This window comes from Arvicola amphibius, chromosome 7, assembly GCF_903992535.2.
Source record: "Arvicola amphibius chromosome 7, mArvAmp1.2, whole genome shotgun sequence".
Classification (NCBI taxonomy): domain Eukaryota; kingdom Metazoa; phylum Chordata; class Mammalia; order Rodentia; family Cricetidae; genus Arvicola; species Arvicola amphibius.
In genome coordinates, this window is record NC_052053.1 from 51,477,902 (window position 1) to 51,619,982 (window position 142,081).

Below are 142,081 nucleotides of genomic sequence, written 5' to 3' on the forward strand. Positions count from 1 at the left end.
TCTTATGAGTTCCTGTCTTATATCAGAAAAGCCACCTAGTGTGGGACAGAAGAAAACCAAAAATCTAGGGACTATTGTTGTCAAAACTCTGTTATCTCCCCCAAATTCTATTTCTCCCCATATTTATTTTTGACTTTTTAATACCTTTCTTTGCATAAATACCTATCTTAAAATTTAAACTTTCCATTTTTGATGAAGGACTTTCATTGGTTAATTAATAAAGAAACTGCTTGGCCCAATAGGTAAGAACATAGGTGGGTGGAGTAGACAGAAGAGGATGCTGGGAGTGAGGCAGATGCTTCAGGCAGTTTCCATAAGCAGTCGCCATGCCTCTCCTCTCCGAGATGGACGCAGGCTAAGATCTCTCCTGGTAAGCGACCACCTTGTGGTGCTACACGGATTACTAAATATGGGTTAATTAGCCAATAAGAAGCTGAAACTAATGGGCCAGGCAGTATTTAAAAGAATACAGTTTCCATGTAATTATTTCGGGTGTAAAGCTAGCCGGGTGGCAGGACGCAGCCCCGCCGCTCCATCTACACATTTTGATATTAATAATGTTTAATTTTTCCACAGTGAACAATACATTTTCCTAACAGCAATCTCTGAGGTCTCCAGAAGGAAGATGGAGTCCCACAACAACGATTCTACTTGGTTCATAATGATGGTATCAAGTTGATAAACACCACTCAAAGATCGGCTTTGGACTACAAACTGCTCAAGACAATTCCAAGGTGGCAAGCTGAGATGGTCCGTCTTCTTACAACACTCTAGCCTGAACTTCAGATAAGCCTTACCCACTACTAAGAGACTAGCAACAAATGTTGCAGCTAGTCCTCTTGAGACTTAACCATTGTTTTAGTTTTTTACAGGATCCCACAGAGATACAAGACAACTGGAAGGAATTCTAGGAAAATGATGCCCAATCTCCCTACAGATGGGATTTTGGTTTTTCTCAGAGTTGGCTATAAGTCATTATAGGGTTGGGGGCAGAATAATAATAATTAGACTCAGGAATATCATTTGGTATAGAAAAAAGGGAATAGATAGGATAATAAGGTAAATTAGTATATCTACTTGTAATCTGCTTTAGCAACTATTAGTTTTAGACAATTTACATTGGTCTAAATTCTTTTATATTGATGCATATGCAAAATTATTTTGTATTCCTGTCTGAGATATTTTATATATTGACACAAACTCAAAATTATATTTGTCATATTGTATATGTTCCTCTTTCTGATATATATATATATATATATATATATATATATATATATATATATATATATATATATTGGTTTTGGATTTTTGAAACAGGGTTTCCCTGTGTAACAATCCTAGCTGTCCTGGAACTAGCTCTTGTAGACCAGGCTGGCTTTGAACTCACAGGGATTCACCTGCCTCTGCCTCCCAAGTGCTAGTATTAAAGGCATGTGCCACCACCACCCGGCCTACAATATTTTTATAAACAAATGTAAAATTATGTTTGTCATACTGTATGTATGTTTCTACTTCTGATTAATATATTTTGTATATCGATACAAATTAAGGATATTTTTGTCATATTGCACTATACATTTCTACCCCTGATTAAGGTTTTTTTAATGTATGTTTATAATTTTGAGATCATTGTCCTTATGCTGTACACATATTTAAGGACTGTTTGTTTTTATAACATGAAGCTTTAGTCTTTAAGCTATATAGCTCATTAAGAATTACAGGTTAAGCCAGGTGGTGGCAGTGCACGCCTTTAATCCCAACACTTGGGAGGCAGAGGCAGGCAAATCTCTGGGAGTTCGAGGCCAGCCTGGTCTACAAAGTGAGTTCTAGGACAACCAGGATTCAGGATTGTTTTACAGAGAACCCTGTCTTGAAAAACAAAACAAAACAATTGCAAGTTAATAAGTCACCCATGCTTGTCATACTTAGAACTATATTAGTCAGGTTCTCTAGATGCACAGAGACTCCACATAGATAGGTAATCTTCAAACACTTTGAAGACCTACAGAATATGGTACTTAAATGTTTTAATAATTTAGAATTCTGTTGTCTTGAGGCACAACTGCTACTGGCAGCACCAGTCTACTCCTAGGAGAATGATGGGCACCAAAAACACTCCACATAGAGCTTGTTTTCTTCTTGGCAAAACTGGCCTATTGGGCAAAGAACCACCCTTTTCTCGACTGCTAATAGTAAGCACACTGTCCCATCTGGACAAGCAGGATACAAGGAAAAGTAACTGCTAAGCCTTGCCAAGCCAGAGTAGGAAAGTCTTTCAAATTTTCCTGCTTCTGAAAATGGTCTGTCAGATATTCTAGGTCTATAGCCAAAGTTAGTTGCCCCAATATTACAGAGAGACTTGGGGTGACTTTTAGGCAGCCAGCTGTCACTGTTATTTCTTGCATCTTTTGAAAGTTACCTGCTTGCACTTTCTGCTTACTCGGGTAATGTTTTCCTTCTCAGGTCTTTGATGGGTTAAAGACTAGATAGTCACAGTTACTATCCTCTCAAATCTTAGCAAAGGCATACAAGACTTAGACTCCTCAGGATAGGACAGCTATTGGAATAATCCCTGCTATTTGCCAGTCACCTATAGCCTGGATATTCAGCATGTCTTTCTTGCTTGATGTTGTTCTTGCTGGTTGTAGTTTCATTTTTGTATATGTTGTTACCCTTTCTTTCTCCTGGACAATACTTGATAATTGCTCTTATTGTATATGGTTTTGTATTAAGTTTAGAACCTTCTTATTTAGACAAAAAGGGAAAGTATTGTGAGAATTCATTCTGCCAATAGCTTTGGGGTACCAGCCTTAGGGCATGGCTTCTTCTTCTTCTTCTTCTTCTTCTTCTTCTTCTTCTTCTTCTTCTTCTTCTTCTTCTTCTTCTTCTTCTTCTTCTTCTTCTTCTTCTTCTTCTTCTTCTTCTTCTTCTTCCTCCTCCTCCTCCTCCTCCTCCTCCTCCTCTTCCTCCTCCTCTTCCTCCTTCTCCTCCTCCTCCTTCTCCTCCTCCTCCTCCTCCTTCTTCTTTTCGAGACAAGGTTTCTCTGTGGCTTTGGAGCCTGTCCTGGAACAAACTCTGTAGACCAGGCTGGCCTTGAACTCACAGAGATCCGCCTGCCTCTGCCTCCCAAGTACTGGGATTAAAGGCTTGCACCACTACCGCCCGGCAGGCATGACTTCTTGTCTGTGGACATGATCTCTTAAAAGGAGAGACAGAAGTTGTGAGCTCTCTTGAGGTGTGAAGACTAGGTCACAAACTATTTTTGGTTGTGAAGACTGCGTCAGGCAGGGTGAAGCAGCATGTAGTTCGTTCCCAGCTCCCTTGGTCCCAGCTCCGTGGATCTGTTTTCCCCATAGTCCCCATATATACATATGGCTCTCTGGCAGAAAGGGTGGGGGGCCAAAGCAGGACCTGTTGGACTTTCCCTGGGGCTGAGCAGGATGGTGAGTGTCAATGACCCAGACACCCCCTGGCCACCGGGAGAAACACACACACTGAGTCGGGAGTCTGTTGAAGCAGGATCTCATTTAATTGTATTAGGCAGGAGCTTATATAGGGTTGGGATGGGGGTGGGAGTCTTGGGATGGGATGAGGTGGAGCAAAGGATAAGGACCAATGATATCCTGTCACGTTAGTGGTGGCTGGGCAGAGGTGGGTTTAGGTTGGGCTGTACGGAGTCACTCATATGCAGAAGTCATGGCCAAAAGCCTGAAAGTAGGGTCAGGAAGTTACACTGGGCCTCACGAGACCCAACGTGTGTGTGTGTGTGTTTCTCACTACAGTGTTCTGCAGCAACTGGGAGTTGGTGCACTGGGTCCCCTGACTTTCAAGGGGACCAAGGGTGCTACTTTGCAGGGAGCAACAAGATGGCTACAGTGCTTTATGCAAGCCGAAGCATGGTGGCCATTAGCATTGGCAGAGTGACTTGGGTTGCTCCTGGAACTGTGGGGATGGGAAACCCATTAAAATCTTTCTTGATTCATTCTCATTGGAATGGCATTCACCATGATGTGGAGTCACTGTCCCTAGTCACAGAGCTTCTTTGAAAGCCACCATTCACAGCCCTGCTGGTGCCCGCACAGCATTGCTGCTGACCAGAGAACCCGCTTCCTGGAAAACTGAGTCAGTGTGAAAAAGGCTCTGTCCCATGGGACCCACTCTTCCTGTCACTCCTGCATCCCCTAATGCAGTGGTCTTTTGAAGACTGCTGTCTTCAGCTGTGACACCAGAGGTGTGGCAGCCCCTTGTAGGACTAATGCAGAGTCGTCCCAGACGGGGATGCATTCTGGATCATTGTCACTAGAATGTGTCTGTCTGTTTGTCTTTGAGGCAGACTGTTTGTCTTTGTGTAGCCCTGGCTGTCCTGGAACTCTCTCCGTAGACCAGACTGGCCTTGAACTCAGAGATCCGCCTCTCTCTGCCTCCTGAGTGCTGGGATTAAAGGTGTACACCACCACCACCCAGCCCAAAATGTGCCTTTTATTCAAATAACTCTGTGTATCACACTGATTGGTCATCATATTATTTATTCTATGAACAGGGTCTAAGACTCTGGAGTCAAAGGACTAACATGAAAATGTTTTTTTCTCATCATTGCCCCAATGGTTTACTAGCAACTTTGCTTCCTAAGTAGTCAGTGTCCCTGATACTTTGGACTCTGTTGGCTTACAGGTCTTAGATCCAAGGAGAATGGGACTCCATGGGTGGATGAATGAGAAGCCATTGAACGGAGAGCTGAGCTTGCCTCCTGGTTGTCTGAGTTCCTCAGGCCTGTGACAGGCGAGGAAGGGTTTATCATGCTGGTTAGATGGGTGGATCCTGGGACCTATCAGAAGTCTGGGAACTCACAGGGGGTCAGGGCAGAGAATATGTGGGAAACAGAAATCTTTGGGGGAGACCTTGTCCTACTCTCGTGTCCTGAAATTAAAGTTCATGGAAAATGACAACATCCTCAAACTGAGGCTATATTTTTGTTTTGTTTTGTTTTTTGCTTACTTTTTAAGATTTATTTATTATGTATACAGTGTTCTGCCTGCAGGCCAGAGGAAGGCACCAGATCTCATTACAGATGGTTGTGAGCCATATGGTTGCTGGGAATTGAACTCAGGTCCTCTGGAAGAACAGCCAGTGCTTTTAACCACTGAGCCATCTCTCCAGCCCTATGCCATGGCTTGTATGTGGTCCAATTGTGTCTTTCAAGGATCCGCTGTAATTGGAGGTTTGGTATTGGGAGATGGGATCTTCAGAGATGGAGCCTAGGGAACAATCTTAGGTCCCTGAGAGGTGCCCTCAGAAAGCATGTGTGTGCAGGCTAGGGGACAACTGGGTGAGGGTGGGGGGGGTCACTCCTCAGGGTCTGCACAGTAAACTAGGGTGGTCAGCCAGCCAGACCCGAGACCCACTTATCTCTGTGTCCCCGGGGCTGGCATCACAATAGTGCACTAACATGCTTAGCTTTCAAAACAAAGTTGGTCCCGGGTATCAGACAGAGGTCCTCATGCTGGCGAAGCAAGCACTTTACCAACGAGCTCTCTCCCAGCATTCGAGTTTCCTAATATCCAGATATTCAGTCTTTAAATTCACTTCTTGCTGTTCGTGTCTTTCTAGAAGTGTACCATTTCCTAGAGGTTGGTTTGTTCATCGTGACTCCTGAAAAGTCAGCTGTGCCTCTCTTCATTTCTGATTTCAGTGATTTGTTTCCCTTGTTTCCGGTTAAGTGTGATAAGATTTGTTAATTTTATCAGTCCTTTCAAAGAACTGGGTTTTCATTCTGAGTTTTCTCTTCTCTTTATTCTATTTGCTATTGAGTTGATTTCCATTAAAGTAGTTGTTTTTCCCCTTTACTTCTTGGGGTTTGGTTTAAATTTGCCTCCTGTTTTCCCAAGATTGAAGATCAAATCATTGATCAAGGATCTTTCTTTCTGTTAGTATGTGCATTGATAGCTATGGATTTCTCTCTCACTACTTCTTTTATTCTCTCTCTCTCCCTCCTCCCCCCTTGTCTTTTTGAGATAGGGTTTCTCGTTGTAGCCCTGGCTATTCTGAACTCACTTTACAGACCAGGCTGGCCTCAAGTGCTGGGATTGAAGGTGTGAACCACCCGGCTAATATTTCTTTACCTAAATTTGCTATGTTGCCCATTTTTCTCTCCTTCCTTCCTCTTCCTCCTCCTCCTTCTTTCCCGCCCAATTCTCTCTCTCTCTCTCTCTCTCTCTCTCTCTCTCTCTCTCTCTCTCTCTCTCTCTCTCTCTCTTTCTCGTTTTACTATGTACCCTAGGCTAGCCTCAAAATTACTAAGACTGACTTTGACTTCACAACAGCCCTCCTGCCTCAGTCTCCCCAGTACACAATCAAGCCTAACTTTCTCATTTTAATTCCTCTTGAAGTGTCTTCTAATTTTCCTTGTGATTTCTTCTCTGATCCATTAGTTATCTGGATAGGGCTGTGTTGTTGAATTTCCACAGGTTTTTTGTAAATCCCCAAATTTCCTTCTGGTGTTGATTGTGAATTGTTGCCTTGTGACTGGAGAAGATACTTTGATTTGTTGAGACTTGTTTCCCGACCCAACAGATGGAGCCCTGGGGAAAGCCTGACAAGAATGCACAGTCTGTCGTCCTCCGAGGGGGTACTCAGGTCCGCCTGGCAGTTACACAGCGCTTTCATCTTGTTTCTTTGTTGCTCTTTGCAGCTGTTTTAGCTGTCTTTTTTTTTTTTTTTTTTTTGGTTTTTCGAGACAGGGTTTCTCTGTGGCTTTGGAGCCTGTCCTGGAACTAGCTCTTGTAGACCAGGCTGGTCTCGAACTCACAGAGATCCGCCTGCCTCTGCCTCCCGAGTGCTGGGATTAAAGGCGTGCGCCACCACCGCCCGGCTCTAGCTGTCTTAAGACGGGGCACTATGGCTCCAGTTGTGACTGCTGGACTCTCATTTTCCTTTCAATTCAGTTGTGCTTCACTGCTCTGAGTGGGGATCCTGTGACTGAGGTTGTGCATGCTTCTAGCTGTTAGCTTTCCTTTAAGGATTGCCTCTTTAATTAGTACAAATAGCCTTTTAAAAGGATGGATTTACTTTATGTCTATGTGTCTAAGTGCATGTGGGTTGCGCCACAGTGTACAGATACATGTAGAGGCTAGAAGGTGGCTCCCCTGGAACTGAAGTCACAAATGTTGTAAGCCACCTGACGTGGGTGCTGGGAACCTAACCCAGGTTCTCTGTGAGAACATCAGCACCTCCTAAATGCTGAACGTCTCTCCAGACCTACAATAACCTTCTTAGAGTGGGCACAGTGGCACACACCTCTAATCTTAGCACTGGGGAGGTGAAGGCAGGAGAATCCGGGGTCAAGCTCATCCTTAGCTACACAATAAGGTCCACGAGACTGTGTCTCAAACAAAAAAGTGCCTTCCTTTTCTTTTTCTTTTTTCTTTTTGTCTCTAGTAGCAATTTTTGTCTTAAAGTCTGTTTTGTGTTATTGTATGGCAGTTACTACTAGGCCTCTTTTCTTTGATATTTGTATCCTATATATATCAGTGTATTTTCATTTAATATAGCCATTTTCATTTAAAATGCATCTATTTTTTGTTTTATATGAATGAGTGTTTTACCTACAGTTATGTTTGTGCACCATATGCATAGTTCCCTGGGAAGCCAGAAGAGGCTGTTGGATCCCTTGGGACAGGAGTGGCAAATGGTGGGACCCATCATATGGGTGCTGGGAACCAAACCCAGGTCTTCTGCATGAACAGCCAGAGCTAAGGCTGCGTCATCTCTCCAGATTCGGTTTCCATCTCTGAACTTTCCACTTACTCAAGTGTGTGGACCTGAGGTTTGGCTTTCATAGATGGTGTATAGTTAGATCATGTTATTTTTTTTTCTTTGGGACAGAGTTTCTCTGTAACTTTGAAGCCTGTCCTGAACTCACTCTATAGACCAGGCTGGTCTCGAACTCACAGAGATCCACTTGCTTCTATCTCCTGGATCATGTGGTTTTAAAATGCTTATTACATACATTTATTTATTTATTGTGTGTATGTGTGTGTGTGTGTGTGTGCCTATGCCATGGTGCACACATGCACGTCAGAGGACAACTTGCAGGATGACTTGGTTCTCCCCTTCTACTGTGTGGTGGAACTCAGGCCCTCAGCCTTGGCAGCAAGCACCTTTACCTACTGAGCCATCTCCCTGTCCCTGACCATGTGATTCCTTTTAAACCATCCTGATATGGGATAGCCTTCTGTATATGTGCTGCATTTATTGGTTGATGAATAAAGTTTTGGGGCCAGTGACTTAGCAAGTAAAGCCAGGCGGGAAATCTAAAAAGAGATAAAGATAGAGATATAGAGATATAGATAGCTAGCTAGCTAGCTAGCTAGCTAGCTAGATAGATAGATAGTAAGCAGACACCATGTAGCTGCCAAAAGAGAAAACCACCAGCCAGAACCTTACTGGTGGCCACAGTCTCATGGTGATTCACAGATTAATAGAAATGGGTTAATTTAAGATGTAAGAATTAGCTAGAAATATGCATAAGCTATTGGCCAAACAGTGTTGTAGTTAATATAGTTTCTGTGTGATTATTCGGGTCTGGGTGACTGGGAAACGAACGAGCAGTCTCTGCCTACACCATCCTCCCAATTCCTCCTTTTTGATGGGAGCGTTCTGCCCACCTCCCTGTAACACGGTAACCTCCCTGTAACATGGCTACTGACATGGCAGTGTTTACCTGCTAAGCTCTGCTCCTTGTTTGCTCTGTGTCCTACAACACCGTCAGGTCACCCATTTCTCTCTCGCTGCTTTCCTTCCTCTTAAGGATTTTTTCTAGTGTGCCCTTTGCATCCCCTTCTCCTTCCTTTTATTTATTTGTTGGACTCATTTTCTTTGTGGTTACCGCTGGGATTCGAATGAACAATTTATCATAATATAGTTCATTTTAATAACAGTTTAATTATACCGGTATGAAATTTTCATCCTACACAGTTCCCTCCCGTCCCTCTCCTCTATGGCACATCCGCCTTACAAATGATGCCCCTTACCCACTCACTGGCCATCAGCACAGACGCCATTGCTGCTTTACTCTGTTGTGTAAATCAGGAGAAAACATTATGGAAAAATTTTGCTTATACTTTTCTTATGTTTACATATATTGCTACCTTTGTCAGTGATCTTTCATTTATTTATTTATTTATTTATTTATTTGTTATTTGGATTTTTGAAACAGGTTCTCCTCATATAGCCCTGGCTATTCTGGAATTCACTATGTAGACCAGGCTGGCTTTGAACTCACAGAGATCTGCCCACCTCTGTCTCTTGAATGCTGTGATTAAAGGTGTGAACCACCATGTTCAGCCTGATCCCTTTTTTACTATTTATTCTCTCTCTCTCTCTCTCTCTCTCTCTCTCTCTCTCTCTCTCTCTCTCTCTCTCTCTCTCTCTCTCTCTCTCTCTGTGTGTGTGTGTGTGTGTACATCAAAAAATAACTCTTGAGTCAGTTCCTCCTGCCATGCTGTGTGATCCAGGAGTCAAGCTCAGGTGGTCAGGCCTGTGTGCAGGCAGCTCTACCCCTGAGCTGTTTTGCCAACCCCAGACTTTATTTCCTCACGTGAACTGGAATTACCACCGGGTGCCTTCATTTCACTGCCTACTGGTCTCTGCTATGGCTGACAAGAAACCAGCCATCCATCATGCTTACTCTCCCTTGTGTGTGATGAATTGCTTTCCTTCTGACGTGTTCATATTCCTTATCTTTCCTTCCCAATAGCTGATGATGTATCTCGTCTGGGATCTCTTTGATATTATGTAACTTGAGGATCATTCATTTTCTCCCATGTGTAGATTATGTTTGCCATCAAATTTGGGTGGTTTAGGGCTATTGCTTTTCAAAGTCTTAGTCTCTGGGTCGATCTCTGTCTCCTGTTCCCCCCCTCTCTCCCTCCCTCCTTCCCCCCCTCCCTCCCTCCCTCCTTCCCTCCCTCCTTCCCTCCCTGAATTCCCTCTCCTAGAATTCCCACTAGCACATATGACATGGCTGGTGATGTCTTGGGGTCTCCAAGCCTCTTTTTCTCTCCATTTTTCTCACTGTGCTTCCCGCACAGAGAATCTCTGCTGATTGTGTGTCAAGTTTTTTGTTCTGTCTCCCTCGTTCAGATTGGCGCCTCCAGTGAATTCTTCAAGACGGTTCCTTGACTTTCTTGACTCCAGCATTCCTGCTTGGCTATTTCCTATCATCTCTATCTCCATTGTTTTCTCTATTTGGCATTATTCTCACGCCCCCTCTAGTTTTTAGATGTGGTTTCTTTTAGTCCTTTGAACATATTTGAAATAGCTGATGTGCGGTCTTTTCCCCATAAGCCCAACATCTGTGTTTTCACAGGAATGGCTTCAGTGGACTGCGCTCTTCCTGTTTGTGGCCATATTTTCTTGTTTCTTTGCATGTTTCAATTTTGTCATAAGAATTGGGTATTTCCAATAATTTAATGTGGCAACTCAGGAAATTCAGTTCCTCCTTTCTCTCCCTGCTGAGTTTGTTGTGGCTGTTTTGGTTGTTGCCTGTTCATTCAGAGTTTTCCGAACTTATTCTGTAAGGTCTGTATTCCTGTCACATGCGTCCTCTGATGTCACCGTGTGATTAGCTTAGTGGTCAGCTAATAAATGGAAGAAAGGATTCTGAGATGCCTGGAACCATTAGAAGTTTCCAAGCCATTTTTTAACATTTATTTACTACATGTGTATATATGCATGTGTGTGCATGTATGTGCACCCCACAGAACACATATGGAAGTTCAGAAGACAACTTGCAGGAGTTGGTTCTCTCCTTCCACCATGTATGTCCCGAGGATCAAACTCAGGTTGCCAGGCTTGGCAGCAAGCACCTTTACCTGCTGAGCCAGTGTGCCAACCCCAAAGTCTCAAGTGTTCTGGAGGGGCCACATCTGTGTGTGCGTGTCGGGGTGTGCCTTCAGAGCTCAGATGGTCCATAGACAACTCTACCTTCTCCTCTCATCCTGTTTGCACAGAGCTTCCATGGCAACCAGAGGTGAGAGCCTGAGCCCTTCTCCAATCCCTGTTGACCATAGCTCCAGTCTTACACATGCATGCAGCCTTCTTGATTTCCTGGGATATGCCTGAGCTTTTTATGCTCTCTCCCCCATAGTCACCCCCCCCAACACACACACACCATTTCCTTTAATGTCTTTTGGCAGGCTTGCCAACTTCCTGCTTGCCTAAACTGTTATTGAAGCTTCGGGCATCCACTCTTCAAGATTCACATCTACTTCTGTTTGATCAAAATGGTAATCTGAACTGGGTGAGTTCTGAGTGATGTGAAACAAACACAGTGAGTGGGGTCGTCTGTGGGAACACCAAGCCGGTTCCTGTGGAATGGGGCTTCGGAGATACTCAGACAGCTTCTTCCCTCATAATGAATACAGGACAGTGGGTCTGCCTTGCAGCCTCAGTGGAAGACTCCTGGAAAGCTGAGGGGACACAGATGGAAGCAGAAAAGGTGAAAACTCCATAAAGTTTGCAGCTCTTGCTGAGAACCGATTATTGCAATTTTTCCTTGCTTAAACAAACACTGCCCTGATTGCTACAATCCTTTGGTTAATTTTCAGACATCTGAAAAAGTTGTTTCTGATCTTTTTTTTCCTGCTAATGTTTTCATTGCTTTTATGGAGGAAGGAATTTTCTCAGCCATTTTTTGGTGATGTCATTTTTTTTCTTATGGGTATATAAAATAATAGTTTTTTCCACAATTGACAACATCTTAGATCAGATAAAATATGATAAACTTTAGCTGTATAATATAACTAATGGGAGTGTCAAAGGTAAGGTAGGCTAATATTTTCACCTTATGTTATTATAGGAAAAGGTTAGCAGGATTGATTAGCTCTTGACTTTGCAGTGTCAATCATTCATGTCAACATTAAATTTTAAAAATTATTGCCCACACCCGTGTGTGAGAGCACACATGAGAGCGGAGGTCAGAGGACATCTTCCTGGAGTCAGTGCTCTCCTCCACCAGGGGTCAAACCAGGGGTCAAACTCAGGCACAGGCAACAAACCATCTCCAACACTGCAGACACCAGAACATAACAGACTTCAAATACCTTCATTAGAAAAACCACAGTTGCTAAAAGCAATGAGACAGGGGGCAGGAAAATGAGTCTGGAAACAAAGGAATCAGTCATTATCTGCAAAGTTACAAGTTATTCTATTTAACTAGGCTCCAACATGGCAGGCTTCCAAGGACAGAGACAGTAGACACAAAAGGAGCTCGAGGGCCCCTTGAGGGACATGGTGAAGTTAACTTACAACTTGCTTGGAATTGACACTTTCTTTAGAAATCTGAAAAGAATTATCTTTGGGGGGAAATCAGAAAGTCCACATAAACCAAAAAAAAAAAAAAAAAAAAAAAAAAAAACACTGAAGTATTTGACCCAGGTAAAGGTGGAGAGGAAGCGTCGAGGCCACAAAGCCGTCCTGTATCCTTCATCTGTGGCCTGTGGCTTGCACCCTCCTGTACCACACATATACATTAAGAATAAGTGGAAAATTAAGATTTCATTGACAGTAGAGAAAAACCAACTGAAAGTTCATAGAAGATACACAAGATTCAAATCTACAAAACAAGCTCTCCTTGTTGATGTAATGAGATCTAATAAAAACTGTCTCCAATGAAATCTAATAAATAGTGAAATCTAATAAATAAATAAAAAGTGGGCTGCGTGTGTGACTGGAAAGATACATTATTGCAGATAGTGAGTCTACAAGAGTGAATACCGAAGTCAGATGGAATTCCAACCAAAGACATAGCAATGACTTCGGCAGGAATTCAGCCAGCCGTGGTGAAAATCCCTGAAGGAGAAAAACCGAGGGGCTGGGTGATGGCTCATGGGTGAAGTGCTTGCCACACATGCAGGAGCCTGGGTTTGATCCCTAACACCCGTATGCTGGTGCATGTCTGCAATCCCAGCTTTCAGAAGACAAAGATGGAAGATCCCTACATAGCCAGCAAAGCTAAATCAGCAAGCTCCAGGTTCAGTGAGAGACGCCATGTTAAAAGAGGAGGAACAATAAGATGGGGAATGATTGAGACGCCCAGAGCCAGGCTCTGGCTTCCATGTGCACAGGAGCGCGCGCACGCGCACGCACATGCACACGCACACACCTGCCTTCCCAGCTCGCACAGAGCAAGAAGAGCCAAATCAGTGCCATTTTCTTATGTGTGAGGCTGGGAATTGAACCCAGGGTCTTGCATGAGCTAGGCAAGTCTTTGTCTCAGGACACCCAGGACAGTCTCAAAAAGAAACTGCGAGGAGGAAGGGAGGAGGAGCCACGCTGAGCACTGCTAGCTGCTCAAACAAACAAACCTTGTTGTGGATTTTTAAAGGTGAGTTGCTGTTGTTTATGCTGCATTTACTTAACTCTGTGAAGCTGTGATTCTTTGCCTGTCTAAAACACCTGATGGTCTAATAAAGAGCTGAATGGCCAATAGCGAGGCAAGAGCAGGAATAGGTGGGGCTGGCAGGCAGAGAGAATAAATGGAAGAGGAAGAGCAACGACAGACCCAGGGGAGGAGGACAAAAGGGGCCAGTCACCCAGCCAGCGATAGAGTAAGAAGAAAAGTAAGATACACAGAAGAGAACAGGAAAAGCCAGGGGCAAAAGGTAGATGGGATAACTTAAGTAAAGCCGGTAAAAAGCAAACCAGGCTAAGGCTGTGCATTCATAACTAAGAATAAGTCTCTGTGTGATTTATTTGGGAGCTGGATGGTGGACCCCCGAAAAGAATGAAATAGACAACAACAAACCTCAATGAATTTAGGAGTCACCACCATCGGAGGCCATCTCTGGCTGGCCCACAATCTGAAAGAGAAGTTTCTGACCAGTAGGCAGCTCTCCTTGGAGACCTGTTTGTCTGGATCAAGGTGATGGAAGAGGAGGGTGAAGGCTCAGGGCTGGGCGGCTCTACAGTTGAGTGCCAATGGTCTTCATTGCTGGTCACAACCCACTTCCACGCCACACGTGCTCACAATGAAGCCTGTGAGACAGAGCCCAGGTGAGACCCTCAAATAGAGGAGACAGGCATGATGAGGAGCCAGGAGCCTGCTTCATTTGAGAGCTAGGGAGCATGCTCGCTCTCTTTCCCCTTTCCCCTCCCTCCTAGCCCCTCCCCGTGTGTACGTGGGTGTGACACTACCTGCTACAGAAAGCCAACTGTACTTTTCTGTGTGTTTCTGTGCACGATCATTCCAATCTGTTGGCACTCAGCATCATTTGTTGAGATTTGTCCATGTTAATGCATGTAGCCCATGTTTGTTCCATGTTAATGCACGTAGCCCATGTTTGTTCATTTCAGTCTCATGAAAGCAACATGACCTCAGGTCACACACGTGCTTCAGCTGATAGACCCAGACTTCTGATTTGTTGAAACTGCAAGTGGTCCTCGTATAACAAGCCATGTGCACAGCAGCAAAATATCTCAGGTGCGTCTACCAAGGATGGAAATTTCTGGGTTCTGGAATATATAGGGTGCCATATGGTTCTGTTTCCAAATCGCTCTGATTTACTCTCCCATCAGCAAGAACCCACATTTCCCCACATCCTCACTAACACTTGGTACCATTGGGCGTCAGATGGTTGCATTTGTGGGGTGTAAGAAGGAACCTTTTTGCTTGCCTATTTTTTCTTCCCAGTTATTAGTGCAGCTTAGCATGCATTCATTTTCTTATAGGAAATTCTCCTATTCTCCTCTTTATGTTAACTGTTCATATCTTATGCTCTCATTTCTATTAGTTGTTTGCATTTGATATTACTGGGCTGAATATCTTTATGCAATCTGAAGAGTAACCTGTTTTTTTTTTGTAAAACTCTAAAAATACTTTCTGCCATTTTGACTTTTAAAATTGAAGTAGTAATAGTTCAAAGTTTATTTTAAACTGCGAGTAGCTATTGTGCATGCTATGAATTTATAGGATATTGTGTAGTGTTTTAATTAAGTGATTTACTCACTGTGTGGGTGTTTCTGAACACAGACACACCTGCCGTGGTCAGTGTGGAGAAGAGAGACAGTGTGCAGGACCTGGTTCTCTCCTCCCATCTCGTTTTGAGGCAGGGTCTCTCTTGTTTCTGCTGCTGCACTGTACACAGGTGTAGAGAGCTTCTGGCTCAGTCTCCGGCCTCAGTTTTCCTCTAATCACAGCTTAAACTGTGGGTTTTGATCTGTCTAGTTAACCTTTCCTGCTGTTGTGATAATAAAGCAAAAACAAAACAAAAACATGACAAGGGGCGGAGAGTTGGCTCACTGGTTGGAAGTGCTTACTGCTCTTGCAGAGAACCCCGGGTGGGTGTAACTCCAGTTCCAGATGATCTAATGCCCTCTTCTGGTCCCTGTGAGTACTTGCACACGAACTCACGCAGGCATGCAGGCAGGCATGCGCGCGCACACACACAAGACAGACAGACAGGCAAATCTTTAAAATTCCATGACAAAAGTAACCTGAGGAAGAAGGGAGAAAGGCTCAGAGCTCGGGGTTACAGCCCATCATGGAGTGAAGGTCACAGCAGGACCTTGAGGCGCCTGGGTGCACCGTATCTACTGTCTGGGAACAGCACAAAGAACTTGTACTCAGTTCACTTTCCTTTTTGCCCAGGATCCTAACCCAGGGAATGGGGCTGCCCACACCGAGTTAACCTAATTTAGTTAACCACCTCAGTTAACCAATCAAAGCAATCCTCCACAGACACTCACAGGAGCCCCTCTCTTAAGTGATTCTAGTCCTCATTAAGCTGACTGACAATTGAGATTAACTACACACAGCCCAACACAGAGTCCCTAATGGTATGGGGTTCATGAGAAATCGGAGAACAGTAAATAGTTTCTGAATTTGCAATGACCAAAAATTAATTCAACACCAAATGTGGAACAGTGGCAGTGGCCACCTGCGCTTCATCAGGAGACATAAACATAATGGTTTATTTATAGAAGCCAAAACCTAGTATTTTCCTACTGTCACACCTCAGCTTCTATCAACTTGGTGTATTTTTGCATTGTATTGTGAAGGAACATTGCCAAACTCTTTTTATGAGACTACAATTACCCTGATACCCAAACCACAGAAAGACATTACTAAGAAAGAGAATAAAATACTGGCAAATCGAATCCAAGAACATATCAGAACTATCATCCACCACGATCAAATCAGCTTCATCCCAGAGATGCAGGGATGGTTCAACATAAGAAAATCTGTCAACATAATCCACCATATAAACCAACTGAAAAGTAAAAACCACATAATCATCTCATTAGATGCCAAAAAAGTTTTTGACAAAATACAACATCCTTTCATGATAAAGGTCTTGGAGAGAGCACGGATACAAGGAACATACCTAAACATAGTTAAGGCAATATACAGCAAGTCAACAGCCAACATCCAACTAAATGGAGAGAAACTCACAGCGATTCCACTGAAATCAGGAACAAGACAAGGTTGTCCACTCTCTCCATATCTACTCAATATAGTTCTGAGGTCCTAGCTAGAGCAATAAGACAGCAAAAGTAGAACAAGGGGATACAAATCAGAAAAGAAGTCAAACTCTCACTACTTGCTGATGATATGATAGTTTACATAAGCTACCCCAAAAATTCTATCAAGGAACTTCTACAACTCATAAACACTTTCAGTAATGTAACAGGATACAAAACCAACTAAAAAAATCAGCAGCCCTCCTTTACACAGATGATAAATGGGCTGAGAAAGAAATCAGAGAAACATCACCCTTCACAATAGCCACAAATAGCATAAAATATCTCAGAATAACTCTAACCAAACAAGTGGAAGACTTGTATTACAAGAATTTTAAATCTTTGAAGAAAGAAATTGAAGAAGACACCAGAAAGTGGAAAGATCTCCCACGCTCTTGGGTAAGTAGAATTAACATAGTAAAAATGGCAATCTTGCCAAAAGCAATCTACAGATTCAATGCAATGCCCATCAAAATACCAGGAAAATTCTTCACAGACCTCAAAAGAACAGTACTCAACTTCATATGGAAAAGCAAAAAACCAGGATAGCCAAAACAATCCTGTACAATAAAAGAACTTCTGGAGGCATCACAATCCCTGACTTCAAACTCTACTACAGAGTTACAGTACTGTAAACAGCCTGGTATTGGCATAAGAACAGACAGGAGGACCAATGAAACCAAATAGAAGACCCAGATATCAATCCACACATCTTCGAACACCTGATTTTTGACAAAGAAGCAAAAAATATCAAATTGAAGAAAGAAGGCATATTAAACGAATGGTGCGGGCATAACTGGATATCAGCATGTAGAAGAATGAAAATAGACCCATATCTATCACCATGCATAAAACTCAAGTACAAATGGATCAAAGACCTCAAAATAAAGCCAGCCACACTGAACTTCATAGAAGAGAAAGTGGGAAGTACATTTGAATGCATTGGCACTGGAGACCACTTCCTAAATAGAACCCCAGCAGCACAGACACTGAGAGAAACAATTAATAAATGGGACCTCCTGAAACTGAGAATCTTCTGTAAAGATTCTCACCGTCAACAAGACAAAATGACAGCCTACAGAATGGGAAAAGATCTTCACTAACCCCACATCAGACAGAGGGCTGATCTCCAAAATATACAAAGAACTCAAGAAATTGGTAATCAAATGAACAAATAAGCCAATAAAAAAATGGAGTACAGCCCTAAACAGAGAACTCTCAACAGAGGAATCTAAAATGGCCAAAAGACACTTAAGGAAATGCTCAACATCCTTAGTCACCAGAGAAATGCAAACCAAAACAACTCTGAGATTCCATCTTACACCTGTCAGAATGGCTAAGATCAAAAACACTGATGACAGATTATGCTGGAGAGATTGTGGGGAAAAGGGAACACTCCTGCCTTGCTGGTGGGAATGCAAGCTGGTACAGCCCCTTTGGATGTCAGTGTGGCGATTTCTCAGAAAATTAGGAAACAACCTTTCTCAAGACCCAGTAATACCACTTTTGGGTATATATCCAAAGGATGCTCAATCGTGCCACAAGGACATGTGCTCAACTATGTTCATTGCAGATTTGTTTGTCATAGCCAGAACTTGGAAACAACCTAAATGCTCCTCAACTGAATAATGGATAAGGAAAATGTGTTACATTTACACAATGGAATACTACAGAGCAGAAAAAATGACATCTTGAAATTGCAGGCAAGTGGATGGGGCTAGAAAACATCATATTGAGTGAGGTAACCCAGACCCAGAAAGACAATTATCATATGTACTCACTCATAGTGGTTTTTAAACATAAAGAAAACCATCCTATAATTCACAATCCCAGAGAATCTAGATAACGATGAGGACTCTAAGAGAGACATACATAGATATAATCTATATTGGGGAGTAGAAAAAGACAAGATCTTCTGAGTAAATTTGGAGCATGGGCACCATGGGAGAAGGTGGAAGGGGAGGGGAGAGGAAGGGAGGAGAGCAAAGAAAAATGTAGAGCTCAATAAAATCAATTAAAAAAATAAAGTAAGTGGTATAATTATATGTAAACTTAGATGTTTTAAAATTAATTTCTTCATGACTTATCATTTGGAAATATCTGATTTGTAGGTGTGTTTTATATCCTTACATACCCCAGGTCATGAAAATCATTTCATTACTGCAAACTTTTTGAACAAATCTGGTTCCCTGGTGTTACCAGGTGGGCTAGGGAGAGGAACGTGAGCGGCCCCTATAGACCAAAACAGTTAATGTAGCTGTCTCTTCAAAGCTCCATAAATGCTTGTGAGAAACGGGCTTCCAGAGGCCTTCATAAAGTCAGACAGTGCGCAGAAATGATACGTCCAAAGTCCACAGACTAGGAATTGGCAAAGTCATAATTAAAACCCAGGTCTGTCGATTCCCTGCTCTTAACCATACGCCAGGAGAGAAACCTTGGGTCATTAGAAATTCTTCAGTGTGACCCAAGCTAGCCTTCTCTTCTTACTGCCATCCTTGACACCCTGAGGTGTGACATTTCTCCCAGCACACAAAGCCACGTGGTGGCGACCGTGCTGACTTCAGGCCTTTCTGCTGCTTCCTTGGCTGGTTTCACTGTTATTCTTTCTGTCAAACCATCCGTGTTTGTAAGACCTAACAGTCTTTCATGGTTCTGCAGAATACGCAGCGCTGTTTGCTTGCCTGTCTGGAGGCTTCGGAGATGCGCTCACAGAGATGGGCCCTGACTTGACCATCTTGGTTTCTCCAGCTGGTGAATAAATCGAGGGGTAAACGCATGCTGAAACGAATGGAATAATGGTAATGGCGATAGAAATCAGAAAGTGAGCCATGGAGTCGGAAAGGATGCTGCTCCTGTAACTATAGCAACGGTGATGCGGATACATGATAGTGCTCAGAAGATGGTAGCCATGGTAACCTTGATGTTGAGGCGTTGTTTGGACTGACTGGCCTTTCAGCTGCCCCTGTCCATGCCAAGTCTGACCAGTTTACTATCCTGACAAGATAATGACCACAATTACCAGCCACTGTTCCAACACACTGGCCACACCCTTTCTCTTAAGTGGCCCATGAACTTCAGTAGCTCCTGCAGCAGGGAGGGCACATAGCCTGCATGGATGTGAGTGCTTGTGGAGGGAAGAGAGGCAGGGTGGAGGGCAAATGGGTAGGATGTGGTTTGCGCAAAGGCCAGGGACAGCCAGAGAGGTGGGTGTGCAGCGGGTGCGTGGGTGCGTTCTGCGCAGATAGTCCCAAGCGTGTGCAAGCCCCACGGTCAGATGTATGGGAGGCACGGTGTGTGTGGTCGCTGTGCGGGGTCTCTCTCTGGAGGGTGTGTGCACTCCCGCCCTCGGCTGTTGGTGCAGGGGACTTGGGGAGCGGGGGGGGGGGCTGCTCCGTCCCATCCATCACTCGGAGCGCATTGAGCAGGGCGGATATGGCGGTGTCACGGGCGCCTCGGCTCCCAGATCTTATCCTCTTCATTTCCGCCCGAGCCGAGCCCGCCCGCGCCGGCTCCCTGAAAGCTCCATCCATCACCGTGGGAGGGGGCACGGGGGGATGCGGGAGGTGTGCGGGGGGAGGGGCGGCGGGATGCAGAGCCTTCGGGCGGACACCCGGGAAAAGCACAGGATACGTCGAGCGCAGGCGACAAGGCCTGGAGACGCGTGCGGAGCGCAGGGACCGCAGGCGGGCCTCGCGGGGTGACCTTGCCCGCTGCCCCGAAGGGAGGCCTTATTTCATTTCCCCGCGCTGCTGAGGTTTCTGCGAAGTGTCTCTCTCACCTCTTTAAATTTTACGGCATTTGGCCCGTGGCCGCCGGGCTCCGCCCCGGGAGGAAGCGGGTGCCGGGGCGGAGAGGCTCTGCGGGCTGAGGGTGGCCCCGCCAGGCAGGGCGCGGGTCAGGAGCGGGTCCCGAGCCCTCAGAGCTGTTTGGACCCCAGGGCGGGGCTTCCATGAGCTTCTTTAAAGGCCCCGCCCCGCCCCTTTCCCTGGGCTCCTTCCCAACCGCACCCATCCTCCTGCTCTAGGGGAGGTAGGGGGTGTGTGATGACACCCTGATCATTGAAGAGGGAGAAGAGGGAGCAGGTGGGGCCGAGTGTAAGCCAGTCTTAAAGCCCCAGGGGACACTAGACTCCTGGTAGGCTGTTGTTCCGAGGTCTGAATCAGGGTCAGGGGTACTGAGCCAGCCAGGCAACACACTGGGTGTGGGTGATCAGGTTGGCACCTGACTGGAGAGAACAATTTGAGGGTTGGAAGATTAAGGACTAGAAAGAGTGAGTCTCTAGGCCTCAGCTACCCCTCCCGTCCAGGATAAATCCATAAGGGAAAGCCGTCTTAGGTGTGGGCAGAAGGCAGTGTAGCCTTGGAGTTGCTGGGACAAAAAAAAACGGGGGGGGGGGAGGAGGCGTGGTGGGAGGAGCTAGAGAAAACGGAAGGCACGTGTGAACAGCGGAGGGCTTGAAGGGGCCAAGTGTGAACAGATGATGGAGATTGAAGTGGGGCGTGGAAAGCAGAGGGGCCGTGAGAGAAAAAAGTGTGAATAGGGGAGGGGACTTGAGGGACAGGGACGTGGAGAGCAGAGGGGACAAGAGGGATGGGAGTAGGAGGAAGAGAGGTTTGAGGGGGGGATGTGAAGTATAGAGATGGGAGCGATAAAAGGATTTGGGGTCAGGAGGAAGGGAAGCAGAGGGAAGGGTGCAGGGTGTCCTTAGCTGAGTGTCTTAGGGACTGGGCTGTCAAGTTTGTGCACCCGGGGAGGTGGGGAGGCACTGTCCTAGTGCAAGCAGCCCATTCCAGGCGAGTTAGGATCAGAACACAGTTCTTAGGTCTGCAGACACCCACTTGGTCTTTGCTTCACTTCAGCTGAACCACACACAGTTGAGCGGTCACGTACACAGCTTGTGACATGCACGGAACCAGAACCAGGAAACCAGACACTTAGCCCAGGGTACGAGGGAATCGGTGGCTGAGATGTGTCCTGCAGCTCTGGAATGCTAGGTGTGAGGCGGGGGTGGGGGTGGGGGTGGGGAGTGCGGGGCGGCAGAAGGGGACCACTGCCGGGAATGGACACTGGGTTGGAGCTTGCTGGAAACCTCAAGGGCTGGATGAAGCTTTGGAACTTTCTCCTTTTCTCTTTTGAGTTGGGAGGAAATGCCCTGGGTATCACGCTCTAGGGAACTCAAGCACTGGCATCTTGTTAGGAGCACTGGTCACCTAATCATGACCCAGCAAGAGTCAGCCTCCCTGGCATAGCCTCCTTGCCCACTTCCCAGCCTGGCTGCTCTTGGGCTAATGCCACAGTCTTCACAGCAGGTCATCTTTTGCCAAGTCCTGTCCATTCACCCCTCTATACATCCCCCCCATCTTGTCCCCTCCTCTTCTCTGTCCTGTGGTCCTTCCTTTTCATTACTGCATAGTTTCCTTCCTGGGGCTTCTGACGTCACGCTCTGGTGACAATGGAGCCCGGCCAGGCCTCCTAGAAGCATTTAAAAGTTGCCCGCTGTGCCTAGGCTAAAGCTTGAGCTCCCAGCTTATTCATGGCTCTGACCTGGCTGTCTCTGACTTGTTCCCCTCACTTTACTAATGAGCAAAGACTCTTTCGCGCCTCTGGAGACTATGACTCTTTCTGCTTCCACTGCTCCCCTGCCCTTCCTTGACAGGCTAACTTCTCATCACCTCGCCTTCTAGTCCTGCTCAAATACCCCTGCTTGCCGCGGGCACCAGTTCCGCTGCACTCCCACGGCCTCCGTGGCCCCTTATCTCTGTTAGGGTTTGTCTGATCTTGCACTAGACTGATTGTTTGCTGAAGGCTGGGAAAGAGGAACTTATCTAGCAGGAACCATAGGACCCGGATAAAAGACCGAGGAGACTGGCTGGATGTAAAAGGGAACCGGGCACCGAGCGGGCCCAGAGCCAGGCCGACTGCAGCCTGCTCCTAGCCTCCCCTGCGCCTGCGTCTCTAGGGCCGCAGAACTGGGGGGTGGGTGAACCGAAAGGGCCCAGTGTGCAGCTCTCACCTGTACACACGTTGTTCTGAGCACCCTTACGCTGTCGTCAAGGGCTGTGGGACAGCCACCTGGAAATGAGGACTCAAGATTCAGGAATGTTCCACTTACTGCTTGTGGCTTTTGCATCTCATCTCAGAGGAGGACTGGTTGTCATGGAAACCGGGGTGCAAGAAGTGCCAGCTGGCTCCTTCCCAGGGTGGGAGGCTCATGCTGAGCAGGCTGCACAGCAGACTGGTTGAGCTGTGGAGGGCACCTGGTGCTGACTGACTCTTGGCTGGGCTGGGTCTCCTTTCATCCCCCACAGGAATGTGAGAGCCCATCCCTGACCAAGCTACAACTCTCTGCCCCCTCCCCCGCCTCTGAGTGAGCTTCAGACCCCTCCCCCGCCTCTGAGTGAGCTTCAGACCCCGCCCCCACCTCTGTGTGAGCTTTGGAGAGCCCCGCACCAGTCCTCATCAGACTTTTCTGGTCGGCTGTGTAATCAGCAATGGGACATTTAATCAGTTTGCTTCTCTCTAAAATGATGTTGGCAGATGTAGCCACAATATCCATTTAGGAGAAGATGATGGGCTTTGCAACCAAAATATAACAATATGGTGCATGAATGACAAGAGCAGAGCAAGAGGAGACGCTCTTAGTGAACTCTGGAGCCTGTACGCTAGGAAGGAAAGAAGGAACAAATGCCCCCAGCCAAAACAAACAAGCAACCACAAAACAAAAACACAAACCTCAGTGTGATGGTTAGTTCTTACCTATTGGCTTGCTCTGACCTAGGATCACCTGAGAAGAGAGCTGCAATTGATAAACTCTCTGGATCAGGCTGACCTGTGAGCGTGTCTACTGTGGGCAGCACCATTCCCTAGTCAGGTGGCCCTGAACTACGGGAGACCAAAGGCTAGACAGTAGCAAGTAGGAAGTGAGGGTCCACGTGTTTACTCCTTCCACTCCTGACTCTGGGTGTAAAGCTCTCAGCTCCTACCTTGACGTCCCCACAACCAGAGACTGTAACCTGGAATTTAAGCCAAATGAGCCCTTGCCCTGAAGTTGATCTTTGTCATTGCATTTTATTATCACAGCAACAGAGACCAAACTAGGCCACATGGCAAGATGACATAGAACTGAAATTTAAGCATGGAATGGTGGCAAACTGGTACCAGAAAAGTCAAGCTGAAGGTTGCCATGGATGTAGCCCAGAGGCCGGGTGAGATGGGGTGGACTTGAAACTTCTGCATGGGGCCAGAGTCTCTTAAAGGTGACTTAAGTCATCCAGGTTAGTCGCAGCCCCAGCTCCCAGCAGGAGCAGATAGAAATGCTTCACTGTGCTTCCAAAATGCCCACGGACTGACCCTCCAAGAAAGAGGAGCACAGTCGGTTGTCAAACTACAAGGAAAGGAACCATGCTGGGTGACAAGAAAACAGGTGTCCTAATGCTTCAGCACTCAGGATTAGCAAATAGAATATAAAATCATGTATAAGGTGGACACACACACACGCACACACACACACACACACACACACACACACAGAGAGAGAGAGAGAGAGAGAGAGAGAGAGAGAGAGAGAGCATGTACATTGTCCTTGATGGTGTAAGGGTCTCCTTTGCTTGGTACACAAGCTTCACACCTGATGTCAGAGCTCCAGGACCCACGCAACAGCTGGACCCAGCGCCCCAGCAGCAGGAGCCATTGCTGTGCAGGGTTGGGGGGGACAGGAGCTCAGTCTGTGGAGCTTCGGTAAGTGCTGCGTGGGTGTGGCGGTCCCATTGCAATTCCAACTTCGGAAACAATGATGGGACCCTGTGCTGGTTAGGGTTTTTTGTTTTGTTTTTGTTTTTTGTCCCTTTGAAATAAGGTAGGGTCATTTGGGAAGAGGGCATTTCAATTGAGAAATGCCTCCATCAGATTGGCATGGTGGCAGGTCTGGGAGGTGTTTTTTGATGATTGATGTGGGAGGGCCCAGCCTGCTGTGGGCAGAGCCACCCTGGGTGTGCCGTCCAGGATTGTATAAGAACGCAGGCTGAGTAAACCATGGAGCATAAACCAGTAAGCAGAAATCCTCCAGGGTCTCTGCTTCAGTTCCTGCCTTCAACTTCCTACTCGGACTTTCCTTCATGATGGGCTTTAAGCTGTAATCTGATATAAATCCATTCCTCCCCAAACTGCTTTTGGTGTTTATCACAGCAACGGAAAACAAGCATTGCAAACAAAAATTTCCACCCCTGAGGAAGTTGTCTGGGGAGACTAGCATATTGGCAGTGTGCCTCACTGAATAGAGGATGAACTCAAGGTTGATTCTGATGGCAACCTTGCGCCTCCCCACGTGCACTGCAAGCCCATATATGTGTGCCCATGTACATGCAAACATGCATACACACCACACACATAAAAATGGAAAAAGAGAACAAGAGATGAACATGGCAGCACAAGCATTTTGTGCCAGCATACTCCAGGGGGCAGTATCTCTCCAGGGAGATGGGAGGTATCTCCAAAAACTCACTGACCAGTTAGCCTGACTTCCACACTGGCAAAGAGACCCTGTTTCAGACAAGGCAGGAAAAGTCAACACTAGTATCTGAAAGTGGTCCTCAGCCTCCACACAGGTTCAGTAGTATGTGCACATTTGCACCCCCAAGAGTGAACAAGCACCTGCTCATGCATGCGCGCGCGCGCACACACACACACACAATTTCATCAGATAGGTTCAATAGCAGGTTCTGTACAGCTAAAGATATAATCATGAACTATAAATAGATATATAAAAATTACCTAGAACACAAAGTAGCAGAGGGGTTGGTGCAGGGGGATGCCTGTTGGCAGAGTGCAATGGGAAGGGCTGTTATACAAGACCCACCAGGAAAAGAACAAAGTGAGGGCCGATGGGAAGCATGGTTGCCATGACTGAGACATTTTCACAACTTAGGAGATTGGAGTTCACACCTGGATACATCGTAATAGGCTTGCAGAATATCAAAAACAAGGAGAGTATCAGAGTGAATCAGAGAGCCGGGCTGGTGGTATGCACCTGTAATCTTTACAATTGGAAGGGGAAGGCGGGAGAATCAGGAGTTCCAGGTTACTCTTGGCTATACAGCAAGTTCAAGACCAGCCTGGGATATATGATACTATGAAGCCTGTCTTCTCCCTGACCTGAAAGAACTGACCAGAGAAAAAAATTTGAGTACCAAACAATGCCATTTGGAATGATACCATAGATATTCACAGCTCTAGCAGGAATCGTAAGGAAGTCCAGGCTCGAGAGATGCCTTGGTGGTTTCCAGAGGACCAGAGTTCAGTTCCCAGCACCCAATGGCAGCTCACCACCACCTGTAGCTCCAGCTCCATGGGACCTGATGGCCTTTATTGGCTTCTACAGGCACTGCACTCATATGCATAAACCCAAACACAAGGATATACACATGACACATAAAATAAAATAAAATAAAATAAACCCACAAAAGTTATCTTTAAGGAATTTCAACTATTAAACCAATCCGAAGTAGACAATGTAACCATCAAGTGAAAGGATCATTAACTTAGATCTTTATACTTGACACAAATCTTTCAAAGAGGAGAATGACATGGACCGAAACAGAAACTTTCCCAGAATTAGAATGCTTGCCTAGATAGGATTCATGAGGCCTGGGATCTGATCCCTCATACCCAACCGTGCAGAAAAAAAAAGTAAAATTTAAAAGGAAAAGATAAAGAATATTAGAAGCTCCTAACAATGATAAAAGTTTTAGTACTAGAAATGGACAACAATAGCCAGTAAAATAATTTCAAAACATGCAAAGTGATAATGGACAGGAGTCTGGAGTCGGAAGAGCCAAGATCAAGGTGGATCTCAATGTATTTCTGCCCTTTGTGCTATTCCAAGCAAAGACGCAATGAAAACAGTGAAGGGTTTTTTTTGTTTTGTTTTGTTGTTTTTGATTTTTCAAGACAGGGTCTGTCTCTGTAGCCTTGACTGTCCTGAAACTTGCTCTGTAGACAGGCTGGCCTCAAACTCAGAGATGCGCCTGCCTCTGCCTCCCAAGTGCTGGGGCTAAAAGAATGCGCTGCCACCACCTGGATAACATCAAAGTTCTAAAATTACACAATAAACTTTAATTTGCTAAGTCAAATTTGTTAGGAGTTCTAAAGGCTTACATGCAACAGTTGGGAAAATAAGTCTTTTCAGGCGCATGTGGGGGACTGGAAAAAGTAAGCACGCTAGAACACAGTAGACTGTGTTTTACATATCAAAATACAGGGAGTGGCTCAGGGGGTAAAACACTTGCTAACAAACCTGATGGTCTGAACTCAATCCCTAGAATTCATGGAAGGAAAAAAACTAACTCCCGAATGTTGTCCTCTTACCTCCACACTCACAATATAGCATGTACAGCCCCACAAACACAGTACGGCATGTACAGCCCCACAAACACAGTACGGCATGTACAGCCTCACAGACACAATATGGCATGTACAGCCACAGACACTCACAATATAACATGTACAGCCACAGACACTCACAATACGCATGTACAGCCTCACAGACACAGTACGGCATGTACAGCCACAGACACAATACGGCATGTACAGCCATACAGACACTCACAATATGGCATGTACATCCACAGACACTCACAATACTGCATGTACAGCCTCACAAACACAATATGGCATGTACAGCCTCACAGACACTCACAATACGGCATGTACAGCCACAGACACAATACGGCATGTACAGCCACACAGACACTCACAATATGGCATGTACAGCCACAGACACTCACAATACTGCATGTACAGCCTCACAAACACAATATGGCATGTACAGCCTCACAGACACTCACAATACGGCATGTACTGCCACAGACACAGAGACACATAAATGTGAAAAATACAATTAATATATTTAGAGCTAAGAAAACTATCATCATGGAAAATGTAAAAGTAGTTGGGAGTGAGTGAACACTCGTGTATTAGAATGTACGTGGTAGAGCAAAAGTGGTCATTTGAGAGAAACCAAGAGTCTGAAAGCAGGTAGGCACTCGGGCTGTGAACCAGAACATAACAGGCTAACCTCGGGGCTTAAGACATTACTAAGGGAAAGAAACAAAAGCCAGTAACAATAGAACCCATAGAAGGAGAAAGCCTCAGAAATTAATTAAAAAATAAAGGTGTTAGTTTAAGACTGACCTGGTCTATATAGTATGTTTCAGACTAACCAGAGCTACACAGTGAGGCCCTGCCTCAAAAAAAAAAAAAAAAAAAAACCCAAAAACAAAAACAATACAGCAACAAAAAAACCTATATTCAAACATTTGTCCTTTAAAAGTTGAATAAAATAGATAAGTATGCTGGGTGATGGTGGCGCACACCTTTAATTCCTGCACTCGGGAGGCAGAGGCAGGCGGATCTCTGTGAGTTCGAGGCCAGGGTGGTCTACAGAGTGAGTTTCAGGACAGGCTCCAAATCTACACAGAGAAACCCTCTCTCGAAAAAAACAAACAAACAAAAATAGATAAGTATGTGGCAGAATATATATAGAATATAAAGATACAAGGAATAAACAATACCATAATTTTAAATAGAAATATTACTGTAGAGATTAGATATAATAAGAAATTATATATAATTTATAATCATATATAATTATATATGCAAATATATAAATTATATATAATTGTATATACAAGAAATTATTATAATTTTGTATGGATTGTTTTATGAACAGGTAAGATGTGTAAATTCCTTGAACTACACAAAACTTATTAAAGAAAAAATAATCAAAGAAAAGAATTGATTGAAGAAGAGGCAGAAATCCTGCTACTGCCCTATAACTCTATGAAAACACCTCACACAGAACACACTGATGAGCTCTGATGATCTGAAATGTTTGTGACCCAGCACTACAAAGTAATAAAAATAGTCTTATTAATCATAATACATTTTAAAAGTTTTTATCTTGCCAGGAATAAAAGGAAAATTTAAACTTGCAAAATTTATCAAAATCATATTTAGCCAGTAATGAGTAAAAAATCATCCATTCTCCCTACCAGAACAAGACAGGGATCCATGCCGGCAGCCTCCCTGTCAGCACCTACTGCAAGCTTTGGCTAAAGGGTTTAAGAATGAAAGAGAAAAAAAGGAGAAAACCTTGTCATTGTAGAATTTGTAGATTGTAGAATTGCCTATACATAAAAATCTCAGTCTATCTAATCTAGCAGGCTGGCTGCTCGTAATTGTTTATGAAGGTGGAAGGGTATTAGATCACTATTTGAACTTTTAAAAAAGATTAATTTAGGCATATGCATGTGTGCTTGAGTGTATTATGTGCGCCATGTGGTGCAGGTGCCAGAAGAGGCCAGAAGAGGGCACCAGATCCCCCGCCACTAAAGCTACAAGAGCTTGTGAGTCACCTAGGAGCGACTCACGTAGGTCCTCTGCAGTGAATAATTTTAACCACTGAGTCATCTCCAGTCTCCAGTTTTCAAACTTAAATACTTACCTACAAAAGTATTCAACTCAGGGAAAGGTAAAACTGAGAATAGTGGTGGAAAGATCCAAACGTAAGTCCAGGAAAAGAGTGCAGAAAAATGATTCAGCTTTCCTGAAAAATAGCAGAAGACACAAATGCACAGGGCTATTAACCATGATGCAGCAACTCTCCACAGACTGCCTAAAATAACCAACCACACTTCCAACCAAAACTTTAAAAAGCATTCTACAGGGCTGGAGAGATGGCTCAGAGGTTAAGAGCACTGCCTGCTCTTCCAGAGGTCCTGAGTTCAATTCCCATCAACCACATGGTGGCTCACAGCCATCTTTAATGAGATCTGGTGCCCTCTTCTGGCATGCAACCATACATGGAAGTAATGTTGTATACATAATAAATAAATAAATATTAAAAAACATACATGCAGATAGAACATTGTATACATAATAAATAAATAAATTTTTTAAAAAGAAAGAAAAAAGAAAAGAGAACTCAGCTGTTGAACAGCACTTGCTGCTCTCGGAGGACCTGAGAACTGTCACCAGCACCCACATCAGGCAGCTCCACCTCCAGGGGATCCAACATGTTCTGGATTCCATGGGCACCTACACTCACAAGTGCACATGCATGTATAAAACTAAAAAATAAATACAAGGGCTGGAGAGATGGCTCAGCAGTTAAGAGCACTGACTGCTCTTCCAGAGGACCCAGGTTCAATTCCAAGCATCTACATGGCAGCTCACAACTGTCTGTAATTCCAAGATCTACACCCTCACACAGACATATGTGCAGGCAAAACACCAATGCGTATAAAATAAAATTATTTTAAAAAATAAAAATAAATCTTAAAAAAGGAAAAACCTTGTCAAGATGGCCAACATGAAACGCGTGTTGCTGTTGGAAAACATTGGTTTTGGCTCATCGACTTACCCTGTGCATTGTCCTGGCTGCCCAAGTAGCACCTTCCCAGGTAGAGAGCTGGGAGGTTCTGGCACGTGTTCTTTAGGACCTGTGCAGACCAGGGTACTCACTGCAGCATCACTCATTCCGGTGAAGAACCGAAAACAGCTCAGATGTGTCCAGCAGGAGAACAGATGAATGCACAAAACATTGCACAGCCATGACTAATAAGGAGATGGAGTGTTGTAGACAACAGGGTCACACGGAGGCCAAGCTGACCTTGGTCTCCTCCCGCTGGCCAGTTTCTAATTCTAAGATCTACAACTATAGGCATGTATTGCCGTGCTCTGGCAAAAATAGATTTTTATCTTCTGCATAGAGGGCCCTTGTACATGAGGGCCAGGGAGACGGCTCACTGGATAAAGGGGTTGTTACCGAGCCTAGTGCCTAGAGTTTGATCCCTGGGTCCCAGGGGGTGGAAGGAGAGGCAACTCCTGCAACTCCCGAAAGTTGTCCTCTGACTCCACATGTGTACTGTGGCACATATGCACATGGACACAAAATAAACATAGGAACATGAAATAATATATGTGTGTGTGTGTGTGTGTGTGTGTGTGTGCGCGCGCGCGCACACATATACACATAAATGTGAAGAAACTGAGTGCCAGGCATACTGAGACATGCCTGTAACTGCGGCATGCCGCAGGTTAAAGCAATGGGGCTAGCCTGGACCACAGTGTCAGAATCCATCTTAAACAAGCAAACAAACGAACAAAAGCAAAGAAGCTTTTGGAGTGGCATAGTATTACATCATTTATATAAAACTCAAAACCAACTATGACTGAGACATATATCATCTTAAGTTATCAGGAAGTTTTCAAACTAGGCAGTTACTTTAACCAACCAAGCACCAAACAGTAGTCAAAAACAAGTTAATGATAAACACAGCACAGGAAAGTGATTTTAAACACACACACACACACACACAAGCAATAACAACAAGCCAGGGCTTGAAACACAGCAGGCACACATTGGAGCGGCCCATATGGTAGCGGAGGAGCCGATTGCTCCTACCAGCCTGGATGAGAAATTTATGGGACGGCAAGAAATGACCAAGCTTGGGAACATGTTTACTTCATGAGTTTGGCCAACATTTATACAGGGTACTGGTCGATGGAGAAGATACTAACAGCTGATGGAGAGACCCACACAGAGATGATCCTAACAGTCCAACGCTCTAGGTCAGGGGAGATGCTGTTTCCCTGATCTCCCACCCCCAAAGAATGGATCCTGCATAGAAAACAAAGAGGCTTGCAATGACCTCTGAGAGGCCTAGAGAGATGGCTCAGCGGTTAAGAACACATGCTGCTTTTCCAGAAGACCTGGGTTCGGTTCCCAGCATCCACATGTAGACTCACAACTATCTCCAACCCCAGTTGCAGGGGATCCAATGCCCTCTCTGACCGCCGTCCATCATAGGCCCACTCCTCCGCAGAGCGCTGGCCTTCTCCAGCAGTCTCAAAAGTCCTTTTTCCTGCTCCCTTCTTCCCTGGTCTGTCTGATAGTCACTAATTTTGGAAGCTCTTAGTGGGGTGATGGCGAGACTTTCATTCGGGATGATAAACCCCGTGTCCAACCTTCTCCCAATGCCGAAACATCTTCTCGCGCATGCCCAGTATTTGCAAGCCACTCGAAGCTCTGTGCTTTCCTCTGCATGACAAAAGGTGCAGCTGGTGCCTTGGGGCAGCCTAGGCCGTTCCAAGATGGGGCGGGGCGGAGAGGTCCCTGGGCGGCAATCTTCTCTACGCGTTTTCCTACTCTGTGTCTGAGCCAGTGCCCAGGAAGCACTTCGGACAGGCCACAGCTCTCTGCCTTGGCTGGGTCCTTCCTCACCTGCCCTCCGGCCACCCCGCGTTACTCCTTGGCTTGTAGCCTGGGCTGCTGAAACTGTCCTGCCCCGCCTCCCCTGCCCAGAATGCAGAGTTGTAGAAAATGTGGGGTGCTCTCTTTCTTTCATCCTGGTGCCCCAGGAACGGCTGCTCACTAACCCTGCGACCCTGAGGAAGTTGCGTCACCCTGCGGCGTCTTCATCCACGCAATGGGGTCACAATGCTACTTTACATGGAGTTAAATGAGATAGTAACTGGAGCCTGACTCATGAGCAGAGGAGCCGGCATTACTGATCCTGCCTTGGTCATATTATGATTGTTCCTTAGCATTGGTTGGGCACATTATAAGCAAAACAGCCAAGCGTCTCCTGTTGACCTTGACTGCAGGAGCAGAGGTCCCTGCTCCATGCAGGTCTCATGACCTTGAGAGCTGAGATGACAGGAACCTCTCTTTCTCAGGGATGCTATATATTGTCCATTGTACATGTCCATCACCCACTTTTTTTTTTTTTTGCTGTCTTTGGATTTGTGAGACAGAGTTTCATTATGTAGTTCAGGATGGCTTTGAACTTACTATGTAGTCCAGGCTTGTCTCAAACTCACAATCCTCCTGCCTCAGCTTTCTGGGTGCTGGGATTACAGGAGTATACCATTCGGCTTTAAAAACCATAATGCCTACTAGCTGGGGGTTAGATCAGTTGGTAAAATGCTTGCGCATAAGTGTGAACATCTGATTCCCCAGAACTTATACAAAAAGCCGGGTGTGGTGGTGGTGGTGTGTGCTTGCAACCTCGGGCCTATAGAGGCGGAAACAGGAGGCTCCTTGAGAGTTTCCAGTCAGCCAGGCTAGCCTCATCAGGTGCGTCCCAGGCCAGAAAGAGACTGTCTCAAAAAACAAGGTAGCTGAGACATTCCTTAAGTTCCAGCACTCAGAAGGCACAGGCAGGTGAATCTCTGTGAGTTCAAGGCCAGCCTGGTCTACAGAGTGAGTTCCAGACCAGTCAGGGATACACAGAGAAACCCTGTCTCTCTCTCAAAAAAAAAAATGGATGGATACTTGAAGAGTGACACTTGAAGTTGTCCTTTAGCCCCCCCACACGCATGCACACATGAACATGTCCACCTGCACATGCAACCCAGGGCCTCTGCATGCTATGCTAGACAGGTGCTGTCAGCAAGCTACATTCTCAGCCCACATTTGTAATTTCACTTGCTCTCCAGGAATGCCTGACAATGTCTCGTTAAATATTCTTGCAAAGGAAACACCTCCAATTTCTCCTCTTAAACACCAGTTCAACTCTGTCCCCTACAGAATAGGGTGGCATAGCAAAATTGGGGCCTTCATATACTAGATGGAGTGTGTCTCCTAAGAATGCTGGCGTCCGTATCCCTGTGGCAGTGTTAGGAGGTGCTGGAACCTTCAGGAGTGTGGTCCTGGGAGAAGTGCTGATGTCTCGCAGAGCACTGCCCTCCCAACATTCTCAGGGCCCTGACTGGGAGGGGTCACTGTAAGTCCCGTTGACCCTCCAGTTTCTGTGACATGGAATTCTTACAGTTGCTTCTCCATGGTGTGGGGCAGGGAATTGCCAGTACCGTGCCTGACATGGACCCCCTAGTGCCTGGCACTCATTCCCCCCCCCCCACCATGGTCCTCTTCAGGCTTCTCAGCAGTCCGGTCTGCATGCACTGGGAGCCCACGGATGATGGTTTGCCCAACTCTAGAGTGCCACCTCGTGGCTTGATGAATTACTACAGGTTCAATGAAGAAATTCTGCCTGGTTGGTCTTGGAATTTAGTAGCTCCTAAAATAGAGGGCCAAGAGTGTAGGGAGTTGTCCACAGAAAACCGCATGAATGCTCTGTCACACAGGGAGATGTTCCTGCCAGATTCGGTGCTAAGGACGTTTACTTTGTCACTTGATGATGAGTTTTCCAAATGAAAATGTGGAGGTTCCTGGGACCCTGGCAGGGAGATGCAGGGCTCCAGGGCTCGGACAATGTGCATGCATATTCTTCATCATCATCACCTTCATCCTCCTCCTCCTCCTCCTCCTCCTCCTCCTCCTTCTTCTTCTTCCTTCATCTTCATGTCCATTCGAGAATACAAATGTTTCTTTATATTATACAGCAATTCACAGTGTGCTGACTTGAACCCTGCTGGTCTAGAGCCTGGGGCATGTCAGTCGTCCCTCTTTTCTCTCCTTACCCTGGCATGCCCTGTGTGGACACAGGTGTCCTCAGGATCTCCCTTCTCCATGTTTGACCTTCAGACTCACAGTACAAGTGGGGTGTGCCTTACCTCCATGCCTTTTGTGGCTCCTGCAACAGCCGCAATCCTTCTGTCCCCTCTTCCCAAATGTCATTCTACTCTGAGCCCTTTGGGATGCTCAAGCCAAGCACTTCCTCCTCCAGGAGATGTCCCCGGAGTCCCAGCACTGTGGTGACCCCTCCCACATTGCGCCACTATGTCTTTCCAGTAACTAGCTGCTCATGCTTGTCCCAGGAGACCTGGGCTGTGGAAGAAAGAGAAAATGGGGATGGGCACCCCAGGCCCTATTCTCCACCTCCAGCCAAGTGTGGAGGTTGAATTAGAACTCAAAGCAGTGTCTTGGGGGCAAGTCTGCCTGGCATAGTCTGGGGACACTGAGAATCCATCAGCCTCCAGGACTGGGGACTTTGAGGAAGGGAATCCTTCCTCCTTCCTCTCTCACCCACTAGTCCATGCCTTTACCTGGAATGGGTGGGGGGGGGGGTGACAGGCAGGTGGCAAGGGATCAGTGGATTAGCCCAGCCCCCAGCCCCACATTTTTTAGTGACAGGATTTTAGACATTGCTGTAGGCTAGAGAGTTGGCAGCCCACTGCTCTTGAGTGGAACATGGAATTCCTCCTCCCCTCCTGCCCCCCAGTTTCAGCTTAGAGCTTGGCCACCAAGGCTCTGTGTAGTCCTGTCTCCCAGCTGCGCAGTTTGGGCCATGTGACTTAGATTTTCTGAGTCTCTGTGAGTAGGAGAATTACCTCGTTTCCAGGTGTCTGGCCTGGCCTTAGAGGATCAGATCCTAAGGCCTGGAACAGAGGGCCTGGTAGGAGCAGCTGGGGTGGGGGAGGGGTGGTAGGGCTGAAACGTTTGTGGACAAAGCTACATTACAATCTTGGTTTTGTCCCCGTGTTAACTTTGTCATAATAAGCTGTCACCTTCTCCATTAGGCCTCAATTTCCCCTTTGAAGTCTGGGATCCTGCCTTTCAGGGTTGTTGGGAGTACAAATGAGGAAATGGAATCTCTGAAGTTGCTTAGCTACCAGAATTACCCAAATATCCCCCTCAACAAAGGCTGTGGAGGAGTAGGCCTCTAGGGGGCGCTGGTGCTCACTGGCAGAGTAAGATCTCTATGGTAAATCTCAGGTGGCCCTGACAGCCACCGGAGCCACTTTATTTGCTGAGCTCTGTTCCCTGGCTAAACTGCCCATCTATACCTCAGTGAAGAGAACCCACACTTGGCCTCGAGCTCCCTGGGGGCCCAGCTGTGGTCCACGTCGTCCCATCTGGGGGCATTCCTGGCATGCTTTCTGCTTACACATCTCAGCCCAAAGACACCCCCATTCCACCTTCTCCTCTTGTACCTCAGTAGCAATGACCAGAAACTTAGCTGCCACCTGCACTTTGAGGGCCTGGACTTTCTTGCTCTCCACAGGTACCACTCTGGTCTAAGTTGCTGTCATTTCTCTCCTCGGTGGCACAGCCGACCTTCTGTCCCTATTCACTTCTCCTAGGTCAATCTTTTCTGCTCAGCAGCGCTCCCCTCCCGCCCCCCCCAGCCTTGGCTCCCTTTCTGGTTAGGACTCTCAGGTTCCGCCTTTTCTAAGGTGTGTAAACCTGGACCACGTCCAGACACCTCTCTTACCCAGCTCCCTGTCCAACTAGGTAACTAGATCTTGGCTGAATGGCTTCTTCTGGGAGGCCTTCCCTGATCCTCACTGCCATGAGACCAGGTGGCCCTGGACCAGGGCTCCAGTGTTCCTCACCGGCACTGTGTTAGGCTTTCTACCTCCCTGGAGGTGACCGTCATTTCCCTGCATCTCAGCCTGGCTGAATGAAGGGATGGGGTGGGTGAATGCTGGGTAACTGGACAGGGAGAATGGTGATGGCTGGCTGTGTTAGGCTCAAGGCCGGAGATGGCAAGGGGCTGAGGTGGCACAAGGAGGGAGGGGAAAGGGAATTAGGAGGTGGAGTTGGGTAAGACCAGGGTCCCCCCCAAACCCTGTGTCCATGACTCGCTGCTCCTGGAAGCCACTGGGAAGTCCAATAGTGTCATAGGCAGGTCCCTCCTAGACCCAGTTCCCATCCCCCAAGGAGAGGCCACACAGGCGTGTACAGGTTGTTTATTTACAAATATACCAACATCTCATCTTTTTCTTGTTGTTTCCATTTTCTGCTTTTGTGGGAAGAGGCAGGTGAGTGGAAGGCGGGGGGTGGTGATGTGGTAACGCTAATAAATAATTTAACAATGACAAGTTATTAAATAAAATGTGTATGGGGATGGCAGGCAGGCAGTCTGTACAAGGTAAACAGAATAGGATGGGAGGCCTGGCCCCAGCCCAGCTGCAATGTACTCCCTCCAGCGGGACCCCCAGAGCAGGGCGGTAGTCCAGAGACCATTGGCAATTGCCCCATCAAGGGTCTGAAGGGTCCTTCCTGCTTCCCTGCTCCAGGCCACGTGTGAGCCTCCTTGTGTCAGGTGTGAGTGTGTGCATGTATGTGTGTGAGTGTGTCGGCCCTTCCCCACAGCAGTCAGCCCTGGGCTGCAGCGTCCCCCTGGCCCTAGGGGTGCCCAGAGCTCTGAGTCCATCTTCCCCCATGTTCCCTGACTGATCAGGGGGGATATCCAGGTGGACTGGGGAGGTGGCCTCACTTCAAAGGGATGTCTCTAAAGGAGGAGAGGCTGTTTTTCGGCTGGAGCTACTCGTGGCGTTCCTCCCAGTCCGCACCCCCTCCAGGAAGCTTCCACAACAACAGGCTGCGTGGGACCCTCACACCTAGTGTGGAGCCTGTGTGTGGCCTCTTGCGAATCTCTGAGGGCAGCAGAGTACTGGGAAGCCTCGTGGAATGAATCCATAAATAGGGCCGTGGCTGGGACAAAGCCTGGGTACTTGTCATTCCTGTGTGACACCTGGGAAGGCTCCTTCCTCTGCCTGAGCCTCAACATGCCACATCCCTAGGCAGGAGGCGGGAGTTGGTTTTCTTTGAGCTAACCCTACCCATCTCTCACTTTCTGCCTCCCACAGCCCTCTGTTCCTTCAGGCTGCAGGCTAACTCTCCCAGCCCCTCACCACTTCTGCCGCCCTCAACTACCCAGCCTGAGAGGGGTTGCTAACAAGACCTGGGCAGGACTGGGGCAAAGGTTGCCTCTGCCCACAGAACAGTTCAGGGCTGGCATGGGCTCCTGCGTCTCAGCAGGGCACAGCCATGATGAAGGAATCCTGAGAACGGCTGCCAGGATTGGGGCATTACTCCCATGTGATGGCTGAGGTACCTCCTCTGGTGACTTAAGGAGTGTCTTGATAACATCTCCTGCCTGGGGACACCAGCATGGGGACACCAGTGGGCGGGGCTGGACTTGGGGTCTGGAGGCCCAGAGCAGGAAGGGAGGATGCTTAGGGAGCAGCAGGTGTGAGGCACGCTGGTCCCTGGTGGGGCTAGTCAAGAGATAAGAAGATGGGGGTAAGCCTACTCTCCTTCTCCAGGCTGCAGTTCTGGCATTACCTGAGGTGAGGCCTTGAGCACATCCCTGCCCCTCTCCTGTCTCAGGTCTCCAGCTGCCGCAGAAGGGATGACCTACACAGCCTATTGCTGTTGTGTCTTCCAACTTAAAACATGGTTAAGAGCAGGCCGGACCTCCCAGGAGCTGGTATCCACCCTGGGTCCACCTCAAGTATGCCCTGTGCAATTCAGCCAGAAGCCTGTGCCAGAGAGGGGAAGGGTGAATCCCAGGAGAGGGACACAGGAGGGCTATGGTGGCAGCTGCTCTTCCCTGTTGACTCCATCTTGTGGCATCTGAGTGGGTTAAGGGTGTCTGAGAACAAATCCACACAACGTAACCAGCCAGACACAGGTGCCCAAAGTGGAGAGAGAGGGGGGGAGGGGGAGGGGGAGGGGGAGGGGGAGGGGGAGGAGAAGGGGGAGAGGGAGATTCATCGTTATGTGCCCACGGCTAGAGCTCGGCAGACATCCGGATGTGTGTGTGTTGGGAGGTTAGAATTCAGCATTAGATGAGAGACAAAATCCTGGGTATCTGGCCCAGGCCTGTCAGGGGCCAATGGAGGTTGCCAAGGAGAGATCCACTATTGCTTCTGCTTTGGGCAGCAAGAGTCCAGGAGATGTGGGGCTGGGGTGACGCAGAGGCTAAAATGCTGGTGGGCTACATACCATGCAGGGGCACTGTGGGGAGCCCCTCAGGGCTGACCTCTCACCCAGCTCAGAGTAACACCCTAAGCTTGCTGAGCCAATGGAAGGAAAGGCAACTAGGTACAGTCCATGGTCTTCCATGGGCTCTAAGCAATCAATGTCACAGCATATTGAGGGATTGTGGCTTGTCAGTGTACCTCTGTGAGGCCCAAAGACTCTTCACAGAACGACAAGGGTGGACTTCCAAAGTTGAGACCTAAACCACCTGCTGGATCTCAGGCCACATTAGCAGAGGTGCAGGAGCAGGGGAGGAGACGGGCCCGTTCGGTGTGAGCTGGCTAACGTCAGGAGGGAAGCTTGGTCACACAGTCCACATCTGCACAGGAGGCAGGAGCCCTGCCAGCATCCAGCCTCAGCTAAGAAGAGGAGACTAAGGGTCAGGAGGGGCCACGGAAGGGCAGCTGGTCCTGTCAAAGAACAAGGCCAAGGGAATTCAGTATCAGAGGGCGTCAATGCGGGTTAGACTCTTGAGGTCTTTTGCATCTGAATCGTCTGCCTGGTTCTGTGGGGTCCATCTCTGGCCCGGGACTCTGTGATGCCCTTCTGTCCCGGAAGTCCTGACCCATACAGAGCCTGGGATGCACCAGGCCCACCTGCTCACACTCAAAGCCTCCTCCTTCTTTATCTCCAGTTGCTCTCAGAGGCAGGCCCTGTCCACTGACCTCACCGCCCCCAGATTGCAGAGTGGGAGTCACCTCTTCTACGTGTGTGTGTGCACCCAGGTGTAGATGCATATTTTCACAGATGTGCCTACAGATGTGTGTGCCTTTACATGTGCATCTCTGTCCCTTTGGGTCTCTCTGGGCTCTGTCCACATCAGTCTGCTTGCTTGTGACTCCTAGTTCAACCAGGGGCCAAAGAACCTGTCGCCCCTGCTTGGTTCCTCCTCTTCTCTGCCCCAGCCTAGGGCCGGGGACAGTGACCCTGGGCCTCCTAGGACCCAGAAACCATCCCCTGCGCTGACCAGAAGCACAAATGGTCACCTGCGCAGGACACCCGTATAACTGTTTCTCGGGTACCAGGCACTGTCCCAGGGCTGGCCTTGCAGGGACAATAGAGGTTAGCTGGAAACAGAATGTTAAAAAAAAAGAGAACAAATATAATATAAGGTGGGGCGGGGAAAGGAGGTGATGGGATCAAAGGGCTGGGAGGCGAGTGGCTGTCCAAGAGCTCTGGGTCCCCAGGGGTCACAAGATCTCCGTGGGCAGGACACAGTCCCTGCCCAGGCTGCACCCATCTGCCTGTCTGGCTGTGCCCAGTGGGCACTTAAGCCAGGTCCGGCTGGCCGAGGGGAGGGCACCGTATGGCTGTCTGTAGAGTCTGAGCGGGTGGCGGGCTGGGGGGCCGGCTGGCTGCGGAGGCCTGTGGTCCCACCCTAGGCCCAGGCCCAAGCGTCCATGCGGCCCAGCTGGCTCTCAGGAGGCAAAGTAGGAGCTCTGCATGGAATAGAGCCGGTCGATGGGGTTCCCCACACGGGCCTGCAGGGAGCCTACGTCAGAGGAACCGAGGAAGCAGTCGCTGAGGCTGGTGAGGGAGGTATCGCTATCGATATCGTGGAAGATGGAGTCGTTCCCTGTGGGGTGCAAAAGGGATGTCAGGAACTGGGTGTGGGTCACAGTTCTGGGGGTTCCTGGCAGCCCCGCAGGCTCCATGGCCAGGGGTTATGGGTAGGTCAGCGGGCTGGGGCTAGGCCCTTCCCATCGGGGGCAGGCTTGCTAGCAGTGTTGGTTGGACTGCCCTGGGCCCTGAGCCCTTGGCTGTGGGCGGCAAGAACTGTCAATCATAGACTCTCTCTGCCCGGCTAGGCAAGGACAGAGAGCAGTGCTGGGCAGATGCGGGTGGGGCAGCTTACCATAGGGGTTCATGTGGTCACCTGGCATTTGGGGCGGCGTGAGGCCCTGCTGGAAGGGGTCGCTGCTTCCGTAGGGGCTCTGTTCCATGGCCACGATCTGCTGCTGCGGGGGCGCCAGTGGCGTGTAGGAGGCCATCATGCCCTCCATGCGACTCGACAGGACCTCTGAGGACAATGAATGCCATCACCAGCTGGTCCTGCCTGCCCTGTCCTCGTAGTCCCTCAGAGTCTCCCCGGGGCCCCATGACTCCTATTCTAGATGCACCTTCTATCTTCCCTCTCTGGGTCCCTCCCCTCAAAGACTTCCCATGGCTCTGTCTTCTTCCTGCTCCAGCTACAAGAGCACAGACTGGAGAGTTGGCAGGCTATGTTGGCAGTAGCCATGTCCCATGGTTCACAGTGCAGGGGCACTAAGATGGAACCCAAGCCCAGAAAGGCTTCTTGGAGGAAAAGTCCTCACCCCAGCAGAACCTAAAGAATCACCAGGAAGGGATATGGCAGGCTGGGGAGGGGACGGTCTCCCCAATGGGACTGGAAAGGGGGCAAGCAAGTGGACAGTTGGACAGGGTGCTTTAGGATGGGATGCAGCAGGCTTCCCTCTGGGGCTGTCTGAAGCAAGGAAGGTGCTGTGGAGAAATGTTGGGGGGCTGGGTCTGTTCAGGGGAACAGGAAGTCAGGGAGGTCCTGAGGACCCTGTAAACAATACTCAAAGGGGGAAAAATGGTGGGCAGCAACCACTCTTCAGATAGTGACAGAACAGAGGGAAAGGTGGGGATCAGAGGGGCCACGGGCAGGGAGATAGAACCAAATGGACTCTGGAGAGCGAGCAGGAAGGATTCTGGGTGGCATCTAGGAGGGAGTCAGGGACACTGGAGAACAAGGGACACTGTTCTTCAAGAACAAGCACAGGAATCCTGGTGGCTGGAGGCGGAAGACTGGCCTTAGTAAGAGCCTCTAGGGGAAACAAGGGATGTGAAGTTTTGGAACCTTGTCCCCAAGCCCCAGGCTTGGGTCTGGCCTTGAGTGGAAGAGCTGTCTGTGGGTGCCTAGCATCTTCCTAGGGCCACCTGCTCCCCTGTCTGCTCCACCACAGTGGTGGTCTCTGGAGCTCTCTGCACCTCCCTCCCTCCCTCCCAACGTCAAAGTCTCCATGTCTCCGTGTAGCCATGGAGACCATCCCTGGCCCAAGCCATTGGTACGAAACAGACTTCTGAGTGAAGTCCAGCTTCAGAGGACCCCCTTTCTGCTCCATGGACTGGCTCTTTACTGCTAGTGGCACCTCACCACGGGCTTTCCCATATCCCTCCCCCACATTTTCTGGAGGCATTCTTACAGAATGAGTGAGCGGCACGCATATGTTATTGCTAACAGTGCAGTTTTGCCCCTTGCTAGTGGCATGATCCCAGAAGGTCCCTGGATAGCCCCAGAGTTTCCTCATGAGGTATCCTGTCAATCCTGGCCTGGAGGGAGTCCATGAGTGTGGAGGAATGAGAGCTATCTACCAGGGCGGGTAGGATATGGGAAAAGAGCCTCGCCATGCTGAGCACAAGAGGACAGCAGTGGCTTGCACAGTAGACGCCCTGACAATCCTTCCATTGCAACCTCTGCTCCCCATGTCCCTGGGGCTCACCTTGGCCCAGCCGCTGGGAGTTCTGCTGTTCCTGCTGTTGCTGGTGCCGCCGGGCCAGCTTCTTCATCTGTAGGGAGACAAGCCAGGTGCCCCCCTCAGTCTCAGCCTGCATACCAGACTCCCTTTATGTCCATCATCCTATCAGGACTCTTCCCTGCCTTCTGCCCATCCCCATTCCCAGATGTGCCCTAGAGCACTGGAGTAGCAGGGACCTCTCACCTTTGCTCTTTGGTTCTGAAACCAGACCTGGACCACACGCACGCTGAGGCCTGTCTCTGCTGCCAGCGTCTCTCGGACCTGACCCAGAGAGAGGGAGACAGGTCAGGTCGGTGTAGATGGCAGCTGGGAGGTGGAGGGATGGAGGGACACTCCTGTCCCCAGCGATAGCAGTGAGTGGGCCGGGGAGGAGGAGCTGGACCCACAAAAAGCAAAAGAGAAGTGTGGGCTTCAGGAACTACTCACCTTCCGACAGGGCTTGGAGGAGACCTCAAAAGAAGCCTTGAAGGCTCTCCGTTGCTGCGTGGTGAGGATGGTCCGGGGCCGTTTGGGCCTTCTGGGGTCCTTCCCGTCGTCTCCACTGCCCTTACTCTGGCTGCCCTGCCCCTTTGCCGGCTTCATGTCTCCATCTTCATCCTCACTCTTCACTGTGGAATACACAATCCAACCTGTCAGTCCGCGCTTTGGACCTTTAGGTGAGAATTCCTTCACCACTTAATGACCCCAGGTTAAAGTTGTTCTTCTTTGCTGGGCCTTCATCTCCTGCTCCCTGCACGTCCCATAACCCTAATACACACTCCTCACTCCCTCATTCTGGGCTCAGTCTGCCCTAACTGCTGACCACAGGTTTACTTATGGTACCCATGGGCTCAGGGAGACAGTGAATCAGGCTCCTGTGGGGATCAGGACCCAGGTGCCTCAGGAAGACACACTAGAGTGTGTGCAGGATGCTGGTGTTCACACACAAGGGCACACACACAAGGGCACACACACAGGGCTCACACACAAGGGCAGATCTGCTCTTACGTGTCTCTGAAGGCCAGCAGCCTCCTGTACAGGCATGTTGCAACTATGGCCCAGGCTGGCCCTGGCTTCCCCAACTCATCATGTTTGAAACCCACCTTCCGTTGGTCTCTGAGGGTCATGTGTCATGCAAGCTGGGGACCAGGGGGAACAGAGAAGGATATCGGGAGCCTTCTTTCTTGAGACTTTCAGGGACTAACAACTGACAAAGACACAGGGACCAGGCATCCTCACAGGAGGACGTAGAACCACACTATGCAAGCATGTGCATACGTGTACAGTGTGCTTACTGGTGGTTACACACACCTGCATCTTGACACAGAGACCCACATATGTGCTGCCTAGAGACATTTATAGTCATGGGCCCACAGAGGCCTGTGCCCACAGGCAGGAACACATACATGCCAAGACACATGTGGCATGAAAAAACATGTATGCACATCCAGCAACACACATACCGCTTCCATGACCCCAGAGTTTGGGGTCTTAGAGAATCAGGTACATGGCCGAACTTCCTAATAACCATCAGCTTCCAACACCCCTCCCTGGAACCTATTCCCTCTCTAGTTCCACCTTCTTTGGAGGTGAGCCCCACGGATCACTGCAACCCTTTCTAGCATATCTGTAAGATGGCCCAGTGCCCTTCCCTTCCATGGGAGTGCAGGTGGCCACGGGATGCAGTCACAGTGTCTTGTCCAGGGATGGCCAGCAGCAGATACATGAGGATATGCCACACTCAGGCCCAGACACTGGGACCCTGGCAATGGCAGACACTGTCCACATGGGCAGAAACCATCCCTGTGGGTTTAGGGTGCCTCAAAGGACAGGCCAGTTATCAGGAGTGACAGGGTGCCAGCTGGACTTCAGCCCTTGCCAGAGAGCAGATGTCTGCATGCACAGTGTATGTGAGTGTTTATATAAACATGCATGTGCAGCCTGAGTGTGCTGGTTAGCTTCAGACATATGAAACATGTACATGTATGAGTGTGTGTGCCTATGATGAAGCTTTGCATACTTGGGTGTGTGAGCACATGTCCCCACATATGAGCACATGGGGTGGTGTCTCTATGGCACTGGGTACATGCATCGTCAGATAGGCATACGGGTGTGTGTGCCCTGGGGCTGGCACCCAGATAAGTACTAGGGTGGCATGCAGGAATGGATGTGACACCTCAGTGCTGGCTGGACATGTGTGGGGGTGCAGGTCTGTGCAGCTCAGAAGCCCCTCTCCAGCATCCCACTGAGCCATGTCCTGCAGCCGTCCCAGCCCAGGCTCACCAGAGTCTGACTCGTCAGGGCTCACGGAGCTGAGAAGATCCTTCTCCTTCTCATAGTCACCCTTGCACAGCAGCTGGCCCTCCTTGAGCACGAATTCATCACCCTTGCGCAGCTGCCTCTCGCACACACAGCAGCAGAAGCAGCCCAGGTGGTACACGCACTCGAGCGCCCGCATCACGAATTCAGTAGGTGCGATCTTCTCCATGCAGCCGCTGCATTTCGCCGCGAAGAGCCTGCAGGGCATGGAGGAGGCACAGGCTGTGCTGAGAGAGTCTGCTTAGCCCAGGGCATCTCCCTCTGTCACTCAGGCAGATGGGTGGGGAGGAAGGGGGCGGGGACACACCCTCCTCTTCTGAACCACGGGGACCGGTCAGCTCGGCTTCTGGGTCTTCCCGCTCAGTCATGAAGGCCACTAGAGGGCGGTGTTTAGGGCCCGCCTCACTCCCTGACCACTAGCCTCCTTCACCCCCATAGTCAAACAATCCCATTTTGCCCTGCCCTCCAGTCTGGACCCTTCTCCGCACCCTGAGCTTCCAGATCCTGAAAGCTTTCACCTTCCCTTGTCTGTGCCCAAAACAGGACACAGGAGGCTCTTTGGAACGCAAATGACCTTGTTCTTTCCTGACCCAGTCTTCCATAGCTCCCTCGTGCCCTTAAAAGAATACCCCACCTCATCACCCTTGGATTCCTGGCTGTAATCCCTCAGGACAGCCATGGGGTCTTCAGAGTACACTCGCAGCAGCCACTGGGCATGTTCTGTCCCTGCCCCTTGACTTGGTGCCACCTTCTCGTCCCTTCATTTCAGCATGGGCACAGTTTGCGGAAGCAGGGCTAGCAACTGTACTCAGCATGTCACACATGCACGTCACCAGATTGCGATGGCCCTTGAAACCAGACAGACCCGGCCCCATTTTGGGGATGAGGAAAAGGAAGAGCAGACTGGAGTTCCTCTTGCTCGGAGTGCACGTGATGTAACAAACAGCTCCCAGTGTGGGCTGATGCAGGCGTTCATCCCGGCGGGCTCTGCCGCCCATCCATCCAATGGCCCACTCGCCAGGATGGGTGTCCATGGCCCTGCCTGGTTTGGGCTAGAGGGTCCTGCTGGTCTGCTGACCGTTCCTCCCACACTCTCACCCTGTCACATGCCTGCTCTGTGGGAACCCAGCCTCAACAACACTTTGATGGAAAAATTTATGAAGAATCAAATTATTGCTGCTGGGAGGGAATTAAAACCATTTTTCATTCCCCGCATCCCCGGGCCACGTCTGCGGGCGCCACCTTGGGAGCACCGCACGTCCCATCCCTCTTTATGGCCCGCCATCACGGGCACAGATTACAGCTGCAATTCTCTGCTAATCGGTTCTGGAGCAGGGACAGCCGTAAACACCAGGCTCCAGCCCTGCCTCCCTTCCCGGGGCTGCCATCAGCAGCGCCCACGACAAAATGCTGTGGCGCGGTGGACAGGGATGTCTCCTGTTCTGTTGCTTCCCTGGCACTGGCCAGAGCACTCAGCCTGGGGGCAACCCCCATACCCACCTCTATTCGGTCTGGCAGACTCCTATTTAACCTCCAACACCCAACTCCAATGCCACCTTCTCTGGGAAGCCTTCTCTGATGCTGCCCTATTCTAGGGCACACGGCCTCCCCTGCCTGCCTCTGAACTTCCTTACTGCCTGAGGTTGCTCTGCTGCAAAATGGGGTCAGCAGAAGACAATCCTGAGGATTTGACAGGACTGAGCATCTGAGTCAGCAGGAAGCCATTGTGTAGGTGTTTAAGAGGGTTCAACTCTAGTGGAGTGGGGATACCTCAAAGCAGGTTATGGCTTTTTCTGGTTCTCAGGGGGCCTCTGTGTACATTTGTGGTGTGGGTATGCAAAATCTGAGTGTGGGATTGAGGGTCAGAACAGGTGCTCGAGGCAAGTAGGAACCCTCTACTGCCAGCTCAGCCTGTACTTTGAAAGGAAGGCACAGACTGGGTAATTTTTTTCAGAGCCCCGGCCTCCTTCCCAGAGGCAAATGCCTGCCCCTCTGTCGCTCTGCACCTGACCAAGGTGCCCAGTACGGGCTGCAGGGATCTGAACAGATGGGTCCTAGCCAGGTCCTGGCCAGCTTGGCAGGCCCAGGTCCCAGGCACATCTCGTGGGCTCCAATGCACAGATCATTTGAGGCTGCAGAGAAGCAGCAAGCAGGGTGTGTGCTGGGGGTGACCTGCATTCAGTGACTGTGCCACCAAGCTGGCGCTCCGGCATTCAACAGCCACACTAATGCCCTGGCAGCAGGGGGTGGATTGTGACTTTCTCCGAGCTTATCAACACAATCTATTATTAATACCCCTCCAAAGGCTCCAGCAGCCGCTTCCAGGCCGCACAGCCGCTCGGGGCATCATCTGTTATCTAGATTGCAAGAGCCTGGGAAATAAAACAAATGACACGCACTTTATAAACGGAATGTGCCGTCCTTTCGGTCTCCAAGCATCTCTCCGCCCAATAAAACATCGGGGGGCACGTATGAAATACTCACTCCCAATTACAGTGCCGGCTTTGTCTACCATGCAGGGATAGAGCGAGGGCTACACTAGGGTGCATGTGTATGTATATGGGGGTTCCCTCCTCTCTCCAAATCCCTTCTCTCTCTCAGTCCTTCCACCACGGGCACATGGCTGGAATCAGAAGCCGCTGAGAGCCAAGGAGAAGCAGATCAGCCACAGGCAGGACACTGCCATCACTGGGAAGCTCATGAGCAATTCCTCTCTCCCAGCTTCAGATTGCTTTGTGTGTAAGGGGCTCAACGCTGAAGCCTGCCTCTCAGTACAGCAGGCAGGAGCTATCAAACACAGGGCTGGGGCACACACCTTGACTCCACAACTTCAAGTGCAAACCCAGGGCTTTGCATGTCCTAGGCGCGCACTCTATACCCGAGCTCCATCCCTACCTTGCTATGTGACTTTGGGTAAGACATTGAACCTCTGAGACTCCAGTTCTCCATCTTCTCCATAGGAGCACTTGGGCTGGGGTGTAGCTCAGCTGGCAGAGGGCTTGCCCAGCATGCATGAAGACCTGGGTTCCATCCCTGGCACCGGGTTAAACCAGGCTTTGTGGTAAACACCTATAATCTCAGCACTGGCGGACAGAGGGGCAGAAGGATCAAAAGTTCAAGGTTGAGGCCAGTGAGAAGGTTCACTGGCTGTGCAAGTCTGAACCCGAGTTCAACCCCTCAAACACAGAAAGGTGGAAGGAAAGCGAGAGCAGGCCTCCGTGTGCACGCTCTAGCACATATGCCCTCCCGGTACACACAGCAACAGAAATAAATGTAAAAGTCACAGGTCATCTCTGGTTATGCAGAGTTCAGGGCTAGCCTGGGCTACATGGGACCCAGCCTCGAAAACAAACAAAAAACAAGCCAGGCAGCTGTAGTGGTGCACACCTTTAATCCCAGCACTTGGGAGGCAGAGACAGGCGGATCTCTGAGTTAGAGACCTGCAGAGTAAGTTCTAGGACAGCCAGGGCTACACAGAGAAACCCTGTCTTAACCCAATAAGCATGGACCACAAAGCCATGATTTCTGGTAGCAGGTTCCTGGCTGTGTCCACAAGTCCCAGCATGCCTTGCAGAACCCCTAGGGCTCTGGCCAGTACCTCCTGCTCTCATCTGCCCCAATGGGTCCTCCTGCTCTCCTGACTCAAAGACAGGGCAGATCTGAGCACCAAGCAGGCTTGGTGGCCACCCACCTGCATGATCTCTCTAGGTCCTCACAGACCTGCAGGGCAGGGACAGACACTTGTCCAAGATCACACCCAGCATTGCTCTGACCCTGTGAGTCCAGACAGCCTTGTCTCTGGTTCCTGCGCCTATGCACCTGCCCCAAGGCTATGAGTTTCCTGGAGGCCCAATCCACTTTACACCTCATGATTCTTCCTCTCCATAAAGGGTCTGGACTCTTTACAAACTAAACTGAGGGCTGGGACTACAACTCAGCATGTTTGCTGAACATGCAGGAAGCTGGGTTTGATCCCTAGTGTTGCATAAAGCCAGACAAGGTGACATACATGTGTAATCCCAACACTCAGGAGGTAGGCCAGTAAGTTTAAAGCCATTCTTGACTTTATATAGTGACTTTGAGGTCAGTTTGGGATACATGAGATCCATTCTAAAAATAATAATAAAATGAATATAAACCAAATAGAACATCACTGTGTATGCACATTTTTTTTTCACTGATCGCTGTGTTAAACATTCTGTTGTGAGGACTGCCATCTTTGAAAGAGTCCCAGGATATGAAGACCCATCTCCTTCAGCAACTGGTTTGGTTTGTCTAAAGCACAATTTATTAAACTCATAAGAGGCTTTAAAAAAAAAAGTCTGAAAACAGTATTTTGCGGAGGGTTTGAATGTAGATCACAAATCTGGCAGACTAACTTCTTAGCCAGTGACTACCATGGGGTGCATGGAACACAGGTCTTTAGCTGCACACAACACTGGCCTCTCTGAGATGTCTTCAGCCAGTACCCAGAGTCCAGGTGGCACATGCCGCGCTCAGAAGCCTGACACTTTCAAGCCCTGGAACCTTGTTTAAGTACATACTCTTGTGCCTCACTGTCTCCATGTGTTTAATGGGGACAAAGATAGATGCTACTGATGTGGAGGTGGGGGTAAGGGTGGTGGCAAGGCTCCTGACTAGATAGGTAAACAGGAACTGTGATTGCTGCCATTAGGTCTTCAAGGGTCCCAGTGCTGGGCCTGGAGAGATGGCTCAGTGGTTAAGAGCACTGACTGCTCTCCAGAGGATCCAGGTTCAATTCCCAGCACCCGCAAGGCATCTCACAACTGTCTGTAACTCCAGTTCCAGGGAACATGACATCCATGGCAAAACATCAATGCACATAAAATAAGAATAAATAAATTTAAAAAATAGTCCCAGCACCGGTTTAGCATTCTCAGCGAATGGAAGTTCCCTTTCCTCCTCACTGTAGAGCATGTCCAACTGGGGCACCCCACAGTTTGTGGGTGCTGGGGATAACTTTTATTCCACGTGTGTGCTCATGACTCTCAGTGGGACCTTCTTCAGCCTTCACTCAGCAGTTTCAGTGGCGAGTCTCAGCCTCTTGAGCCTTCTAACCACTACATCTCCCCAGTGGACACTGCCACTTCTCAGTTGATAAGGAAACAAGGCTGAAGACGCTCAAAAACTTATTTTCCTTCCTTGCTGTAGCTTGGAAATGTCTCACGAAAGCTCATATGAGGTTAGCTGTAGCACTATTAGCAGGTAGTTCCTAGGGTGTGGCCTTGAAAGGGATACGGGGGTCCTGGAAACTGCCATGAGGCTCCGTTCAGCTGGAGGCTTAAAGCCACTATGTCAAATGATCATGGACCAAAGCCTCTAAATTCATGACCCAAAGCAAATCTTTCCTTCTTAGAAGATGATAGCCCCAGGGGTTCTGTGACCGTGATGGAGAGCTGACACAGTCCTTCACTGAGTCAAATCAGACTTGAATTTGCTTCATAATACTTGAGAGCACAGAATAATCTCAAGGTAAAGCCCAAGATGAAATCATGGCTCTCTAAGCCACATCCTGGCCGGCCACCAGCCACCAGCCGCCATGTTTTTCAATCTGCCCCTGCGCCCCCACACACAACAATTCCCATCTGCTTCCAAGGTCTGCCTTCTCTCTCTCCCCTTTGCGCATCTCCTTCTCTGTGAAGGCTTCCCTGATACATAGTCTCAGCCGTTCTCTGCGTGTCCAATGTCCCTTCTGAGCTAGGAACTGGCTTCCCTGATACATAGTCTCAGCCGTTCTCTGAGTGTCCAATGTCCCCTCTGAGCTAGGAACTGACTCTGGGTCTAACTCATTTCCAGGTCCAGCACTGAGGTTATTGGTGTTTTGCTGAACAGATGAACAACTTTGGAAAAGGGGAAAATGTGATGGCGGCCAGGTTGGCTGAGAAAGAAAATTATGTTTCTTTAAGGGGCTCTAAGAGCATCATTAGGTAACAAGACATAGATTTGTTCTCTCTAAAACGCACAACTTAAAAGAGTCTGTCTGTCTTTGTCAAGGTTTCTGTCAGAATGTCACAGTGGGTGAGGCAGACACTTCCTAGCTAAGCCCCAGAGAGCCTGGCCTCTACTGCTGGATTCTTCTCCCCAGCAGAGACCACGTGAATGGGTACTAATGGCTTGTGGCCATCTGTGCCCACTCCAGCACCTTCCTTGCTTCATCCGGCCACACTCTGGAAGCTGGTTCTGAGGATGCCTGGCACAGAGCCAGACTGCCTGGTCCCACAGAGATGGTCACAGCGTGGCAGGTGATCTGCCAGGCTGTGCTCACCACAGGAAAGTGGGATGACCAAATGTGGAGGACAACTGGGGGCTTCCTGGGGGGACATGTCATGGGCTTAGGGAACTGGTTCTGGGGGATGGCAGGAGGGGCTCTGAATCCCAGACCTGGCCTACTAGCTCCCCTGACAGCTGACTCCCTGTTAGAAGACAGAAGCAGGGCACCCACCTAGCAGCTGTGATAGTCCTTCTCTAGGTCACACCCAGGTGGTGGCAACCTCCAGATTCCACTGATGGGACTCAAGATAGCAAGAGCTCCCTGTGGTATGGGGTTCTTACAGTTGTGTGCTGTGGCACCCTGTGGTGTAGGTACAGGGGTGAGGGACAGGCCTTCAGAGCCTGGGGACAGGACCCTGGACAGTAGGTAGGAGGGACTGCAGGAGTCAGCCCATCACTGGGACTTACTGACATCTCCCTGTGAGTCTGTGCATCCTTATCATTCCGGACTTAGCTGTTTTTTATTTGGAGACAAAAAGGGGCCCGTTGATGGAATCCAACTCAAACCAGCTGTAAACATCTGCTTTGATGCGGCAGGAGCCGCAGGCAGGCCCGGAGTGCATGTCAATCAGGCAGCTGGAATGTGCTGCGTGGCTGGCCATGCTCACTGGCTGCGGGTGTGGTACCTCCTGGCCTGCCAGGGCTTGGCAGGGCCTTGCTGACCTGCTGCCTGCCCAGCCTGCATGAGGGTTGCCCCAAGCTTCTCTTAGCCCTTTGATCCACCTCGGGGCCACAGTGGGGTTGCTCCAGCCAGAGCGGGAGGTCACAAGCGACAGGCAGGCTGAGACCAGCCCAGCTTGGAGCCTTAGGTATTGTCATCATACCAGCAGGCACACATTCTGGGATCCCACAGACACTGGCACCTTCTCCATGCCAGGGACTAAATGAGGATGGAGCTGGGAGCAGACGAGTCGTCCATCCCAGGCCCCCAGGCCCCATTCTCACAGCTGTGGGGACATTCCATAGGTTAGAATAGTGTGTGTCTATCTGAGCAAACAGACCGTCACACATACAATATACCAAAGGAGACAACAAAATGTCACAGGAGCAAGGAGGTATCTGGAGGGCTGCAGCTTTAGAGAGGGCAGTCAGAGGCAGCTGGGACATCTAGGAGAGGGGTGCCAGCTGCGGAGACCCTGGGGTTGGGGTGCACACCAGTGTCAGGACACAGGGCACTGTGGCTGGAGCAGGTGAATGAAAGGAAGGGACCCAAGTGCAGGCAGAACTGGGGCAGGGCTGATCATGTGACCTGGGAAGGCTTTGAGCTAATAGACTAGCACTTAAAAGTCTTTTTAAACATTTATATTTGTTTGCTTATTTATTCAGTGTGTGTGGGGGGATACACATCTGTCTGTGTAAGTTCTCTCCTTCAACCATGTAGGTTCTGGGAACTGAACTCAGATCATCAGTCTTGGTGGCAAGCACCTTAACCCACTAAGCCATCCATTTGGCCTTCTGGGCTGGCATCTTAACTGGCCCTCTCTGGCAACTGTGTTGCTCTGATGGATGAGGAGCAGAAACAGGCTTGGGGACACCAGCCCAGTGACCTAGGCCAGGTGAGGTTAGCATCGGTCAGCATCCTGAAGTAGCCCATCCCCCAGAAGTCTTCCTAAGGAGAGGATGCGGAAGGAAGGGGGGGCATTAGAAAGGAAAGCCAAGGCATAGCAAGGGAGGGGAGAATGGGGCCTCAGATCTGGACAGGGTAGGCCCAGGGGCAGCACTACCACCTAAAGCTCTGGAGAAGCTTAGATGGGAACATTCACATACACACAGGTATGGACATGAGCACAGACACACACAGATACATACATGTGCACACCCATGCAGTCCTACAGAATGTGCTTGTACCATGTTCCCTCTTTAGTGAAATTTATTTTGGACTGGGGCGGGGCACTACTCTGAAACCAGACACTCCTGGGTAATAGACAAGGGCCCTCTTGCCACCAGGAAGAGACAAAGTCCAGGGCAGAGAGGAAGTGGATGAGCCCCTACTCAGCATCTGAGCACCTTCCCAGGAAGCCCTGTGGTCCAGCTCCCAGGATGCTGATCCAAGCAGAAAACCCACAAAAAGCCAGCTAAGGCAACCAAGTGTGTGAGGGCACCAGGCTGAGGCTTTGTCGGTTTGAAGAGTATGGGTTATGATCTAGGCCTGCAGAAACAGTATAGCCTGGGTGGTAGGGGGTTTGCCTGGCGTAGAAGGCGGCTAGGGTTTGATCCCCAGCCCCACATGAAGGCAGGTGAGTTAGCACATGATTGTAATTCCATCACGTGGGAGGTAGAGGTGAGAAAATCAATGGCCTGATGTTACTCTAAATCCATAGAGAGTGTTGCTGTCCCTCACCATGTTTATGTACCTACTGTGTGCCAAGCCCTGGACTGCTCCTTCCTTTCCTCCTGCTGCCCATCCCTGCCTGCCCCAGGAGCTGATCCGGGTTCCTTCCCCGCCCCCACCATCACTGAGGTCACAGGCTCCTGTCATTGGACCCAATAGCCAGTACTGTTACTACGCCACTTTGTCTTAGAGTCTATGATTTACTGAAGTGTTTCCTACAGACCAGACCCCGAGCATTCTTCAAACACGTTCCTCTGACTAGAGGCACGTCCAGTCTCATTACTAAAGAGAGGAATGACGTTAGAGAAGGCATTAGGCTGCAGCTCTCTCCTGGTCCCTTTGCGGGGCGGAGGAGGGGGGTCTGTTCTAGAAGCTCTTTGTGGCTTCTTCTTGCCCACCTGGTGATAACTTTGTCTCACTCTGTCAGCTCAGAGTCTATGTCCAGGTGCTGTCCTCAGCTGGAGGTACTGAGGACACCTGTGGGTCACGCAGTCCATGTGGAAGATGAGAAAGCCCATACCATGAGACGTGGAGCTGCTGCCAGCTTTGTCTTGGGTTCCTCCATGGCCAGAAAGGGCTGGGTCCAGAATCATGTGCCAGGAAGGGTTGTGGAACTACGGTAAAGTTAAGTGGAAGGCAGAGCTGGGCAGTAGGAAAACTTGCTGGTGACTTTAAAAACCTCAACAGAGCTAGGGGAGGGGGGTGGCCCTTATCTGTAATGGATGATTGCCCAAGTTCAAAGCCAATATCTACATAGTGGTAGTGGATCCAGATAGTGAGTTCTTATCTCAAAAAAATGCTAAAAAAATATTTCAGAGGTGGAAAGACAAGATAACGTATTGAGTAAAGTTGCTTGCTGCACAAGACTGAGGAGGACTTGAGTTCAATCCTTGAAGCTCACAAAAAGGTGAGAGAACCAACTCCCTGAAGATGTCTTCTGACCTCCACAGGTGCACATGCACACACACATACAATTTTATTTTTTTAAATATTTATTTATTTACTTATTATGTATATGTATATACACACATTTTTAAAAACTGAATAGGGTTCCAGTAAGGGAATGTGTATGTTTGTGTATGGTGGGGAGTTGGCTTGAGGGTTGAATTCCACATAGAGACAGACAAGCAGAGGGGCCATCCCAGGAGGGAGCAGCTGGAAAAAGCATGAGGACTAGAAAGGCCATTTGCAGGGCTAGGCGGACAGTGCATTAGTTAGGAACATGTTGGTAAGAATGAAATGTCAGAGAACAGGCTGAAGGCCCAACACTCAAGACCTGAAGATAAGCACATATTTTTGTCCCGTCCAACAATACAAACATGCACCTATCAGTCACCAAACCATCCACTCTTCTATTCACTTATCCATCTTCCATCCATCCACCATCCCTTTATCAATAACCCATCCATAGATCAGTCTAGCCAGTCAATCACCCACTCATCTATCCATCCATGCGATTGCCCACCCATCATCTATCCATCCATGCGATCGCCCACCCATCATCTATCCATCCATGCGATCGCCCACCCATCATCTATCCATCCATGCGATCGCCCACCCATCATCTATCCATCCATGTGGTCACCCACCCATCATCTATCCATCCATGCGATCGCCCACCCATCATCTATCCATCCATGTGACCACCCACCCATCATCTATCCATCCATGTGGTCACCCACCCATCATCTATCCATCCATGCGATCGCCCACCCATCATCTATCCATCCATGTGACCACCCACCCATCATCTATCCATCCATGTGACCACCCACCCATCATCTATCCATCCATGTGACCACCCACCCATCATCTATCCATCCATGTGGTCACCCACCCATCATCTATCCATCCATGTGACCACCCACCCATCATCTATCCATCCATGTGGTCACCCACCTATCATCTATCCATCCATGTGGTCACCCACCCATCATCTATCCATCCATGTGACCACCCACCCATCATCTATCCATCCATGTGGTCACCCACCCATCATCTATCCATCCATGTGACCACCCACCCATCATCTATCCATCCATGTGACCACCCACCCATCATCTATCCATCAATGTGACCACCCACCCATCATCTATCCATCCATGTGACCACCCACCCATCATCTATCCATCCATGTGGTCACCCACCCATCATCTATCCATCCATGTGGTCACCCACCCATCATCTATCCATCCATGTGACCACCCACCCATCATCTATCCATCCATGTGACCACCCACCCATCATCTATCCATCCATGTGGTCACCCACCCATCATCTATCCATCCATCTACTCAACCACCCATACATTCCCCTATTCCCATCCATCTACCTACCTGTCTGTTCTTCTCATCATTCATCCATCTACCATCTGCCCATACCTTTCCCCAACCATCTACTTCCCTCCATACCTGCATGGCCTCAGCCATCCACTCACCCACAGACTGCCTACCCATCCGTCCCAACCTCACACTGCAATGTCAAGTGTTAGCATTTGCCAGATGCACACCATGGCCAATTGCTCTGTCAGGTGACAAGGACTGAGTGGAAATAGGATCCAGGTCACAGCCACAGGGCTCTCTTGGTAAAGGAACAGCACCATTCAAGGGAAGGGGGCTCTGCAGGAGGGATCCAGGACACAACTGTGCGACAGAGCGTTGACCAAACTGGTGTTGTCGCTCACCGTTCTAACTCCAAAGGTTTTGGCTTCTTTGTACATAAGCCGTAGCAGGGTTTAATTAGGGTTCTATCAACACTGATAAACTGCTGTTGAGCTAGTGTGTTCTAGAAGAAACTCCATTAAGGCAATTTAATTTTTTGATCAATTTTCTTTCTAGTATAGTTAAATAATTTACAACTTTTTCCCTTTCATTCTTTTATTTTACTAAAATTATTTTTATTGAGATAAATGATTTTTTTCACAGATTTTTTTTTAAAGAACACTTGCTCTGCTGCGGGGTTTGTGTCCACCTCGAGCCTTGCTGATGGCCAGTGACCACACGTTACACCTGCTTAGCCTCCCACCAGCAGTTGGGCTTCATGCTGATGTTTTATTTACCGAGGTAAATCTCCACTAGGAGCAGGAGGGTGTCTCTCAATCCTGCCAACTCAATCACTTCAGTTTGTTTTCACAAATCTTACCAGGCAGCCAATGAAAACATGCCTACCCAGGGACCAAAACACGGGGTCAAGACAGACTTTAAGGTGTCCCCAGAATCTATGTACTCCCTCTTGGCCTTCAGGAACTCAGACAGCACCTCCTTCTCTTAATCCCCGTGACTTGTGTCTCAGAGTCTGGTCCTTTACTGAATGAGTCTGAATCTCACCCGAGAGCCTTAAGACACAGTGTTGAGTATGGATACTCTGCCCCATGTGCCCCTTGACATAGCCATGCTCTCTCAGTCCAAACCTCCAGCTGCGGTGAGTTACGGCCCATGCTTCTCCCTGATCATTCATTTTTGTATGCAAACATTTCTCTGGTCCTCTGTGATCTGAACTCACTTTGTGAAGCATACTAAGGTCCTACCAAACCTGGCACTGTTGAAACCTGCCCCAACCCAGAGTTCACAACTATACAGAAAGAGCCTTCAAAGATCTTGGGATCTGTGGCCGGAGGTGGTGCACGCCTTTAATCTCAGCATTTGGGGAGGCAGAGGCAGGCGGATCCCTGAGTTCCAAGCCAGCCTGGTCTACACAGCCAGGGCTACACAGAGAAACAAACAAATAAACAAACAAACAAGAAATAACCAACCAACCAAAAACAACATAAAACCTACCGAAACAAACAAACAGGTCACTGGATAACCTTTGGAAAGAGGGTCCCCTCCTCAGTGAGTCTGGGCCAGCCGCAGAATGCCTGAGGCAGGCAAGCACCATACTTTTCTAGGAGTTGGGTAGGGGGTTGGGGAAGAATGGGATGGAGAGAGGAGTTCGAGAAATGGGAGCCTGCGAGTTGTCCTTGGGGTGACTTTTGGGGGGATGTAATTATACTTGGTAAGTAGAAGTCCCTAAGATGAGCCCCAGGATTCTGAGAGGTGGGTGCAGGAGGGGCTGGCTGAGAGTGAATACCGGCATGGAGGCGTGAGGGTGGGACCTCTCAAAAGCCGGGGGATCACTCCTGCAGGCTGGGGGTGGCCGTGGCAGGTTAAGCCGAGTGCCCCTGCAGGGCAGGGTATACAAGCCCGCTCTTGCAAGGCCACTCCTGGGGACCCCCCTCTACTGTTGGCCCGTTTAGTGGGTAACTGATCGCCCCTCGCCCCGCCCCAGCCGCCCGCTGCCCGCGTGAGCCGCTTAATCACCGCCCGCCCGGCTGCATTAGCATAGTAATGGCCTTTAAATTGAGCCTCTTTGTTTTTTAATTAAGCTCCCAGCAGGTACAGAGAAGAGCGATTATTGAGGAAGCTGCCAGCGCTAATCGCCCGCAGTCATTTGACAATTAAAAAGCGCCTAGCTTTAACCCTTTCCCTGCGCCCGCAGCAGTCCCCCCAGCGTTTAGCACCGGCTGTGTAAGCGCACGCTTTCGAATGGGATCCCGGATTCCTCTCTAACAACTCAGAGAGGTCTTTGCCAACACCCCCATTTTGTTGAGGGGCAAACTGAGGCACAGAGTAGGGAGGTAACTTGCCCACGGCACACACAGTTTGGGCGTGGGAGACAAGAGTTTGGCAGACCGGTTGCTATGGAGACCCCGTGCCCAGGCTTGGCGCCTTGCAGCGCCCTCTGCTAAGAACACCTTCCCACTTAAAGAGTCTGGCAAAATTTTCTCACCCTTCTAAGCCCTTGCGGGCGCCCCCGAACGCCCGTGGAATGGAATTCCCAGGCCTCCTCTCCTTCCCCTCACCCATTCCACACTGTGTGCGGGCACAAGGTTGGGGCTCCCGCACACCTGGGAACAGCTGTGTAAGAAGATGCAGGAGTGGGCTCTACCCAGATGGGTGGGTGGCCCACCAAGAAGTGGGACAGGCAAATTCAAAGACAGGCACCACAATTCCAAGTCCAGTCCCTCTGGGGAGAGGTGGTCAGAGACACCACGCCCTCCCCCTGTTCGGAAGGAAGATTCTTGGGAAGGCTGCAGTACGTACAAAGAATCAGAGGCACCACCAGCATGACCTAGAAAGAAAAGCTGAAGGGGAGGGGACAAATGGAACTAGAGGAAAGCGGCAGAGCGGGAGTCAGTCAATGGGAGGGTTTTACAGACTTCCCAAACAATTGCACTAATGTTTGCCTGGGTAATGCCTCCCATGATTTACCACTGAAATGGTCAAAGGCAGCAGGCTACCGCCTCCTCCACCGTATCCCTAGTCTTCAGGTACCCTTCCCAGAGGCAGCCTGTGCCTTGGTTGGGGTCTGCTTCCTGAGAATGAGATAGGTAACATATGGGTGTGGGGATCCATGCACCCCCCCACACCATAAGCTTGTAAGCTTGGTCTTTTGTAAAGAAGACTGGTTGGATCTCTCTCTCTCTCTCTCTCTCTCTCTCTCTCTCTCTCTCTCTCTCTCTCTCTCTCTCTCTCTCTCTCTCTCACACACACACACACACACAATTTCCTAAAGCACTGACTTCCAGCTGCCAGGTCCTTCAGAGTAGGCTCAAACCGGGATTCACCTAACCTGCATCCCGCGGAGGGCTTGTGGACCATCTAAAAGATTTTGTCTTACTCTCGAACCATAGGAAGCCATTGAAGGGCTCTAAATGGGGAGTGGCTTGAGAGATTTACATTTTCAAAAGATCACTTTGGCTCCTGGCTGGAGCCCTTGAAGATCTGCTGTTGGAGTCCCACAGGAGGCTGAGCAGCGTCTGGCTGGGGGTGAGAAAGTGGGAGACGGTAGTTTGGGATAGAGCTTTGGGAGAGAGCGAGGGAAGGCTTAGGGCTGGAAGGAGGGTGTCCCGACCCCGCCAAAGCTGGGATGAGACGGGACACAGGATGGTGGAAGCAGGCTCTCTGCCATCTCAGGGCAGGCTCCTCCCATAGTGTAGACTCCACAGACACCAGGAGAAGATGCTGGTAAGCCTACTCCCCCACAGTGTTCCAGGCTCTGTCCCTGTCTGGATCAATTTCTCAGGGGCTCTGACCCCATTTCACATTCTCTCTATTCTACTCCAGGTCGAGCTGAGGGAGCCTGGCAGTGGCGGTGTCTTTCACAGAACTATCCCCAGGGAGTGCGGGACAAGAGGGAAACTCGGATAGAAAGAGAAGCACTTGGCCCTGATCACTAATGTTTCTCTGTCCCAGGCTTGGGATTGAACTAGGATAGGCTGTCAGCACCCTGGAGACCCCTCTCACTCTTAGTTGGGGTGGGGGCAGTCAGGGCCACCCACCGGCTGCCTTGGCCCCTGGACAGAGGCAAGGAGCCCTGGTAGGCAGCTAGGGGTTAACAGCCAGCCCACCCCCATCTATCAGCTAACATCTCCCAAACAGACAGACAGACACGGCAGCTGTCCAAACAGGCCTGTGTACCTGGCCACAGTCGCGGAGGGGACAGGGCAGTGCTGTTTACTCAGCTCCTACCCCTACCACACACACACACACACACACACACACACACACACACACACACACGGGCATTTCTATGCAGTCTCCCTTGGGTTTGTGCCAAAGGTTCGACAGTTCATAATGCTAATGTTCTGAACTGGGGCTCTCTGGCCTCAAGTGCTAGGCTGATTGGTCCAGCCCAACACTGTCACTAACCATGAGCAGAGAAGCAGCATTAAACTGCTCTCAGAGCAGAAACTGACACCTGGAGCATGGAAACCGGGGGAACCATCTCAGACACCCTGGGGGCTTGCCAGGCCCCCTTCTTGCTCCTTCATGGCTCCCTGACCAGCTCCTATGGGGGTTCCAAGGCAATGGTATTATGGGCCACCATTCACTCCAGATGAGTGGCCCAGGAGGCCCAGGTATACTCTCAGTGATGAGCTGCCTTCCACCTCTTCACTGGTCCCCAGGTCTGGTGCATCAGGTCCCCACGTCAAGCCATCAGCATGCCCTCTCTCCCTCTGTTGGCTCCCCATGCACTCTGCAAGTATTCCCCAATGTACTTCCCCGGGGAAAGCATGTGCCAAGCCCCACAGCTAAAGCACAGGTCCCAATAAGCAGCAAGATAGGGGCTGGAGAGTGGTTTAGTGGTTAAGAGTGCTTGGTGCCCTTGCAGAGGACTAGAATTTTGTTCCTGACACCTGTGTTAGGCGGCTCACAATTACCTGGAATTCCAGCTTCAGCCTATCGAATGCCCTCTTTTGGCATTCATAGGTACACACAGGCACTTGCACATGCGATGAGAAAGAAAAAAAGAAAGAAAAGAAGGAAGGAAGGAAGAAAAGAAGAAGAAGAAGAAGAAGAAGAAGAAGAAGAAGAAGAAGAAGAAGAAGAAGAAGAAGAAGAAGAAGAAGAAGCAGCAGCAGCAGCAGCAGCAGCAGCAGCAGCAGCAGCAGCAGCAGCAGCAGCAGGGCGGCCGTGGCAAGGTAGGTGCAATCTTGCGGGAAGGACAAAGTCCACGAAGCACGTGTAAAGTCCTAGCACCATGTAGCATAGGCTAGCAGTAGCATAGGCCAGCAGTGGGAAATGCCCAACTTGACCAAGGTGCCCAGAGAAGGATGCCCTCACTTATCAGGGCTCTCATGAGCTCGGGCTCCCCTAAGGGACATATGCAGCCCTAAGAAGATATCCTCTCCCTAAGGCCAGGCTCTAAATGGCTCCTCAGTACCCCTACCCAGTGTAGCATCTTTAGAGCACATGCTGGGCCTGCGAAGGCCTGGGTGGGGTGAGGGGAGGCAGGACACCTCTCAAGTAACGGATTGTAAATTCCTGGGCCCCTGGCTTTCCATCCCTAACAACCTCCTCTCATGGCCACAGCGCCTGTCCCTTCGCAGCCAATTTAAATGAGGGGTCCCAGACCTCGGGCGGAAAGCATTCCAGACTCCAGAGAGGGGGCAACTATTGTTTCTTTGGGAATAAAATAAAATAAAATAAACCGGATCTCTGCGGCGACTAATCACTCTCATATGTGCTGTGGGGTTCCCAGTGTGGACAGTCCTTTACAGTGTGAGAGCCCCTGGGGCACAAACCTGGCTGCCCTGCAAGAAGAGCCCGTGAGGGAGGTTGCTATGGGAGAGATAGAGGCAGAGGGCAGAGCCACCAGACCCTTGTCTAATTTAATCTACTCCACAACGTCACAACGACTGAATGTTCCATTTCACAGAGGGTACAACTGAGTCTCTCATTTAAGGTCAACAACCAGTGCCTAGCCATGTCAGGAAGTCTCGTGGGAACTGCCCTGCACTGAGTGGCCTCCCTGTGTGAGGGCCACGCACTGCCCTTGTGAGGGGTCCGGTCCCACCAGTCCTGCCCCAGGCAAGCCTACTGTAGCCACAGCTGGGGCCTTGGAAGCATCAGCGCTGGGTTTTAATAAGGAGGATGAATCTTCTTGGAAGCCTCAGTCCAGGAGTGGGGGGTAGCCAGGCAGCCGACCTTAGTTCTCCTGCCCTTCTGAAGGTGGGGAGGGGAGGCCTGGCCCAGTGGCCTGTCACTGGCCGCTGGGGGCCTGGGCGGTAGGGGGTGGCTGCCCTGGGCCTGGAGGGAGCTGGCTCTTCTACCAGAGTAAGCTCACAGGATATTACACAGCCTTTGTGTGCCTGGTGACCCAGCTGCTGGTTATTGAAAAATTCCACCGCTCCGCACAGGGCAGGCCTTCTGACCCCTCATCCCAGGACGCGCCTATCTTTCAAAAGATACAGGATTAGAGCAGCAGGCCTTACCCTGAGCAAAGCCCGTCTGGGGTGTCTGTGTTTTCGTGGCCTCACGGGATACTGGTTGGAGTGGGTTCTTGGCGCGGGATTTAATTAGTTGGAATCATTCTGTGATTACTGTGGCGACTATTTACCCAGGCACTCAGCAGTCTGAGCCCTACTCAGAACAAAGATGGGCCCCTCGGCCCTGGGCTGGTCAGGCCAGGGGCCCCAGCTGAGCTTGGGCCCAGCTGCTGGGCGGGCAGGGAGAGCTTTGGGCCCGTCCAGGCCTTCTGCTGGAGCACCTCATTTAGTCGATATTTGTGGGTTTTCGAAATGCAAAGCATCTACATGGGGCTTTTAAAAAATTAAAGCATCTCGAGAAATTTATGGCCAACTTCCGAGTGGCCCCTCCCCCAGCTCGTAGCTCTGTCGCGGTGCTCAGGCAGAGGTAGTTTTCTGGGGTGGGATCGAATTCCTGCAGAAGGATGATAGGGGGGCTATGCCCAGAGGCTGGCCTGGCTCCCACTCTGCCTTCTAAGGTGTTCCGTGTGTGTGTGTGTGTGTGTGTGTGTGTGCGTGCAACCACACATATGTGGCAACCTCTCGGCTTAGGGAGGTGAGCTGGTGCATGCCACAGCTGATTTCTCTTGCTTGCAACCCTTCCCATACCATGGGAGCTTTCCTAAGGCCAACACTGCACTGGGGAACACCAGTACTATGAGTGTACACGTATGTAGTCTCTATGTCCTCTCCTGTGCATGCACCTGCCTGTAAATGTCACATGTGCATGCATACTGGATTCATATCTACCTGTCTGCAGCTGTTCTGCTCGTGGTATATGACTGATGTTTAGCCGGCTGTGTCTACATCTACACGTGCCTGCAAATCTGAGTGTGCCCCACCCAATGCACACATGCTGTGCACATGGACCTATACACACTGACACAGGCCATTGAACCAAGAGCTGCACATGTGTTCATCCAGTGACAGGCATAGCTCCAAGCATGTTCACACATTCATACACAATGTCTGTACACACATGTGTGTCCCCACGTATGGGGATATCAGCTGCCTGGACCCATGGGAGGCTGCAGGGGTAGTTTTGCAGCCCAGAGTCGGGTGTGACTTAGAGATACTTTGAATTTTGTTTTGTTTGTTCATTTATCTATTGACAGGGTCTCGCTTTGCAGCCTTGGGTGGATTGGAACTGTCTCTGCATCCAGAGAGCTGAGATTACAGATATGAGTCTCCATAGCTTGCTAAGGTAGTTCTAACGTGGGTTAGGACCTGTCTGGTCAGGAAAGCTTCCAGATCAGACTACAAGGCAGATCTGGGGTCTGACCTTCATTTAGGCAGGACTTGTCCCAAGCTGTCACCAATCTCTGTCCAGCTTGTCCTCATCATCCCCTGAAGGCTTCTTGGTTCTCACCTCTTTCCTCACTGTAGCCATGGCCGCTGGGGCCTATGTCCTGTTGTGGCTTGGGTCACTTCAGGGTCACTTGCAGGTCAGGGACAGAGAAGAAAACCGCTGGACAGAGAAAGCCTTTAGGTGTAATGGCTCCCTTGATTATTTCTGCCTTGATGTAGAAATAAGTAACCCTGACCCTACTCCGGAGACACATGGCCTAACATCTGTATGACTGTGAACACCTACACACGCAGCATCACACCTACATGAAGCCACTGGAGCACCATCTACTTGTACCAAGAGACATATACAGTCACGCACAGGCACACACAGAGGACACACAAAACCCTGGTAGCAGACACATGGGAACAGTGAAAACAAGGACACAATAGACACTGGCCTACACAGGAGGGGGCAGGCACATCACATGTGTTCTGTGAACACACACACACACACACACACCACAGACCTGAAGGAAACTGTTCTCAAGAGGCTGATTCTCAGATGCTCCAGTGCTGACTTGAACATGGCTTGTGGCTCGTTACTGATGAGCCTTGGGGCAGTGAGCTATCCAAACCCAAGGTTGGCTGATGACCAGGCAGGACCCCTGACACTGCTGGTCCCCACCCCCAGCAGGAAGTCAAGGGTCTGCTCTGCCCTGAGACTGCTGGGCCCTCCTTCAGGCCTCTCCACTTCTGCTCTGCTCATAGACACCATGGAGGGCCCTCTGATGCCCACCTCTGCTCCCTGGGCTTCCGCGGGGCTGGTTTTCTGGCATGCCTTACACCAGCTTCACGAGTCACACCTTTCTGTCCTCATTCCACCTCTCTGCCTCACACCCTGGGACAGTCATGCCCAGGGATGACTCCCAAGCCTGCTGCAGTCTTTGAGTCTATTAATGGCCCATGAGGTTGATGGACCTCTTATTTATAAAGCTTCCCAAAGGCTTCACAAAGGAGGGCTGTGCAGGGCATTTTCTCAGAGCTGGGCAGCAGAGGCTGCCCCCTAATGACTTTCTTATCGCCATCCTGGTTGAGCACCACTAGGGGCGCATGGGGGACATATATAAGTGGGGGACCACAGGATGAGGTGGTAGCCTCGCTGGAGTCTGGAAAATGTACACTCCAATCCTGCCTCTATTTAGCTTTGAGGTCTGGGCCCCTGGCATTCATCCAGGGCCTCAGTTGCCCCTATTTCTGGGAGTTTTGAACCTGCTTAGATGGCAAAGTTACAATGAGACCATGGGTGCTAAATGCTCAACACGGACTCAGAGGGTGACTCCAACATCCCCTCCATTCTGCTTCAGTGGCTATCATATCCCAGAGGGACCTATTCCAAGGTCCCTGCAGATCTCAGGGACCTCCACTGGTCTCAGGAAAAAGTCTCTGTCCCAAGCCCTGGATATTATAGTACTTCCTGGTGTCTCTCCCTCCCTTACCTGTCCCATCCACCATGTTAACAAAACTTTCCAAGCCTATAAACACTGTATCCCTACCTGCACTTTCTTACCAAAGGACCTGGCTTCAGCCTCTCTGCTTGCCACAAACTATCACCCAAAGGAAAGCAGGCTTGGCTTTCCCAGGGGCCTCCCTGGGGGCCACTCAGAGGCAACCCGCCAGAGCTTGGTAAGCACCTGCTGTGGGGCAGGCAGAGGACAAGGGGCTGGACACAAAGCTCACACCATCCCTTCTCAGCCACTGACTACTTTTGGCTGGCTTACTTTCTTTCATTGTAAATGTGACAGAGCGAGAGAGAAAGAAAGAGAGAGAAAGAGAGAGCGAGAGAGAGCACCATGTGGTGGTCAGAGGACCGCTCTGTGCAGCCAGTTCTCTCTGTCCACCTTTGTATTGGGTTCTGTGGATTGAACTGACAGCTTCAGGCTTACACGGCAAGTGCGTCTACCTTCTGGGTCTTTCCACCAGCTCCATGAACCATCCATTTCTTCTGGAAACTCCAGACACCCTCAACCTGTCTCTATCCACATTCCTGATCTCTGTGCTGGGACTACAGTTCACCATTCTTAAATGCCAGGAGCCTTGATTAGTGATGGGTCCTCTTGTGGCTTCAGTTGTCACTTCAGTACCCAAAGCCTGCAAAGCTCTGCCTTCATTTCCACAGCGCTGGCTGCTCCTCCAGTCAACATGATGACCATGATACCATCTCACAGAGGGCAGAACTGAGTTTCTGGTCCACGGTGACCAGCTATTATCTGACCAAGGCAGCAGGTTCTCAGATGCACAGGCTCCTGAGAGATGTCCTGCAGCTGCTGGGGGCTCCATCTCCCAGGCTGCTCTGCATGTGCCTCGGGGCAGCAGAGCCCCGGTGTTCACACTCCAGCTCCTGTCAGTTAGCATATGTGCACAATGACAGATGCACTAGGATGCCTGCTGACACGATGTGTGTGACAGTCAAGCCCTGGCATGGAGATGGTTAATAAATCAAGGCTTGCCCATTCCCTGGACAGTTGTGTCTGCCAATACAGGTTAATTTGTGTGCATTGACATGTGCAATGGTCCTCGGCATTTTGCTGAGCAGGGAAGGCAAAAAGTTAGCAAAAATACAGGTCCCATGGAATGGAGAGCCAACTGGATACACTCAGCATGCTCAGAACATGCTCCAAAGAAGCATATTTGTGAAGCCCATCAGGAAGGATCAGAGTTCAGATCCCCAGAACCCATGCAAATGTGATAGCTGCCTCTAAACTCAGCACTCTGGAGGCAGAGACAGGTAATCCCTGGGGCAAGTTGGCAGTCAGACTAGCTCAAATCAGTGAGTTCTAGTTTCTATAAGAGACTGTGTCTCAGTAAATTAAAGTGGAGAGTGACTGAGAAAACTATCTAATGTCAGCCTCTGGCCTCCATGTACACACACACAGACATGTGCACAGTACACATTTGGACACATATACTCATAACCAAGCCACACATGGAAGAAGGAAGGAAGGACACAAGGATGGGAGGATAGGAGGAAGAAGGGAAGGCAGGCAGGCTTGTGATCATCTTGGTCATGTGACTCCAGGGAGTGATGGGATAAAGAGAGGGTCCATTCTGTTTAACTTCTGCTTTGCAGCAATGGTTTTTATATAGAATGATAAAGGGATGCAAGAAATATTTTTTTTAAAAAAAGAAGGCATGAAAAAGAGAGAAAATGACCATTTCTGCCTGAACCTGGATCTTACAGAGGTGTCACTGCTTTCCAGGGCTGAGGTCCCTAGAAGCCACCTTCCCGGGTCCTCCACTGTCTCTTCCGTCTCACCTCTCTCTACCAACAGCAATTCTTAGCTGCGGGCAGGGGCGATGACTTTGTAGGTAAAGTGCTCGCCACACAAGCGAAAGAGCCTAAACTGGGCCGGGTGGTGATGACGCACACCTTTAATCCCAGCACTCAGGAGGCAGAAGTAGGCAGATCTCTGTGAGTTCCAGGCCAGCCTGCTCTACAGAGTGAGTTCCAGGACAGGCAGGGATACACAGAGAAACTCTGTCTTGGAAAAACCAAAAACCAAATCAATTAACCAACCAAACAAAATAAGACAAACATAAAAAGAGCCTAAGTTGGGATCCCCTTCGCCGGTGTAAACACTGGGTATGACGGTGCACCTGTCATGATAGACACACAGGTCAGAGCACAACTTTCCAGGGCCGCTCCTCTCTGTTCACGTTCATGTGAGGTTGTGGGTATCAAGTTCAGGTCTTTGGGCTGGGGAGGCAGAGATGGGGGTCCCTGGGGCTCGCTGTCCAGGCAGCCAAATCTGCTAGTTCCAAGTTCTATGAGAGACTCTGTCTCAAAATGTAAGTGGGAAAATATTATAGAAAGACATCCGGGGTCGACTTCTGGCCTCCACATGCACTCACATACATGTGCACATGGATCTGTTCACACACACACACACATGAATGTGTATACACACACATGCGCAATAAGAAAATCAAACCACTATTCATGGAAAACAAGGTAGAGAACCACAGAGTCCCCTGAGCTGGCCTCAATTTGCCTTTCGTTTGTGTGTGTGTGTGTGTGTGTGTGCGTGTGTGCGTGTGCGTACACAAAGTGGCTGGTGCTAAGCATGAAGGGCATAAGTCTCTGCCACTCCTGTCACCTCTGCCATGACTCTCACACCTGCTCTTCACAGATCTTTCTGCCCTCTGCTGCTCTCTTTGCCCTCCACTCTCTGTCTTCCCTGCCCCTTCCTGGACAAAGGCTGCATGGCTCTGGTCACACAAACACATGCTGTCTGTCACTGTCCTGAATTGGCGCTGCTCCCTCACCACCCCTGCACTTCCCTCGCAGTGACTCCTCTCCCCTGCCTGTTCACGGTCTGTCCAAGCCTTGAAGGCTTTCCTTCCGTCAAGGCTAGATTCTGGAAGTGCTTCCTCCAGGAAGGCTTCTGGGCTCCTGCTGGGCCTCTAGAAGAGAAGCCAGTTTCTGATAGATCCGGGTATATCATATAGATGATAGTTTCTGCCTCCCATCAAGTGTGTCCAGCATGTGAGAGGATAAAGATCAGAGCCTTCTGAGGATGACCAAGTGCAGGAACGGGTCCTAGGTGACCTGTTCATGGTAGGTAGCTGGGACATCATCCTTCCAAGTCCTACCTTTGTTTTATGGTGGGTACACATGCAGCCTCCTGCATACTGCCTTCTGTGTCTCCATTTGCATTCACCCTGGAGACAATTGTGAAGGCCTCAGGGAGTGCTCAAGCCCCCCCCCCCCTGCTCATCAGGGGGACACAGCTGAGATGCCCCAGGCTGGCATGGGCTGGTCCCACAACTGACTGAGGAGGCGGCTACCCAGGAACTGCTGCGCACGCACGCGAGGCAGGGGGCAGCTGGTGTCTGCTCTATTCAAAGGCCAGCAATTCTCCACGGCTGGTGAGGAGTGAGTGGGGGTGCCCTGCAGGCTCCCCTCCTCTAGTACACATGCCACCCAAGAGAAAGTGTGCCCAGATCAGAGATTTGGCCACCCATCCCAGCAGCCCAGCACTCCTAGCAAGAGGCCGCCCCTTCCCCAGGTCCATCTGGGAACAGGCCCCTATGTTGGCAGGCGCTGAGCTCACAGGAGTGAGCATTTTCTCCAACATGCTGTGACTACTCAGTACTGTATTAGCGCAATAAATACTCATTTTTAAGAAAACTGAGACTCAATTTAGCCACCAGAGTCAGGAACAGCAGTTAGCAGGGCTGTAGAATGTCACTGCACAGCTGGCAGCCCCACCCCCACCAACCCTGTCGTGGCTGGGGTAGGGTGGGGAGTGGTCATAGGCCATACCAGCTGCACCACCTTCCCTCCCAATTCAGACTTTGGTGAGGGCGGTGGGGGGCAGACTAACAGCTAGGCTACCTGCTCCGAGGAGCCATGGTGGGTCCCCACACCCATTGGAGAGCACGACAGCCTCGACATGAACAGGAAGAAGGAGTGCCCACCTAGTGGAATCTGCTGGTACCGAGCTCCATGAAGGTGTCACTCACATAGTGTATCAACCCTAATGATGAAGTAAATGCCTTTTCTTGGCTGAGGCCAAGAAAGGTTGAATTACTTTGATGAAAGCCTTATGCAACAAGTCTAAGCATGGAGTCGGGCACGTGCTGTCTCTACGGTGCGTCCCATCCTTTAGACAGGGACAGAGACCTGCAGGAAGTCACACCTCTTGCCCCTGCCTCCTAGCCTCAGTGGGGATAAAGGGATATACTGCTCACCCTCCCCACAGAAATCATGGGGTGGCCCATCTGATCACCAGGGCATTGGGTTAGACAGGATAGGGAGCTTGGGGGAGCCTGGGGCTGTAACTAGGTCTCCCAACGTTATGTAGGCAAAACAAACAAGGCCCCTCTGTGAAGGGCTGGGGGATTTGTGCTCATTGCCATGGAAACAACACAGAGCACGGGGTGGTGGGAGATCATGGCCTGCCACTGCCTTTACAGATGTGAGACCTCTGCAGCCTCAGACAGGCTGTGGATGGCCTGGAGGCTGTGGGAACCAGGGGTAACCAGAAGGCATCTTATCTCCCTGATGTCCCCCTGCGCTGGGTTTGAGAGGCAAAATCTGGCATAGACCTTGGGTCTGGGGCTCTGTGGGTATGGTAGCTGGTACAATGAGGGCAGAGGAGCCTTCTGAGTCAAATGTGCCAAAAATACATGACAGAGGTAGGAACACAACACCTATCCACCTGCCTAAAAATAGCCACATTCAGGAGGCAGAAAGGTGTGTGAGGGGTGGGTTCCCAAAGAAGGCCTGGCCTGCTGTGCTTGCTGTGGGCAGCTGGCTTTGAGAAGAACCCGTTCCTTGGGGAGAGCCACCAAGGCTGGGGCCAGCCCTCTAGTGTGCATCTGAGAAAAAGCATCCTTGAGCTCCTGGGAGGATTGTGCCAGGCGCTGGCTAGTTAGCCACTCACCGGTGAGCCAGGTCCCATGCCAACATTGAGAGCAGCAGTGGCCAATGCTCACTGTCCCCCTCCTGCAGGCCCCACGCTGTAGTACACATCTTGTGGGCTTCATCTCGTTTTGGTATGGAAGAAAGGGTTCTTATTGCCAGTTTTAAAGATGATGAAACTTGACCGGGCGGTGCTGGCACACACCTTTAATCCCAGTGCTCAGGAGGCAGAGACAGGCGGATCTCTGTGAGTTCAAGGCCAGCCTGGTCTACAGAGCAAGTTCCAGGACAGCCAGACTGTTACACAGAGAAGTCCTGTCTTCAAAAGTCAAACAAACAACCAACCAACCAAACCCCCAAACCAAAAAACAAACAAAAATAAAGGAGGGAGGAAAGAAGGAAGAAGAGATGGTGAAACTCAGACTCACAGAGTTCAAGGTCACAAAATAACCCAATGTTAAGAATTACTGAATTGGAATTTGAACCCACATCTGGTAGAGTTCAACGACAGGCATTTACTTGCCTCAGATCAGCCAGCAAGGACCAGGACTGGAAATTAGGAGTTTCTGGCTCCCAAGTTCAGTACCTTTCAGGTTCCAGGCTCATCTCTGGCCAAGGCTGGTAAACCCTGCCTTTACCCCAGCCTCTTCCTCTGTATGTTGGGCATCACCTGTGCCAAGGGCACAAACCCCAGACATCCCTGGGGGCACGGCCCAGCACAGGGCCCGGGGCTGCCCCATCTAGACATTTTGAAACTCAGCAAGGTTATCCATTCTCATGCCAGGCTGAGCCCAGCAACAATGAGCCCTCTGTGCCCAGGTCAGGGCTTGCTCCAACAGGCCACCCACCGGTTCCCAACCCAGCCGCACACACTTCCTCAGGTCCCCGTGCCCACCCTGAGAGCAGGCACCCTTCTTCCCGAGATCAGGGAGTGGGAGCTCACCATGCCAGCCAGGGAACTGGTTCTGCAGAACTTTCTAGGCTGTCAGTGCTTGGACTGGACAGAAGCCAAGAGGACTCAGGGCAGGAACCAGTCCCTGGCACTGCCTTCTGGCAACAAGGCTCCAACTTCTCAGCTGCGGAAACTGAGGTTTGCAAGAAAATTGCATGACAGTTTCCTGGGCCAGTACAATAATGATAATAATGACCCAGTTATTAGGTCAGTATCTACTGGGAAGGCATGCATACCAGGCCTGTGCTAAGAACTACACATAAGCCCCCTTAAGATGTGAACCCTGAAGCCCAGAGAGGTCAAGTCATTTGCAGGAGACCACACAGCAGGCAGGTGACAGCATGGTTTGAGGGAGTGTCCAGGCTGCCCTGACTCCTGCTCCTTTTCTTCTATGGGATAAGGCCCTTCCTGTGTGGAGGTGGGGGTCAGGGCTCTGCTGTCCTGCAGGTGTTGTGCCCTGTGGGCCCAGCACTGGGACCAAGGCCCCTTCCCTTGCTGCTCTGCCTCCACAGTCCCTGCATTGTTGGTCCGTTAGGTAATTTCCTTGGAAGCACCAGCTCTTCCCAGGATGGGGAGACGGCTGATGAAGTGGCTGCTATGGCAGCAGGGACCACTGGGCCAGAGGTGCTTTGGCCTGCCCTAGTTGGGTAGAGGTCGCATTGGGCCAGGTGTCCCCCACTTGCTGTTGCAGTGACCACACCCTGAGGGAACCCTTGGGCCTTCAAGGACAGCCAAGGGAAGGTCTGGCCCTGCCCACCAGGGCCTGTCATTCCCAGGTGCCTGCTCAATGCAATGTGAGGCCACAGCCTGCACAAGGGCTGGCTGTGGGGAGGGAGGGGACACGCAGAGCCCCAGCTCAGTAGGCCCAGCTGAGCAGAGGCAGTTGGGAAAGGAGGGACCGCCCTCATCCATGGCTCCTCTGAGGCCTCCTCTATGTGGCCTCAGGGCTGGCCCATTAAACCTGCTCCACTGCCCAATAAACAGACAGCAACCATGTGCTTCAGGTCAGCTTCAGTGCCCCCCATGACAGCTTCTACCAGCCACAGCCAGAGCAGCTGTGGGAGGCATCAGCCTGCCTCATCTGAGCTCCTGGTCTCCTGCACTGAATACCCCGGCCCAGGGATTTTTTATAATACTGGGGGGCATGCAGGGGCTCCCAGGTCACCCACCAGCCTCAGAGGCTGCCCAGCATAGGTTAGAACTGGCCAACCATGAAGCTGTTCACTAGCAAAGACGCTTTCCCGTGTGCCAATTTTTCAGTCCTTTCTTTGGGGACCTGGTATCTCTTGCCAGTGTCAACACTGCAGTTACAGGGACAACTTCTGAGGATCTTTGACCGTTAGGAACTCCTGCTTTGACTTTCTATGTCTGCCTGTGTCTCTAATGTGCACTGTCCCTGCATCCCCAGGCTGGCTCCCTGTGCACAGGGAACAAGGACTGTCAGACACAGGAAGCAGGAGAGACAGGTAGAACACTTGCGCTAGCATGGGGACTGAGTTTGGGTCCCCAGTGCAGGTGCCAGGAGGCAGAGACAGGAGAATGCCTGGGCTTAGCGGTCAGTCCAGCTTCAATGGCAGCTCCAGGCTCAGCGAGAGACAGACCCTGTCCTGAAATAGGAGAGATGACTGGGAAGGGCATCTGGCTTTGACCTCTGGCCGCCACATGGGTGACATGCACATGTGCAAGCACACACACACACGCACACGCACACACACACGAGGACTGGCTGGCAAAACAAGAACACGAAGTGTAACCCAAGTGTTCATGCCAGCTTTTGCAGCCTTTGCAGTACCCTGACCTGCAGATGTACAGCTCTACGCTTCAATTCAATATTTTGCAAATGTCAATCCTTAGAGAAGGGAAAATGGAGAGAGAGAGAGAGAGAGAGAGAGAGAGAGAGAGAGAGAGAGAGAGAGAGAGAAACTAGCTTGTCCAGTTTCACAGTTGTCAACTTGGGATGTGATTCCAAGGTACTTGGTTCCAGCATCCAAAATAATCATATTGTATATGCCTGTGTGTGTGCAGCTATGTGTGTGTGCATGCAAATGTGTGTGCATGCATATGCAGGTGTGCATGTGTAGGTGTGTATGTGTGTGCATATTTATGTGTGTATGCATGCATGTGCAGGTACGTGTGCAGGTGTATTTAGGTGTGTGTGTGTGTATGTGTGTAGGTAGGCAGGTAGGTAGGTAGAAACCAGAGGATAACCTTGCAGTTTCTTGTGCTATTCCTCAGATCTCACCCACCTTTCTTTTTTTGAAAGAGAGTCTCTCTCACTGGCCTGAGGACTTCCAATTAGACCAGGCTAGCTGGTCAGTGATCCCCAGGGATCTGCCAGTCTCTGGCAAGATCTTTACCCAATCTTTACCAAGAGAGCCATCTCTTTAGTCACTGCGCTCTTTATGTCGGTGTCAGGAGTTATAGCTACACTGATTACACAACACTGGAGCAACTTCCAAGGCTGGCGCAGAGACATCCCCTCAACACGTACATACACGGGATAATAGCTAGACCAGTATAGACACCTCTACTCCTCTCAAGGCAATGGCTAAGGCTCTCATAAACACCCTCCCTTGGAACCATCCGGGGAGCTGAGCCCGTGTGTCCGTCCAGAGGAGCTGACTGGGTTCTTACCCTGCTTGTGTGAAGGTGGCTGCAAGGGTTGGGGTGAGTGCCCACAGAGCCAGCCAGCTCTCGTCCAGCTGGGACTCAGAAGGACCTCCAGGGGACAGCGTGAAATTGCCATTCTCCACTCTGGGACTGCTGTTAGCGGGAGCCTCTGGGCCCAGCTGGGAGGGGGTCAGCGGATGCCCCTGGACATGTTCAGCCCACGCCTGGGACGTTCCTCACCACCTGCCCTGCACTGGTGGCAGAAGAGAAGCCAGACAAGCCTGGGGCAGGAGTTACTTGACTGCTGTCATGCTCAGTAGGGGTAGGAGTTCCATTCAGGCCTGTGACAGAGCCCTTCTGGGACCAGACAAAAGGCCTTGGCTCTGGCTGCAACAGACAGCAGAGAGAGAGAGGGAGAGAAAGGGAGAGAAAGGGGGAGAAGGAGAGAGAGGGGGGGAGAGAAAGAGAAAGAGAAAGAGAGGGGGAGAGAGAGAAAGAGAGAAAAAGAAGGAAAGAGAGAAAGAAAGAGAGAGAAAGGAAGAGAAAGGGAAGGAAAGAGAGAAAGAGAAAGAGAGAGAAAGGGAGAGAAAGGGAGAGGGAGGGAGGGAGAGGGGGAGAGAGAGAGGGAGGGAGGAGAGAGAAAGAGAGGGAGAGAGAAAAGGGAGGGAAAGAGAAAGGGAGAGAGAGAAAGGGGGGAAGAGAGAGGGAGAAAGGGAAAGAGAGAGAAAGGGAGAGGGAGGGAGGGAGAGAGAGAGGGAGGGAGAAAGAAAAAGAGAGAGAGGGAGAAAAGTGAGGGAAAGAGAGAGAGGGAGAGAGAAAGGGGAAAGAGAGAGGGAGAAAGAGCAGGAGAGAGAAAGGGAAGGGAAGAGAGAGAGAAAGGGAGAGAGAGAAAGAGAGAGGAGAAAGAGAGAGAAGAGACACAGAAACAGACAGAGACAGAAACAGGAGGAGGCTAGAAAAAGAGAGAATATGAATTTCTGCATGTATTTGTATGTCTCAGTGGGCACGTGTCAGAAGACCAGAATCCTTTACAGGGCCATTCTCAAGCACTCAGCTCCAGGCCCAGATGCCTCTAAGTCCTGGCCAGGTCCTCCCATTCTAAATCTCAACCCCAAGCCGACCCACCTATGCTATGCAGCATGCCTGGACGCCTCCAGCTTCCAGACTGGGCCTCCTGCTCATACCAGGAAGCCCTCCCTGCCTGCCTGCCAAAAACTGGCCTGACAGGGGCAGGGTCTTTCCAGATTTGGACACCAGGGCTTCTCTGGCTGCAATTTATGCAAATGACTTAGCGAGGTTTTGGCTTGATAATTCGATTATTTGTTCAGCATTTATCTTAAGCAAACTGGATGACAAAGAACTGCAAACTAATGTGATAAAAACCATTTATAAAGCTGCCTTGTTCGGGGGCCTTCCCCTAAATATTTGTGACAAGGTAATAACGCTGCTGCGTGCGTCCGCCTGACTTGAAATTGGTTACTTAGCTGCATGATGGATGAGGGGCGAGGCCACCTTCTTCTGAGGAGAGCTCCTGATTTCTGATCTCATTTTTTGAGGATAATGAATTATATCTAATTAGTCCTTCCTAAATCTAATCAGGGAGTAGGGATTTGGTACCCGGAGGGAGGGGGTTGGCAGGTGGCAGGGAGGGCAGAGGGGTCAGCAGGCAGGGTGCCCTGGGCCCTGAAGAAGGGGGCTGGGCAGTTTTTACCCCCTGCCACACCTGGCTGCGGAAGCCATGACTTTGGCTCTTCCTACTTCCTTCCCCACGACTGCCTGCCATTCTGTGCCCTATGCAGGCTCGCCCCTCCTAGCTCACTTATCCTCTCTCTCTCTCTCCCCTGCTCTTCCATGGCTTCCAGATCTACACCTCTACGGGCTTTGCTTTCATACCTAGTTAGCTGGGCTCAGGCCCCTCAGCTCATCTCTGGGGTCTTCTTCCATTCCACTCTCCCCACTCCAAGTGAAGACCCAACGCTTCTCGGTCATTCTACAGGGCCTCTCACTGCTGAACTGCCAGCTCTGGCTGGACCTTCCTGGGCAACACTCCTTCAGGACAGATGTGGGCCTGGGACAGGTGAGCATGGTGGACATCAGTTCCCATCTCGCTCTGCAGACCAGCCTGGCCTTGAGCTCACAGAGATCCACCTGCCTCTGACTCCTGAGTGCTGGGAGTAAAGGTGTGGGTCACCATGCCCAGCTCTGATGCTCTCTTACTTAGCTTTGTGTGGTCCATTCCTGGTATGCCCATGCCAACCCATGGCACACTCTCATTAACTGTTTGCCAGATGCTCCAGAACTAGGGCAGCCACCCTTGCAGAGACAAGGGCGCTGCAGTCAGTGAACACTCCTGTCCTCCCTGATGAGGCTACTGGAGTCTGAAGCCCATGGGCGTCCCTCTGATCTAACCCTGGCCCAGCGGTCAGCAGCCTCTCCTTCCACATATGAATAAGGCGATCCTGGATAGGAGCCACCCTGCACCACTGCCATGGAGAACAAGACAGGGCTCCTGAGCGCCACTGGCTGTGGATGGAAAGTGGCCGTGCCTGATCAGTCACAGGAGTTACCCACCTCGCCTCTAAACGCGCGGCCAGCTTTTCTCTTCACAACGCTTCACACAAAGACAGGGCCTCTATTTCATACTATGCACTTTTCTTTTGCCTACTTCCCCGTAAGTGTGTGGCAGGCGTGAGTCTGCACGTGTGAACAAGGCCAGATGCCAACGCAGGGCTGCCCCACCTTGTATACGGACACAGGATCCATCGTCTGGACCCAGCGAGTCCCAGAGATCTGTCTACCTCCGCCTCCCCAGGGCTACATCCACCTTCGTGGGTTCCGGGGTTTAACTCAGAAGCCCATGCACCTGTCTCCCCAATCCGTTTTACTTTCTCAAAGCCCCAGGAGGACAGGAAATATTCAAAGCCTCACACCAAGCTGCTTCAAAGGTACAGTTGGGCTGAGTGAGTAGAGAAGCCAGTACTCACACCCCAGTGCCTCTCCTCTCAGCACTGAAGGTCCACAGCTGGTCTGGGCAGGAGGCTGTTTGTGGACACACCAGAGAGTGAGGTCAGAGGGTTAGGGTTTCACCATGGTGTCCATGGGGGATAACTAGCAACTTCTGGAAGCATCTTGGATGGTTATAATAGTGAGTGTCAGTGGAGCCTGCTACACATACTGAAATGTCCAAGACACCCCCCTTGTGTGATCAGCCACTGCAACCGAGCAACTCTACAGTCTCATCTGAGGACCCAGTGCTGTCTCTCAGAGGGCATGGACACTGAGGAAGGAGGAGGGACAAGCGGCCTCTTTCCTGGGTTCCTTGGCTCACTGCCCCCTCCCTCCAATGGCACCATTTTTCCAGAGCTGCAAGGGATTCCTCCTTGCCTGTCTGAAACCACGAGCCCATGGAGAGGCTTCCGAGGATCCTGTTCAATATTTGAGTTTATCAAAGTCTTAACCAGAACCTCTGCTGAACAGAGACTGAGCAAGGGCTGGAATCTGACACCTGCCCGTTTTCCTTTCTCACAGCGTGGACTTGCAAAATCAGTCAGTTTGCTAGCAAGACCCGAAACTTTCCCAGTGTACTCATCGGGCGTCTGTGCCGGGTAACTCATCCAGTTCGATCATTCAGACTTCTGACACATCTTACTTCCCGTTCTGCCTTGGCTGCTTGAGAGTTTAGTTCAGGTGCCTCTGCCTCCTCTCAGAGGAGGCCTCCTACCTATACCTACCCCTTTGGGAAGGAGCACCATCCAGGAAGTACACCATGCAGGAAGGGCACCATCTGGGAAGGGCACCATCCAGGAAGGGTGCCATCCAGGAAGGGCACTATCCAGGAAGAGCACCACCATCCAGGAAGTGTGCCATCCAGGAAGAGCGCCATCCAGGAAGGGCGCCATCCAGGAAGGTCCTTGTTTAGGAAGGGCACCATCCAGTAAGAGCGCCATCCAGGAAGGGCACCATCCAGGAAGAGCCTTGTTTAGGAAGGGCGCCATCCAGGAAGGGCGCCATCCAGGAAGGTCCTTGTTTAGGAAGGGCACCATCCAGGAAGAACGCCATCCAGGAAGGGCCTTGTTTAGGAAGGACACCATCCAGGAAGGGCCTTGTTTAGAAAGGGCGCCACCCAGGAAGGGCCTTGTTTAGGAAGGGCGCCATCCAGGAAGGGCCTTGTTTAGGAAGGGCGCCATCCAGGAAGGGTGCCATCCAGGAAGGGCAACAGAAGAACCAGCACTCACAGAGAGCTAGGCTGTACTGTTTGCACCCAGGCAACATTCACTGTCACAAGAACAGCATTCAAACATGACCTCACTAAGTCTATGTGCCATGTGCTTTAAAAGAGTGAGCTGGGACCTGAGGTGTGGTAGAGGACTTGCCTAGCTTGTGCAAAACCCTGGGCTCCAACCTCAGAAGAAAAAAAAACTTTAAAAATTTAAATTATGGCCAGTGAGCTACTTGTGTGAGTAAGGAAGCTTGCAGCCGGGCTGGCAAACCATGAGTTTGATCTTAGGTTCCCATGTAGTGTAAGGAGAAGGCTGGCCCCTGTGACCTTCGTCCATGTCCATGGCATGCAGGGCACACATGCATAAATAATATATAAAACATTAAATTAAAACAGGATTTAATATTATATGAACAAAATGAAAAAATAAAACAGAACCACATTCCATTTCTAGCTTAGAGGACAGTCACACTTCGCCCAAAAGTTATTCATCTACTTGGCAAACACTTTCCTTCATTTAGTTTTTGAGATGGGGTGTCAGGCAGCAGCCCACTTTGACCGGGAGCACTGTGTGGCCCAAATGGCTGTATAACACCATGATGGGCTCCGTAGGTGTTTGGGGATTGCCCCTTGTGTGCCAGGCGCAGGTCCTTGGTGAGAAAAAAATAACAGCCATTTCTCCCTCTTTGCTGGGTGTTGTAATGGACTTAGCTGGGTTTTGTAATGGACTTAGCTGGGTTGGGCGGGCAAAGGCGGGATTTCAGTCCATGGGGCTTAGCATCCTGAACCTCACTTTCTGTCTTGTCTGTCTGTCCTGTTGGGACAGAATTCGCCCTTGCCAGCAGTCATTCCTGACCAACAAAGCTGCTACATCAGGGCAGAAGGGTGAGGCTGGGACACCTGACTATGGCCCCAGGCCAGGGCATGTTTGAGAGCCTCCTCAAAGTTGACCATTCTGCAAGAACAGCTCTTCATGGTTCCTGCCACCTCTGTGTTCCTGTCTCCTCTAGAGCTTCTAGTACTGCTTCTGTAAACAGTTAAGGAACCCACCCAGGGTCACACAGCGCCGAGATTGAGTTTAGGACTGGGTCACCATTCTTCTCCTTCCTCTTCCCAGTGGACCTGATCCTTGTGGACTGATCAGGGTCCAGCATTCAGTAGAGGCTCAGCAGCTGCACCTGTTTCCTCCAGAACTGGGCACTTAGGTCCTGTCTATGGGGCCATGAGAAGAGAACAGGCTATGTAAGAAGTGCCCCCCCCCCCCACCAGGCAGGTGCCTGCTATCTATACCAGAGACTAGCAAGCAGTCTCCTCTGGCCTAGCCCTGTCTGTCCCCATTCTATACCAGCACAGAGGGCTGACTTACCCACCTACTTCCTTCCTGCCCTCCCATTACAGTCTAGATGGGGTGCTTGCTACCCCTACACCCCAAGACACAGGCATTGCAGACAATATCCCTGCTTTTGAGTTATTCCTGTCTTCAGGAAAAGCCTACATAGATGGAGGCTAAGGACCAGGAATGGAATCGGCCGAGATGGAAGCCATCAGGGACTGTCAGAGATTGCTCCTTTGGTTAGCATGCTTAGGCAGGCACTGTACCACAGCAGAGCGTGGCAGGACCACACAGCATCCCCAGAGCCAAATCACTCAACATGCAGGCTCTAGAAAGGCACCGGGCCCAGCTACTGGTTCTGGGACGCCACAGGGTTGTGACTCCTGCTGCATTTGAGCAAGCTCTGGACACAGCATAGAGGCTGAGCTGGTGGAGCCAGGCCCAAGGCAGAGAACTCAGAAACAAAGGAAAGGTAACTGAGAGATGCAGAGAGAGGTAGAATTCCAGAAACGGCCAGGCCTTGATGGATGAAGGATGGGATGTAGCCAGTGGGGAGTAGAGATGGGAGTGACATCATGGCCTGATTCTCACCATAGGAGTCTGGAAGATGGGAGGGAGGGAAGGAGGGAGGGAGGGAGGGGTGTTTGGAACCAAATGCAGTAATCCTTATGCTAATGGACTGGTTCTATGTCTTGTGTGGAGGCGGACATGGCAACCTACATGTGTGATCAACGGCACAGAGACACACACATGCACACTCAGCCCCCCCATTATTGTACAAATGAAGTGAAAGTGGATCATCAGGCTGGTGTCAACATCCAAGGTTACACGGTGATACATGTTAGCACCAAGGAAGTGGGGTGAAGGTTCCAGAGGGAATCTCCATTTCCGACAACTGTATATGAACTCACAATTACCTCAGAAGAGGTTAATTATCAAATGTCTCCAAAAATGCAACAGAGGGCATGGGCTAGGGATGGGATGAAGCTGAATGCACTCCCAGTACAAACTCCCAGTACACTCCACCCGGTTGCTATACAGCCTGTCTTGCTTTTCCACCTTGTCTGGTCCTGGCCCCAGCCCTGCCCCAGTCTCTTCCACAGGCTCCTTCTCCGTCCATTTCCTCCATTTCCTCGGCTCCCTTGCTCATCTCCCTGCAGAACCCAGGGTTTCACACAGGCCTTTGTCACACCATTTCCCACAGGCCCCGAGGGGGAGGACATTTGTAGGGTTGGCAAAGACCAACCGCCAGGACAGAGCAAGGCAGTCCTCAGTCCGGCGTGAGGCCCAGGTCTGAGCGCTTTGTTACCTTCTGACCGGGTGAGTCTGTGCAGTACCTGCCATGCACACAGGTGGGTGCACAAACTAACCCTAGAGCTGTATCGAGAGCAGACTGCAGGCATGTACTTGCGTGCGACACCGGCCACATTCCCCTGGACGGACACCTTGGAACCTAGGCCTGCTTGGGCTGCCTCATTGGACATCCTGCCTGTAGAAAGGAGGCTCTTCCAGGTGTGGGCCCCCTCCACTGCACCCCAAACAAATCCCCGGCTGATAAGGCAGCTTTGAAGAGAAACCCCTCCCTCTTCTGCCATCAGATAAACAGGGAAGAAAGAGAAACCCCTTCTTCCTCCTTTTCCAGCTCCAATATGTACACGGGGCTGCCCCAGGCCTCAGCCCTCTCCCCACTGCACCTCCTTCAATCACGTGGATCACAGGCGTCTTGACAGGTGGTTCCTCCGGTTTGGGTTTCAATCCAGGGAGCTGCAGGCAGCCCGGGGCGATGCAGCAAGGCCTTACACCTGAGTCTGACTGTCTGCAGGGCCTCTGTTGTGGGGACGCTTCTCAAGGGTTCTGGCTGTAAGGACACCTGAGGACACCTGAGGCAGGGGTGTCCTGTCTGAGACCCCACCCTTGCACCAGGCACCCTGGCTTGAGCTTTTGTTTGGTTTTTTTTTTTTTTTTTTTTTTTTTTGTCTCAAGGGTTCTTACTTAGAGTGTCCTCCCACTCAAATTGGATCTTTACCTAAGGCCCCCACTTCCTGAGTCCCAGTCTGTGGGATTCCTGGAGTAGACCCCAGCTTGATGAGCCACCAGTTCAGGCCCTGGTCTGTGGTGGGGTCCTCATGTCCTAGACCATGTGGCTCAGACCCTGTTGTCAAAGACATTGCTGTGCTCCCCAATTTCTAAACCCAAGTCTAGTACTAGAACAGTGGAGATCTTAGGGGGAGAGGTGAACAGGACCTGGAGGAGGGGTCAGGCAGGCAGGTGAAGGGACAGCACTCCACAGCCCTGCCTGGGGCCAAGGCATAATTACAAGGCGTAAGGTCTCAGGTGTGTGTGCTGAGGGGCAGGCTGACAGGCAAGGCCTTCATTCTGTTTATCCTTCACAAAGACCCCCTGCAGGGACCACGGTTCTCCCTGAGGTCTCTGCTCTAAGCTGACCCCAGCCCCTTGCACCTGCCAGCTGCCTAGTGAGGAGGCCTGAAGCATTTGGGGTGGGGGCAGGGGGCTGTCCCTGGACCACATGGGGACCACAGGCCAGACTGGGCCCCCTCTCCTACCCTTCTTCCAGGTGCCTCCCCCGCCCAGCTGACTCAACAGAAAACCCTATGATTTATTTGTGCCCAGGAGCAGCTTTTGCCCAGGCTGCAGGAAGGAGGATCCATTCAGTCCCAGAGAGGGAGGAGATGGGGAGAAAGGGGAGGGAGAAAGAGATACAGGGAGGGGGAAGGGAGAGGCAGGCCTCTCTCCTCCACCCAGGAGCCCCATCTAGGCCCCTGTCCTCAGGTCCCCATATCCTAAGGAACCTTTCCCATCACCGCTTCATCTGGGCCGTGGAGGACCCAATTACTTATAATAAACAATTCCGTTTATCTTTATCAGAATCATTATCTAAATTGGCTACATGACACATACTGCTCTCTAAGTGTGCCCCGGGGAGGAGGGGCCATAAAAGCCGGGTTCTGCACTCCGTAATTATCCCTCTATGGGCCATAAACCATTACACTGGTGTTTAAAATAGGTACGGTGAGCAGTTTCCCTGGCCATGAGAGCTGCCCAGGGCACCCACGGAAAGGACTGGAAGTTTTGCTGTGACCAACAACTTCCAGCTGCTCCAAGGTGGCTCCTGTGAGGACCTAGTCTTGCTGTCCTCAGAATGATAAGGGGCCTGGCTGGAGGTGGGCCACATGGAGAAGCAGGTGAGGGAGGCAGCCATCAATTCTCTCTGGGGCTTTTCCGTGTCCTCCTGAAATAATGAATGGCTTCTGTCCAGGACTGCTGTCCTCCTGTCCCACTGATGCTGACTTAAGTTTCCCTTGGTGTTTGTAGAGGTGCCTCCACCACTGGCCCTCCCCTCCTCATCCTCAGGGAGGGACACATGAGCATCTCACCCATGATTAAAACAAAACACAGCCTGCTCTTGGAGCTACTCCCTCCCTGTGGCCTCTTAGCTGATGGGTCAGAGCTGTGGCTGGCTCTCGCTTTGGTTTCCCAGAGGCCTCTGCTCCCTCTGGCTACTATGAGGCTGTGTCTTTAAAACCATTCCCTTTCCCAGCACTCAGATCCTTTGCTTGACAGGGAGCAGAAGCCAGCCTGGCAGGGTAGGGTGTACATTCTCTGAAGTCATTTGTATCCAAGTCCTCCTCAGTGGACTAAGTCATAGGGACAGACAGGTATAAAATGGTACTGTTCTTCAGGGGCTTCCTGCTGTCCTCTCGGGGATGTCCGGGCATCAGGGAGGGAGATGGCAGGAGCTCTCTGGGCTGTGATAGGGAAGAGGACCATTTAGAGCAATGCATAGGCACAAAGCAGGTGTTTGAGACTAGTATCACGTGCTGAGCATTGGGAACAGTGTCCCCAGAGGAGCTTGCTATGGCTTGAGCATCTCTGGGGACCTTGGAGAACTACAGATTCTCCCAGCTTGGACTAGCTGATTGGAAAGCCTGGGCAAACAGCAACAGCAGATCCACTGGCTGCCCAAGTGTGAAAAACTCATTCTGGAGCCCACATCAGAGAAAGAACATGCTGACGCAGCAAGAAAGTGCAGGCGGGAAGCCTGGGACAGCCCCAGAAGTCTTAAATCCCTCTAGAGGGATACTGGAGACCATAGAAGACTTTAAGCCAGAGGCTGACGAAAATCAGAACCTAAGAGCTTCATTGAGACTTTAGGATGAGGTGGGGCAAAAAGCAGGGTGATGGGGATACCAAGGGAACAGAGAAAGGGGACGGTAAAAGATGTCCAGTGGAAAGATAGAGGTGGTGGGGGAGGAAGGATGCAGGAAGACACAGGTGGCTCCAACCAAGAACCTGGAAGGAGGGGCTAAAAGAGGACAGCTCAGTGGGTAAGAGCACTGACTGCTCTTTCATAGGACCTACCTGGGTTCAGTTCCCAGTATCCACATGGAGGCTCACAACCGTCAGTAAGTACAATTTTAGGGGCTCTAAGGCCTTTTCTAACCTCTGTGAGTACCAGGCACACAGGCAAATGCTATTAGACATAAAATGAAATAAATAAATAGGGAAAAAAGAACCTTGGTGGATGTATGACTCCCCTAGAGTACAGAGTAGAAAAAGGCCCAGGTTCAGGATGAGTGAGGTTGGGAACTGAGACTTCAGATCTGACCAAAGGACCAGAAGGTGCTGGAGTCCCAAGCCTGGAGGCGCTCAGCATTCCTGAGCTGTCTGTGCAGCCAGCACCTCCCTCCACCTCATGCACGTCCAGCTTGCTGTCCTCCCAGCCACAGCCTCTTAGATTCCAGTTACCCTGAGGGTCCCAGGCAGCCTTGTCACCCCTGGTGCCTCCAACTGGCAGCCAGTATCTTCCTGATTCAGGCCATCACCAGCTGTACCGGCATCCGCCTGAGTCCACCTCTCCATCTCTGCAGCCAGCATACTGATCAGTGAAGTGCCGGTCCATGCACTCCTTGCTTAGAGATCACCCTCTACCCCTCCACCACTCTCAGGCACCCCTCAAAAAGGATGAGCTCACCTATTTTACAATAAAACACTAAGACACAGAGAGCCCAGGTCCCTGCCCAAGGTAACATAGCACCCAGGAAGGAGTTGAGATGTGAGGACCCAGGTACCTCTTCAGAGGCAGAACCTGGCCCTCTTCTCCCAGGGCAGGAAGGAGGCAGTGCCCAGGGCGGGTAGACCCGCAGGCTGGAACCTACCTTCAAGGGAGGCCCTGGAGGCTGGAGGCCTCCTTAATGTGCCTATAACTCATTCTCTGGGTTCACTAATGCTCCCAGCTATTAGTGCCGAGCACAGCTAAGCAAACTACAAAATATTCCTCCGTCTCAACAATCAATTTCCATATTGTTACAAATGGAGTCCATGCCTGCTGCGGTTCATTTTTCTCCAGGTTTTTCCCCTTCCCTTTACCCGGAACTGTGAGGAAGTCATTATGGGGTGTTATGGATTTCACAATGTGCTAAAAAATAAAATAAAATAAAAATGCAAACGGTGTGGAGTCCACGTGCTGGAGGGCAGCCCTTCCCATCACCTAGGGAGCTGCTGGGGTCAGGAGAGCAGGAGGGAGATGGCAGGGATGGCTGCTCCCTGGGGACAGAGGATGGAAGGCAGGGGCAAAAGCCATGTCTCTGGGGGAAAGAAGTTATGTCCCTGAGAACTGCTTTTCCATTTTGTTGATTTTGGGGGGGTTGGGGTCTTGCTGTGTAGCCCACGCTGTCTCAGACAGATGATGACCCCGCTGTCTGCCGTCATGGCTGTCTTGTCTGGCTGTTCCTGAGCTAGAGAGTCCCCAAAGGACAAAAGGACACAGTGTGATCTCACACATGGGCCAAGGCACTGTTCAGGCTTGGAGGGGCCAGGGCCACCATGGCTTCCCAGAAGGGTTTCCTGAAGGGAGGGAATGCTGGGGCAATAATTTCCTTTCAGGCACCCTTCAGCTGCCTTGAGTCACCACCATCCGCTCCCCAAAGTGCACGGATCTGAGTGTCAGGCAAAGGCCTGTCCTTAGGGGACTGGTTAAATACCGGGGGTGCGGGTGGGGTTAGCGGACAGCCAGGGCAGAGTGCGCTGCTGGAGTAGGAACTGTGTGAGGAATGACACACCCATTCCATTTCGTCATAGTAAGCGTGGAATTGTAGGAATGGCGTCTAGGGCGATTCTGGGACTGGCGTGGGGGAGGCTTTTCTGGGACTGGCATGGGGGAGGCTTTTCTCCTTCGTTCAGACACTCTCTATTTGACTTCTCCCTGTATATATATATACTTGGCTAATACTTTCTATTTACATTCTTTTCACTTAATTTATGATTATTGTGTGTGAGTTTAGACACGCATGTGCACAGCGTGGGTGTGGTAGTGGTCAGAAGACAACTTTGTGGAGTCGGCTTCCTTCTTCCACTAACAGTTCCAGGACTGAACTCAGGTGTCCAGGCTCCGCTGGTAAGCACTTTTATTCACTGAGCCATCTCTCCAGCTCGTGCTTAGCTGAAGATGATTTTTTCCCTCATTTTTTATTAAAAATTTCCATCTCCTCCCCTCCTCCTCCCCCTTCCCTCCCCTCTGAAGATGATTTTTGAAAAGGCTGTTTGTCCAAAAGAGTTAGCACATATGCATTTTCTTATTAAAAAAATCTTCCCTGAGTCAATAAAGCAAAATGTGCCCACTTGACTTTGAATGCCTGGAAAGTTCTGTAGCTACGTGAGTCCATTACACTATGTTCCCCATCAGACCGTGATCTCAAAATCAGGAACTAAGTATTCAGCTTGCCTTGGTAACTGTGAAGCCTGAACCCGGTAGGACTTGTCCACTGTGTTCTAGCAGATGGATGGATTGGGCACAGAAGAGCTCAAGAAAGCTTTGGTGACTGGACCAAGGAAACTCTGGCTCTAAGCACCAGACCCTGCTCATCTGCCAGAAGATGAACCATGTGCAGTTGGCCCTAACCTCACAGGAGACAGCACACCTCACAAGCCACTGTTCTGAGGATATGGGCCTTACATAAGTAGGCTTTGCTTGTGGGCTTTATTCTTGCGTGTCTTCATTTGCTTAATATATCTATATAGCATGTGAGTTCAGTAAACACTGGGTGGGTGAATGGATGGCTAAGATGATGGGTGGACAGGTGGAGGATGGATGGACAGGTGGATGATGGGTGGACAGGTGGATGATGGGTGGACAGGTGGATGATGGGTGGACAGGTGGATGATGGGTGGACAGGTGGATGATGGCTAGTGAAAGGATGGATGGATGGATGGATGGATGGATGGATAGGTGGATGGACGATGGCTGGTGAAAATATGAATGGACAGGTGGATGATGGATGGATAGATATATGGATAGATAACAGAATAAGTGCATGGCTAGACGATGAATAAATGAGTGTATGGATAGATGAATGGGAGTTGGCTGTGAAGATGGGCAGATGGGTAGACAGGTGGATGACTGAAGACAGGAGGGGACAGCACACCTTTCTGCTTTTCTTCATGCTGACATCCCTCCTATCATTCACAGGACTCAAATGGCTGGTTCCTGTGCAGACCCAGCTTTACCCACTTCTATTCCGGGGATCCAGTGGAGCTATATCCCTAAGCCTCCTGTCCCGTCAGTGTCCCTCACAACTCGTCCTTCATGAGGCACCAGGGCATCACTGCTTCCTTCTTTATTGCTTGAGACTCTGCAGTCAACTCAAACACAGACTCTGAGGGCGAATGCCAGTTCTACGTCTCTGGGAACTGTTTCCTCGGCAACACCACATCCTAACTCTCATTACGTCCTCAAAGGTCACGGAGGGTGGGTCTTCTACCCTTCACATGGTTAGTACCATCCCACTTTGAGGATCTATTGAATACCTCTACCTTCATGAATCTCACTCCCTTCACAAGATCCTGTGTGGTAGTGGAGGCTGTTAACAGAACAAAGTGCCCAGAATCATAAGTGAGTTAAGATTCTGAGCTCAGTTAACCATGAGCCCCTGCCAGGGTTACATTAGAGATGGTCCTGCACCTGTTGGGCTCTAGAGCATCCCTGACAAAGCAGGTAATGTTAATGTAATATCAGCTTGATCTGGTAACATTGAAATCCCTAACTACCTCCCTTATAAGTCTAAGGAGTCCCTGGCAACATGGTCCAGTTTTGAGTTCCTCCACAATGTCAAGTGGCCCAGAGGAGATGCCGAGGAGTTTGCCAGAGAGCAAGAGCAGTTTGGAGAAAGCATCTACTTGCTCTGGGGAGGTGGGCTCTGTGCTCTGAGGGTCTTCACGGGGTCCTGCAGTAGGACATGCAGAGCTAGCCAGATGAGCATATATCTCGAGTGGCTGCTGCCGCCTGGCCAGGTGGGAGATGAGAGCAGACAACCTTTCCATAGGGAGGCTGATGGCAGGAAGAGCCCCAGGCTCTCTGTCCCTGTCAGCACTTGGCAGGGGTTCTGAGGAACGCCACATCCTGCTGAAAGGACCTGTCTTGCTTGAGAGAAACTCCAGCGAAACAGATTGGTCTTCAGCCGTATCTCACACCTGACTCAGGCAGAACCAACCAGGGACAAAGTTGGCACCAACCCAGCTGCTTTATGCCGCTCTATGAAGAAAAGGAATGGATTCTGGTCCATGGGACAGGAAGCTAGAGGTCGGGGATGGACAGCCACTTACCCTAGCACCATGGCTAGGAGGGATTCTCCCCTAAGTCAGCTGGAGGGCATGGCCATTCTCTGTCTTGCCTTAGTGAGGAGACCCCTCTCAACACTGAATGACCATCTCACAATTCAGGGGACCCAGGCTTTGGAGGGATTTGGGAGCAAACACTTGATCCTCAAAGGCAACCCCCAGAGGCTTCGGTGGGAGCATCTTCCGGGAGAGGACAAGGAAGCTCATCTTTCCTTTCCCATCATCTCTGCAGCATGAAGCTGAAGGGTGCAGAGGGCCCGGGAGGGGCCTTCCCAGGGGATCGATCAATAGCTTCCCAGCAAACAGGTTTTTCAGAACTGGCTTATGGATTTCTCTCCCTACCTCATTCTTTAAGCCTGACAGCTGTGGAGCTGATGGGGGAAACTCTCCAGCCTGACTGTGTGGAGGACACACAAGGCCTTGGTTACCTGGCAGGATGAGATGACTCCCACCTGGCCTCCAGATGGCCCTTTGTCAGCTGCTGGGACGCAGAAGGGGCAATAGTTTACAGTGGTTAGGGTGCAGCCCCAAGTCTGCCACAGTTCCGCCCCTTCCTGGCCACTCACTGGACCCCTTTAAGTCCCAGTTTCTACAAGACTAGGGTTCACTTCCCAGGATCATGGTACCATCTCAGTGAGAATACAGTACCTCTACACACAATAAGTACCCCATAAAGGGCCCCGGTATCACCTGCAAGGGAATTCCCCTGCCCTGCCTCAGGAGCATTTTACCCAGCAAAATAGGCAAGGACACTCCTTGATCAGCTGTGTCCTTGAATTGTAAAGAGCCCTTTACTGAGAGGAAGCTAGGGCCCAGGATGCAGGGACCACCCTGAAGTACAGGTGTGGTCTGGACCACCCTAAGTATTGACAGCATCTTCCTTTGCTCTGAAAGCATCCCTGCTTGAATAATGAAGATATAGTCACTGATTTATTGAACTGCTCAGTTCTGCCAGGGGTAGACAGGCTGTCTCTAAGTCTGGTCAATAACCTAGGAGTAGGGATTTGTTCCCCAGGGAGACAAGTGAGACTGAGAAAAGGCATCTAACACAGCTGAAGGTGGCAAAGTTGGGGTTCACATGGATCCCGGCCCCACTGCACTGTCTACCTTCATCCAGTCTGCCTGCTAAGATGCTCTGGCCTCTCTCCCAGGCAGACAGAGGCGCGAGATTCTGTCTTCCTTCTGCAACTGTCTTCTAAATACATGCAGCCTTCCACTGGACGCGCGGGTCAGCGAGAGCAGGCCGGGCTACCTGCAAAGCACCGCCCGCTCCAGCTGTGTACACAGAGGGAAGAGACCCAGGATAACAAGCTGAGATCTTATCGGAGGACTGGAGGCTAGAGGCTGCTGCCGGGCACTGTGGGCAGCTCCTCCTCAGCTCGGGGAATCCTGTTTTCTTTCCTAAGTGGAACATCAGATACTCATCTCTGATTCCACTGTGGATTGGGGGGCGGGGATGGGGTAGCCACTTAACACCTAGAGCAGGGCCAGAAGGGGGAGGACCGAGTATCCATCACCAGCTGACAGCTTCGCTGTCCCAGCTGGGCAGGTGGGGGCTGCGATGAGAGCTGGGGTCAGCCTATCTCAGCCTCTAGCACAAGTGAGGCCAGTGCTGCGGTGGCCATCCTCATGTTCCCATTCCTTGATTCATTGGGAGAACTCCCCAGTGGCTATGCTGGAATGTCCACGCTTGGGTGATGTCAGGCTGTGGGGTAGATGGCAGTGAATGCATGTGACCAAGCAGGCAGGGTCACTCCTGATGGACAGCTGGGAAGGGGAGTAGAGGCCGGTCTCATTTTAGATGACCGGGGCTTGACTGGCTACCTAGGACAGAGGATACAAGCCACCTTCTTGGTATAAGACTGTTGTTAACCACAGAGGTATGAGGAGTGGAAGGCCCAGGAGGCGGGGCCTTGGGGGAGGCACTGAGTGCTGGTAGTGAGTTCTCGAGGCAGAGGGAAGAAAAAAAACTATGAAAGAACCAACATTCATGATCATCTGGGGTCCAGACAGCACGCCATGGGGCCCAGGAGACTGGAGGTGGCTGAGGGCAAGGAGCAGGGCTCAGGAGTCCCATCCTGTGTCACATCCAGGCATTTCCCCTGCTTTAACCAACCTCACACTCTGTGTAGTGTTCCAGACTCTTCCTGGGGTCTGAGGGGGGTTAGTTCTGCTCTGTGAGAGACTGCGTCTGGACAGACCCAGGTTCGGGCCTGTGTGGCCTCTTGGGCCAGCTGACACATAACTGAATCCTACTGCCATAGTTCCAGACTCCATGATCCAGACAACTATGGAGAGAGACATTTGTCTCCATCGAAGAAGTGGGTCTCAAGTGGCTGATACTCTCCTCACAGGGGTGTCTTTTCTTCTCTGCACCTCAGTTTCTTTATCTGAGGAGGGGCATGTCTGCAGGGTCAGAGCCCGAGTGCCACCATGCTCATGTGGAAGAGTAGGCGAGCTGGGCGAGCTGGGGTAGTGTGTGGGTACGACATGGGGGAGGCAGACTGTGCTCTGGGTGGACACAGGAGAAACCTGGGAGGATGATGACATGAGAATCCTCAAAGATGGAGTACGGAATCCTTCCCCTACACACATACACGTAAGATAGGTGTGGACTTGACTCCAGGACAGAAACTCTGGCTAGGATAGCAGAGGTAGTTCCTTCCTTCCCTCCACAGGCATGGCCTGCCTTGGGAAGACCACACTATCAGTGTCTGGACCCAAGAAGCTATACCTGGCTTCACACCCTGCCTTGCAAGCTAGCTGTGATTTCAGCCAGGCAACAAAACTCTCAGGGCCTCAGTCTTTGTCTCTGAAGATGGGAGTAGCAATGGAGCGACTCTTCTTGAGAATGCAGCAGGTGTGCCGCAAAGGGTCATGGGAATTCAGGCACTAGGAAAAAGACTTCTGGGCCACAGGCACTTACACAGACCCTGGAGCCCTGAGTGCCCATCAGAGCTCCCTCATCAGAACCAAGCCAGGTAGCCTGCCCTGCCCTATGGGGCCCTAGCCCCACCGATGGAGAGATACAGTTCATGCCTCCTGAGACTCTCTGGACTCTTTCCCAGAGATGTTCTGTGGAACTACCACCATGACTAGCAGTCTCCTCCCCAAGGAGCAGCTCTTGGAGCATCCTCCGAGCTCCCGGCTTGCTAACCAAGGGCAGAGCCACCTCTGGTCAGCTGCTCAATCAACCTGTCACCAGAGAAGGTGGCTCATCTTGGAGACGTTGCCCCAAGCAGGTATAGGGTATCCTTTTTGCTCTTGCACCAGCCTAAAGAGAAGCCAGGCACGGGACATTGGCCCACCCTGGCTTTGCCCTTTATTTACCCCTCCCAGCTGGTGAAGGGCTGCAGAGAGGACATTCTGATCTGGCACTCAGGAGAGCACATTTGGTGAATGTGGTGAGGTCCCATGGGGTCTGTCACAGATGATAAGCATGGCCTAGAAGCACCACTATGGCTGTCCTTACACTCAGATTCAGGTCACAAAATTTGGCAGCAGTAGAAAACTTGGCTTCCTTGGCTCTACAGCTGTTCAGATCTTGGCAGGGCAATGACCTGGAGCTACTGGGAGAGGTCCCTTGACAAGGTCAACAGATCTCAGGACAGCTGGAGCAAAGAACCACTTTGTAGGCCTTTGCCTGAGCCCTTGCTGCCATCACCTGCTCCCCTATATCTAGCCAACACCTAAACCAGGAACTCAATGAAGTTCTCCAACGGACACATTTTTAAGCATATCAAAGGGTGTGCTCTCCTCCCCCCCCCTTCTTTCTATACATTGGGCTCTAAAATCTGGGCCATCCCGCCACTAGCATTAACTGTGTTAAGGAGGAATTATAAAAAGAAATCAAATTTCCCATAGCATTTGAACGCCATTAAAATGCCAAACAATAAACTACCAGGCTGCAAATTAGATCAGTGGAAATATCAAACACATTGAGGTATAAAATCCATAATTGCATTTAGTGGCAGCCGTCCCTGGAGAGGCGCTGCTAAAGATCACCACAGCCCCACATATGAGGGGCTATTGACAGAAGAATAAAAATCGACAGGCCAACCAAATAAACTGGCAGGCCTCATTAAATATTCAGCTATGGAAATTTGACTATCCAGGCTTCCTCCCCTTGGCCCCAGCTGGGGGCTCAAACCCTGCTCTCCCCCAACTCTCTCCCCCATGGCTTCCACAGGCAGGGTGAGGGGAGGGCTTCTGGGAGGGTGGTGAGAGAGGGAGAGGAGGCAGCAATAACAGGGGGCTCCACCAGGATTATTATTGCTAGGCGGGTGTTATTAGCTCTCACCCAGGAGTACGTGGCCCCCCCGAAGTCTTTAATTAGGTCATTATAGGGTAATTTCCAGAGAGGTTTTAACTCCTTAGCCACCGAAGAGCCCCTAGCTTAGTTCCAGATTCCCGAAGGGATCTGGCTGGTGTCAGCCCACTGGCTGGAAAAAGGGCGGGATGGCCCTGGAGAAGGGGTTAGACTTGATTCCAGGTCCCTAGAGACTGAATTCACCTGCTCCAGGACAGAAGGATCCCTGGCTGGTTGATGGGGAACCGGTGCTCAGCCTGGAGGCAGTCTGGATTTTGCAGGGTGCTGGTGGGACCCCAGGCCTATTGGGTCCCAACCTACGCGACCCCCTTGGCTAGGAACGGATTTTCATCTTGGGTCTCCCCGTGTCTCCTCGTCCTCTACTTCTTACCATCCAGCCTCCTCACCTCTCCTCCCAGGCCTCACCCAGTCTCCTTCCTAGCTCTCCTCCCCTTTTCTCCTCTCTCCTCCCCTTCTCTCTCCTTCTCCGGCCCAATTACGCCCTCCCCTCCGTGCTCACCTAGGAGCGGCCGCCATGTATAATGCATGCGATGGAAGCACCAATAGGATTAGGCACCTCCGCCCGCCTTGGCGGAGTAAAGTTTATGTAAATGACTGATGACAGCGCTATTGTGTGAGGAATATCAATGGAGTAATTACAGTTACATCGGGCGCCCGCGCCGCCGGCCCGTGTTAATTTTTCACCGGCTCCCCAGGGAGAGATCGCAGCGCGCTCCGAAGAGCACAGCTAATAATGGGAGCTCGGAGCCGCCGCTGCGCCATGCGCCCCGAGGTCTTTCTGAGCAGACTGCTAAGCACTGCCTGTCTCCCCGGAGAGCCGAGAACAGAGATAAAATGATTAAAAACTGCCAAGCGGGCCTGGCAATCACTCGCTCCGCTGTCAGCCCGACACAAGACAAATCTCTGCGATTTTTCTCTTCCCTTCTCTCCCTTTGTGAGCCCCTCGAGCTGGAACGTGGGGGGCCGGCTGGGGTCAGGGTCAGCTCTACAGGGTGGCAAGGCCTTGGGCAGGACAGGCAGCGGTGGAGAGGGGGTCACTGGCCTCTTGGGTTAGGGGTGAGCGCACAGGCTGCGGGGAGCCTGGAGGAGCCAGAGACCTATCTAGTTGCCTGCTTTTCCCAGAGAAACTCCTGTCAGGACACACCTGTCAGGGCACACCTGTCAGGGCACACCTGTTGCGGGATATGGTGGGCACACCTGTGAGAACATACCAGCCAGGCCACACCCTACTGGAGCACACCTGTCATGACCCACCGGCCAGGGACACCAGCAAGGGGGGCAGGATCATTTTGGTTGGGAACTCTTTTAGGTTTCCAAGAACTTGTTCTCTGCGCTCCACTTCCCTAAGCCCCAACATGACCACCATCCTGTCTTCTTTCTCACGTTTCCTAGGCCAGCCTGACATCTCCAAACCCTGAGACCTCAGTATTGACCCAAAGCAGATCCTGGCTAGGGTCTGCCCTCCCCCCTTCTCTCAGAACTTGAGCTGCACCTGGACATCCATCCCTGGATTGATGGCCCTGGAACTTCAGTCTGGTCCCAGCACCAGAGAAGGGAGCAGAAGGAAGAAAAGGCGCAAATGAGGCTCCCCACTGTTCCCACCTGGGGAGCCTGCCATCTACCAGGCTCTGCCTGGCTATCACGCTCTACCTGCCATGCCTACCTGTGTCCACACACCACATCTGCATGGCCCCCAAGTGACACAAAGACACAAGTGAAGTCTTCTCATGCCCTGACAGAGCCCTCCGTGGACATCACATGCTGACACCCAGACTCAGTGTCCCCAGTGCAGACATGTAGGCCACACATCATGGGAAACATCAGTCCACCCACCAAATAACATTCACCAAGCATTCGCTTGTAATAACACCCTGAGTCCGTGTCAGCCCATGACACACACTTAGAGCATGCTGCACTGGGCTGCACGCACATAGGCACCGCCCCTCTGTGTTGCTTGCCTGGCTGCATACACTGGCATGCGCAGCAGAAGCCAGGGTTCCTAGAGAGGCACAGAGCTGACATCTCCAGATGCTGTGTGTGCTGGAGTAGTATGTGGCAGGACCACCTGCCTATGGGACTCAGATGGATTGGGCTGGGCAGGTACTGCAGCCTAAGCTGGGACAATCACAGTGGGAAGAACCCCGAGCAACGACCTGGCTCTAACATTAAGCAGAGCTTGCCCTGGTGGCCTCTAGCTGACCGTCAAAACCAGGCAGTATCTGCGTCAGGCCTGGCTACTCTATATAGACCTACAGGCTGTCTGCCCTCTTGCTTAAGGCTCCCTGGCTTGTTTCCAAATTTGAACAATAACAATGAAGGGATTACAGTTTTATCCTTTGCTGGATTCCCCACTGCCAACAATACCCATTTTATGGATGAAGAGACTGAATTCAAAGGCAAGGGCGAGAGAGCCAGGATAAAGGTTACCAGCCTCCGGAGCACACACTCTTTCGAATCCTAAGCCACCAAGTCCTGTGTACACACGTCTTTGGAGATGCCCAGGTCACACTACTGCCATCTGTGCATACTTGAGCATGCCGCAGAGACTTGAACATCTGGGCTCAGTAGCCTTTGCCCACACATATCCACTGAGTCTCCACCATAGCTCCTGTGCTAGATGTTAAGGAGGAGGCCTGAGCCAGAAGACAGGTCAAGGCCAGACCCTCACAGAGCTCCAGCAGGCTGACATCCTGGCCTCAGGAATGTACAGCGGTGACTACCACCTTGCAGGACCCCCTTCCCATGCCCATAGAGCTCTCCCCAGGACCGGCCTCTTCTCTGGTCCCCCAGCCTTCCCAGCAACTCACACCACACTAAACCTGACAGGCTGCCCCTACTTAGAATCCTGCTTGGCTTCTAGTGACCCCTAGAGTAAAGGGTGGTTGCTGGTGCAGGGCCTTCTAGGTCCCCAGGTGTGAACTTTCTCTGCATCTCTGTGTCGACCTTTGTCTGAAACCTGCCTAGAATTAACCCCCACCCCACTCCCACCTGTTTTCCCTGGATAATGTTTGGGCTTGGGTATCCTTGCTCCAAGAAGTCCTCCTCTCTGCCTCTAGGCTGGGTGAAGAGCCCTGTCCTGTCTCCAGGTAAGCCCTGTGTTTCCTCTACCAGAGCCCAACAGAGCTCGCTACCCCAGGCCTCCTTCTCTCTCCCATGGGTCCGAGATTCTTTAGGGGGAGGGTAGTCTGTGTCTACAGTATATGGGGCTAGGCACTCAAGGCTTTGACAAATACATGGAAAGAGGGAGGACAGAGCTTATAGAGGTGTCATGGCCAATTCAGGACTACAGAGGCTGGTGAGCTCTTACAGGAAGGATGCACAGGCAACGCTGGGGCCATCCAGCTGCCTCTCCAGTCAGTCATTCCTGGGCCATGGGAATGGGATGCCTTCTCTGTCCTCACCGAGGGCTAGCAGGCTGCAGGCCTAGCAGCCTGGTTCAGACTGTGTGGCCTCAGGCTCTACTTTTCTTTCTTCTGCTAAAGGTAGATGACCCTCAGGGCTTCCCAGAAGCCCATCCCAAGACAAACATTTGACCGGGGAGACCCCAGTACAGCCTCCACCTGAGCTCCTTTCCTCCTCAGCAATCTGTGAGATTTGAATAGTAACAATGCAGCATCTGTTAGTTTTCATTTGTTGAAATCCTGATGGTTTTCTTGAATCCTGGGACATTTAGGAGCCCAGGGTTCACTTGACAGACTAAATGTTTAGCATGCATGAAGAACTCCATTTGGTTCCCAGCACTACATAGAGGGAGCATTGTGGTACACACCTGTAATCCCAGCAATTAGGAGGTAGAGGTGGGAGCATCAGATGTTTCAGGTCATCTTGGCTATATAGTGAGTTTAAGGTCAGCCTGGGATGCATAAGATTCCTTCTTAAAAAAAAGACACACCACAGTTCTATAAGTAAAGAGCTAAGGCTGGAGGCAGTGAGAGACAGAACTGAGGCTCAGGGTTCCAGACTCTGAAGTTCACCCTCATTGCTTGGAGCCACCAAGGTCCTATCTGTAACTGTTATGCCACTACTCATGTGCACAGAATCGCCAGCCCAGACCCTGGCCAGCTGGCAGTGGCTTTCCCAAGCTTCCAGATTGTCTCTTCTGCACATCGGATCCAATTCCCCCAGTTTGCCTGCTTTGGGGGAGGGTTCCCAGATGTCCTGCTTGTTCTCACACAGCACATCTTAGTCTCTAGTTAAGGATAGGGCTTCTTACCCAGCCTACAGAAGGCACAGAGGGCTTCCCGACGCTATCCAAGCCAAGAAAAAGCAAGTTCCAGGCAGAGACTAACACAAAGGCGCCTAGAGAGATCAGATTAGTCTTGAAGGCAGTGCTAGGGAGGTGATGCTGGGGAAAATGTCTGAGAAAGGTGACAATGACCTAGTGAGGACAAGTGAGGACACTTGGGTAGGTGGAGGTGCAGGGACTGACATCAAGCCCTAAAGTGACACTTCCGTGTTCTGTGGCCCTGTCTCAGTCACCTCAGTGTAACATGGAGGCATGGTTTGTGTGCCTGGCACTCAGTAGGTAGGTGCTTGCTCTTCAGGGCACTATGAGGAAGGGAAGGCTGCTCCCCAAAGCCTCACAATTCCTGCTGTGAGGAATCTTTGCTGATGTCCAGTGTCATCTGCTGATAAAGGTCTTCCTGCCTCTCCGGCAGCGTTCATCACCTCTTCCCCTAGGTATCCGTCAGCAAAGACCCTCCCCACGTCACAGCTGCCACGTGAGGCTGTTTTCACCATCTCTGCTTACCTTAGTCCTCTAGCCTGGGAACCTCTGAATTTAGCAGGGCTGGGACCCCTCACTTCCTGTTGGGTGGGGAGCTGACTCAGAGAACAAAGGGGAAGTCTAGAGGCCAAGGCTGGTAAGGCTTTTTTGAGTGTTCATTGATAACTAACAGGCTGAGGTGGGACTCAGGATGGAACCCAGCATGAGCAAGGCTTTGGTCTCTGTCCTCAGTTCTGACTGTACATACACACACACACACACACACACACCACGCAAACACATACACACACAGACTGATGTCCACAGTTATCCCTCTCAGTTTTTGCAGTGATGAGCACTGTCTTAGCAGCCTTAAAGTTCCTCTTGTTATCCCTACAACAAATTGTACCCATTTCACAGATAAGGACTTGGGACTCAGGTAAAAGTCCAGCTCGCAGACTGACATATATCAAGCTGCAGCAGTCTGGGGTTAACAGGGCCGCTATAGAAAGGGGTGATCCCTAAACACCTTGGGGACAGTCACCGACCTACTATGTGCCATGCTTACCCTTGGCATTTGCTGTCCCTTGACTAGAGACACACTGCTCAGCAACAAGGATCTACCTGTCTCAAGGCAGAGTCTTCATGGCTCTAGCTCCCTCACGCCTCTCTGGCAGGGCCTGACATGGTGGGGGTTGGTGGTGTCAGGCCACTCTTGTGAAACGGAATGTGATATTTAAAGACTGGCCTGCCCGTGGCACTGTGGTGTGTTGCTCCTTCTGGGCAAGGGGGCTTTCTGGGCTCTAGGCTCCTTCACTGAGCCTTCTGCTACCTCTTATCTCACCCTGCTAGATCACTATCTTGCCTCTGGTTGTTCCCAGGTTGCCTTTACTCCTCCAGTCTTCTCAGAGCAGAGATCCTCCCTGAGGGCTGGTGAGAAAGTGGGGAGCAAATTTTGTTATCTTGGAGACTGGTGGTCTCTCCTGTTTTTCTTTTTGCACATCTCTGAAATGGGGAGTCACACAGATGTACCTTAAAAGTCTTAAGAGGTTTTTTTTGTGGGGGGATGAGACAGTGTTCATCTGTGTATTCCTGGCTGTCCCATAATCCATTCGGTAGGCCAGGCTCACTCAGAGATCCATCTGCCTCTGCCTTCTGAGTGCTGGAATTAAGGATGTGCATCCTCACCCAGATACATCACCTCTTCTTAGTGTTTAATGAGATACTGTGAGTCTTCGGTTAACATCTGCATGGCGCAAAGATCCTAGAAACACAGACCATAACCCTTCTCTTCACCGTGTGCAGGGAGAACATGGTTGAGGGAATGCAGCCCTTTCAGAAGTCGGGGAGACCCAGAGAAAGTACATTCTGGGGGCCTTTGCTTTTTCTTGCCTCTCAGAGGGTGCTAATTTTGCCCTGCCCTTTCTTAGCTTGCCTCCCTCTCCATCCTGGGATTTATGGAAGAGAGAAAACCTATCCAGCCTCTCTAGCCCTCTCTATGCCCACACCAGCCATGGCCTCTCTAGCCCTCTCTATGCCCACACCAGCCATGGCCTCTCTAGCCCTCTCTATGCCCACACCAGCCATGGCCTCTCTAGCCCTCTTCATGCCCACACCAGCCATGGCCTCTCTAGCCCTCTTCATGCCCACACCAGCCATGGCCTATCTAGCCCACACCAGCCATTGCCTCTCTAGCCCTCTTTATACTCATACTTTCTTCTGTCCTGCTGGTTCTGCTTTCCAGCTAGGAAAAGGAGATGGATGCATCAGCATAGACAGCCAGCCATATCTCATTTACGCATTCACAATGAAATCACACCCAGGCACAGATGCCAAGCTGGGGTTCCCACACATCTGTGTGCATAAGCATCCCCTGGGTCAGCTACACTGTGATACTCAGGCTTTACATAAAAGCTTGAGTCTTTGCACTGTCCAGGGAATATGCACATTTAATAAGCACCTCTGGACAGATCCAGGCTGGGTGTGGGTCAGGACACAGCCAGGGAGACTCCATGAGACTGTGACCTGTGTGCTACGCCCTTAGAACTGGATGTTTCCAGACAGAAAGTAAGAGGACATGGCTAGAGGACTCTCAGGTGTGGACTGGCCTATGGGCCCAGCAGGAAACCAAAGGCCTGGTCAGAGCTCAGATGTTCACCAATGCGGGAGCAGAACAGTAAACCAAGAACAGACATATGAGCCCTGGTGACTGGTCACATGCCCAGGGAGCTGAAATTCCTTCTAGAGATCAAGTTGGTCAGCCTTGCTTGGAGCATGCCAGAGCACCGGGGCCCCAGGCAGCAGCCAGACTACTGAGATCTGAGGTTCTAGCCCCAGGCCTCTGTGACTTTCCCCCTGCCCTCGCTCAGTCACAGCCTGATGTTGGCTTCTACTCATTCCCTCTGCCATTACTTCCTGTCTTCTGGGGGCCAGCAGCCGTCTTTACCAATGTCTAATCCTGTTCACAGGCCGCCAGCTCATCTTCATAAAGTGCCTCCCTAGCTCCCGTCACTCCCCTGTCCAATAACCTTCAATGGCTCCCTCCTGCCCACAGGATCAAATCTAACACTGGCTACTGCCCTGCTCCACAGCCTCCTGTCCCAGTGTCCCAAGACAGCCCCTGCAGCCAGACTTGCTGTCCCAGACCACCCTTCTCAGTCCACATTTAAATCCAAATGGCTCTGCTTGCAGCGCTAACCTGCAATACTGTCCCCGGTTTGCCTAGCTTCAGCTCCCAGGAACCTGCTCACCTAACACATTACAGACTCTTTGACTCACAGGGTCTCTTGTACACTAGGCCTGATGACTTTGAACTTCTGATCCCCTTGCTCTGCCCGAATGCTGGGATTACTGGTGATCTCAGGTGTGTGCTACTACACCCTTTTATTCGGAGCTGGTCTCAAACCCAGGCCCTCTCACACGTCAGGCAACCCTGTACCAGTGCATCTACACTCCCAGCCCTTCACAGGTTCTTTTCAGATCCTATTACTAGTGCACACGGTGTGTGTGTGTGTGTGTGTGTGTGTGTGTGCGCTTGCGCCACAGCATGTGTATGGAGGTCAGAGCACTTCTTCCCAATATGAATTCTGAGGATTCGCCTCACGTCATCAGGTTTGCAGCACCTTCAACGGCTGAGCCAGTTCATACCCCCAACCCTCCAGCCATAGATTCTTAACTTCTCACAGTACCAACCAGAGGTCCTTTCTCTACAAAAGTCACCCAAATTGACTGATGTGGCCCTTCACACATATTGACCCATTTAACATCTGGACCACTCTGGGGGCTGGCTAGGTTCCTTGACTACCAACCTTTTTGGTGAGAGAACTAGACTCAGAGAGGCCGAGGAGCCTGCTGAGGGTCACACAGCTACAGAGGACTCAAGCCAGGACTTCAGGCCCAAAAGTCTGGCTCCTGTCCTATTTCTCCATACTGACTAACTATCTGCCTCACCATCTACCAAGGCCTAGCACATATACCCAAGACACACACCTGCTGTGGCCCAAACACAAATACCTTCAGGAAAACCCTTCATGGAATCTTCACGGGTCTGGCTCCTACCCAGAGGCCTGCAGGGACTCTGTTTTTTGAAAGGCATTATTGCCCTGAAGCAAGCATTTAGATCTTGATAGACTGGGACCAGCCATAGAAATGAGGTCTAGCCTAAAGTCACACACAGTCAGAAGGCAGCAGAGCGCAGACTCGCACTCAGGCTGCAAAGTCCTGTTGAAGAATCTGGCTAAGGAAGCTAGCTGAGCAGCTGGGTCCTCAGCTGGCCTGGTGGGGAGCAGCCATCCAGATGCCCAGGCTCACCTAACTCCTCCTGCTGAGACTCCCTCCAGGATGTTTGCCAGGCTGAGTATGCACTAGGTCCCTCATCTCTAAGAGGAGCTCTTTCCTTTTCCAAATCATTTCTCTCTGTCATTACTGCCATTTAAATGTGAATGTGACTGTTGAGAAGATATATCTCTGCATCCAAGGGAGCATGTCTGTGGGAGGGTGGCACCTAAGTGACCTTCCTGAGCTCTTGCCATGTAGGCCAGTCAGACCAGTGCGGGGCCAGCTCTGTCCTTTTCCAGGGGTCTGTCACTGCTCACTTATTAGTCTGATGTCCCTCAGGGGGCAGCTGCCCTGCCCGCCCCCTCTGGCTCCAGGCCTGCCGACTGGAACCAGACCTGGTGGGGTGGGCAGACAGGGACACGTGGGAGGGGGTTGAGCCTCACCACAGGCCCCTTTGCAGTTCAAAGTGACATGCTCAGGCGGCTGTCCCTTCAAAGGGCAGACACAGCCTGCCTCCAGTTGCTGTAGCAGCAGTCCGGAGCCAGGAAGGCGATGTAGGGGTAAAGATGGCCCTGGGAGGTCTGGCTGTGCCCTGTCAGTGCTTGCTGGGTAGGAGGGCATCCCCTGGCTGCACAGTCCTGGGAAACCACTTCTCTCTGAATCTCCCTACTTCTGTGCATTTGCAAAGCACACCAAAGGTACTCAGGGAGCATGCTCAAAGGATTCCAATGAGAATCACCTCAGACCCCAGGACACTTGTGTGTGTCTCTCATCAGCTGCTTCCCAGCTGTATGACCCGGGGCAAGTCACTAGAAGTTCCTTAAGCTTGTTTCTCAAGAGGGATACGGGGCTAAAAAGGAATGACATCATGCCCAGTGGAACTAGACAGGCCACAGCTAAACTCCATTAGTGCTGAAACATGCCCTGCCTATTGCTGTAGCAGCCCCAGTGAGACATAAGGGAGGGCTTGGTTCAGAAGCCCACTAACTCAAATGCACCCCAATGGGAGGACTTGGTGAGATAGCCATTCTCCAAGCCACACCCCTAACACCACAGGAGAAGCACGGGACTTTTATCAGGGGCCATCCATTCAGCGTACACTGAGCTCCTGCTTCAGGTTGCTGCCAGGGCACCAAACCAGCAAGAGGCCAGAGAATCCGTCCTCCCAAAGGATCTCTGGAGAATTATCTGGTGATATAATGCCAGGCTTCCACTTTCAGTTTCAAAGGCTGGCTGGGTGAACTTGGACAAATTACTCAACTTCTCTGTGTCTCCTATCTTACCTGAAAATGAAAATAAAAGTAGCACCTATGTCAAAATGTCACTGAAGAATGGAAAGCCCTCCGAGCTGTGCCTCCAGGGCTACCAGCTCTAAGCAAGCACACAGCTGTGGCGGCAGCGGCTGCTGCAAGCTCTCTGGGTCCTGCCCTGCCAGCTAGAAGCCTGTGCAGCTGGGCCCCCTTCTGCCTCTCAGACTTGTGAAGAGTCAGCTACTGAGAGGTATCCCGAGCAAGCGCCCTGCAGCTCTCAGGCTGCCGAGGGCTTCCCCTCAGCTCTGTTTCCTTAGCAGCTGGGGAGAGTAGAAAAAGCGCCCAGCCCTGCTGGGCTTGTCTAAGCAGGGCTGGCTTGACTCGAACCAGGCTTAGATGGTAATTTTGCGGTCATGACAACTATTTTCTTTACATACTGCTATGGAAGGGGGAACCCCCGTTTTTTATTTTTTATTTTTTAACATAATTGAAGACACTATCAAGCGTAAATATGCTGGCATTCTTAATAAAAACATGATGGAGGGAAATATTCGAAAGCTCAATAATCAGAAGCAATTTGCGTTTTGCAGGGAGATGGGTCATGCACCACCACCCCCTCTCCCCAACTGGGCTCCCCGCAAGACTGGCTTTTGGGCTGGCAACTTTAGACCTATGGCAGAAAATCATGAACAACAGAGGGGCTTGGAGGTAGCCTGAAAAATATCCTGGAAAAGAAAAACACATGCAGGAGAGTGTGGTGCAAAAGTCATATTTCATGCCTGACTTTAGAGATTGTTAATAAGGATTAGAACCATAATCTAGCGGCCCCGCTATCAGTCAAGACGAGGTAACTAATGCTGCTTCAGACCTCTGCGTGGAGAAAAATGGAAAAGGCGAGTGTCCCTCATTTCACAGCAGAGAGGGAGCATCACGGTTGAACAGCCCAAAGGACTTCCGGACCCATGTCCCAAGCCCAGCTGAGACCCGGCTGTTGCTGGCTGTCCCTCCTGATCTGTCCTCAGGCAGATTGGGGGATCTCTTCAAAATCGTAACAGTATCAAATCCCCCCCTTTTTTTCAGGATCGGCTAATAAATATGATTAAGATAACACGTCTGAAACCACATGTCCTCAGCTTGGTGTCCAACATGTGGAGGACAGATGTACTTCCCATGCACAGATGACCCAGTTGGCTGCTCCCCCAAGGAAGGGACCCTGGAAGATGGAACTTGGAGAGGTCCTGGCAGTCTACTGGCCCTTGTGGCCCTGGCCAGGCTGCTGGCCTCTCCATGACCCACTGTGGGAATAAAGGGCCAAGTGCAGGGTATCTGGTAGTCATACACAAGGCTCAGAAAACCTGCCTCTCACCCTTGAATGTCCCAGACCTCCACAGTTCAGAAACCTCAAAACCATTCTACTGTCCGAGCCACCTGCCACCAGCTCCCATCAGGAGCCAGGAGTCTTAACACCTCAGGCAAGTACTAATGCTAGAGCCTGGAAGACAGTTCTACAAAGAACTGCAAAGTGCTAACCCCTATAGGTGTGCACAAACCTGGCTCTGGCTTCCACTCAGGTACCACATGCAGAAAGCCTAGTAAGGCACCTGGCCTCAGTTCTTCCCTTGCTTCAATGATTCTTCTCCCATCCCCCAAGTCAGGGTTTCTCTGTGTAACCCTGGCTGTTCTGGAACTTGCTCTGTAGACCAGGCTGGCCTCGAGCTCAGAGATCTGCCTGTCTCTGCCTCCAGAGTGCTGGGATTAAAGGTGTGCACCACCTCTGTCCTGCTTTGCTTCAAAGATCTTGAAGAGATTTCAGAGGGACACGATGCAGAAGTCTTTCCAAAGACCCTGAAGGGATGTATGGTCAGGCTCTCTGCTCTGCAAGCAGTGTCTTTGGATCCTGCATCTGTGGGGGTGGAGAGCCCTGGCTGTAGCTCCAGGGAGAGAGAGGTAGCAAGCTCTAAGGTCCCACCCTCAAGATGACAAGTCAAGATGTAGGACACTGTCATGGGAAGGCACCTCAGATTTCAAACTCAGCTTAGGCCAGCTGTTCAATTTCAAGCAGGGAGGAGGGAAGCCTGTCCAAGCCCAGTAAAGAGCTGTGGTGCAAACCTGTAATCCCAGCACTTGGGAGGCAGAGGCAGGCGGATCTTCAAAATCGAGGCCAGCCTCGAACTACAGAATGAGTTCCAGAACAGCCACGGCGGCTACCCAAAGAAACCTTGTCTCAGAAAATAAAAATCAAAAATAAAACAAACAAAAAATGTTAAGACCCACCTCTAGGAGGGGCACTTTCTTGGCACTGACCACTGCTTATAGCGGGTAAGCTTGCCTCTGGTTAAGCACCCATAAGACTTCTCTACCTGAATGGGCCTGGGCCACTTAGAGCAAAGAGCCAAGCCCTGGCCTCTTTCTGAGTCAGTCTGGCCTGGTAGCTCAATGCTGTCCTAGGCCTCTGTCTTATGACCACTGCTTTCTGACCCCCTATAGTGGTCTGAGCTCTATAGTGGTCTCCCCAAGACCCAAGGCCTCTTGTCCGTTCCTTCCCAATGGAGGAGCCCTGGGCCAGGGGGTAGATCCTGTGAGCCTAGGGTGCGGCGGGCAAGCTGGCTGATAGGAACCATCTGCGTTGTCTTAGGCTGCCCCTCTGCCCACTGTCCCTCTGAACTCGGCCGGTTCTCGCGGGCCGTTTGATGCTCACAGGGTCACAGACCCCCGCACACAAATCACCACCGAGGGGCTGGGGGTGGGGTGGAGGCGCTGAAACCTAATCCACAAAGTTTGCCTGCCGCAGGCTCACTCCTTCCCTCTGTGCTTAACGCCCCCTCCCTTTCCAAACAAGCCTTATTTTTTCTTGCCAAAAAAACAAAAGTTGGTATCAAGTGTTTCCAGGGAGAAAGTCTCCCCCGCAGCCCCCGCCTCTTGCCACTCGGCTGAGCCAGGGATTGCAGAGGGGCTCAGAAAGCATACTGGGAGATTAGCCTCAAGTTATCAGGTCCACTGGTCCCTGGCCCCAGTTGTCACTTACTCTACCAGCCAGACCCTTTGGCCCTGTGGTCCCATTCCTCTGGAATCCAGCTCCCTCCTCCATCGAATCTCTGGGTCCCAGTGCAGCCAGAGATGGGAACTTTACCCCTGCCAGTCCCTTACTCCATAAAACAGTCTCGCCTGTCCGTTTCTGGGGGGTTATCTTACAGGCACTGGAGGAGACTCACTGCCATACCCCACCCTGCCAGGGTACATGGGTCCCTGGCACAACCAAAGATCTGGCATGAGACAAATTCTTGCAAAGGACATATTCCTGCTCCGTGGAGGCCTTGGGCTACAACTCAGGGGGTGTGGATGACTATACCAGAGGGCAACCCAGACCTCGGGAGTTTCTCTTGCTAGGTATCAGAGTTACTTGTTTTCAGTAGAATGCGTAGCCCCAGGAACCATACCCGCCCTGTTCCCCACGGCCGCGGGTTCCCCGATGTGCCTAGAAGTCGCTAAGTCCCTGCTTCTAGCTGGCCCGTGACAGCTGCAGTTCTGAGTCCACGCAGGCATGGGGGGGGGGTTCCTAGGGGTGGCAACAAGGCTGGGCTGTGCCTGCACTGGAGCGGGGTGAACGGCGGCGGCGGGGTGAGGGAGTGGTAGCTGTAGTGGAGAATAAAGTCTCCAATGCCCCGGCTGAGAAGCGGGTTTCTGCGGGGGTCGAACAAAGGAATTTGGCTTCTGAAGAAAGGGGTTGAGCTCACAGCTGGGAATGCCAGCTCCAGATCTGCGGGAGTTTCAGGACTGCGGCTTTAGTCCCTAGACTCTAAGGAAATCTGCTCCTCAGAGGACCCTCGGTCTCCACTGGAACTCTGTGCTGGCTCCTATCAGACTTGCCTTGACTAGGGCGGTAGTTACATGCCCTTAGCTGGAGACCCCAAATACCCGACTTTACCCTCTGCCTGTGGATCTATGTCTCCATTTCCCAGATGCTGCCAACTGAGTTTTCCATATTCCCCTTTCTCTCCTGATCCTTTTAGCTGACTCAAGTGGCCCTAACCACTCCTAAACGAAAAGCTGGTAATGGGGACTCTGGGGACCTCGAAGGCCCCCCCCTCCTCCAGTCACCCTCGGAAGGGGTGGAGGGGACACGGTTGTAAGGTGTTCAGCCTCTTTTCTCTGCTTGACATGAATAAGGGGATTAGGGCGGCAGGTTTCCGTCGGTCACTCGGTGGGACAAAGGGCCCCGCGGTTTGAGCGGTCAGTTTCTGATTAAACGCCAGAGCTCTGTCACTCAGCACCAGGCTAGGTACTTGTGTTCCTGACATAATCTTATTAGAAGATAAAACCAGAGAAATCCTTTTCCATAATGAAAAGTTACATTTAATGGCTGCTCTCGTCCCCCACACCCTCCCGGACCCTTCCCGCCTTCCCCGGTTGCTGTTGGATATGGCTCGCCTGTAATTGGCATTTAAAGTACCAAGTCCGGGAGAAAAACGGGGTTTAGGGTTTTTGTAATCCCCCTAAACTGTCTTTGTTCGAAATCTCCACAGATACAAGTCTGTTAAGGGTAAATATTTGTGGATTGATACAACCACACCCCCTCCCCTGCAAACCAAATCTGGAAAGGGGAAAAACCCTCAGCCTCTGTGATGGTACACAGGAGGAGGAGGCTCAAGTCTGCTGCGCACGCAGCCCTGCTGGGTACTTAGCTGCAGGCCCCTTCGCCAGCTCCAGGATCTGACGAACTTTGGACATTTCTCCGGCGTGAAAAATATCTTACAGGCTCCCCTTCAATGTTCTGGTCCCTAGATCAACAAACCTCCCAGACTTGCTTTCGTGCTTGCCGAAAGGGGTGGGCCGGAAAGCCAGGGAGCCGGAACCTTAAAGCTAGCTCTCCCCACCCGCTCCCTCCAGTGGTTCCAAGGGGGTGCTTCGTATAGGTGCTCTATCCCACAGGGATACCCGGACTCCAGCCGCGACGAGCCTCGATGCTTTCGAGGATCCTTCAGCTGCGAAGGAACCCAAGTGGCTGCAGCGGGGCCCAGGGTTCCGGGCTCCAGCCCAGCCCGTCCTGGATCGGATCGGATTCCTTCATAAATCAGCGGCTGGGTGAAAGGGCTGCGCGTTAGAAAGGGCAGGACCGTGTGCGCGTATTAGAGCGCGCGGTTCCCAAATCCGGGCTAAACCCCTGGTGACACTGAAATTCATCAACCACCGCCAATGCCCCTGCTCCATCTACCGAGGAGCCCGGGAGCCTGCACACCCTCGCTGCCCAACTCCGGGCAGGAACGGCTTAGAGGAGTGTCTGGAACATACCGCAGGCCCAGGCTTCCGTGGCCGCGGCAAACGGGGCTCTCCCCTCTGGGAAGGAGTTATTCTAACCTTTCTGTCCTCTAGTCAGGGCTGGTCCCTCAAGAGCACTTAGTCCAAGGAGGGCAAGGACCCACCCCTGCCCGACCCTTCCCGTCCCGCGTTCAGAAAATAGGTTCAATTGTTCACACTCAATATCTGGGGCTCCAGCAAGGCAGGAGACGGCGACCTGGGGATCCCAGGAAGGAACGGAGCCCTTCGGAGCCTGTTTCCTCGCCCACAGGTCCAGCTGGGGGCATAAAGCCAGTGAACTCCGCCGGCACTCAACAAGTACCGTTTCTTTCTAGAAGAAAAGATCCAGCTCACCCACTCCGCTCAACCCCGCTCTGCTCTTGCAAGTTCATTTTCACTGGTCAAGTCCCAGAGTGTTAGAGAAAATGGTCCCATCGAGCCTACTAGTCATGGCGGCCATCCATAGACTGCATGTGGCGGGAAACTGAGCCTTTCCTTCTCAGGGGATTCAGAGGCTGGCCCCAGTCCTCGGTGAGAAGCAAAAGGTGGCTGCAGGCCTCAGGCCTCCTATACACGGTAGACAAAGCATTCCTGCCTCCAGCTTACTTCCCAGCAGGAAGGAAGAAAACACACATTGACTGAGTTTCCTACCACGCCAGGTTGGCACCTCTGAATTTGCTTCACTTTGTCCTCAGAGCAACCCAATGAGATGGGACCTGTCATCCCCATTCCACAGATGAGGAAACTGAGGCTCAGACCCTGGTCCCGATTACTTGGAGGTGATTAGGGCCTGTATCCCAAAGTAGAACTTGCTAGCAACCTTGTTCTTATTTATTTATTTATTTATTTTGACAGCAGCGCTCCTCTCAGAGCTCAGGTTACCCTACAGCATCTCAGCCTTCTGATTTCCACCCTGGCTTCAACTAGGATCCACAAGGATGACCCAAGTAACTGCAGCGATCTCAGCGCTACTGGACCAAGAATCCCCTCTGCGGGCATCAGGTGGGGAGAGAGAAACACAGTTACCCCCAGCATGTCCCAGCTCAGCTCAGGCCCCTTCTGTCCCACCGGAGGTGCTGGGGAGCTGGAGGCCCAGTGTTGTGGTAGGTTCGCCTCCCTCCCCAGTACCTTTGTTCATTTAAACAGCTTGCTCCTGCTTCTCCCTCCTTAGCCAGCAATCTCTGCAAAGCTTTGTGTGTGTGTGTGTGTGTGTGTGTGTGTGTGTGTGTGTGTGTGTGTGTGGTGTGACTCTAGCACAGGCCAGCCAGGAAGCAAACAGTTTTGTTTCTTTTAGAACCAGACTCTAGAGAAGAGATTTTCTCCTTGAGTCACAGGCAGAGCGCTGGGATAGCCAGGTGTCTAGGGTCACTTGGGGCCAGGCACTCCCTGAGGTCCTGTTCTCTCCACGTGTCTCCCCATCTTCCTTCAGGACCCCCAGGGTCATGGAGCTGAGATGGAGACAATATTGCCCTGAGAATAACAAAGGAAGGCTCACGGGAGAATTTATTTGAACTCATCGGAGACAAGCAAAAGGTAAATGCCGTTGAGGAAGTGCTGTCAGCCAGGCCTGAAACCCAAGAAAGATGCCATTGGGAACACAGTGGCCCCTTGTGCCCCAGCACTCCACGCCACAGCGGTAGTTAGAGCAAACACAGGCCCTTCTCTGCCTGTCACCTACACCTTTCCCCCAAATTACACAAATTTTGAAACATTTTTCTAGAAGAAGATGGATGCTTCAGGAGACTTGAGGTCAAGGCTGGGCTGTTTAAAGTATATTATTAACAAATAAACATTTACTGCAGGGGGAAAAAAGAGGAGGAGGAGGAGGAGGAGAAAACCTCTATAGGCCACCAGGGATCCAAATCATGTTGCTTTTGGCATCAAATGACAGGAGACATTTATGACATGAATGGAGAACACCAGCGGCTGATGGGAAGGCAGCCGTCTGCCACTTTGCTTCCCCTGCCTTAGAACCAACTTTTTCAACTCCCCTCCCCTCCTCCCGTCACCTTTCCACTTCTGACCGCAGTGGTAATAAATACACATAATTTGGATTTTGCTCTTTGCTGCCATCAACACAGAACCTGAGAATTGTAGAGAGCTAAAGATCTGGCTGGGACAATCAGAGAACCTGGAGTCCTGGCCACTTACTTAGGGGCTGAGTGAAAACTCACACCTGCTCTGACGATGGGTGGACCATCCTCCCAGCCTCCAAACCTCAGGCCAAGGACCAACTGTGAGTCTAACAAATTGCAAGTTGTAACTCATGACATTGGGAGTGTCCTCTATCCTTCGGCCAAAGTGATGCCAAAGTTGTTGGCTTGTTCTTATTTATGCCTCCACACTCCCCCCTCCCCCCCCCCCCGCGTCTGTCTCCCTCCCTCAGGCTGTCTCTTTCAAAAACCGGCATAGTCACAAGACAGTCCCCTCAGGGAAGTATACTAGCCCATCACAAATAAGAAATTCACAAGATCAGTGAGCATGGACACAGGCTATCTTCCAACCTTCTGGAGTGCTCTGCCACCATTAGGTCTGTCTTCCTTCTGAACTTGGGGTTCTTGGGGTCTCTTCCCCACATCTCCCACTTTGGAGGTGTAGGTTGACCTTTCTTGTCTGGCACTTGAGTCAGAACAATTATAGGCTGGGAAATCATATTATTGACTCTGCTTTCCCAAGTAATATTCAGGCCGTGGAGATGCCATTGCTTTCCCAGTGGAAATATTGCTTCTCTGGACCAATACACAACCCCTGGAAGAACAGAGTCACACGCCAGCCTGAGATGCTAGCACACTATTGGCATCTGCACCCATCCTCACAAGCAGAAGTTTCTCCAACACTGAAGCAGAGGAAAAAGGGTGCCTTCAAATGAAACATTGACTGATGCTCCCCCAGATGTCCCTTGGAATTCTCGCTGGCAGTCACCGCAGTCACCGAGCAAGGTGATGTCATCATGCTGGGTAGAGACAAGGGCTGGGGGTGGGCTGCCTTTTAGCTGAGTGCTAGGGCTGGGAGGTGAACCTGGCTGTGACTGAGTATCTAAAGCTCTTTTGTAGCAGAGGGAGGCAGTGTCCTCTCAGGCAAAGGGGAATGGTTTCCGTGGGGACGATGTTGATCTACTTAGAAACCTGTCCGAAGTCTGGAGAGGATTTTTGGAGACAAGACATTCCCTGAAAATGCAACCCCGAGGACAGCAATAATTTCCAAAGGGTAACAACATATCAGGCAGACACAAGTTCCTTTGGGCACCTAATCTAGAGAGTCTATAAGAATACTTTCCTAGGTAGGCAGGTCTTGGTTATACCGCAGAGGGTCAGGTAGGTGCCTCGTGGCTTTGTGTTTCTAAGTTTGGCATGAGGGCAGGAAGAAACCTGGATCTTCCAATCACATACCATAAAATAGATTCTCACAGCCGCTTCCCCCCACTTGAGAAAAACACTGCAAACAAATAAGGCCACAGCAGCCCAGAGCCTTGGGAATAGAGGGTGAGCCAGGAGTCGGGCAGTGAATAATGCTTTCCTTCAGCCCCAGATGCCTGCACGGCAGGAAGGCTTCCCCTCACCTCCAGCCCACAGCAGAGGTGCTGGGGTTAAACATACAGGCTCCCTCTAAGGGACCAGGGATCCCGGACTGGCGCTGGCAGCGGGAGCCCTTCAGTCTTTGGGGCTCCAGAGAGAATACCCCCCCTTTTGTAAGGCCACGTACGGTAGCTCCTTTTTCTAAGCAGGTTTCTGGAGAGAGACGGTACCCCAGGCAGTGGGCTGGAGTTTCTGTGACTCTGAATTCGTTTGATACAGTGGGGAGATAATTCAGGCTGGGGATTCCACCGTTAAGCGGGTGCCGATGGCGAGTGGTACCCCAGTACATCTAAGGAAGAGGCCTTCCTTCCAAGCTAGGAAACGAAACCCAGGAGCAAGAAAGGGCCAGGAGCCCGGGTTTGCCCTACAGATGCCACACTGACACTAGCTGTCCCTGCTTGCAAGGCTTGGTGAGTCTCCCGATCCAGGAAAGCTTTTGCCTGGGTAAACACTTCCGAGGAAAAGAAGGTGATGGGAAGAGCCGGGTTGAGCCACTTGCGGCCGCGGCTAGCCGGGAGAAATGCTTTAAAAACCAGACCAGGACTCAGAATGCTTTTAGTCAAAGTCATAGCCTGGATGCCCACTTCTGCCGCGGAGGGGTACCCTACGTAGGCGAACTAACCCAAGGATTTCGCCAGCATTTTCAGCAGAGCCAGGGAGGTCGCAGCACCCGAGGCTTGGGCGCCCCGGCAGGCCCCTTACAAGCGAGTGGAAGAGCTCCAGAAAGGAGCTCCGCATCCACCCCACCACCACCCAGCACAAAAGGCTCCCGCGTGCACACCTAATATCCCCCAGGCCCCTGAGCTGCTCCACAAGCCCTCAGACTCCATTGTGTGACAGATTTTTGGACTCTCCCACCGACCCTCCCCCCTTCCGGAGCCTCCTCCAGGAATCCACCACCTCCTTAGGACAGAAACCTTTTCCAGACAAGAAGCGATCGGAGCTAGTGAGCGACAGCCGGCAAGAGAAGGGAGTTACATAATTCGATTTCACCAAACTGCCAAGAAAAACAACATATATTGGGGAGGGAGGTTGTCAATTTCTTTCATAGTTTCTCCAGTGGAAGACACAGAGCGGTGTTAGCGATTTTGCGGAGGTCGTGTGTTTTCCCGGTTTATAACCCGGTTTTCTATTCAGAAGAGAACCAAGGTCTCTTTGAAGGAGTCCCAGAAACGCACATAAGGACAGGAGAAAAGGAGGGTTTTCAGGTTACAAACAAACAAACAAAAAAGTCCCAGTTCCACGGCCCACATTTTTTCCTTGCTCTGCCAGGCCTGCGAGTTCATTTTATCAATTGTCCTAAATGTTCCCAATAGCTAATTAATCGCCCCTGTGGTGCGTAAAACAACCTCGCGGTTTTGGGTGCCTGAGATCGTTGAAAACAAACCGAAAGGAAGACACACATCAAAAAAACCAGCAACCTCTTTACAAGGACCAAGCCTGCCGTTCCGCTCAGCCGGGTAAGGGGTGCCTTTTATAAAACTGTGTGTGTGTGTGTGTGTGTGTTTCTGTAAATTTCCCAGTGCCGGGGAGGCACACACTCAAAATCGAGAAAGCACGTCTCCGCACCCATTTGCCTTAATTCTCGTCTGAAAAGCATTTGGGCACACATGAAATAAATATGTATGTGGGATTCTCAAAGAAAAAATCATGAATAAAAATATTTTTTTATTGTGTAAAAAGAACATTGTTTCCGTGTGAGTTCTCAGGGAGCCTGCCCGATCTGCTCCCTGCAAAATGCTGCCAGGAGACCCTGGGGATTTGTCCCCCCCCCCAAGATTGTGTTGATAACGACTACCCCGCCCAAGCACACCAGGAGGCCCGCCTGTACCAGGTACTTAATTGTCATTATCGTTAGGAAGAAGGAATGATGGAGGAGGGAAGGATGAGAGGAGAGGATAAGACAGACTCTCTTTTCCCCAGGCTTCCTCTGAGGATGCACACTTCAAACTCAGGGACCAGAGTCCTGGGGAACAAATTCCTCCCCAGCACCGGGGTTTGCAACTAGATAGAAACCGGTTCTTTGGTGAAGTGTTTTTCTTTTCTTTCAAAAACAAATATCAGTGGGACAAAGAAGTTGCAAATGTTTAATTGTTTTGTAAAGTGGGGAGGTTGGTCACTCTTCTCTCTAGGGCAAAATCCAGCTCCTGTTGCTATTTCGTGATTGAGCCAGAAGGACCTGGGAGGTGTCTTTGCTCTCTCAGGAGAAGCTCCAGAACAACCCTAGGGGCAACTATGTGCAAAAGGTTGCAAAGTCTTTCCAGTGTTGAAATTAAAAAATTTAAAACTACCCCTAAAGTTTCAGAGGCCCATTTTCTACTTTCCCAGGCCTCTTAGAAAACCCACGTGTGGGGCTGCTGAGGTCGGTGGCTAAGTGGGATATATGAGGTTTCTCCCATAGTTCAGCCAGGAGCACATCCCAGAGAGGGGCTGCCTGAGTCATCCCCAGTCCCCAGCCATTGCTACCCATTTTATTTGTGCGCGCCTGTATGCACAGCTGTGGGTGAACTGACTGGTGTAGCCTTCTCTCCAGGAACTAGGGATCCAGGCACAGCCGCGGCAAGGACATCAACAAGGTGCCTCCACCTAGGGAACACCATACAGAGGGCCAGTCCTACACCACGTTATAAGACCAACAAAAGGACAGATCTTTGAAACCCACCCCAATTCTTGCCCATAGAAACACCACCCTACTCCAGCCACCAAAAGAGCAAGGTGCAGAAAGCAGATTCTGTGGGTTTCCCAGTCATTGGGAACATTACCGACCTGCCGCCAAAGCCCTGTGCTGGACTCTGGCCTCAAGTTTGGTATTTGCAGGCCCCAGTCAGAGTCTAGCTGCCCCTCTTCACACTAGACCTTGGATTTGGTGACAAATACTTTGGCTGCACCCACTGATTGGCACACATAGCCCTGCTGCCTTTTCCTCCAAATGCTTAGGTACTAAGAACCGCGAGCCCAAAGCACCTGAGCAGCCAACCGACCTGGACCTGCCGCCCCATCCAAGACACCTTTCTGAGCACCGCTTAGAAGTTCTCACAGGCGCACACACGCTTATCCCTGCAACCCCACTCTCAGGACCCCCACATCTTTCTCTCCACTGAGGCGCCTCATTGTCGTCGCCCCCACCCCCTCCAATTGCATTTCCAGGTATGTGACCCCAGGCAGGTCATAAGAAAAAGCTGCGGTGCTCTGACTCCAGCCTCCAGCCATACAAATCCCCGGCACCAGTTTAACCTGGAAGCTATAGGTAGGCTCAACACACTTGTCTCGTGTCAACCACTCTTTCCCAGTAAACTGTAAGAAAGGAGGCCGTCTGGGGAGGCCTGACTCCTTCAGTCAGCCACCCCAACTAGGATCCCGAGGTGGTGGCTTCCTAGCTCTAGCTAAGAAAAATTGTAAGGGCAAAATTCCCCGTATGAAACGATTTGGGAAGATGGACACCCATTTCTCTTTACCAGAGAAGAAAAGTGCCACAAGGAACCAGGCACGGTGCGGACCTCCCTGCCTGAACGGCAGCCGGTAGCCGGGGTTCAGCACCCACCTCCCTGGCTTCAAGAATCCCAGATGCTCTTGGATTGGGGAAGCACACAGTCAGGCTTGGCTCTCTAAAGCAATGCCTTTCTTGGAAAATAAATTGTTGGTTCCCACTTCAGGCCTCAGTGGGGCCAAGCCCTTTCCCAGGACAAGAATCATATCCACCAGTCTGCCCAGGGCTTTGTCTTGTACCCCAATTCAGTCACTCAGCGCAGGTTTCCGGGACAACAGATGGCACCTAGGGGCCACCCCACCAGTGTCGGCTGGGATGCGATAGTTGGCCCCAGCCTGGAGACACGCAGCCCTTTGCGCCCTCCGAGCTACCGGGCCCAGTGGAGCGCAGAGCCGGCCGTAGGGCGGCGCGGACACTTCCCGGCATGGACCTGCCGGGCTGGAGTGCTGGTCCGTGGCGGGGAAAGAGAGGAGGGCGAGAGGCGCTTACTGTTGGTAGTCTTGTTTGCAGTACAGTTTCCGATCCCGGAAGTAGCAGCTGGTGGTGAGGGCTTGCTGACATGCCGCGCACTGCAAACACTCCTCGTGCCAGGACGACTCGTTGACTCGCATCAGGAAACGGTCGGAGATGGGCCGCTGGCAGCCCTCGCAGACAGCGGGATGCGGGCAGTCGGAGCCTGCAGCGCACAGGACGAGAGCCGGGCCGTCAGCGCCGTCTGGCCCAGTCCGGGAGCGCCACCCTTCGCCAGAAGAACCCCAGCCGCCGCGCCAGAGACCCAGCAGCCACAGACAGCAAGTCCCTGTCCGTAAGCTGGGGCACGGAGAGGCCGAGGGCCTGCAACTTTGGCTGGGCACTGCGCTCTTCCCAGCTGCGGAGATCCAACGAGAAGGAGCTCCGCGCGGGGTGGCCGGCTGGGACCCAACCAGCGAGGTGAGGCCGGGTTACTCGCTGGCTGACACGCGCCCACGATGCTGATGGTGCCTTCTGCCCCAAGACCCATGGTTTGGATGGACCCGGGGAATAGATTTTTTTTTTCCTTCTAGAAGTTCCCTTTCCCTAGGTGACCTGGCACCTCTCCCGGACTCTAAGCTGACAACTTGGTTCTCCACCATCCCTGAAACCCGCTTCCCATCCCAGCCCCGTCAGTAGTAGCAGTTCTAGAACCCAGCCCCGTAGAGCATGGTGGGAGTGACGGTGAAGCTGTTCGGTTCTCTGTCTGGGTGATGTCCCTGCACGTTGTCCCTTAGGGGAGGCTGTCTAGGTGTGCTTGTTGTCACTTCAGTGATCTTTCCAGGGATCCGGACCCCCTCCCCACGTCCTTCAAGCCCATTTTCTTTATCCTTTGACTCTCGTGCCAGTGTCCACAGCGGCACGATAGCCCTACCCCTGACCAGAACTATTTAGGCGTTGTGACCCAGCACTCACCCAGCAGCACCCCCAGGGTGGCCGGTCCGGGGCGCAGGGCGTGCTCCTCCATCTTGATGCCGTCCAACATCTTGGCGCAGTCCGTCTGCCCGCGAGGGAAGCACCTCTCCAGCGACTCGGGACCTGTTGCTATATCCATGGGATGCCGGGAGCGCTGCGGACCCTGCCGGACGGGCCGCTCGCCCTCCCGCCCGTCCGCAGCCCGCTCCGCTTCAGCCGGGGAGGCGCGGCGCCTGCGGGGTCGGGGCCGCCAGCTGCCCCCGGGCGAGCGTGGAGCGGCGGCGCGCTGGCCCCGGGCCCCTGCGTCGTGCGGGCGGGCCCGGGCGGCTGGCAGCCCCGCGCGCCGCGCTCTCCGGGCCACTCGCAGCCACGCGCGCCCGCGGCTCGCCTGTCACCTGCTTGTCAGTCCCGGCCGGGTCCCGGCTGCGGCGGCGGGCGGCACGCGGAGCCGCCGGGAGGAGGAGGCGGCGGCGGCGGCGGCGACGGGCGGGGGAGGGGGCGGGAGTGCAGGGGCGGCCCCACGGGTTGGGGGGGCGCAGGCAGCGCAGCGGGGTCCCGGGCGGGGCGCAGCGGGCCGTGGGGCTCCGGGCCCTCTCCCCGCACTACTCCAGTGCCATGGTGCGCCCGAGGAGCCGCTCGGTTTAGAGCTAGGGTTGGCGGCGGAGGGATACTCCGGCCGGGAGCCGCCTCACCCCTCCTCAAACTTCCTGACATTTGAACTCATTGGTGCGCCTCGTATCACTGCGCCGGGATGAGCCGGCGGCTCCACGTCAAATAGTGCCGTCGCCGCCCCCCCCCTCCCCGCGGGAGGGCTCCTTGAGCCCCCGGCCTGCACCCCGCACCGCGCCCCGGTCCCGGCCGGCCATCCTACCAATCCTTGGCAGAAGTTTGCGTAGCCATCGAAACAAACCCTGTGCCCCACCCCTCTTGAAAAATTGATTTGGGAGTTGGGGAAATCAGGCTTCCTTTCTTTTTTTCTTTCTTGTCTTTTTTATTATTAATATATATTTTTAAGAGCTCCAACGCTCAGAGGAGTGGCCCCGAGCGAAGCCAGACTGCGGAAGGCGAGGAGCTCAGTGACTTCTCCACGGGACGGCGCCAGGCGGGATCGACGCCCGGAGACTCCGACTTGTCGGCGAAGGTAGGTTGCAGGGTCTAAATTGGTGTCCTGCCGTGAGGTAGTGCCGGCGCCGGACAGCTCAGTACGAAGAGAGGGATGGCACTAGGGATCGGGAGATAGTGAGCCTCAAATGGCGAGAACTGCTCGCCTCTGACTGGTCAAAGAGAGCCCTGGCTAGGGGACGGGGACGGACGGGCTGCAGTTTGATTGAGGGGGTCCTGAAAACCTTGGCCTGGCAGAAATAGGGCGGGAGAGTGAGCTGAAGGGCCCCCCAGATCCTGAGTGGGAGATATTGGGTGGACGAGGACGGTCAGACCAGAGTTGAGACCAGGAGACTGTAAGAGGATCAACAGTATTGGAAAGGGTCTCGGTCACCGGAGGGGGCCTTGGACGAAGGCTGGGCCTCCCAGGGTTTGGAGTATGAGGTGCAGGTAAGAAATGGTGTCGCCAAGATCTAGGGGTGAAGACCTGGGACATCGCGGATCTGACTGCTCCGAGGAAAGCCTGGTGACTTCTTCAGTAGGTGCCCTTTCACTGTGGCCAAGGGGCCTGGCCAGGGGTCTAGACCGAGCGCTGGCCAGCCTGAGCAAAGTGGGCCTCGACTCCGACACCGGGCAGCACAAGGCCAGAGACACGCAGCTGGCGACTCCTGTGTGCATCTCGCCTGACACCCCCGGGAGGAAACTAGAAGACTTCGCGTCAGAACCCTGGGCACCTTGGGGCCCCACCACTCCTGAGCGCGTTTCGTCCTGAAATAACCGGAGGGATGGTGCGGTCCCAGGGCAGGAGCTGGCTACCCTCGGTGAGCCTCTGCAGGGCGGCCCTAGCCCCTCCGGGAGTGGAGCAGCGGCGCGGAGCCGAGTGGGGGTGGAGGGCACGGAGGGCGGGTCCCCTGACCCCGCTGGAGGCGAGAGGGCGGATCGGATTTGGAGCTTTCAGGAGGCTTGGTCAGAAGTGGCCTCCTGTGCTTCGCCCCCCCCCCCAGGGGCCCGGCTTTGTGGAGGATTAGCGGTCACCGCCCCACCCCAGTACCTGCCTGTGCGTCGGTGGGTATCCGAGTGTGTCTGTGCGTGTCGGCGCTCCTGACTCTGATGCTATTGAATATTTGTGCACCCGTGTCCCTGTGCACATACAATTTTGTGAGGCCTTGCGACTTTCCAAGCTGCGAGTTCCTGTGTGTTGTGTGCATATCTGCAGACCTTCTCTTGCTTCTGTGTCATGCTTTTGCACATCTTTGTATGTGTCCTTGTGTCTGTGTCACTATGAAGATGCCCGCGCCTTTGTGTGCGTCTCGGGCCCCTGTAATGTCTCTCGTAGAGTTTTCTCTATATGTGTTTCTCGGAGTTACCTTTGTGTTTCTGTTTGCCCCCAAGTTCCGAATTATTTTGTGTCGCCCAGGGGTTTTGTGTTTGTGGCTTTGTGTTCTGTGTATTTCTCGGCGCCTTTGTGTGTCTGTATCCTAGAGCATGGGCATGTGGATGTAGAGTTTTTTTCACACACCCTTCGTCCTCTTGTCTTTACCCAGTGTGGGAAATCTTAGGCCTTGAGCTCCGAGTTTGGGCCTAGGCCTGGGCCTGGGCTGCCTTCTCTGGGTTTCTGAGCCCCAGAGCATAGCTGCGGGAAGAAGCCGGGGCGGGTAAGGCTTAGGCGTGCAAAGCCGAGAGGCACCGAACCGCGCGCCGGGCCGGCTGGCCGATCGGGTGCACTCCGCCCTCTGCTGGCCACTGTGTGTCCCTGCCACCACTGCTGGGCATCGCCTGCAGGCGAAAGCCCTAGTTCCAAGCCGGGACCTTCGCCATCTCCTTCAGGCTGCGAAGTATCTTCTCTGTCTCAAGCCCTAAAGACCTTGAAGTCTCCGCGCAGTGTTCTACCCCTGTCTTTCACCTTCCCATTTCCCCACGCTCCCTGTGCCTTGCCATTTCTACTCCATCGCTCTTCTTTTCTCTTTGACTGAACAGAGGCTCCTGCGTCTCGGCCTCTGACGCTTCCCTGACCCTGTGACTGGCGTCTAAGACCGGGTCTGGGCCTTTGGCTGCGTTTGATGCGCATTATGCAATACTTGAAGCCAGGTTTCAGCGCCGAGGCCACACCTGTAGCCCCCATTTGGTGCGTGGCTGGTGTGTTTCCAAGGTGCAGAGGTTATTGGCGTCTCTCTCTGCGCCCTGTCCAAGCCGCAGCCCTGTTCGACCCCAGACGGGCTGCCGGAAATGTAGGCGACTCCTTGGTTGGAAAGGGAAACTAGGCGTCCGTCTCTGGTCTGATTGAGGATGCTCCATCCACAACCTTGATCTCTCTTCCATGCCTGCTTCCTTCGGTCCATTCTCCCGACCTGTAGGCCTTGGTCCTTGTCCTTTGTCCTCACTCTCTCAGCCTTAATTGACGATCACGGGTCCTTCTCACAAATCTGTGCACAGTCGTCCATGTGTCGTTCATGAGCATCATTAGGGTTCTTGGCCTCCCAGCCTCTGCCCCTGTGGAAGAATAATACGACTGGACAGGAAGGACAACGGCCCAGGCTCGGATCCCACGTCTCTCATTCATCCTCAAGCAGTTCCTGGCTCCGCAGGATCTCAACCATTGTTTTGGTACCAGTTACTGCCCCCTGCGGCTCTGAGACTCACAAGGTCAGAGACCTGCGGCTGATTGCACCCCCGGACAACCATACACCCACGCTGTCCGACGCGGGATGCTTGCTGTCTCGGAAGTCTGTGGCAGAATCCGCTCAGGATTATTTCCACCTGAGCAAAGACCGAGAAGGCAGGCTGCCAGCACGGCTGGGCTTGCAAGAAACCAACAGGAGGGATCTGGACTCTACCTATTCCCGGAGGCGCGCAGCTCCTGAGCCCTGCCTTGAAGCTCCTGGTTCTCCGTTAGGAGTTTGCAATTTTTCTCGGTAGGGACCCGCCTCGTACGAGTGCGCTCAGGGAGTGTGTGTGTGTGTGTGTGTGTGTATAGTGGGTGGTTAGGGCTACACCAGTGGAACTCCAAACATCCAACCATTTCATGCTTCTGACCAGAGAGAGAGAGAGAGAGAGAGAGAGAGAGAGAGAGAGAGAGAGAGAGAGAGAGAGAGAGAGAGAGAGAGAGAGAGAGAGAACCCTCTAGGTTTAGAACCACAGCTGGAGTCTCAGAACGCAGCAGGAATGAGCATCAGGCGCGGTCTTGGATGCCCCAGTAAGGAGAGTTTCAGAAGCATCACAAGGACCAGGATCCACAGAGCACCTAGGCCCACCCCATGCTGCCCTCCAGGCTAACGAAATTTCCAGACTCGGCCCTGCTGAATCGAAGCTGCCCCAAGCCATGGTTCAGGTCAGAAGCAGCTCTCCGGGAGACTCATCCGGCCCCAGGTCCCCGGTGCTGAAGAACCCGTGGACTCAGGAGCAAGGGCGCGCCCAAGGCTTAGCATAGGTCGAAGGTGGGCAATTTCCAATTCCCGAGCGACCAGGCATTCCAGCTGGATTTAACACAGAACACACGGGTCAAAGGATGGGACGTCACTTTCCAATGCCTATGAAAAAGCGGCTGAGGTCTTCCTGCACTGGTGGAAACCCAGTTGGAGGTTCTCCAAAGAGGAGAGACTGGGGAGGGACCCCTGAGGTGCTTCTCATTCTCCACCAGGGATCACTGTGTTCCCAGAGCCCCAAGATGAGCCAAGTCCCTCAGCCTTCCAACAACCCCCACTCTAGCCATTAGTTCGCACTATTAGTCATGGACTTGGTCCACATCTCAGGAAATCAGGCTCCCTCAGGTCCAAAGGCTGCCCGCAGTCCTCGGGAAGACTGGGTGGCCCAGAGCTCAGGTCTCCCACCAGCCAGGCAATGATTAAAGATGGAGAATGGCAGGCCTCAGGAAGTACTGCAGATCTTGCCTGCAGGTCTGGTTAGGAAACATCAGGGTGACAGACCCACATCTCTGCACCTCGATGTCCCTGTCTGTGCAATGGGTATAATGCACTGATTTTTCCAGGATTGATGGGAGAGTGATGTGGAAGAGCCTGGCTCACCGTAGGACTCTAGACTTACTATCTGATGAATAATTGTATGAAGGGGAATTGCTATTTAGACACAAGGGGCTCTCTTCGACCTCTTTCTCTTCTTCCTCTAGAGCCAGAGGGGAAATAGACTTGTCTCAAATTCAATCCCTCTGAGACAGGTGAAGTCAAGGTGCTGGCCACAAGAGACTCTGGGCATGGCCTGGGCGTTCAGCAGATAGCTCAGTCTTCTTCATTCACTGTGCTGTGAAACATGGGGCTGAGAGCAGGCAGCACTCATGGTGAACGCTTTGGGACTTTCCCCCATTGCTCAGAAACCCGTGTTAGGGACTGGTGTGTGTGTGTGTGTGTGTGTGTGTGTGTGTGTGTGCATGCTATGTTTGCTTTTGCCGAGCACTTTCTTTAAGAACATTTGCATTTCTTGCCAACTGGATGGTTTCAGCGTTCTGTCTTTAAGAACAAGGGGCTCCTCAACCCAGGACAGGAGCCAGAACAAAGAGAAGGTGAAGGACCATGTTTGGAGTCATAAAAGCCTCATTAGGATCTCAAGAATAACTCACAGAATCGGACACAAATTCACAAAGGCCAGGGAAATTCATTGGTTTCCACCCCGAGGGTCCACGGCTGGGGATGGGGGTGGGTGTGAGCCAGGGCGGGTGCCTCTCCTATTTGATCTCTATCTTAAATGCACTTCAAAACACTGCGGCTCAGCCGAATTGGAGGTTGGCCCCTTCCTGTAATTATTTGGTGTCTAGTAAAGTTTTTATGAGTGTCTGTGCAAATCAATGCATCTGATGATGTGCGGTTGTTTGGCTCTGCCGCTTGCTCCATGTGATGTAGGATTGTGTGCATCGTGCATTGGCCCTCGGAGGAGAAAAGGGCAAGGCACAAGCAAATAAAATAAAGCCAGGATCTCTGCATCCATCAGGCAGAGGGGCGGGACCTGGGCTGGTCCACTTCTGACCCCTCCAACTGGCAGCTTGCCTACACTGAGGCCTGCCCAAGGGCCCCAGAGAATCTGCCGGTGGAGTCTGAAGCCTTTGGGTGTGCTCTGTGGGGATGATCAGGGTTGGGTGACAGACTTGGTGACTTGCTAGTTTTTGGAAAGGCCTTTTTGGAAACAGAACAAGGCTCACCCACTCTTCACTCGGGCGGGGTATTAAGGCAAAGGGTGAGTTTGGGGAGTTACATTGTTGCCTGTGTGAGCTCAATTCACCTGCCTGGCAAAACATACAGGTCAGAGAGGCAGGCTGACTGGCCAAACCTCTTCAGAAAAAGCCTCCAGTATGGACAGGGTGGGAAACTGGGGTCCCGCCCGTCTTTACAGGACCTTTAAGCATAGTTGGAGGGTATCCTTTTCCCGTCTTGGCTGGGTTCTGTGGAGCCCACGCTGGCTTTCTTTCCTCCCAGCCCTGCAGCCTTGGTGTGCTTGCTTTGAACTGATTATAGAACTTTATTGAACTATAATGCGCATATAGAAACGCGTACAAAGCGTAAAATTATAAAGGGGACACTCCCGTGCCACTAATCCTAGATTAAGACCAAGGATGCCTCTGGTTTCCCCAAGGCGCTGCCTCCCTTCCCCAGCTTGCTCTCCCCCGTTCTACCTTCAGTTTGACCGCGTTTGACCTTTAGCGAAGTGATGACATCACACAGCACATTTTCCTTCCTGTACTTAGTCATGAGGTTTTGTAGGAAGTTGGTTCTCTCTGCTGGATGATCAGGGGCTGGCAACTTGGGACTCTCATTCCTCAGGAGCTGGTTTTCTGGGTTTGATCCACTCCCATGACATATCTGTCCCACCCAATCAGAACATGCCTTGCCAGAGGCATTTGGGTTGGTAATCTTGCTAATAAGTCTAGAATCGTCTCCCCACCCCCAGTCTAGAATTCCCCAAAAGGAACCACCCTCTACAACTGGAGAAATGCACCCAGATTCTTCTTTCATTTCAGCCCCCCATACACATCTCTACCCTCTGAGACAATTGGTGAGGAAGTCAGAACCTCAGAGAGGGGAGGTCACTTGGTGAGGTCACACAGCCTTGAAAGGGTCAGATCCTGGACTCAGACCCCAGTTGGCCTAACTCCAAACCCCAGGCTCTTGTCACCTCTCCACATGGCTCCCCTGGGCATCCAGGCCCAGGCGTGAACAGTCCTCTTCCAGCGGGGAGGAAGCTGGACTTTTTCCAAAGGAAACGCTGGGAAACAGAAAACCCCAAACAGCAAACAGGGCAGGTTGGTTTCCCAGGCCCCATCGGCCTAACCTTGGGTAGTGCAAGGCTGGTTTGGTCTGGACTGGTCCAGTCTCCCTAGATGCTGTGTGTCACCAGTGAGTGGCATTGTGCCACTCACCAAGCATGCCAGCTCCTCATTCTTGAAAGTCAGCTACTCAGCCCCACCTCACAGATGAGAAAACTGAGGCGCAGAGAGTCCTTCTTGCCTCAGCCCAGCAGTTTCTCAGAGCCTGAACTGGGTTGCAGCGTCACCAAGGACTGCCCTGTTCATCCCTGCCTAATCTTACCTTGAACAAGTCTTGTCCTTGACTCTCTTATCTGATCCACTCTTGGTGTTCTGTGATGCTTGAAGTGTGGCCCTAAGATTCTGGGGAGAGTAGAGAGGGGCTGAGTAGCCAAAGAGAGCCCTTGGCTGTTCTCCTGGCCTCGCATTTAGAAAGCAAGGGTGATTTTGCAACTTTACATTACTGCTGGGAGTTAACAAGGTCAGTGGTCATTTTGTATGTATGTATGTGGGCACATGTACATGGGAATGTGTATCCGTGTGTGTGTGTGTGTGTGTGTGTGTGTGTGTGTTATCTTAATCACCCTCCACTTTATCTACTGAGGCTGAATCTCATGCTAAACCTGGAGCTGGAGATTCTGGTTCAGCTTGCTAGCCATTTTGCCACAGGGAGTCCCTGATTCTGGCTCCATAGTGCTGGGATTACAGCCACTTGCCTGTTTTTTGTTTGTTTGTTTTTTTGTTTTTGTTTGTTTGTTTTTTATAGGGGCTCTGAGGATCTAAATTACTGAACCATCTCCCCAGCCTCTCGGTGGTCTTTAGGATCTGTAGCAATTCAGAATATCAGTTTCTCCCATTGGAGGAGCCAAGGGAATGTGCCAAGGCCTTGAAGGAGGAAGGCACTGGAGCCATGGGACAGCTGCCTCTGGGGCTGATCACAGCAAGGCTCTGGGCTACTTCTGGGGAGGAGAAGACTACGAGGCCCTGTGGGTCATGGTGAGGAGCGTGGACTTGCACTTGAGAGCAAATAGGAAGCAAGGAAAGATCCACCAGCCATGCCATGGTCAAGTGTGTTGCTTAGGACAATCTCTCTGGCTTCAGTGAGGGGCAAGCCCATAGGCCAGAGGCCAAGTGACCAGGCATTGGGTTTCAATATCCCCTTTGTATGCAATGAAGCTGGGCAGTTTGCAGAACAGGCCTTATCCTCCAATTTCCCATAGAGGTTATGTTTCCAGAGTCAGGGTTTCATGTTACACAGAGCTGTTCTTTCTGGAATGTGGCCCCCAAGCAACCCCTGCCGGACCCTCTACAGAAGGAGGGGCTCTGTGAGTACAAGATACAGAAGGCACAGCAGCATCTGGTGCTGGTCTTGCTTCTAAGCACTGCGGGTGGCTTGCTCAATGGTCCCAGTGAAGCTCCTGGCATCAGTGACCTCACAGAAGTCTAAAGTGACCCTGTGAGCTAGCTAGCTGTCACAGTTGTCTGGCGAACCCACCAGGAAGGTGAGGCTCACAGGGTGAAGTGCCTTGCCCAGGGTCACTGCCTCCACACTGACACCTCTGGGTACCAAGCAGCATTCTCTGTGCGCACGCGTGTGTGCTTTGTGTGCACGTGTGTGCGTGTGTGTGCGTGCGTGTGTGTGTGTGTGCGCCTGATGTGTCTTTGAGCTTGCTGAGATCTAGAAAGCCCTGCAACTATTTCACAGTGTGTGGAAAAGCCACAGAATTCCATTTGTGCATCCTAGCCCCACCTCTGCACCAGCCCACATGGTATGCCCAGCAGAGGTCTCCTCCCTGGGAAGAGTGGCAAGCCAGGCTTTTCTAAACCTTTCGATGGCCTCTCACTGGCCTTGTCTCTGCCTCCCGCCCCCCTGCTCTCTGCTCGGCTCACCTTGCCAAGACTCTTGGCCTTATTTCAGCTCCTCGGACTTGGCCAGGCTGCTCTGACAGCCTGCATAACTGGGCTCCATCCCGTTTTTTAACTCACTCCTATGCATCTTTTGTATGTCCCTGTAAATGTCACCTCCTCCTGGAAGCCTTCCTTCACATTCTGACAGGTCAGACTACCTTGGCTGTGGTTCTCATTGTCCTCCTCGCTCCTTCATTGTGTAAGTACGTCTCCCTCACCCCTTCTCTGTTCCTTTACAGCTTTGGGAGAAACCTAGGAAGGACGGGGAAGGGCTGATGGGGAGCAGATGGGCACTATAGATTCTGGTCATTTGATAGACACACACTCCCCGTGTTGCCCTGTCTCAGTCTCACCCCTAGTCCACAGATGGGGAAACCAAGGTCCAGGCATGGGAGGACACACGCCCACACCCCACAGACAGTAGCTACGAGACCTGAGATTTGACCTGAGTTCTCAGAGCCTGAGTTCATACTTCCACATCACGCCAAGGACATCCTTTTGACCAGTGTCTTCTGTGGGCTTCCCAGCCCTGCACCTACCCCAGAGGAAGCCTTCCAGTAGGTGGGCTCACTGCCACTGCCTGGTGCCTGCCATTGTTGGCTGCTAGACTGGGCTTCTTCTGCCTGGTAGCTGGCTGGTGGTCTCTCCCAGGAGGAAGACTGGAGCAAGGATGGGTGCCAGGTGTCTGGGGCCACCTAGAGCAAGCTTACTCACAAGTACTCTGAAAGCAGAGGCATTCTGGGAAAGAATTCCCCCAGCAACTTCATCCCAGACCATGACAAAGCAAGGGTAAAACCGGGGACACTCTGCAGGACTCTGCTTTTGTTTTGAGAAAGTAGTTTCAAAGCTTTTATTGAATGATTGATAGATTTTCGCTGATTTTTATTTATTTATTTTATTTTATATGCATTGGTGTTTTGCCTGCATGTATATCTGTGTGAGGGTGCTTGGAGTTAGTTATAGATAGTTGTTAGCTGCCATGTAGTTGCTAACCAGTCGGTGCCTTAATCGCTGAACCCATCCCCCCTCAGGGTTTCTCTGTGTAGCCCTGGCTGTCCTGGAACTCACTTTGTAGATCACATTAGCCTCAAACTCAGCTATCTACTTGCCTCTGCCTCCCAAGTGTTGGGATTAAAGGTGTACATCACCAAGCCTGGCTCCCAAACCTTTTATTTTTGGTAAACTTTTTGTTTATATGTTCATAGACAGAGTCTGGTTTATAGCCTGGATGGCCTGGTAGTCATTATGTAGCCTAGACAGACCTTAAACTTTCAGCAATCCCCCTGCATCAGCCTCTTAAGTGATGAGAATAAAAGCATGGATTGCCACAGCCAGTAATTTCTTTTGTATTATGAAAAATTTCAAATGTATATAAAGGTAATATATATAAAAATGTATATAAAAATAATATTCCCATTACTGAGGTTCAGTTATTACAACACACATGCAATCTTGTTTCATTTTTTCCAACTCCAATTTCTCCATCCCAGTGGATTTACAATTATTAATTTATTTATTTAGTGTGGATCCAACCTGGGGCCTCATCTATGCTAGACAAGCACTTTCCCACTAAACTGGATCCCCAACCCTTTTCACATTGCCAATGGATTAGTTAGCATTTTAAAAGCTTGTTTATCCTTTGCATGTCTGTATATGCATGATACATACATGTGTGTATTCATGTGGGGGTCAGAGGAAGCCTTATGGAGTCAGCTCTCTCCTTTTACCTTTATGTGGGCTTCACAGACTAAACGGGGCTTGTATGGAAAGTGCCTTTCCTGCTGAGATATCTCACTGGCCCATTCAAAAACAAAATATATCTCTATTTTATTATTCCTTTGGGTTATTTCAAAGCAGATTCTAAACTCTATGTTGTATCAAGCATCACTATTAGAGTATGTGAAAAATATTCTTGAGACTGGGTTTTCTTGAGCTCACCATATGGCCTAGGCTGGACTCAAACTCATGGCAATTCTCCTGTGTCAACCTCCTAAGTGCTAGAACTACAGGGGAGGTGGGAATACCAACACACTCAACTTGGTATATATTTCTAAAAGAAAGAGAATCATTTTATCTTTTTCTTTTACTTATTTTTGAAATTTATGCCGATGAGTGTTTTGTCTCTGTCTGTGTGTGCTAAGTGCATCACGTGTGTACAGTACCCACAAAGGCCAGAAGAGAGCGTCAGATCCCCTGGAACTTGAATATCAAATAGCTGTGAACTGCTATGTGAAGGCTGGGCATTGAACCCATGTCCTCTGCAACTGCAGTAAGTACTCTTAACTTACTCTGAGCCATCTCAACAGCCCAAGAAAGGGGATCTTAAAAAAAAACTATATTTATTGATTTCTTTGTGTGTGGGGGTGTGGGGGTGGTGAAGGGTGCCTATTTACCGTGGACCACGCATAGAGGTACAGGACAGCTTGTGACATTGCTTCTCTCCAGCCACCACGTGGGTCCTAGGGATTGAAGTCTCCTCCCCTTTAAAATTGCGCTAATACCATTCACTGTACCAGTTAGTTTTCTGCCATGGTTGTGGTGTCCAAATGCCAATCAAAGGCAACATAAGAAAAGAAAGTTAATTTCGTTCACAGTTTGAGGGTGCCGTTCATCGTGGTGGGCGAAGAAGCATGGTAGCAGCAGATCGAGGTAGTTGGGGCTCAGGAAGTGGAGAGAGATGGGCTGGTGTTCAGCTGGCTTTCTCCTCCCCTCCCTTTTTATTAAGTCTGGGACCTCAGCTCCTGGGATGGCGACATCATCTTCAGGGTGGGTCCTCTCTCTTCAGCCAGTCCTCTGGGAATGAAGGCACTGTCACAGACACCCCAGAGCTGTGCTCCGATAGGGCCCAGATATTTGTTAAGCCAATCAATTTGACAACTGAAAATAATGATCACAGTCTGGAGAATTTATCACCCAGACTTACCCAGTGACTGTTTCAGACCTGCGACATCTTATGCTTGCCCTTCTTACAGGAAGGACCAGGAGCCATTTCCCCGGTCTCTGAAGCTGTGTCAGGCTCCTTTCTCGACCTGCCTGGCTCCCCAGCCCTTACCATTGTCCTTCAGCCTTGATTCAGGTCTGGAGCCCGCTGCCGGTATTCCTGTGGGATCCTTAAACATGTTCCTCTGTCCTTTGTAATTCCTATAATTAGATCTGGAGACTCGCTCAGATTCAGGTTCAATTTTTGGCAGCCTGCCTCAAGGGAGGCATGGTGTCCTCCTGCCAGGAGTCCACGGTGATGCACAGCATCTGTGTGTGCGCGTGTGTGTGAAGTTAGCGATCATTGGTGTTCACCACCTAGACGCGTCGCTGTAACATGACTTGCAGGAGGAAGGATGCTTTTCCGTGCCCAGTTTCCTTCTTCGTCTGTTAGCTGGGATCTGTGAGGATGGCAGTGTCTCTTTAGCTGAACTGAGTACCATATGATCCCCTTCAGAGTGTGCGAGAGACAGTGAAGACTTACTTGGCTCTTGACTGTTATTTTTTAACACTAGGAAAAGAACTAAGAACTTCACTCCTGTCGGGCAAGTACTTTACTCCTAAACCCACACCCTCAGCTCCTGTCCCTTTTGTATTTTTATCTTTTTGCCTTTTAAATTTTGTTTTAAAATAGTCATGGAAAACTGCATAGGCTGACTGGGGCTCATTATAGCCCTCCTAACTTAGCCTCCCCAAAGAGGACAATACAGGTGTGGCCACTATGCCTGGCAGCTCTGACCCTAGTTCTCAAAGTCCCTACCTCAGTAAGGGAAGAAGGCAAAGAAAAGGCAAAAGAAAGGCAGCGAAAAAGAAAGAGAAGGAAAGACGGCGAGCAGGGAGAGCGACGCTACGTCAGGATACACAGACAGAAGGAAAACGCCACAGCCGGTCAACATTAATGGAAGTCGCCGACCCGCACACTCCTCAAACACCTCCCTCCCTCCCTCCTCCCTCCTCCTCCTTCCTCCCTCTCCTCCCTCCTCCTTTCTTTCCTTCTTTTCTTTCTTTCCCAGGATATCCTGTAACCCAGCTGACCTGGAATATCTTACATATTCAAGAATGACCTTGAACTTCCTATTCTCCTGCCTCCACCTCCCAAGTGCTAACTGATATTGCCTGTGTGACCACTGTGCCTGGCTCATGCCATTCTGAGGCTCAAATCCAGGGCTTTGTGCTTGCTAAGCAAGCACTCAGTAACGGGGTTGCACACCCAGACCATTTTTACTTTTGTTTTCAGTTCTGGGGGATAGAAAACAGGGTCTTGGGTGTGCTAGGCAGGTGTTCTCTTGCTGAGCTACACACCCAGACTGGCGTTACCCTCATTTGTTTGTTTATTTATTTATTTTTGTGTACCTCTATGTGAGCCTATGATACACACATGCCACAGTACACAGGTGGGCTATGGGAGCGGAGCTTGCATTGTCAGGCTTGGAGGCAAAGCCCTTTTCTGCAGAGCCATCCCACTGGCCCAGAGGTTATTCCTCTGCTATCCTCATGACTATAGGGTACTGCAACCCCTGAAATTCTGACTCATGTCCCGTTCTTTCCTTTGGCCAGAGGGGTTCTCTTTGGTTGACCCCTGAAGCCTGTGACCCCAGGAGGCTCTGGAGGCCCCTTTGCATTCTGGAAGATCAGGATGCTCCAGATGGACCTTGAAAATGTGCTGCTACCCATCTGAAATCATTATTAAGGAGCCCCAATTTCTTTGCAGGAATCATGCTTAGAGACCACAATCTAAATTTAAGTAATATGCATTACTATTGGACTGGCCATTTCTTAAAAAAAAACATTTATTTATTTATTTATTTATTTATTTATTTATTTATTTATTTATTTATTTATTTATTTATTATGTATACTATGTTGTCTGTATGTATGCCTGAAGGCCAGAAGAGCGCACCAGACCTCATTACAGAGAGTTGTGAGCCACCATGTGGTTGCTGGGAATTGAATTTAGGACCTTTGGAAAAGCAGGCAATGCTCTTAACCACTGAGCCATCTCTCCAGCCCTGGAGTGGGCATTGTTTCTGGGTATTTCCTGTGGATGAGCTAGGAAATACATTCCCCCCCCACCCCACTTGGAGTGGGGCATGAATGCCAGATCTTGGAATTAACCCACATGTTCGCTAGGAGAATGGTTTAGCAGACTGGTATGTCCATTCAGCAGACATTACTTAGGTGTTTACCCTTAAGTGCATATTGCTCTATGAAGGAAGCCCTTCTGTCTGATTCTAATTACATGGCATTGTGCAAAAGATGAAGCTATGGAGACCGTAGAAAGATGGGTGATGGACAGGTGTTAGGAGGAGAGAAAGCGTATTTCTCCTCTCTAGTGTAGCACAGGGGTGAAATGACTCTGCTTGGCTCTCTGGTGAGAGTGATCTCTGTCAACAGTGTACTTCCCAATTTCAGTTATCCATGGTCAATAGTGCTCTAAACGTATCAAATGGGAAATTCCCCGTGGTGCTTCACAGCGAACAGTAGGATAAAATCTCCAATTGCTCCACCTTGCCCCTCCTGGGGTATGGATCAGCCCTTGGTCCAGTGTGTCCATGCTGTGACCCACCTGGTGGTCACTTGGTTACCATCTTGCACATCACAGGAACTTCTGGAGTATTGAAAGTGCTTTCATTTTTTTGGCTTGTTAATTTTTGTTTGTTTGTTTGTTTGAGACAGGGTCTCTCTGTTTTTTTTTTTTTAAATTTTTATTTTTTGGTTTTTTGAGACAGGGTTTCTCTGCAGCTTTAGAGCCTGTCCTGGAGCTAGCTCTTGTAGACCAGGCTGGTCTCGAACTCACAGAGATCCGCCTGCCTCTGCCTCCCGAGTACTGGGATTAAAGGCGTGCACCACCGCCGCCTGGCTGTCTATTTTTAAAGTGCTATTTCTTTTTTTTTTTTAAAGATTTTTGTTTATTTATTTATTATGTATAGTGTTCTGTCTGTCTGTGTGAATGCCTTCAGGCCAGAAGAGGGCACCAGATCTCATTACAGATGGTTGTGAGCCACCATGTGGTTTCTGGGAATTGAACTCAGGACCTCTGGAAGAGCCACCAGTGCTCTTAACCTCTGAGCCATCTCTCCAGCCCCCTTTAAAGTGCTATTTATCTGCTTACTTATTAGATGATTTATTGGTAGGGAGTTGGTAGCATATGCGTGTGTGATGTGTGTGGGTGTGCTCATGGGTAAGCGCTGACGTCAGCTGTTTTCCTACTTTATTATTGGTGGCTTGATAGATTGATTTAGTAAGTGCATGTGTGTGTTGGATGGAGTGTGTGCTCCATGGCATGTGGAGATCAGAGACCAACTTTGTGGAGCTGGTCTTCTATCTCATATGGGTTGCCAGGATGGACTGCTGGTCATCTTGCTTGTGTGGCGATAGCTTTGGCTTGCTGAACCATCTCAATGGTTGATCCTTCTGCCTTATTTTTGAGCCAAGGTTTCTTACTGGAACCCGGGGCTCACCAATTATGCAAGGTGAACCCCAGGGGTCTACCAGTTTCTATTTCCCCAGTTCTGGGATTAAAAGGCAATCATGCCTCACCATCCCCTACCCCCATCCCATGTGGGTTCTGTGTATCAAATTCATGCCTTCACTGACTGAGCTATTTCCTTAGCCCCCATTTCATTTATTTATTATTTATTATTTTGAGATAGGCCCTCACACTTGGAACTTCCTATGTGGTCCAGGATGACCTTGAGTCTTCTGCCTTTCTTTCCCAACTGTAGAAATTGCAGGCCTGTGTAACCACGCCTGGGTTTTTTGTTTGTTTGTTTGTTTTTCAGTGTTAGGGATCAATCCCGGGGTTTTATGCATGCTAGGTAAGCCTAATACCAATAGAGCTATGCCCCCAGGCCGTAACTTTTCTATATTGTTATTGATTATTTTAACCTCTTTCTGTGTCTGTTAGAACATAGCTGTGGACTCATGTCACACATCCGTCACAGGGTGCCCACCAGGAAGAAGGAGCCAACAGAGATGTTAGCTTAGAAATCACAGAAGATGGCGCCGATCAGTGCAGGGCACACAGAAACTCTGCACGTGTGCTCAAGGTTTGTATCAAGCACTGCTGAATATAAAATTGTTGTTTGTTTGTTTGCTTGTTTTTTTTTTCTTTGTTTTTTTGTTTTTCAAGACAGGGTTTCTCTGCATAGCAACCCTGGCTGTCCTGGAACTAGCTCTGTAGACCAGGTTGGCCTCGAACTCACAGAGATTCTCCTGCCTCTGCCTCCCAAGTGTTGGGATTAAAGGCATGCTCCACTGCCTGGCAGTTTTATTTTTTTAATATTTATTTATTATGTATACAATATTCTGTCTGCATGTATGCCTGCAGGCCAGTAGGGGGCACCAGACCCCATTACAGATGGCTGTGAGCCACCATGTGGTTGCTGGGAATTGAACTCAGGACCTCTGGAAGAGCAGGCAATGCTCTTAACCTCCGAGCCATCTCTCCAGCCCCCTGGCATTTTTTTTTAACTGAGTTGATATTAATATTAATATTTCTAACTTAAATTCTGGACTGTAGTGGGTTGTTTAGTTTTGCTTTAAGTTAGAGTTTCATCCCAGGTGCCTCCAACAATATAGAGCTGAGAATAACCCTGAATTCCTGATCCTCCTGCCTCCACCTCCAGAATTCTGGATTACAGGCAAGCGTTACCACACTGGGTTTATGTGGTGCTGGTGCTGGGTGGGACCCAGGCCTTGGTGCGCGGTGGCAGAACACTCTCAGCTGAGCCACATTCTAACCCCATATCCTTTTTTTCCCAGACAGGATTTACTGTGTAGCTCAGGCTAGTCTAAAATTCACAGCAATCCTCTGCCTCAGCCTCAGGAGTGCTAGGGTTACAGATGTGAGCCGCCACACCCTACCACCACGAATTTAAGTCACACCAATAAGATTTGACTTTTTTTTCAGGGAAGTTTATGTGATTGTTTTTCTTTGCCTTCTGGGGACATTGTAGTGACATGTAGTTAAGATTCTCACACTTTGACTGTAGGACTACATCACCAACTTGACATAAGCTAGCTCCTTCTTTTGTTTCCCCTTTGATATTTTGAAATTCTTTTCAAATATTTATTATTTAGTAACTTTATGGTACATAAAATGTGTGCTTGATTTTCAAGTCAAGTCAGGCTTTGCCCATCCTCACAGCCCTCCTGTCTGACTCCAGCCATCCCTGCCCGTGGCTGACAGTCCAGTCCACTCCCCGGACACTCTAAGAAGGGTGGTTGGCATGCTCATCGAGCCCTCAGACCACTCCATGCAAAGGGACCCATCTCACCTTTTACAGGACAGGATGCTGGCATCTGTCCCGGGACTTGGTCCTTAGTGTGTCACTTGAGTGCCTAGCCTTTTTCCTGATCCCACCCTGGGCTCTCCGGTTCAGAGAAGACAGGAGCATGGTCTGTTCTCACAGGTTTAATGTTAAGTGGGGGCCAGTCATGCTTCACTTGCTCCTGATTGTAATGTCAGACTGTCTGTCTGTCCACGGCATCAGGAACTCTTCCCGGCACCCTGAACGGTGCTCGGTGCAACAGACATCAGTGTAAGTTTGTTGAATGAGAGAGAAAAGGAAAACAAAGCTTGTGGTCATTACAGACAGCCTCAGCCTCTTGGACTGAGAAACTCTGGTACCAAATTGAAAAATCTTTTTTAAAAAATTTTATTTATTTATTATGTATACAGTCTGCATGTTTGCCTGCAGGCCAGAAGAGGGCACAAGACAGTTGTGATCCACCATGTGGTTGCTGGGAATTGAACTCAGGACCTCTGGAGGAGCAGTCAATGCTCTTAACCTCTGAGCCATCTCTCCAGCCCCCTTGAAAAATCTTTAAATTATAAATATAACGTACTTCAGTAAAGACTCCTTGGAAAGTGCAGTAAATGAGATAATAAAATTAACCATGATGACAGTTTACACCCACAGTTGGCCCCGTATAAAGATAGCCTCTTATAAACCGTTAGAATCTTCACGTGCGCACATCTGGGTACATATATTTATGCATGTATACACAGTGCTGTTTGCGTTTTAGAAAACTACCGCTCACAATCCACCAGGACGTTTTTCCTCCCTGAACATTCCTTTACGCCTCGCCATCTACTTAGGGCTTGGATTTATTTTCATAGTGATGACATCCTTTACCACATAAAATAATTATCAAGGGGAGACGAAGGCTGCAGCTACAGGAAGATGACTCTCTAGCAGGCTGGGAGGCCGCACACAGTTTCCCAGCTGATTGCATAACCTTTCCCATGAATGCTGGGGAAATGCAGCAAGGACGGTATCCAGAGGCACCTGCCTGCCTTGGTCTCTTCTGCCCTGGGTGTTCTGTCCCAGCACATTGGCTGTCTACATTTCTGGGCCCTTCAGGCTGTAGAGAGTGTTATTAGCACACAGGCCAGTAGGACTCTCATCCTCAGCACCATACGCTGGGTTGGCCGTGTGACGTTGGCTTTCTACTTCAGCAGTGCAGGGTGTGAGTGGACCCATTCCCAGGCAGGGAGAGGCCCTGGAACTCAGCTCCTGATTGCTTCATAAGCTACCAATAAATAGGCATTCTTTCAAAAAGTTATGGCTTGTTTTTTTTTTGAAATTTTTATTTTTTTATTTTTTATTTTATTTTTTTGGTTTTTCGAGACAGGGTTTCTCTGTAGCTTTGGAGCCTATCCTGGAGCTAGCTCTTGTAGACCAGGCTGGTCTCGAACTCACAGAGATCCTCCTGCCTCTGCCTCCCGAGTGCTGGGATTAAAGGCGTGCGCCACCGCCGCCCGGCTGAAATTTTTATTTTATTTCTGAGACAGGATTTCTCTGCATAGTCCTGGCTGTCCTGGAACTCTCTCTGTAGACCAGGCTAGCCTTGAACTCACAGAGATCCGCCTGCCTCCTGAGTGCTGGGACTGAAGGTGTGCACCATGCCTCCACCACTAAGTGGTGAATAGTTATTTTATTCTCTAGCGTCATTGCTGTTGTCATTTTGTCTTGGTCCAGGCCTTCGGGAATTGCTGTGTGACAGCCACCTATCTTTGGGCTGGAAGTACTGGTCGGAGTATATTTGGCATGGTTATGATCCCCCTGCCACAGCTTAGACAACTACATCTACCTCTATAAAAGTTTTATTTTTCATTTATTAATTTTTTTTTCTTTTTTTGGTTTTTCGAGACAGGGTTTCTCTGCAGCTTTTTTTTTTTTTTTTTTTTTTTTTTTTTTTTTTTTTTTTTTTTTTTTTTTTTTTTTTTTAAGAGCCTGTCCTGGAACTAGCTCTTGTAGACTAGGCTGGCCTCGAACTCACAGAGATCCGCCTGCCTCTGCCTCCCGAGTGCTGGGATTAAAGGCGTGCGCCACCACCGCCCGGCCATTTATTAATTTTTTAAAGTTGTGCACAACTTTAATACCAGTCCCCAGGAGTCTCTGCAGAGACAGGTAGATCTCTGAGGGCAGGAGGATTTCTAAATTCAAGGCCAGCCTTGTCTACAGAGTGAGTTCTAGGACAGCCAGAGCTACACAGAAAAACCTTGTCTTGAAAAAAATCAAAACCAAAATAATTTTTTTCCTATAGGGTCTGATGTAATCTAGACTGACCTCAAATTCTCTATGTAGTTTAGAATGACTTGGGATTCCTGATCCTCCTGCCTCTACCACCCAAGTTCTGGGACTATGGGCAAGCATAGCTATGCCTGCTTTATGTGGCAGTACAATGGAGCCCAGGGTCCTAAACAAGCATCTTGGGATCAAGCCATACCCCCAGTCTACCACAGTTCATTAACAGGAATTCATAATTATATTATGCCATTCCATATCCACCACCCCAACTTTGTCTTACTTTAGAATGACTTCATCCTCTGACTCCCCCATAGACCACGTGATCCAGGTTTAAGCCAATCAAAATGAATCCATCACTGTGGCATGGAGAGTAACCCCCGTGGTCAGTGGCCCCAGCCAAGCTTACAGGTTATGCTCCAGGTCTTTGCTTGAAGTGCCTATTTGCCATGACTTGGCAATTCTTGGTACAGTTGCTTCAGGGCCACCTGGCTCCCAAGAGGGATTGGTTGTCTGAGAATTAAGCCGCCCCTAGGAGGTGAGGCCAGTAGAAACCTCCCGAGATGGCACTCCCAAGCCCCAGCCGACGCTGTGAGTAGGTCTCCATGGATGCTCTTGGGATTTCTCTTCTTCTTTGCTTAACCCAGATTCCGTTGAGTATTCAGTCTGGTTGGACTCTGACCATTGTGACTCACAAAATGAGGAGGGAGACTGCATAGGCATGGCGCAGGAGGATGGCACTTGTCACACAAGCCGAGCGACCAAGTTTGGCCCCTGGGACCCACAGCAAGGTGGATGAGGAGAACTGAGTTTACAGTCATTCTCTGGTCCCCCCACTCATGTTTTGGTGGGTGGCATTTTGCCTACTGAGTATCTTCTCAGCCCCAAACTGCAGATTTTAAAGCATTTCAGAGTTCAGTTTTAGATTAGATATCTCCAACCTACAGTACATGTATCTGTGAACTGCTGTAAATTCCACCAAGGCAACATAAAACTTTTGGTGTGATGTTTGGCACCCAGCAAATGCTTAATAAATGGAAGTTTTTTATATTTTATGAGTTTAAATAAAGATTAAATAGATTGGAAAATGGGCATTTAAAAATCACACCTTTTAAGCCTAGGTAAATATTTTGAAATATTTATCTTTCAGACATTTTCCGATGCACATAAATTTGTTCGTGTGTGTGTGTGTGTGTGTGTGTGTGTGTGTGTGTGTGCCAAAATGAAATCATAGTGCTACAAATCAAACATGCTGGGCTAGTGAACTAAAGGAGCTTGCTGTTGTGGTCAAGGACCTGAGTTCAGTTTTGGAAACCCACATGGCAGAAGGAAGGAAGTGACTCTTGTAAGCCACCCTCTGACCTCTACACACATGCAGGAATGTGCATGTGTGCGCCCCCAAATAAATAACCTTAAAAAGCAAAATCAAGCATGCCTTGAAGATATCTTCAGTCCTTCAAAGTAGCCACGAGGCAAGTCTCTTGCTGGATATTTAGACGCACTTTACAAATTGTACAAATGGCATTCTGTGTCAGGTAGCCACTGGCTGATCTGCACTGTTAAAAAGAAGAGTCGTGTGTAGCCCAGGGTGATTCTAGCTTCTGATTTTCCTGCCTTCACTTCCTCAGTGTGAACACTTCAAGAAACTTGAGAAACTTGGTCTCAAAAAATAAGGTAGAGAGATATATAGGATTATACCCAGTGTTGACCTCTGCCTTCCAAATATGCACACACATGCACATGGACTTGTAGACACACATGTACATATGAACAGGTACACACACCCACTAAACACACACACACACACACACACACACACACACACACACGACTAAAAAAGGAAAAAGTATTGGTGAGATGGATTAGTGGATTGAAAGGTTGCTGCTAAGCCAGATGATCGGTATTCAAGCCCTGGGATCCACATGGAAGGCGAGAGCAGACTCCCACAAGTTGTCCTCTGACTCCATATATACAATGAGATACACACATGTCCCCTGCAAATAAATAAATAAAACATAAAAAATTACAAAATCTACTGTGAATTGAATATTGGAAAGTCTGCCTTTTGGCTTCCTGTGTCTCCATGCTCAGGGAGAGAGGCTGGCTCCATGATTCTCGTTCCCACATCTGTCACCTTCTCAGCTCCTATGTCATGACCTGTGACACGCAGCGGGGGGCCAGTGTGGTCAATAGGCTACAACACTGGCTCTGAGGTTCTGTGGGGACTGTCTCCCATACCCCAGGTACGTCTTGGTGGCTGTTTTGTTTTGAAAGAAAAAAGAAAGTACAGAGCCAGCACTTGGCTCAGTATTTAAAGGTGCTTGCTGCCAAGCCTGGTGACGTGAGTTCGATGCTTGGGACCTACATAGTGGAAAAAACTTGAGTCCTGCAAGTTGTCCTCTGGCCTCTATACACATGCCATGGCATGCCCGCACACACACACATGCACAGAGACATGCTCACACACAATAAATAAGTGAATACATGTTTTTAAAAGTACAGTTACATTTAGTTGTAGATGACATAACCAACTGATTGGAAAATCCAATGCAACCCACAAGGAAACTTACAAGAGGTGAGGAGCCAGGGCTAGCATGGCCACTGGTGAGCTCAGTGCTTGGGAAAAGCTGCAGGGGGAGCAGGAGTTCAAGGTCATCTTCTGCACGTAATGAGTTCAAGACCAGCATGGGCTAAACAAGACACTGTCTCAACCCAACCAAGCAAGCAAACTAATTACTAACTTTAGTAAGATTGCGAAAGGTAAGGACGAGATAAGAAAGCCAATTAAATTCCCAGTCCTTGCCAGCACAGCAGCATGAGCAGAGTCCTTTGAATGGGGTGCTGGGCTCTCAGTCACATTTGCCATTGGACACTCCTCCGTCTCATTCTGCCATTGCATCTTTGGGGCACAGTTCACCACCAAGGCCCCTGGGGTGGGAAAAGAGATGCAGGCTGGGGTCTCGCTGCTGCTCTACCAGGTCCAGTTCCTGCTCCGACTGTGGGCTTCCTTCACTCTTCAAACTATGTTTGGTCGTGGGGGGCCCTGCCAGGATTATTAGCACCGTAGGGAGAGCTGGGCTCTTTTTCCTCCTCCTCAGCAGACCTGTGTCCACTGTCACTCAGCAGTCGTGTGGCGTCCATGCCCCCCTGCTCTCCATCCCTGGCTTGGTGTGACTCATGGCTATTCCCAGGGAAGAGTCTCAGGGTCACCACTCTTCCCACAATCCCTGCTCTCACCACCTCCCTGGTTCTCAGGCTGCCACAAGAGTGTTGGCTCACCTTGCCCTGCCTCGCCCCTACCACACCATTCTAGTGAATCCAAGGAGCATCTGGCCAGGGGCATTGCGCTTACTTGGGGTGTCACAGCTCCTATCCCATAGTCCATGCATGACAGAGGTGGGACAGGGCTCAGGGGAGCCCACACACTCCCAAGATTTCTTAGTTATGATAGACTCAAAATTTGAATTTATCCCTCTTAGACACCGAGTTGTGAGAGTTTTGTTGTGTTCTTCAGGGATGTCCCATTTTCCATCAGCTTCGAGAGCTTGAGGCCAGTGGGTGAAGTGGGTGAGATGACAGTCCCACCGGGAGCCACCATGGGAGCTTTCACAGACCCTCCACTAGAGCCAGCTGTTCCCTGCAGGCTGTTTACCTGTCTGGGTGCTGAGATGGGACTGGAGGGAGAGGGGCAGGGAGGGAGGGAGGGGGAAGGGAGGCCGGGAGGCAGGCTTGGGTTTGACTGGCAGCTGAGCTCACTGTTTTGGGCCTGGCTCCCCTACCCCACCCCCATCCCAGCTGGCCGCAGAAGCGAATGGGGGGAGTCCATTCGCTTACAGGGAAACGTTTGTTCTTGTCTCGAACAGACATGGACTGGGGACCGAGCTTCCCTTTGGCTGCCACGGAGACTGGGGCCACTTGAGTTCATGTTTATTTTCACAGCGTGGATTCCATGGAGATTATCACGCCAGACAGAGAAACCCTGGGAAGAGGGCTCCGGACTCGGACTCCACGGAGTACCTACTATGTGCCGAGCTAAAGACAGACGCTGGGAGTCAGTGGGATTCCCAACACACACGTGAGGATCAGACCTCTCTGACGGAGGGTTCAGAGAGGGCAAACCTCTCACCTGTGGTCACGCAGCAGGCAGGCAGAGAGCTGGAAGGGGAGGTCACCACACTCAGACTCGTTCTATTGTGTCTGAATGAAGCCTTTTTCCAGAAAGCAGTTCTAAGCCAACATGAGATCTCAGCCAAGCAATGGCTCCCTGACCTTCAGTTTCTCTCTCTGTCTCATCCAAGGGTTGGGACATTTGAGGAAGAGCTTGGTGTGCAGTAAAAGCACAGAGTGAATCTTATTGTTGTGGCCGTTTTCCTATCTCATCTGGTCCTAGACCTTTGGGTGAGCTGTGGGCCCAGGGTGTCTTCCTGAGTAGAAGCCTTGAACCATGCGGTGTGGAAGAAGGGCTGAGTGTGGCGAGAAACCCCACATTCACTGTTCCCCAAAGAATGGGCTAAGAGTCCCACAGCCCTGGGACAGGAGACCTGAGTCTGACCCCGTCACCCTGGCCCTTCCCCCAAATCCATGCTGTATGTAATGTATTGCTTTTCTGATTCCCTTTTCCCATCAGTTGATTTCAGTGCCGAAATCCACCCTGAAGCTGCCTCGGATCCTCTCACCCAGCTTGAATAGTCAGCAGCCCTCACCATCCTCCTGCTTAGACTGAATATCCAAAGCCAGAGCACTCAAGGAAGCTGCCGGATCAAAACCAAACATGGAACCAATCAGATCCTTAACCTGACACTACAAACTTCCCACAGACTTCAGAGAAATACCTCCAGAAGGGCCCGACCTTTCGATTCTCCCCAAGGCTACCTCCTCCTCCAGCCCAGACTTTCTAAAACACAGCCCTGACCTTGCCACTTCCGGGCCTCAAGCCCCTTCAACTTGCTCCGTGTTATTTATTATTCTTATTTGAGAGTATCTGTCGAGGTCCCCTGCTTGCCAGGTCCTGTGTCAAGTGTCTTTTCAGGCATTTGTTCCCATGGGGCAGGGACAGTTGCCACCCTCATGTTGCGTGAGGGACCAGGAGGTCCTCTGCAGCTCCATGTAGCCGGTACATGGGGTTTCACAAAGCTAGTCTGGTCAGAATCCAAAGTCCATGCTCCCCCCCCCCCCCCCCCATGTGCCTGTTGGCTTGCCAGAGGCCTCAGTCCGTCTTTGAGTGACCCTTACATCACTGCGTCTTATCTTCCTTTAGACAACTGTCAGCTCCTGTATGTTGCATTTGTAACTCCCAGTAGCTCAAGCCTCTGTTTTGAAATCCAAGTCCTTCTGGGCAGCCTTCTCAAAACCACCATCTCCAATGCTGTTTGCATTTCCGGCCACACTTCTCAGAGCCGGGCGGCTGAGTGCTATGTGGCCTATCTCTTCAGCTCCCGGCTTCTGTCTGCCTCCTGATGGCGCTGGCTATGGCTGCAGGCAATGGGGCCACACGTGTCGGCCGCGCTGACCTGTTTACGCCTTTGCTTTCCACCCTTGTCAGTTGACTAGCTGTTCGAATCCCCCCGCCCATCACTCCCTGTTCTAATACAGGTGTGTCTGTGTCCCAGCCCAGTGCCGACCCACTGCCCACTCCAGGGACCACAGCCTAGCCTACCTCCTAGCCCTGCTTCTCCTCTGACCCAACACCCCAGGGGGCCCATGGAGATCCTTCTTAGCCTTTTCTGGTGGGTTGCTATCATGCCAGGTGGGAAGGGGTACTGCTGTCAGCCCCAGTGAGCCGTGCAGAGGATCATCCTGTGCGGTTCCTCCTTACTCTGTACCCACTCCTCTGCCAACTTGGCACCGGGCCTGTTCTTCCTACATTTCTTGGTGTCTTCTCTGCCCAGCATTCCCGGGGCCACTGATCTCATCCCAGTCTCCTTTATTTTGTTTTATTACATGTTTGATGTTTAGACAGAGTCTCACTGTGTAGCCCTGGCTGGCCTGGAGCTCGCTCTGTAGACCAGGCTGGCCTCAATCTCATAAGATATCTACCTGCTTCTGTCTCCTGAGTGCTGGGATTAAAGGCATGTGCCACCAAACTCACCCATGATCATCGACAGATTCTTATGTATTCCAAGCTTGAACTTCTGATCCTCCTCAATGCTGGGGTTGAAAGCTGTGCTCCACCACACCCTGTTTATGTGGTGCCACCGATGGATCCCAGGGTCTCCTGATGCTAGGCCAGTGCTTCAGAACTTGAGCTGTGTCACCAGCCCTCTGGTCTCCTTGCCTGTCCCTCAGCAGCTTCATCACCAGCTGCTCCAACCCTGTTCTCCAGTGCACACAGCGAGGTTTCTCAGGGCTTGTTCCTGGCCAGTGGTTCAGCCCCACACCTTCCCCCCAGGGCTCAGGTCAGTTACTTTTCCTCTCCTGAGGGTCTGCTGACACTGAGAATCAAAACTGCCTGTATTAAGCACCGTTGCCCCCTTGTGCATTTATTTACACGAGCCTTGCTCTGAATCCAGGTGAGCCACTTCTCTGATGCCAAAGTCGGTTCCCTTCCATCCCCTGGAAATCCCAAGCATTCCTTCTTCCGTGTGCCTGTATTTATGGGACAGTCATGTGGGGCAACCATAATGGAGTCATGTCTTTCTCTCCCCTTCCCTGAGCTTATTGAGAACATTCTAGAAGCAGAGCTTTGCAAGAATACAATTCTGGATCTTCGTTAAACCCTTGCTGTGCCTTCAGTTCAGAAAAAAAAAAGATAAAAAAATACCATAATTCCTGGAGTTCAAGCTACTCTCAGCTACATATTGAACTCTGTGCTGACCTGGAGTCGGGGCATCCGAGAGCTAGAAACTATTCAGTAGACATATTGAGTCAAACATGAGGACTCTTAAGATGCATAGTCCACCACCCTCCATCCCAGAATGGTCCAGCTTCCTGGATGAGGTCAGGCTTAAAATCCCATCCCTTATTCTAGGCTGTGCGACCTCAGACAGGACCCTCCCCCCCCCCACCTCCTGGAGCTTCCTTGGCTCTCTTTACCATATCCTGTTTCAGGGCTGCTTGGATCCCATGAAGCAGTTGGGCGAGAACTGGGCGCCTACGGGTATTCAGTTGGTCACATAGCCACAGCAGGACCCAGCCCCACTCCTCCCACTGTGGAGCCCTGACTGGGCAGAGTGCTGATTGCCTGTACTCACTGCCTGGTACCGACATTGTCTATGCTACCTCCTCCTATAGTTTACCAAGAGAAAACAGGTTCAGAGAGGTCAGGCTGTTTGCCCAAGGCCGCACAGTGAGCTTGGATCTGAAATCAGTCCAAGATCTTTAACGTAGGGCCTGTCTGCTAGTCCTTCCCAGGTTCATCTATGGGTTCTTAGAGAACCAAACAGCAGGCAACCCCAGGCCAGGAAGGATTCCCTGCCTTCCCTCTGCCCTCTGCAAGGTCTGTTTAAACTAGCTGAGCAGGGTGAGGTGGGGAGGCCACAGAGAAGGTACGGAGATGTTTGTTTTCCTTGGGGGTTTATATCA

At 50.8% G+C, this 142,081-nt stretch overlaps 1 protein-coding gene across 3 annotated transcripts; it reads right to left on the bottom strand.

Moving 5' to 3' along the window:
- Positions 1–39,672: 39,672 nt before the first annotated feature.
- Positions 39,673–114,929, bottom strand: Lmx1b (LIM homeobox transcription factor 1 beta). Of its 3 annotated transcripts, XM_038337818.1 has the most exons (9): positions 114,791–114,929; positions 113,855–114,041; positions 44,038–44,270; positions 42,202–42,383; positions 41,959–42,036; positions 41,736–41,806; positions 41,097–41,127; positions 40,131–40,272; positions 39,673–39,830 (listed from the first exon to the last, which is right to left on the bottom strand). In XM_038337818.1, exons 1-9 carry the CDS (start codon positions 114,927–114,929, stop codon positions 39,673–39,675), a joined length of 1,221 nt encoding a protein of 406 aa, XP_038193746.1. The 3 variants fall into 3 exon arrangements, with proteins under 3 accessions (XP_038193746.1, XP_038193748.1, XP_038193747.1); XM_038337820.1 differs by lacking the exon at positions 41,097–41,127 and having other exon boundaries at positions 40,131–40,274; positions 41,740–41,806; XM_038337819.1 differs by lacking the exon at positions 41,097–41,127 and having other exon boundaries at positions 40,110–40,274; positions 41,740–41,806.
- Between the last annotated feature and the right edge of the window lie 27,152 nt (positions 114,930–142,081).

Coding starts and splice junctions, on each gene's coding strand:
- Lmx1b (XM_038337818.1), bottom strand. CDS start 114,929: ATGGATATAGCAACAGGTCCCGAGTCGCTGGAGAGGTGCTTCCCTCGC. Junction 114,042..114,790: donor CACCCTGGGGGTGCTGCTGG/GTGAGTGCTGGG, acceptor TGTGCGCTGCAG/GCTCCGACTGCCCGCATCCC. Junction 40,273..41,096: donor GCCTGGGGCTTGGGGACAAG/GTTCCAAAACTT, acceptor TTGTCCTCAGAG/GTCCTGTCGAGTCGCATGGA.